This window comes from Rosa rugosa, chromosome 2 (genome assembly GCF_958449725.1).
Source record: "Rosa rugosa chromosome 2, drRosRugo1.1, whole genome shotgun sequence".
In the NCBI taxonomy this organism is placed as follows: Eukaryota; Viridiplantae; Streptophyta; class Magnoliopsida; order Rosales; family Rosaceae; genus Rosa; species Rosa rugosa.
The window spans coordinates 21619911-21744732 of NC_084821.1; the positions used below are offsets into that span (position 1 = coordinate 21619911).

A 124822-nucleotide genomic window follows, 5' to 3' on the forward strand; every position below is an offset into this window, starting at 1 on the left:
AATTGGTATCAGAGCTAAAGGGTTTTCACAAACATAAATCGTTTTGATTAATCAAAAATTAGAAGAACCAAAGTTTTATTTTCAGAAAAATTACAATATTTCAAACCTAAGCCTTGCTAAAGAAATAGTCCACGAGTGGGACAAATTTAAGAAATCTTTTCGGCCCAAAACCCGCAGGCGCTGACCCGGACCCAAACTTCATTCAGAATCCCTCTGCAGATGACCGTTATACTCTAATGGTTGTATATGATTTGGGAATTAGGGTTCTTGGTCTGGGATTGAAAGCGCAGAGGACGTTTATGTCCTCTATGGAATTCGTGACTCCAAACACTGCGGATTGAGAAGCTGAATTGATCGCTTGCTGCTTTCGATTAAAAGATTCATGCTTCCGCTAACAATTATGCAGCAAATTGTAAGGATTCAAGGTTAGGCTTTTCTGGAAATTTTTATTTCGATTCAAAGTAATTTTTGATCTATGTTGAAGCACAAGAACACTAGAAGCATTCCCGGCGTGCACCTAGGCTAGAGTAGATGGTGACCGGATGAAATTTACATACTATGGTTGTTATGTGTTTTGAGTGATTTTTGAATCGAATGCTAGTATATCTGTGAACATGTATTGAAGATTGTGTTTTTTGATATGCTGTGAGGATTCTATATCTGCAATTGAAATATGACATTTATGATTAGAATTAAGATCTCCCTATGTGTGTGTTCTGCGTTCTTTAAGAAAATTGTAGGTTATCAATACAGTGACCAAAATTATTTTGGATTGAAATATGTTTTGAAACCTCACTGGGGTCTGTGTTTTTCAGTAAATATTAGTAGATACATGTTGCACAAAGCAATTTTCTGTTAATATTTACAAGGAACTCATTAAGTTAAGAATGACCAGTTTGTGTTTTTACTCTTTAAATCATATAAATTATGTCTTCCAATGAAGTTTTGAATTATAAAATTTAAATTGTAAAACAGCATTGTACATGTTTTTGAGTTCATATATGGATTTTAAAGACTTTTCTTCTGTCACTAAGATGATGATTGTCTTTAATATAACTTGAACTCACTTATTGTGGTCCAATGATCAAGAAACTTTAGAATATCTTGTCTTCTGCTATAAAAGTGTTGCCTGATATTGTCTTCATTTTTGGGGTGTTTAGTTGCTTTTGATCTCTAACATTGTTCTGCTATGTGTTTTATGAACTGCTTAAGAAATAACACTTAATGTGCAGAATGGTTTATGTCAAGATTTTCAGTTTTATTTTGAAACTAAAACTTACATTATTTTTCTTGTTTTGCTCCCTAGGAAATCTTTACATGAATTTGAACAATGTTCTAATTCTGAATGGCACTAATTTTAGAGCTTGGAAGAGTTCTCTGGAACACTATTTGATGATGCATGAAAATATGGATCTTTGTTCACTGATGACCAACCTGAACCCTTAACTGAAGAAAGTACTGCAGAGGATAGAAAGGAGGCTAGAGCTTGGTATAGGGCTAACAGGATGGCCAAAAATGTTATGAGGAATACCATGTCTGACACAGTGAGAGGTAGTATTGAGGAGCCTGAATTAGCCAATGACTATATGGAGGCAATAGAAAGAAAATTTAAGGAGAGTGAAAAAGCTGAAGCTGCAAGACTGTCCAAGTCTTTCCATGATCTTGGGTACAGTGGTACTGGGGGAGTTAGAGAACATCTATTGAAGCTTATCAACATAAATGCTAGGCTTAGAGAGCTACTTATGGGAGTCAATGACGACCAGGTGGTGCATGTTGCACTGCATTCCTTACCTAGCAGTTTCAGTGGACTTAGAACCAGTTATAACTCTCAGAAGGGAACCTGGACCGTAGATGAGCTGATCTCAATTTGTGTTGATGAGGAAGAGAGGATGAAGAAAGAAAAGGAACCTGCAACTGCAATAAATCTAGTAGAAAAGCCAAAGTGGAAGAAGAATAAGCTTAAAGCCACTAAGACCATTACTAAGCCATCTGGAAACGCTGCAGCAAAAGCCAATAAGCCTTTCAAGTTCAAGTGCTATTTTTGTAAGAAAGTAGGACACATGAAGAAGGACTATTCAGGATTTAAAGCATGGCTTGTGAAAAAGGGTAAGATTAATTATGTTAATCTTTTAGAAACTTTTTCTTTAGAAGTTAATTTTGTTAACATAGAACCTCATTCATATTAGTTAGACTCTGGCAGTCCCTTACATATTACAAATTCATTGCAGGGATTCATAAAGAAGAGGAAGCCAAGAAGTGATGAAGTCAACATCTGCGTTGGCAATGGAATGAGGGTTGCAGTGAAGGCAGTAGGGACATTAAGATTAGATTTGGGATTAGGAAATTTTCTGGTTTTAGATAGTGTTTATTACATTCCCTCAATTAAGAGGAATTTGCTTTCTATTAGTCTTTTGGTCAAGAATGGATGTAACTTTTACATTGGTTCTAGTCGAATAAAAATTTTCAAGAGTTCTCTTGATTTTTTGCTTAATGATTATTCAGTGTTTGGTTCTGGTGTTATGATAAATGACTATTTGAAATTGAATTGTTCATTGCCTCAACAAGAAACTTTACTTGTTGAAAACAGTAATAACACATCATTACTGGTGTTAAAAGAATCTTGCATGATGAAAAATCGGCATATTTTTGGCACAGGAGACTAGGCCACATTTCAAAAGATAGATTGCAAACACTTGTTAAGAATAAAACACTGCCAGAATTGAATTTTACAGATCTTGAGAATTGTATTAAGTGCTTTAAAGGAAAAATGACAAACTTAAGAAAGAAAGATGCTAACAGAAGCAAGAAACTGTTAGAATTGATACACACAGATATTTGTGGACCATTCAGACATAGAACTATATGTGGAAACGTTTATTTTATCACATTCGTAGATGATTTTTCCAGATATTGTTACATATACCTGTTATCAGAAAAATCACAATCACTTAAGGCTTTTAAAATTTTCAAAACTGAGGTTGAACACCAGTTGGATTTGAAAATTAAAATTGTGAGGTCTAATAGGGGGGGAGAGTTTTATGGCAAATATACTGAGCAAGGACAACAAAAGGGTCCATTTGCTTTATATCTACAAGAAGTAGGCATAAAGGCTCAGTATACAACACCATATAATCCCCAACAAAATGGTGTAGCTGAGAGGAAAAATAGAACTCTATTGAATATGGTAAGAAGTATGATGTGTACTTTTGGATTGCCTAAAATGCTTTGGGGAGAAGCCTTGAAAACTGCAAACTATCTTTGCAACAGGTCCCCAAGCAAATCTTTGGATAAAACACCATTCGAAATGTGGTGTGGTAGGCAACCTAGTTTACATCACTGCCATGTATGGGGTTGTAAAGCTGAGGCAAGAATTTACAATCCAAATTTAAGTAAACTCGATCCAAAATCTGTGAGTTGTCATTTTATAGGTTATTGTGAAAAATCAAAGGGTTATAGACTTTATGCATCACATCATTCACCTAGAATTTTTGAGACACACCAAGTTAAATTCTTAAGTGAAAGTGTCTGCAATACAATTTTTGAAGATTTGTCTTCTGATTTTGAAGAAATTGCAGAGAATGTGGATAATGTTGCAGTTATGCCTAGCAGTCAAGGAAGTTCATTAAGCTTGGATACAGTAGAAAACCTATATCAAAATTCAGTCTCAAATGTAGATAATGTGATCTTAGAACCAGGAAACTTAGATTTGGAAATGGCTGGACCTGAAATTGGATTTGAACCGGCAGTTGAACCTGAACCTGCACCTGAACCTGAACCACAACCTGAGCAAGAGCCAGCTCAAAATCCAGTTCAGGAACCTAGAAGATCCCAAAGAACCAGAAAACCAAAGTATGGTGGTGAAGGTGACATTTATGAAGTTTATTTGAATGAAGTAGAAGCCACATTGTCAGATGATAATGACCCCACCTCTTTCAAACAAGCAATTGGAAGTGAAGACTCTGATGCATGGACTCAAGCTATGATTGTAGAGCTTGATTCCATGTACAAGAATGGAGTGTGGGAACTCGTGAGGCCAAAGGAAAATCATAAACCTATTGGCTGCAAGTGGGTTTTTAAAACCAAAAGAGATGCAGGAGGTAACATAGAGAGACATAAAGCTAGACTAGTTGCTAAGGGTTTTACACAAAAGGAAGGAATAGATTTTACAGAAACCTTCTCACCTGTTTCAACTAAAGATTCCTTTAGAATCATAATGGCTCTAGTAGCTCATTATGATCTGGAATTACATCAAATGGATGTAAAAATGGCTTTCTTAAATGGAGAGCTGGAGGAGGAGATCTTCATGGCACAGCCTGAAGGTTTTATTGAACCAGGAAAAGAAAGCATGGTCTGTAGACTTAAGAAATCTATTTATGGACTCAAACAAGCTAGTAGGCAGTGGTATAAGAAATTTGACTCAATAATTTCATCTTTTGGTTTTACAGAAAATATTGTTGATGAATGTGTTTATCTCAGAGTAGTTGGAAATAATTTTATCTTTCTTATCCTGTATGTAGATGATATTCTCCTTGCTAGCAGCAATGTTAAATTGCTAAAAGACACTAAAGCTTTCCTGTCAAAGAACTTTGACATGAAAGATCTAGGAGAAGCATCATATGTACTAGGAATTGAGATTAAGAGAGATAGGAAGTAGGGACTGTTGGGATTGTCTCAACAAAATTACATTTCAAAAATTCTTAAAAGATTTGGAATGGAAACCTGTGCTAATGGTGAAGTTCCAATGTCTAAGGGAGATAAGCTAACAAAGAATCAGTGTCCTAAAACTGATATTGAGAAAACTGAAATGGAGTCGATACCATATGCTAGGCTAGTGGGGAGTCTAATGTATGCACAAGTTTGTACAAGGCCAGACCTGTCATTTTCAGTAGGAATGTTATCCAGATTTCAGTCAAATCCTGGACATGAACATTGAACAGCTGGCAAGAAAGTTTTGAGGTATCTGCAAAGAACCAAAAATCATATGCTGGTGTATAAACGTGTGAATAGACTAGAACTAGTTGGCTTTACAGATTCTGATTTTGCTGGAAATTATCCTGCATCTATGAAGTCCACTTGTGGCTATGTGTACATGCTTGCAGGTGGAGCAGTAGCTTGGAAGACAATGAAACAATCTTTAATAGCTACTTCCACAATGCAGGCAGAGATGATTGCTATATATGAAGGTGTATGTGAAGGACTATGGATCAGAAATTTCATTTTAGAGACTAAAGTGTTAAGTGAACTTGTTGATGGGAAATTGAAGGTATTCTGTGATAATGAAGCTGCAGTATTTTTCAGTAAGAATAGCAACAGGTCAAATAATTCCAAGCATATAGACTTAAAGTTTTATAGCATCAGGAAGAGAGTGAAAGATGGAGAAGTTGAGATTTCTGGAATCAAGGTTGAAGATCAGCTAGCAGATCCATTTACAAAAGCCTTATCAGTTGCAGTTTTTAAGGAACATTCTAAGAACATGGGGATTTTGTCGAGTCTGAGTGATGCTTGAGTTCAGTGGGAGAAAAATGTTTTAAGAAAAATTGTTTTAAGTTAGTTTTTATTTGGCTCAGTTTTAAATTTCTGTGTTTAGTTATGTTACAGAAATTGATTGTACTGTATTTTGGAATTAATAAAATTGAGGTATTATTCAAGTGATATTTACAGTTTATTTATTCATTCTTTTATTTTGAATATTGAGGTTGCTGTTATTTTACCAGTTCTTTGATCAGGTGGATTGGTATATGCATATATTCAGTCTGGAAGCAAACTGCAATCCACTGGTGTTTGGTTAAATATGTTTGCATTATATTTTGATAGTCAAAATGATTAAGTTTGGACTGTTGTCAAGCAATGTCTGCAGAATGATATATTTTGTTGCTTGATTGTATCATATCAGGAAGTTAAAATAGTTCATGTGAAATGCAGTAGCTTTTACTTGTGGTCTTGAACAAGCTTGCTCTTTTGAACTTGCTTATTTCTGGATTCAGTATTGGATGCTGTGTTTTGACTGAATTGAATGAATCTAAGTACGCTTGTATCTCAGTGCACACTTTAGCTATTGTTGGAATAAGTTTTGGTTCAGTACAGTGCATAGAATATGATGGTTCAAGTGGGAGATTGTTAGAACTTGAAGTGAACTCATCATTATCTATGATTAAGTAAACTGTCCTAGATAAAACGATATTCTAATTAATAGGAGATGTAAGAAGAGTACTATACCTAGAGACCAAATAAGCTAAATATATCAAGCTTTGTTGGTTAGGGATTCATTACTTAGATTACAAGGAAATCTGCAAATCAGTGATACATTAGGACACTTATTGGGATGACTTGATTCTTAAGAAATATCTTTATGGGAGGATTCTTAGGATTAATCATCTAATATAAATTAAGTGCTTGGGGTCCCTGTTCTCTCTACAACAATAAGCATAAGTCATGCCCCATTGAAGGAGCTTGAGATTAGAGAAGAGCAGAAGACCTTGACCTGAGTAACTACACGTGATTATTCAAGAAACAACTCAAGATGTCTTCGATTCAAGAATCAGGTATTATGCTCAAACCATGTAGCACTAGATCATATTAGTATTGATTCATGTGTGTGTTTATGTTTCGTGATTTGATCCTTGGATTATATATTTGCTCATTCAGTATAACACTTAGCACTGACAAGATCCGCAGTCGCGTGTAGTCGTCATCCTCGTATTTCTTGGGACTTCAGATTTTAACATCACTTCTTTGATTTGGAGGAAAACTCTGAAATCTTGGGACGCACAGGATCCGCAGACGGCGTAGAGTCGTGATCCTTGTATATCTTGGGACTTCAGACCTTACACATCAATTCCTTGATTTGGCGGAAAACTATGAAATCTTGGCACTTACAGAATCCGCAGACTGTGTAGAAGGATATACAAGCAACTATACATTTTTGTTTTGGTTTGATTGAACCCAAATTTTTGAGCTGCATATGTACCCTTCCGAAGAAAAGATCAAGTCATTACGTAGTTCAAAATTTCTCTTCTTTTGTTTTTGTTCTAATTTTTTTTTTTTTTTTTTTTTTTTTGAGTTCTTCAACTTGACGAACTTTTTTTTGGGGCCATGCAATTTAAGCTCATGTTGGCTAGTAGCGTTATGATTCTTGTACAACTCTAGTAGTACAGACATACAAACACGATTTCTTGAAAATTAAATAAATAACCACGAAATATGTATACAAAATAATTTGAATTAATTCAACAAAGTTGTAGGTTACAATCTCTGTTGCTCTATTCTTTTACAAGAATATTCCTCTTATTCGATCTCCAAGTTTGGGTTGATTTAAGGGTGATGATCACTTGATTTTGAATCGAACGATGTGTATCTTCAATGTCCTACTTGGCGGATTTTGAAGATGAGGCTTGAATCAAGGGCCGTGAAAGCTTGATCTTGATCGGACTTGAACCACGAGTAGTGTCACGTGGTAATCATTGGCTTAATTAAGGGTTGTGAAAACTTAATATTGACCAGACTTGAACCACGAGCGATGCATGTCACGTGGTAAGTGTTCTTTGGCTTTGATGGTGGATGAATCAATGTGTGTGTCTGGTGCTTGTTGATTCTCCACGAGCTTGATGAAGAACTTGGGTGTTTAAGTATTGGACCTTATAGAGAGTTTTCTTCTTGAAAGAGTTTCGTTTGAAATTCTAAAGGCTCCCTCTTATGAGCAAATGACCCTTATTTATATAAATGCAATTGAGTCTCAATTTGGAACCCTGGAGTATCATTCATTAATTTGTGCAATCTATTTGAGCCCAAAATAATAGGCCCATGACTAATGGTGTTATAGGGCATTAACAAGCCAATACTTACGGCCCATTTTGAGTTTCTTATGTGCATTAAAACCCAGCAAGAAAAAGTTTAGGGTTTACCGTCTCAGGACTCCTCGTTTTGGAAGGAATTTAGAGCTGATTGGTAGGTTTGAATAATAAGGATCTGAGAAGAAGATTATGATGGATTTCCTACTAAGATTCAGGATCAAGGCGAATATTTTAGTAGGAGAAACCGAGCGAAATAAGGACTTCTTGCTTGGTGATCACAAAACCAGCCTCTATCTAAAGAGGGCTAGGGCGAACTTGCAAAACACACAACAACTTACCACACTACTAAACCTAAATCTCCCTAGAAGTACTCTGTGGAGTCTAAACCTCACCGCGAACTTGTGACAAGTAGTTCAACTCTTGGAAGCTCAGAGCAATGAGCCGTCAATCCTCGCTACTTGGATCAAAGAGTTGCACCTCTTGGAAACTCAGAACAGCGAGTTGGCACCACACATTGGATACTCAGGTTAATGAGTCATCTCGCCCTACATTGAAGCTCTGCTATATCTTATAGATATAGTATTGATTTGGTCAGCCACCATGGTTGACGTGAAGGAGGAACAAGCCAGTCACTCCCCAAGCCCGTTGTCGAGATCATCAAGTTTTTACTCCAGATAACTGGCAGACTTCGCCTAGATTTGTCCCACTCTGGTACATGGTCGCTAGGAAAGAAAGTTAGGAAGCGCCAGGAATACTAACAGCTGGCGAAAGTGCACCCAAAGGTGCTGGCACGCCTACAACCACAACTACACCAACGTTGCCACAAATGAATAGTTGACCGCCTGCCAAAAGAGAGTTGAACACAATCAAGTCCTAATTCGGTTTGATTTGGAACTTAAATGATTTCGTTTGATTTAGCTAATAATTTAAATTAACTTTTAATGTAAATTAATCCTATTAATTAAATAATTTTTGTCAATTAATGTAATTATTTTTTTTTTAAGTTAATGCAATTATTTATTTGTTCCCGTTAATCAAGATAATTTATATTTCTTTTAACATTGATTAACTTCTTGATTTAGCACATTGAATGTAGACAAATTTCGTCTATGGTAATAGCTTTCTTAACGAGTCACTTACCGGAGTTACCGCGAATGTGAAATTATTGATGTGGATTGATTTGATTAGTAAGTTTTTATTTCACTAACATTTTGATGTCTACAAAGTATAGAAGGAACAAAAGAGAGATTGTTGAAATATAAACCAAATTATCTTTTAACTGCTTAGAGTAAGATGTAGAATGAATGGGTAACGCTCCAAAGAGATGATTCAACAATAGTTATGTTAATGTTGAGAGCCGGAGGATCTCATAAAAGTTAGAGAGAAAAGATAGAGTAAGTGAAGACAAGAAGTATAATGGTTCACCTTCCGATTTAGGGAGGCTACGTCCACTTGAAAGCTTTCGCTATGCGTTTAGCCTTGCGGCTGAAGAGGATTACAAAATATGTAATGGGATGATTTTCTAAGTGGGAAGGAGTCCCCTTTTATAGGGAAGGGAAGCTCATTCTTTTACATGTTTTTCAGTGTGGGACACAAAGTTCTTTTCTAGTATAGAAATGCTTGTCATGAAGGCATCTTGGTAAGGTCAGGAGGGTGGCCTCCTAGCAAGGTCTTGACCGCCTTCGACCACTATGGGATAATTTGGATGTCGGGCTACAAGATGCATGTCGCGATCGGATCCCACCATGACTCATGCGCCCACCAAAAGGGTGTCAATTATGCTTGGTGACATAGTAAATTAGGCATACTAGTGGAGGTATGTACAAGTCCCGAAGTAAAGGAGTTTCTTGGTTTAGGAGTTATAAACATGATGTCATTAAGCATAAGTGACGTGCCCTTATAAGTCCACGAACTCTGCAAACAAGGAGGACTCCAATCTTTACAAACTCAGTATCAACGGGGGGAGGGGGGGAGGGGGGGGGGGGTGGGGGTTCTCAAATCACAGAGTTAATTGCAAAATAAAGCTAGAAGCTGTGCCTGTAGAATGCTTGTTGTATTTGGCAAATGTATGTGACTTGCGCCGATATGAATGTATGAGGTGCATTATACATGATGATGTATATGTGAATGGTGCCGAGTATGTTCGACTATGATATATGGATTCGAGAATGCACATGGTTATGCAAGCATGATAAGAATGAGCATATGATGTGTAAGTGTGTGATGCGCACAAGAAAATGAACGAGGTTCATCGCTTCACATGGAAGTGAACGAGGTCGAGGGAAAAAAGGCTCTCATTTGTGTGTGAGCATATGTGAGGACTAGAGTTAACACTCGTGGACTCTCGTTTGCATGGAGGGAAACAGAGTTGCGTTAATGAGGCTCGAGTTAAAGTGGACTCTTGTTTGTGTAGAAACAAACAAGGTTGCGTTAATGAGGATTTGAGTTAGCGCGGACTCTCGTTTGTGTGGAAACAAACAGGGTTGCGTTAATGAGACTTCAGTTTATGAGGAGGACTCTCTATCACGTGGGAGTGAACGAAGTCAAGTTAAGGAGGTTAACTTGACGGGGTCGACCCAAGCTATAACTCATGGGTCATGAGTATGCCAATGTTATGCTAGCTTTAATGTTTTATCACATTAATGGTAAAAAGAATTCCATTGTTGCAATCAATAAGAGTAGAAGAATTCAATGTTCCATTAACGTGAGCTATGCCGAGAAGGCATGAATATAGCTCGGGAGTGCTAGGAAAGCATGAGTATAACACCTGGTGTGCCAGGAAGGCGTGAGCATTAAGCTCGGGAATGTCAGAAAGGCAAGAGCAGGTAGCTCGGGGGTGCCTTGAAGGCAATAACGTTAAGCTCAGGGATGCGGGAAAGACAAGAGTGCGTAGCTCGGAGATGGTGGCAAGGCAAGAGCATTAAGCTAAGGGATGCGGGGAAGGCAAGAGCATTAGGCTTTGGGATGCTGAGAAGGCAAGAGCGGGTAGCTAGGGGTGTCAGGCAGGCAAGAGCATTAAGTTCATAGATGGTAGGAAGGCAAGAGTTGGTAGCTCGAGAATGCCCAGAAGGCAAAAGCGTAAAGTTCGGGGATGCTCGTGAGACATAAGCATAAGCTCTAGGGTGGCCATAAAGCATAAGCAAAGAGTTCGAGCGTGCCATATGGAATGAATGGGTAGCTCGAGGGTGATGCCATAAGGCATGAGCATAACCGTTGCTAATTACGTTTGGCAATAGGTCGTATCTACGAGCCTCCAAATTCCCCAGTTAAGGAGATTTTTCTTGCATAGTTGATACCAAAGTGTGTATTTGTGTCGTATATTGAGCATAATTAGTGCGAGTGCATTGTCAACCCAGAATTTTTGTCTAAGCAAACGCTTATGCCCTTTCAGGTAGGCACATACTAGACCTTCCAGCATGGACAAATAATTATTTAATGACAGGAATCTGCATTAGGTAGTGAGCATAAGTTTAGAACCCTAGCATCCGGGGATACTTGCTAGATCAATGGCTGTCCTGGGCATATTGTCCTGTCCCTAGCTCCCCCTAGCTCCTTTCTTGAAGAGTAACTTTACTGCAGAGTCTCGTGGAGACTACTGTAGTTAAGGCGTAGCCTTGCCATAGGTAGGGGCGGTGGATCACATACTCGTGGAGTCTAGACCCATTAGGTCTTTTTCCAGTGGGGAGAGCTTGATTATTGTGTGTGAGTTGTACAAAGTATGGTGATTGGAGGCTAGACAAAATATTTACATATATAGAGTACATGTAAATTTTTCTGATTGTATGAACAACGATAAATAAGCATAGTAAGTAATATTATGTGGATTTTATGGCTATGTAACATGCATAATAGATAATGGCAGGTGTGATGGGTATCCATATAAAATTTGTGAGTGGTGCACGATGGATAGTGTTGAACATGTTGAAATAGTAAGGCCTAATTAGAGTGTGTTAGATTATGTTCGAGCCAGTTGGGGTTGTATCTGAGCAACTTGGTTGTAGGCGAGCAGGTAGGCGTTGTGCAAGCATGCGGAGCGTGACCCAAGCAAGTTGTGGCCATGCTCAACGCCCAAGTGAGTCGTAACCTATACAAGTCATAATTTGAGTGTGTCTAATTGAGTCATAAATATCTAAACATGACTTAGTTTGCTTAAGTGAGTGTCACATGTATATTTAATTGAATTGCAATTAAATAGAAGCATGGCATGTTTGTTTCACATGTGAAACATAGTAAGTGCGCTACTAAATATATAACGCGTGTTATAAACATGCTTAAAAATCATGAGAGCATGTTAAGGCATATCAATAGCTCTAATTGAAAGAGCATGAAGTGAGATACATTAACTTATTTTGTGCAGATCGGAGGATATTAAGAATTGTAGTTGGTCCGAGTACCGAATCATGTTGGAGTTATCTAAACACGACGCTCCATGTGATCGAATAATGACCGCAAATGTCTTATTTGGCCTTGTCCGCATAAGAGTGAACGTGTTTCCTCCAAACAAAACAAGTGATAAGTATTTTTCTTACATAGTTTAATTGATTAAGAACAGCTAGCTTGCTTGTATTTCTATGAGGAAAGTGTATACTATAGGCATGGTGATTCATGGCGGAGCCTATATAGAATGTTATGTACAATTATCATTTTGCATAAACATTGGTCTAGAATGACTTAGAGTGGGTTTGGATGAAAATTTTGTTGCTATTTTGAACGATACCATGTGCAATTCTAATACCAAGAAGCAAATATAAGACCAGGTACCTTAAATCGAACACAATGTATACACCTAAGCTTTGAGATAAACCCATTAATTAAGAATGGATATGATATGTACGCACAATCGTTGGAAACTAGCAAAAAGGCCCGCGCAATGCTGCCGTTTCTTTGCTTACTGAATTTTATACGTACTAAATTGATCGAGAAGAAAGACATGCCGGCCAGTCTCCGAACAATTTGTGAAGGGTCAAAGTTGGTTTTCATTTTGGCACCCTAGATATGCAGTTCTGTTGAAGAGAGTAGAGTATGAATTATTAAGAATACTAACAGTAAATAAGGCACTTTTAAAGTTTTAAGCATCTCAATTCTTAAAGTAGGAAGGTATATTGAACTTGGAGTAGGGCTTTATACGATTCTTAAACTTGAAAGGTATCTTGAACTTGGAGTAGGGCTTTATAAAACATGTCTTTGCTTGTGAGGAGAGTGGCATGGCAAGTCATCCCTCATCGGAAATAAGAATCGAAGCACCTCCTCCACTTCAAAGAACTCGCCTTCTCCCTTCTTTTTTTCTTTTGACCCTCCTTGGCAAAGGACTTGTCATCAAAATTCTCCACGTTAACACCAGAGATGTTAACCTTGGTTGAAGTTCCAATAACATAAGATTGGTTCACCCGTCTAAGAGGAACACCATTAATCTTAAATGGCCCTGGACAGGCAGAAACACAGTGAGCAAAATATTGAGATACAATACTTGAAAGAAAAATAGTGATGAGGCATGAACATGTTGATGAAAAGTTGCCAGGCACACCAACAGATATTACTCCAATTAGCTTCGTAAAAAAGAAATGAGCAGATTTTTGACCGACAGCTGATCAGTTCTAGAGAACTTCATATCAAGCACTCTAATAAAAATTAATCACTTGAACCTCACAGGTTAAACAATTAGCTTTGTACGAAACACACGTATGAGCAGGTTATCAGCTGAATAGTTCTCTTGAACTTAATATCAAGTTCTCCTAATCACTTTAATACCACAGGTTCTGATAGTTCCCAAAACAAAATTAACCAGCAGCACAATGACACACAAACATAACGAACTAAATGTACATTGATCACAGGGACATGAACAGAAAAGGCACTACTTGGTAACCAAAAGCAAAAACAATTTCTCACTCAGTTACGAAAAAGAAAACATACCAGTGACCAAAAGCACCAGTAGAAAGCTACTTCAAAAAGACAACCCTCTTGCCCTTGCCCACCCGGTCACTGCGACCTTCTGCAAAGCCATGTCTATCTCAACATTGTCGATACCTAAACCAAAACAACATACAAAAAATCGATCTGTAATTCACCAAATGATTGATGCGTGATCATGTTTTCCGTACCATGATCGGGTCAGTTGAGCTTAATTATTAGCTAGGTTGTGATATACCTTAATCTCAGATACCCCGAATTGACGTACCTTTTAGCTTCTGAAGTGTACTTCTAACCTTGCTCTCGCATCCGGGGCAGTGTATATGCACTCTCATCTCTATCGTCTGCATGATCAGTAATCCAATTAGTATGTACTCAAATCAAAGTTTGATATTTTTGACCAAAGTATGATAGATGTTGTAATTAGTGAGGAAATTAATAGACCAGAAAAGAAAAACACATAATAAAGGTCGAGGTACGTTGGCTTACCGTCATTCTGCTCTTGAACAAATTATGCACTTTTCTATGGAGCTATGTGTTTGGACTTTGGATGATGAATACCAGTATATCAGTATCTATATATGATATTTTGGAAGTATGATCAATGTGAAATTATATGGAGTTCTGCCACTAAAAATATATGGAACTCTTTCCTGGCTCCCAGAATTTATAATTGAACCATTCTGGGTCATAGTTTATGAATTTCATACACCACCTTCATTTGTTTTATAAACTGCCTTGCATGTTACAGATGGGTTCCTTGAGCAAGAGGTTACTTTAAACATGTAGTTCTAGTGAATGTCAACAATCCCTTCAGATGCAAAATAAACCCAATAACTTCTAATACTGTAATTTCATGGTAGCAGGGAAGTCTTTAGTTTTCCCAAATCCAAAACCAATATGAGATTTTTAGACAGTTGAAAAGTTACTGTTGGGAATCATACACAAACTTCATGCATCATCGCATCATTTCCAAAACCGATATGAGATTTTTAGACAGTTGAAAAGTTACTGTTGGGAATCATACACAAACTTCATGTATCATCGCATCATTTCTATAGCAATTCACAACATTTCTCCACACACAATCCACATATATGATACACCAACACACACACACACACACTAATTATCAAAGTAGTAGGTACCCAGAAGCACCACTGTCTTTAAATCTTGTGGTCTTTCCATCATAGATCTTATTTTTTGAAAGGAATATTTCCTTTGTTTTAAGGAGTTTAAGGACAGAGATTAAGGAGTTCTCCAATACTGATTAATTCTCCCTTCCCACTTGTTTAAATGTCTCTGTTCTTGTGGTCATCCTCCAATACTGATTAAGGAGTTTAAATTAAATAAAAAAGAACCGTTTACTTCTCCCTCGTCCTTCACCGAAACCAACCCAACATGAACTCTATTACTGATTCCTTTTCAAATTCAGAACCCAGCAAAATCCAACTACATAACCAAAAAAATTCAAATGGGCATAAACTTATATCGAGTTTAAGGAGTTTACAGCCTCCAATACTCCAATAATTCTCTAACCCAGAATTTAATACAACTGATACACCAAAACAAATTCCCAGAAAATGAAAAACAACTATCCGGATCAACATACGGTATGTTACATACCTCAGACAATTTCGATACTGCTCTCATCCTGATTGAAAATCCAAATGCCCCCAAAATCAATATCAATCTCAGCAATGACTGCACCACCCAAACCCAAAATCAGTGACATGCAAAGCATTAAGAGTTTGAGGAAATTCTCCGAAAAACAGATGTACCCTACCTGGGAAAAACCAATGTCTATCGAGGAACAACCTCTCTGTCTCTCTTTCTACCAGGCAAATAAACACTCTCTCTCCCTCAATCTCTACCCCTGTCACCTTCTATCCGCTTCTGCGGAGCACAGAAAAGGAAGACGCGTGAAGAATTCGGTGGTAGCTCAATGATTTCATTAAAGGGGGAAGGGGTAAAACCGTCAAGTCACTATTCATTTCGTTTGTCATTTTCCCATTTCAGTTTTTTTTTTTTTTTTTTTAATAAAGACTATGCGGCTGCCCTCATGCCTTTACTAACAAAACGGATGAATACATAAGGGGGGATATGATGCCAAAACTCTTTATTACAATACACCTCAAGAGAATCTCTCGAATAATAACAGGAGTCTACAACAACAATGTATTCAGTTTTAGTATGGTTAGAATTTGGACTTAGCCAAATACGCATAGTCTTATTTATTAGTCTACATGTATATGTGTGCATAGCTGATGGGAGTGCCTATGTGTGAAGTGTATGTGTGGGCAGGTGTATCATGGTATATGAAAAAGCAAAAGCTTCTCGATCTTGCATCCAGAGAATTGGGTGATGAAGCTTGGTGTTCGAAGACAGTTGAGAGTAGATTATAGAAATGCTCCCACGCGAGTGTTAACCTTGTGGCGTGGTGACTTGTGTTGGGAATAAGTTGGGAGGTTGCTGTTAGATACTTCAAGAACAAGACATTGTGTTGGACTATATATATATGTGTGTGTGTGTGTGTAAAATAAATCTAGCCTATTGCATTCCATGTTTAGAAAATGCATCTAAGCTAAAAGCATATTTCTATGTCAAACTAAGATTAGATATTGAGTTTAAGTAATTCACTAGTTTGATTGGTGTTGTCCATTCCTTCTCCAAGATTCATACGATACAATCTCCTTGTATTGATGGGAATATATGTAGAGATAAGTTTATGTTCTTGCAGGGGAATCAACAAATCCATAAAACAATTTTGCAGTTATAGCAGTTCCTTCCATCAAGGAAACTGGTTATAACTCCTTATCTATTCAGACAAGTTCTTATCCTAATCAGTGCATAATTTGAATATTTAAATTCAAATTAAATGGCTTTAATCAAGTGTTTATTAGTGATTTCACAACTCAATTAAATCACCAATGTTTCATTTAAATCCCAATAACTTGGCTTCTTTTACTTTGTCTGCAGCTACAGCTCGTGTGCATACAAACTTCATATATCTAGGGTTTAGATGATCATACAATATATATACATATGACTTGTATTGAGTTCAAGCATCAAACTGAGGTTGCAGATTTAATTAAATTATGTTAGTCCACCTTATTAATCTGTTTTGATTTCAAATACAAATGAGTACAGTTATTAAGAAAAATATGATCAAGATAATTTTGAAAATATAGCTAGAATGGCATGACAGTTTTTTGATGGAAGAAACTGTCATGCATGGCTAAACTTAATATATAATTTTACTTGAGAGTTTAATTTCATATCTATGCACATATTTAATCCTTCTTTCTGAATAACTGTAATAATGTTTCCATATGTAAGGGTATCATAATTAATGTGTCTAGTTTCATTACTTAGGACTTGTCTAATTTTGTGAGCAAATAGTTTGGGTAGGCCGTTTATGAATTTTTCTTTTCAAAAGGGTTGGTTATTATCGTCTCTAAGCATAACTCTAGAAATGAAAACATCTTTATACCACTTAAAGTCGCTTAAGGTTGGACATCTAAGGTTGTTAAGTTGATCATGGATTCTAGAGGTAATGTGACTAAGTGTGCCTATGAAGTGTTAAATAATTATGTAGAATAAAGTGTTGACAACATCAGAAATTCCCATCCCGATGTTTTCATGGAAGATTGGAAGTCCTTCCTCATCATGTTTAACTACTTGTTTAATGGCCGCTCTAGAGTCAAATGTGAGATGTTTTTGCCACCAGGAATGAAGCATTCCTGTGAATCTTGTGGAGAGAATGTCAATAATTTCAGGCTAGCTAAAATTATGATTGGTGATATAGGTATTGGCCGCCATGGACATATGATGTAATTTATTTAGTATTTCTTGTTCTGATAAATTATCAATGTTCCATTCGTATGTTATATCAAAGGAGATTGAAAACTGATTACTAGGATAAGTACTGGGTTGAATATCTAATGGCAGGGGGCGTTCTGTCTAGTTTTTGAAATTTTGTTTCTTGGGGTGAGCTATCCTATGTATTTGGAGGTCTTTAAATGTTTGATTTATTTTGGAAATCGTAGTAGAATCACTGTCAGAATGGGAGGAAGATTCTAAAGATGATTCATGAATATGGATGACAGCAAGTCTACTGGGTTTAGCTTTTGTTTTTAGTTCTTTTAACATTTGTTCAATTTTTTGTGTAGTGGAGATAGGCTTGAAATCAGGTTTATTAATGTCACTGAAGTGAATTAATGGTGTTTCTGTTTGTTTTTGGGGTAGGATGCTTACTTTTGAAAAAATGTTATCTACTTTTGAAAAAATGTTATCTACTTTTGTTTCTATTTTGTCTAGTTGATTTCCTATAGTCACTAGGCTTTGGTTTGTATAATTATTTTGTTCAATAAGTTTTTTAGCTTCAAGATCATCTCCAGCAATTTTAAAGGGTGATGCTGGTATGAGTGTTTGGAGGTGATCAATGACTATGGTTTTAACAAGAGGATGACTAGAAGAGATAATGGAGTTGGTTGGCGTTTTCCATTTTGCTTTTGTTAGGGTTTGAATATTTTTCTGACTTTGTTGGTCTATGAAATCAAGAAAAAATATTTCAGATTGGGTTTCAAGCATATAAGCTTGCCAATTCTGAAACAATTGTTTTCGTTATTCAATTAAGGGGTATTGTTTTCTATAGAGATTTCGCCTATGAACATTTTTTGCGGATTCTTTATCTAATTTGGAATAATTAATTGTAAATGGTCGACTAAGTGTACTTAATTGGGGATTTATTGGAGGAACAACCTCAAAGTCAGTGGCTGTGGGAGATGTTTGTTCCTCATCTAAAGTCTATTGAGCTTCTGCATAACTGGGGTAACTAACTTGAGAGGTGGTTTTAATATTTTTAATTTCTAGTTTTTGTAATTCTTCTTCTAACTCTTTGATTCTGATATTCTTTATTTCTTTATCTAGGTCATAATCTTGTCTTGACATAGTTTCAGCTGAGGTGGAACTTGCAAAAGAATGCCTTGGAGCTGTGAAAGAATGTCTTGAAGATTGTCCTAATTCATGGATCCTAAGATTTTGGCTTATTCTAGGATTATTAAAGTTGATCCTAACTGTTCCATCGTTGTATTGTTGGATACAGTTTTAGTCAGATAGATTATGTTGTATATTGATAGGTTGGTTCTCACTAGTAAGAGAACATTCAGAAGGGAGATGGACATCAGACCATCTGATTGTATGTGGGACTCTAATATTAGCATTTTCTTGACTACTTTGGATTAAAAGGGTTTGATCTTTTGGGCTTTTACTTATGGCTTGAAAATTCATACTTGTGCCAGTAACTTTGTAGTGGATTCTATAAATTAAGGCTAAGGGTTGGGTTCCTTCTAGGACATGATAACCTGAAGTTTTAATATTTAAAGTTAAAGTTTTTAATATGTGGGGATCACTGAGACTAATTGTAAAATCTGGATAACAATCGAAATGGATTGGACCTTTGAATAGGCTTGATTCAATTATGCCGAGGGTACTATCATTGAAATCAGTAAACCATGCATCTCTCAAGCATAGAAGGATAGAAGCATTAAGACCTTTTTGGGTTAGTGGTTTGACACCTATTTGAACTAAGCCTATATGTAGGAAATGGTGACCATCTTTTTTGTGTTTTTTGATTGACTCAGGGCTAAATAATTGACACGTTTCATGCTGTTTACTAAGAGCATAAACTTGTTCTACTGTTTTAATATGGTGTTCACTTTTGAAAGAAGAGAGGGACCATTTTTTCTTATAAATTTCGTTACTAAGAACTCTGGGTATATTCTAATCATTCATATCTATATTATCATTTGACTGATATTCAATTTGTTCTTCATTAACTATGTTAGGAATCCTATTTAGGGAAGATCTAGAAGAATTAGAGGTAACTGAGTTGGATCTAAACAGTCTACTCATAGTGAAAAGTGATTGGGAAGTCTGGGTCAAAAAGTTTAAAATTGGAAGGCCTCAAACCCGCAGTTTTCTGCCTTAGGGGCTAGGATTCTCTCTTTTCCGCTCATGCCGCATCCGCTCATGCCTCACCCGAGACTCATTGTTTGGATCTGGACTTAATGTTTGGTGGGAGAAAATTTTTAACAAAATGTGGAATAGAAGAGGAAACTAAGTACTTACAAAATTAAAGAAGAGAACCAAACAAACAATCACTTAGCAGATAGGTAGAATAGGAGAGATCAACTCAAATACCTCACCTGGGCGGTAGTCCGCCTCCTGGGGTTTGAGAAGTTTTAATAACTATAATCAACTCTTACGGCTTTGATACCAGAAATATATAGTTCTGAACAATGTCTAGTTTAGTGGGAAATTGTTAGATACGTCAAGAACAAAATATTGTGTTGGACTGAACATAGATATATCATATATGTGTGATTGGTATTGAGTTCAAGCATCAAACTAAGGTTGCAGACTTAATTAAATCATGTTAGTCCACTTCATTAATCTGTTTTGATTTCAAATTCAAATTAGTACAGTTATTAAGATAAATCTAATCAAGATAATTTTGAAAATACAGTTAGAATGGCATGACAGTTTTTTGATGGAAGAAACTGTCATGCATGGCTAAACTTAATATATAATCAGATTTTGGTCCCTGCTGATACACGTTCCTTTTCTCTTTTATGCAAACACTCTCATCCACCTGTAGGAGAAATCTAAAGGTGTAATCAGAAGAAGATCAGAATGAATGAATCAAGTTCTTCAAGTAAGTTTGTTGTTATTCCAGTTTTCTGTTTTCTGGTACATTGGGATTGAAAGTTTATTTTCTATCCTAGTTGAATCTTGTTTTCTGGAATTCTGGGATTGCTAATGTTGTATCTATCCTAGTTCTATTATCAATGTTCATGTATTCATCTGGATATAGATTTGTGTTTATAATTCATGTGTAGTTCCAATAGTTGCACTAGTTGTGTGAAAACAAGGAATAACGATGATTGAATCCAGACTGACATATCGGTCTCTAGAGTACATAAGCATGTGGCTGCACCATGAGTGAGCGAAGGCTGCGTCATGAGTGAGCTGACGCTAACTCTACGCCATGAGTGAGTTAACGCTAACGCCGTGTCATGAGTGAGGCAACGCTGCTCCTGGATTGATCAAAGGCTTGACACTTGCATTATGTGAACGAGTGGTCTCATGGATTGGGCAGATTGAGCGCTGGGTTAAGCAGAGCGGGGCAATGACCATAATGCTCAAGGCTGAGTGCCCAAGGCTTAGCGCGTAAGGCTGGGTGATGACCATAAGGCTGCCTAGATCAGATTGAGTGCTGGGCGCTAATGATGATCAAAGAAGCTAGATTGAGTGACGATCGAAGAAGATGGGATGGGTGTTGACCACGTTATGAAGATTGAAGCTGAAGTGAGCAAAATTGATGATAGTCCGTTATGAAGACTGAACGCAAGGTCAAGACCATTATATTTGTTCATCCCTGTCCCCAAATCAAGATTGAACAACGTCAAGAATAGAGATGACATGGTTCCCATAGTAATTTTGTGAGTGCCTAGATTAGATTGATCTCTGAACTCTATAGAGAATGACGCTGGTGCTGCCGCTGCTATGCTTGGAGCTTGATGCTTGGCTCTGCTTGTTGACGGTGACGAAATGCGATCGATAAGATAATTGTTTCGTGCACATGCGTGGCCTGCAACTCATTCTTCTTGGCCACTCAAATATGAAATTATTGACGTGGATTAAATTTATCAGTGAGTTTTCCTACGTTGAGACTCAACATATGATAGCTCTTCTACTCTCTGTTGAAGTTATCGTGTCGGATTCCACGGTAGTAGTAGTTCTCGCTCTACATTCGGAGCACACAGCGACACACATCATAATCTTTCTGAGGTGGACAAAAATGCTTTTTTCCAAGCTCCAATGCATACCTGCCATATCTCATATTAATTATTTGGAGTGTATTAAGATTAGAGGTGGCAAACGGGCCGGCCCGGCCCGACCCGGTCCATTTTAAGCGAGCTTAGTCGTACTTCGTGCCGTGCTTGGGCCGATCCATTTATTATCGTGTCGGGCTCGTGCCGGCCCATTTACTTAAACATCAAGCCCGGTCCGGCCCATGGCTCAAGCCCATATCGTGCCGGGCCAATAAACGGGTCGTGCTCGTGCCTACCCACTATAAAGCACGATTTTAAAATCTTAATTTGAATAAATAAAAATTAATTTTATTTAATTATTTAGAAAATTGAAATAAATTAAGTTCTACATTGTTTTTCTTAATCTTAGCTTTTTAAGATTAGTTTTCTAATAATTTTTTATATTCCACTACAAGAAAAAAAGAGAAAAAAATAACTCAAAATATATTGCTTTTAGTATATTATTGTGAGATTAATTTTTATTAATATAATGAAGATTTAGTATCATATTATTTTTTCCTTCATTATTATGAGATTAGTCTTTATTAATAAACATATATTTATTATTTAGAAAAAAAACTTTATGTCAAAACAAAGATATAATGTTTTATTTCACTATTTTGACAACATAAAAGAAATAGCATTGATGGAATTGTTAAGAGATTTAAATAAAGAGGTTTAATATTCAAATCTCATCATTGTGGTTTTTTAATATTTTTAAAAATAAAATGAAATTTTGTGTTTGTAACGGGCCGGCCCACAATATGTCGTGCTCGGGTCGTGCCAGGCCACTAAAGGACTTGGGCCGTGCTGGGCCTCATTCAAGCGTGGCGGGCCTAGCGGCTCGTTTGCCTCCTCTAATTCAGATATAACGGTTCGAGAATGTGATGAAAATGAGTAGTTTCTTGCTTTCTTTTCCCATATGTAAGGGCCTACAAAATTAAAGATCTTAATGTAGTGGTTAACCATTTGGTTTACTTCAAGTAGTGAAAGAGAGAGTAATTGAGAAATGAATTAGGATTTACAATATAAATTGGCCAGCTATATGTATTTAGAATGGTTTGCATAAACTCTGAAGCTCAAGCAGAATTATTGTTTCATTTCAATCCAACGCATAACTTGAACCAAACATACCCTTAATACATAAGTAAAATGCGTAGCTAGCAAGAGCGAACATAGAGTAATGATTTCAAACGAACAAAATCAAAATTTCAAGTAACATCAAATGAGGGTGACCGGGGATGGTGGAGAAAGGTTCCGGGGGTATTCGCGGGTTATTCATCGAAGGACCAGAACTGGCCATGAATAATGGCATGGTCATGGCCAAAAGAGCTATGAGAGAGAAGAGCTTGGAAGTGGAAGCCATTCTCTAATTTTCCAAGTTGTGATAGAGAGAGAGATGGGTAGACGAACAAACTGAAGCAAGAGCTTATATAGAGGGAGGAGGCATTTAGTGTTCCAGAAACGTTATATGATTGGGTTAGTGAAGGGGCTCCTAGAAAATTTGAGGGTTCATGCATTTGTGCATACATTATTTCATAAGTAGTGGCAATTCATTAACAGTTAATACATAATAATTCGGACGTTCTAATAATTAAGGCTTTCGTGATTCAACTCTGGAATCATATATACTCTAGTATTACTCAAAATCATGAACATGTAATAAAACCGTAGGATCTAATCTTGCACTCGCTGGTTCTATTCCAGGAGTTTTGGATAATGAATGAGGAATTATATAATGATAGCACTTGTATAAAAATGCAGTGTAAAATTGAATTGCAGAATTACAAGGGTTTTCCTGGGCCCTTCTAACAAGTATGGATTTTTGAACATTGCATATTTTACCAAGATTTTCTTTATTCACCATAAACAATGGCAAGAGTTGGACACTTCCTCTTTGGAAGAAAAGAAACAGCAAATACGAAACTATGGTCATTTGTTCACTATATGAAACAGAAATTGAATTTAAAAACACCAGGATGTTTTTTTTTTTTTGAAAAGGGCTGGCACAGCTGCCCTTAGGCCTTGATCATTAATGAAACTTTAGAATACATGGGGGGGACATGATACTGGAACCCCAAATTACAATAAGCATAAGAAGAACAGCTCGAGATAATAACGAGAGTCTCCACATAAGTGTGTATTCTAACCACGCACCAATTAGCGAAGAGTGCACTTCTGGCTACTCTATTCGCTTTACAAATACGGCGACATACCGGAAAGTAAATGCTTACTCGAAGCCATAATATACTAATAAGATCAACTTTCCCACTATGTTGCCACCGGAAAACTAGTCCGATGACACTTAGTTTCATCCTGCCACTAGGAGGTTGCGACCATTTAGGAACTCGCCACCAAACTAGGGCAGACCAGGCACACAAAAGGTGCAGTCCGGGACAGAGCCCACGTCGCCCTACCACAACTCGGTAGGGACTTATTATCGGCATGTAGCCACCATTACCTGATAAAGACAAAAAACAATAAAACTTGATAAAATAAAACGAATTTGGGCCCAGAGCCCAGGCCCAAAACGCGCATACCAAGCCCAAGCCCAAGTGCAAGGAACAGCAACAGTGCCACCACCATCCCGCCTGAACCACCCCTGCCCACCCACCATCGGCAGCGTCGTCACCTCCACCTCCTGTGCGCTGAACAGTCACCCTCCAACCCAGGATGTTATAAACTAAAGAATAAGAGAGAGACAGAAGAAAGAAACATAATATGGAGGGGATAGAAGTATGATTTTCTCATGGACCCCTTTATATATGAGTTGGGTTTACATCTTAAGGACATAAAGATGAGAATTTATGTGGACATTTATAATATTTACAACACTCCCTCTTGGATGTCCACTAATTTGTGATATGGTGTTGGACGCGCTTAATGTTGCCTCGTCAAAAACCTTGCCAGGTAACAAAAATCCAGTCGGACAAAAATAAGAGTACAACGCGCATATGTTCTAGGTAGCATAACTTTGAATGCTCCCCCTGATTGTTGCAAGCTTCAATCATGTATGAAATAAAATACATGCACCATGTATATTGGATATGGTGTGTCGATTACATAGGTGAGACATGTGTGCTTTGCATAAAGGGGACTCATCATTAATTTCAATTCCTGCAAAGGTTAGGGTAATACCAATAAAATTATGATATTCTTAATGAATCTTACCTGACATGATAAGGGTAGAACCAATTTCATATGCTCAAATTATAGATAAAGATATTGTGAGGGTCCTTTTTGAATTAAACATCGATTAGGCCAAAATCAAACCAATAATCCGATTATTGGGAGGACTTTGTATGTGATTTAGATCATATGAAAAATAAATAAGGCTTGGCAGCATGAACCATGATGTGGGAGTTAGAAACACACTACAGTGAGAGAATTGGACTGATTTTGGGTTTGAGGTTTCTGGAAATTGGTTTGAATGGGGGTTTGGGAAAATGGTTGAAAGCTAGACTTATGCTTGAAGTCTTGATTTGCTATAGGTGTTTCTAAGTTTTCTGGGTTTTGCTCAATTATGCTGGATGGCTATCTCAATCCTAAATCTCCCTTTATATAGACTCTATTAGGAACACACAGTTTCTGGGTAAAGCATTTCTTTTTCAATCCACACATAATTCATGCCTTAAATCCAGGAAAAGAGAAGCTTACTTGAGAAATGAAGTTTTGGGAGGAAGAGACCGTCGCTGCAACAGTAGACAACAATTGCAGCAGAGTAGCTGCAGTGACGCAAATCCTGGAACGAGGTGGACAAGGAAGCTTGGGAACTGTGGACTCATTGTTTAAGGAAGAGGAGGATATCTCTTAACTGGTTATAAGATTTCCCCTTTCAATGACTAATAGAAGGAATCAATCGTACTTAGAGATTTTGACTAACTCTCTGTGTACGAGGTTGCTGCGGGGAAAATGTGAGATATGAGATTGCTGCAGGGGGGAGGTAAGACGGGAAGAAGAAGAAGAAAAGGGAAGTTGGGATTTTCTGACATGGACTTTGGGTTTTAAAGGAAAGGCTGGTCTAATTCTCATGTTCACCATTTCGTTCTTGATTTAAATCATTGGGCTTGGATTTTGGGCCCAAGACCGAATCACCAACGACACTAAATCAATACACGAGCATTATGTGTTTCCGTAACCTTCCACACCACACCCACTTCTACAAGCCCCAAGAGGTAGTTGTGGCATGGCATGAAGGTTCGATATGTAACTTTTTGTCTTTCTGAATGTGGTTTGCATGTGTATTTCCCTTTTGGGGTTGAAATGTGCGTACGGCATGTCTGGTGATTTTTTGGGTATCAATAGATATTAGTTAAAGAATAACAATATAAAGGAACAACAGTTGATACATTTACCTTTATACGATATTCCGAGCATTGAAATTTAGGTATGGCATACTCAACCATAAATATTAATTTGTGTAATTGATAATTTCATATAGGCTAAATATGAGCTCTAGATAAATTCATAACTTCTTGAAAGTTAGAATATGTTGCAACATTGTGAGTATGATACAAATTCAATTTCTCAGTATTTGTCGTAGAAATCATTGAGGCAATAAATCACATTGATAGTAATTGAATGAGTATATATGAGCTTTATACTTTTTGATTCCATGAGTGAGCTTTAAGCTCATTCATTCATTCATGGACTTGCCATTGGCAATATGAATCTGTCAAGGATTTGATTAAGCAATATGCTTATAATGACACATTTGGAAATTTGCTTTTAGCAATTTGCCTTTAAGATCTTCATAATAGCCATGAAAACCTACTATAAGCCTCTCGTCAATATGACAACTATATGTAGCACTATGTTTATAGAAAAGTTGTCCCTTAGAGAAGAATGATAATCTCATTTCTCTATAAAGAGAGTTTTATGTCATAGTGATTCCAATTCACGGGAATGAACACTCTCTTGTAATTTTTAGGGTTGATAAATTAAGTCCAAGTATATCAGCACGTTTACAATATTCAAATTCATTGGAATTACCTCTTTCCAATTTGGCTTGTATTATAATTTGTATATAGTCCCTTGATGATTTTCAGGAGCATTATTATATATGAGATATCATCAAATTTCGATCTCACACATTCATATATGCATGCATTAGCTATAATAAGCTTTGTTGATGTCAAGTACTCATTCCTCTTTTAGGGAATGTATTGTCTCTCTAAGACAAATAAATTAGAGAATGTGGATCTTTGTATAACCTTCTGAAGAGCGATATAGGGCTTGTATAATCTTCCCTTATAGGGAGCTTGAAATATTGAACTTGGTGGATTTTCACGCCGTTATATTAGTGTTTCCTCCCCCTAATGGCGGGAAGACTATCTAATTTGACCATTCGCAAAATATGAGTGCAAAAATTTTAGATTTATGATATCTATTGGGAGGTACTCATTTAGAGTCAATAATTGATATGTGCATAATTGTAACATAATAACAAAATAATGAAAAATTTGTTGTAGTCTAGTTGGTTAGAATATTTGGCTCTCACCCAAAAAGACCCGCGTTCAAGTCCCCGCAAAGGAAAACTATTTTGTTATATTTTTCACAAGGAAAAATGAAATAATCATATCAGGTAGATATAAGTCGTTAAATATGTACATAACTACTATTATGACAGAAATAATCATAAGTAGCAAATAAATGTCATTGAATATAATCATTGTGCACATAACTATTATTATGACAAAAAATAATCGTAAGTAACAAATAATGGTTATTAAATAAATTGTAGTTAGTGTCATGCTTCGATCTTGTTTGGGGCCGCTGTGTGGCAAGGGGTGGAGAGGGTTGGGAGGGGAGATGATTCTTGCCGCCGTGATGGGGTTGAAGGACGGATGGAGGGATGGTCGGCGCCTGCTCGGTGCGACGGGTCTGTCGCCGGTGGTGGGACGACGGGGTCTCTGCATGCGAGATGGCGGCATGGTGACACGAACAGCCTATGCTCTCGGAATTATGCTTGGGTTTGGGCCCACTGTTTGGGTCCGGCCCGAGTTGTTTTATGTTTATTTTTTACAATTTTTATTTGTTTAAGTTCTCTAGGTTGGATGTGTTTTATGCAACCAATAAAATCCTACATATATTGTGTAGGCCTAATCGGGCTTTGTGCCTGGGTATGCACTCTACGTGCCTTGTCTGCTCTGGTCGGCGGCGACTTATTTGTTTTGTCAAATGGGCGCTACCGCCTAGTGGCCGGGTGAGACTAAGTGTCGTCGGATTTACTTTTCGGCGGCAACGTAGGAGGAAAGATGTGCTAAAGCAGGTAATTATGCTATGTTGTACACGGGGTACATATCGAGTTTTCTTTCCACTATGTCACTGCTATGTTAAAGCAAATGGAGTAGCTATTGCACTCTTTGCTAGTTGGTGCTTGTTAGAATACAAGTCTCCTGTAGAGTTTTCTGATATTATTTCGGAAAATATTCTAGATGTTTATGGTAATCAGGGGTTTAGGCTGAATGTCCCCCCCTTGTATTCGACAGTTTCATTAATCAAGACTTGAGGGCAGCCGCACCAGCCCTTTATTCAAAAAAACAAAAAAAAACAAAAAAATAATGGTTATTAAATATAATGATTATACATAATGGTGTCCAAATAAAATTTTTTTTTGGTAAAATTGGGGCAGAATGCCCAAAAGGAAAGAAAAACGAAAACAAAAAAAAAATTAAGGAGCAATAATATGATTATTGGGGGGCAATAATACAATTACTGAGGGGCATTAATTAATCCCAAAATTGTGTAAATGGTCATTTTCCTAAATATAATCAATATATGTACGTAATTAAATGTAATTATTATACGTCATCAAATATAGTCAAACATAATCATACAAGATAATCAATGTAATTAATATGAGCATAAAAAAAATTAAGGGAAACTGGAGAAAAACATGTCGTTAACATGTTGGCCATTGTCCACAGAAAATTCACAGATGTTGAGTGGAGTAGTGTCCAATGGCTCAGATGAATCCAAAGGATTTGACTGATCGATATAGTTAATTTCAACTTTGTTGCCTTTGATGGAGGCTTGGTAAAGTGCCGTTAAATGACCTGGCATGCGACAAGTGCATCAAAAATGGCCATTACAACCATTCATATTGTGCTATAAGTAGAACAATGGTATTAGTGAGCAAATCGATCAGGTAATGCTTGAAAGAGCTCAAGCGGGTTTTTCATCGTAAGGTACTCATCTTTTAGGCTCTTGTCAAGATGATGATGCAAGAAAATCATAGCCTTGGAGTGATTTTGCACTAATGACTTATTGGCAACTTTGATGGCATGTCCAAAGTTGTTAGCCATAAGGTGAATTTCGGCATCAAGAACACAACTCAAATAGTTCTTGCTAGAAATTTCAAGAGGATCAATGTCCAAGTTTGTTAGATGCGTCATCTTTCTACAAAGAGAAAAGATGAGATATATCAAGATCCATCAGTATTAGATCTATATGTTCTATTAACAATGATAGAAAATTCTATATGAAACAGAGGTTTAGAAATGTGAACAATGGATCCCATAGGGAAAACACGAGAAAAACATTTGTGTGATGTAGAGCCATAGGTTCTAATACTACTCGGTCAGCGGACTTGAGTCTTGACTATTGGAACATGTAGTTCTCAATGTCGCATATGAAACATAAATTTTCAATAACTATACATAAAATATCTGCAAATTATATGATCGCATAAAAAAAAATTGATGTTCATATGTAATAGGAACAAAGATGATAAACATGAAACACATATATTTTTTGTGCAATAATATAAGATATCTATGTTATATATGAAGCAATTCGTTGAGAAAGAGAGAAAAACTCATAGATCATTAGCCTTGGTCATAGACAACTATGTTACACCATAGGCTTGAGGATCATCATGGAGTTTAAGAAGAAAAATAAATAAGAGCAAAAGCGTACTGATAACGTGTTATTAACTAGAGAATAAGAGAGAGATGGAAGAAAGAAACAGAATATAGAGGAGGTAGAAGTATGTATTATTCATTCTCATGACCCTTTTATATAGGAGTTGGGTTTACACCTTAAGGACATAAAAGATGAGAATTTACGTGGACAGCCACATATTTATAATATTTACAACACAGGATATCGATATTCTTTTCTTTGAGAGTATATTTCCCTACAATGCCAATAAATATTGAACAAAAAAAGCTTCAAGATGAGCACAAAGGAGCCCCCTTTTCCCAAGAAACAAGTTTTTTCACCCCACAATTGCAGGAGTAGGGGCAAAGGTGAGAAGTTCTAGCTCCATTACTGTCATCATCTGGTGACTCTATAATTCTACAAAACCAAAGAAAAACAAGGTTTAGTTTTTCCTTGTTTTTCCTCCAATTAATAAACTGATATCGAGACAACATCAGATTTTATAATTTTGAATTATGTACTAATTAAGCACATAATATTTTATCGAAAGGTAAAACCAAATGTACCTTTACACTTTGTAATAGTTGTTTGGCAACTTTGTCATTCTTGAAATGAGATCGTACAAGCTATAAAAAAAAATATAAATAAAAAGTAGTTAATCCCAGCATAAATGAACAAGAACACACATGTGCAAATTGCACAGTTCCTTAGCAAGTGAATACATAGACAAAACAACAGGTCAACTATACATGATAAGATTTTCCTCTCCTAACAGCAAAAGATCTTGATCCTACAAATGAGAGCATGAACTTTTAAACTTTTTTGGGGTAGCGGGACGGATCATATATCAGATATACAATATTGAATAAACTTCAATAATTTCTTGACAATATGGGGAAGGAATACCAATTAACAATAATTGCCATTGGAACCTGAATTCAGGAGAAAGAAAAATTGAACGCATATGACATAAAAATATGAACCTACCTCCAGTATTCTATTCAATGCTTTTGCCAAAGATGGTTTGAGGTCTCCAGGATGGACCTCACCTTTTGCATAAGCAGCACTCAATTCTTCAAACTCTTTGAAAGTCCTGTATTGGAGGAATAGAATGTGGCACAAACAGAACCATTGTTACCAATGATACAGGAAAAGTCCACTATGGAAGATAGCTCAAGACTACCACACTAAGTTTAAAGAATTGGCACTCTCAGTAGAATGTGAGGAAAATTGAATGAGGTAGGTGAAGTTCAACCAGCATAGAACTAATTAGAACAATTGTTACCAATGTTACAGGAAAAGACCACTATGGAAGATAGCTCAAGACAACAACACTAAGTTTAAAAAATTGGCACTCTCAGTAGAATGTGAGGAAAATCGAACTAGTTAGGTGAATTTCAACCACTATAGAACTATTAAGAGTCTGTGACTTACCTATCTCCACCAGTCTTGTCATTGCCCTCTACGGTGAACTCATGAAACCAAGGAAAAATGAGGTACTGTACGTATTCCAAACAAGGATTGCCTTCGACCTTCTCTGGAGGGCAGTAAGCCTTCTTAATCTTTGTATTCACTTCCGCCTAGGATTCAATCACAAATATAAAAATCTAAAATAAAACCAATCAATTTCAAGTGGCATACAAGAATATATATATATATATATATATATATATATATATATATATATATATATATATATATATACAGTCCTTCTTGGCTAAGGACAGCCTTATCTAAGCTTAGGTACGGATTTCTAGTTTTTGGCCACTTTTCAATCACATATTCACATCATAACCGTTCAGTTTTTAGGTCCTAATGTATAGATCATCTCTGCAAAATTTCAGCCAAATTGATGATCGTTAAAGCATTCAAAACTGCAAATCACAACAATGTACACGAACAGTTCAAGTTCGACAAATTCGGTTCGTTCGTGTAAATTACAGTTTTTGATGCTTTAACGATCATCAATTTGGCTGAAATTTTTTAGAGATGATCTATACATTAGGACCTAAAAACTGAACGGTTAAGATGTGAATATGCAATCTAAAAGTGGCCAAAAACTAAAAATCGGTTCCATAAGCTTAGATAAGGATATCCTTACCTGAGAAATTTTGTAAATATATATATTCATCGCGGAATTATACATTTGAGCTCTATCCATGCAAAATTATACATTTGGACTAGTCTACAATGTGTCAAATTTTTACCCCATGATGACATGATCTATCCTTTTAGGAAAATGCTTGAGATCCCAAAAAATTGTACCAAAACTCATTACCAAATGTTGTGGCATATGCCACATCATTGATTACATGGAGTTTATGCTTAGTGGATTTTTTATTTTTCATTTTATCTTTTGTAATAAAAATAAACCAAAGTAATGAATAGAAAATAAATTCAAGATAAATCATTAAACTTTTTCAGAACGAATCATTCATTTGGTGCTTCAATTGCTGATATGAAATCATGATCAGTTTCATATGTCAATTCATTTGATGCTACAACAACAATTTGTAATCGATTTTGAAACTTTTTTCTTTTGAAGAGAAATTGGTTTTGATACTATGATTAAAGTGGTCGGTGTGATTCTATTAGGGCAAAAAAGTTGGTTCTAGATAGAAGGAATTTTGTTTTTTTTTTTTTTCAAGAATTAATCAACAGAAAGATCTGAGTTCTCAAAAGGGCGAGCATGAATTTTATTTTTTGCCACTCGATTGGTATAGATTGATTAAAACTACCAAACATCTATTATAAAATACAACTATTAATAGTTTCTGACATGAATTTCCTGAAAATATTGTAAAGAAAAAAAATTCAATTACCCCCTTGAACTTTGGCCCTAAAATCAGTCTAGTCCTTAAATTTTTTTTTTTAATCAGACTGGTCCTTGTACTCTCACACAACATCACCCGAGTCCAAAATTTGAATCCGGGGTCCAAAATGACATCACTTCCTGAGTTGGAGCCGATATGTGGGCCCACACTTCAAATTTTTAAACCCTAAAGGAGGGTAGAATAGACATTTCAAATTTAATATAATTTATAATTTTTATTTTTTCTCTGTATACTCTCTCCCTCTCTCCCCTTCTCTATATCGGCGACCCCTTCTACGATGCCAAAACCCCTCCTCCTCCGCCATGCCCAAGAGGCCTCAGAACCATGCCCCAAGTTCTTCAGCTTCGCCAGCGATGAAGAAAATGCCACGCCATCTCGCTCAGAGCTGCCGTTGACGAAGAAAACACCATGCCATCTTGCCCTCCCTCTCTTCCAAACTCAAAGCCGCCGAGACCAGCAGTCCTCCAAACTCAGAGCCGCAGAGACCATCCTCCAAAAGGTACAACTACAATGACAAAGGATCTTGAAATTTACTTTTAGTTTGATCTGGAAATTTTAGATTTTGGATCTTGAAATTGCAGATCTAGAGTTGCTTGAATTTGGTAATTTGGGATGGAGTTCGGGAGTAGATTACTTCGGTGGCGGCGTGAAGATCGGCGGCTATGAGGGGTGAGGTCAAATTGGGCATTAAAGTTGGATTGGTGGGCATCAGAGACTTGGGCCACCAAGGCCCGCTTCTTCTTCTTCTGCTCCCTCTCTCTCTCCTCCATCCTCTCCCTCAATGTCCACCTCCGCCTCGTCGTTGGAGAGATCACCGCTGAGGAGCTGAAGCAGTACAACGACTCTTATCCCAAGAAGTCTCTGCTCATGGCCATCAAGGGTGAGATCGAAGACAGTGGATTTGAATATGATAGCAACTGGATTTGAGTTTGAGTTTTGGATTTGAATTTACTAGCAATTGGGTTTGAGTTTGGGTGTTGATTGGTTCAGAATGGTGTGGAAGAAGAAGAAAGAAAGGGAATTGGATGGGTTCGGAAGAACAAAATTGTAAGACCCCGGAAATTCGTTATTAATTTCTAAATGTTTCGGGAACTATTAAAGTGTTCGATAACACGATTTCGTGGTTCGAATGTGGAGCAGAAAGTATTGTGAACGATTAGTCGCTCAAAATGTTTCTATTCAAGAGTTGACTTTTTGTACGTTTAGATTTTGTGAAAACTTCCTTCACGAAAGTTGTAGAGCGTGTCGACACGAGTTCATGGACATGCGGAACGCAAAAATCGGAGTTTGTATGAAGGAGTTATGGCCTTCGGAAAGAGTTTCCATTTTGGTTAAAAAGGAAAAATCAGAAAATCCCAAAGTTTCCAAAAACGGAAACTCATTCTCTCTCCTCTCTCCCGACCCCAGTTTCGTCCTCTCCCCTTCGCCGGACTATTTCTCTACAGTCCGGCCACCGTTGGCCACGAGACGATGTGCAATAGCTTCGCCTCGTCCTCCTCGTGACGTCTGTGGTGGTAATAGAGCACGAGAAGAACCGCAGACGGAGAAGCAAAGCTGGGAACCTCCGCTGTGGAACTGCAAATCGCCTCTATCGATTCTCCCTCCCCCAGCCAGCATTGCTGGTGTTTCTTGAGGGGTTTTGTAGCCTAGACGCTGAGGAAGGTTTCTCCCAAGGTGGCTTGCAACAATTTCACGTGTGGAGCTGGAATCGAAGGATTGAAATTCTAGAGTTCAATCGGCCCCTTTTGTTCCAAGGTAAAATTTGATCAATTGGCTTCGATTTAGAGTTTGTGATAGTTGGGAAAGTTTTTGTGCATGTTGAGAAGAAGATTTTTGGTTTAGGAAGTGTGACCAAATTTTGAGTTTGATGGCGGCGGCGTTGCCGTCTGTGGCGGTGGTATCCGGCCACTTCCGGGCTCCGCAGGAATAGTTTCTATTCCTCTTTTTAATCTACACATCGATACGATCATTTTGATAAATAACACTTAATTTTTGGAAATCGTATGAGCAAGTTATGATTTTTAGCGTTTTAGTGTTTTCAGTTTGATCGGTTCGCGATCCGTGAGGATCCGGCCATCTGATCGACTTGTAGCTTTGGTATATTGATAGTTTAAGTATTCCGGAGACCTCAGGTGGTCTTGAATGAAGTTTAGCCTCGATTGGCTTTACTTTTGGGATTTTAGTGCAAGTAGGGGTTCCACACTTAATTGTTTTTGATTCGTGTACTAAGTTGTGACCTACATTCCTTAGGTGATTGTCGGAGACTAGTAGATATCTTATCTCTGCTGTAAGAGAAGACGCAGTAGGATTTAGAGGTGAGTAAATCTCACGTGGTTCATTTACGAACCGAGTTATTTAATATCCGAAATTGATTGATAATTGTAAATTATTTTCGAAAATAAATATTTGTTTGAAATAATATGGACTCGATCGACTACGGTTTAGGGGTGGGTTCGGTTTAGTTCGGTTCGGTTTTTACCCAAAACCGAGAACCGAACCGAATTTGAACTTTGATTCGGTTCGGTTCGGTTTTTTATTTTTGAAAATTCAACACTGAAAACCGCACCGAGCTGTTCGGTTCGGTTCAGTCCGGTTCAAATCGGTTTTTTTCAATAAATATTATTTAATAATGGTATTTTTTTTTTTCTAGGTCTGTTTTATAACTCTCTCTCTCTCTCTCTCTTTTCTGTCGTTTTAGACCCCTTGCTCACAAACAATGGTTTTTTAGACCCCTTACTGAGACGAGGAAATTAGGAAAGGCCATTGGAGCCTTTTCGATATAGAAAAAATAAGAACAATAAAATAACAAACCATTAACAATTGAAAGACCCAAAAAACAAAAATAAAAGAGTCAATCCCTCCTTTTGTCCTGCCTGCCGGCTTGGTGCTTGTAATCTATCCAGACTCTCCCACAGCTCCTGCATATATCAGTAAAGCAATCATAATTACATCATAAAAAAAAAAACTGATTAATTCTCCATGAATGATCTCAGAGATGTTTATACCTTGGTAATGGCATTTCCAAACTCATTGTACTGGTTGAAAGTATTGTTCAGCTGTGCCAACTAGATGATAAAAAAGAGACAATGTAGGTGAACATGTTTGAATGTAAGGGATGATAAAAATGAGACGCTTCAATCTACCAACTAGACAATTCAGAGCACAATCAAATGACTAATAATTTTGGAGGTTCAAGCCTTCAAAGTTGTACCTTGCGGAAGTCTCCAGATGTAGTGTCCAAAATATGAAAACATCAAGCAATATCCTGTAAAATGACAAAGGTGGTCAGTAAGAACAATGACAAGATGTTTGCTAAGCATATAAAAGAAGAAGCAGAAAAGTAACTTACAGTTTCCAACTCAAGTGACTGGAATGCTGAATGAAATTGAGATCTCTTGGCAAGTCAGTAAAGGCATGGATCAGATCTGGAACAGAAGCAAGAGACCAAGTAAGAATACTCAATAGAAAAAAAAAAAAAAAAAAAAAAAAAGGCATTGATTTGATAGGAAAATCAATCAATAAGAGGTAGACCAGGAAAGACAGAAGAAAGATTAAATTTATGCAACTTCACCTTCAACAAAATAAAGATTTGCAGTTATTCAAAAACAAAAAAAATTATCAAGATTTGCAAAATACTAGCAAAAGAGAGTAAATTTATACCTCCTCCTTGGCAGTTGCCAGTTTAGCATCTCTTGCATCAAGCATTCATGTTTATGCTGACCTCTCCACTAGCATGCCACACTAATATACATAAATACTTCTTATTAATGTATTTAGAAGCATTATTTCCCATAAGTACATGACCTATATGTAACTGGTGGCATGGCCATGTAATTGAAGGCAAGGCTAACGATGACGTTTATCAGAGGAGAAAATATCTCCCTCTTAAGTCAACAAAACTCATAAATTACAAAGCTAAGCAATATGTCAACCAAAACAGAATTCAATCATTTTATAGATAATGACAAATTCAAGGTCATTAGAGAATATAAAGTAGAACACACCAACCCAAGACAAAGGAAGCCTCTACACTATTGACAAAATCTACTTGCAGTAGAGAATTCCTTTAATCAGTAACCCATTTTAAATCCACTGCATAATAAACTCCCAAAGCCAAGCCGCATACTAAACGCAAAAGCAAATCACATCAATTCAATATCCCTAGACATACATAAACGCATATGGCTATCTCTACCTTTGTGTGGTCGCTGAAGTAGTGGAAGATATATTTCTCAATTCATCTTCAACGGCAAGCCATTGACACGCAAGGAGCAATACTAGAACATGTATGTCTAAACACAACAAACAACCACACCAATAATCAATATATTCAGAGATCGAAACTCAAAACTCCAAAAACAACTCAAATCACAAATTAACACTCACCAGTCACCATGTAATCGGTGGTGATGAATGGATCGTTATCAGCGACGAGCTCAACATCATCCCTCTATAGGGCGACCATTTCATTCTCGTCAGATCAAAAACAAAAACAAATCTCAGATCTAGATACAAGATCTGTAACTAAAACAATGAAAAATAATGAGAGCTGAGATGATTACCCAATACCCATGGTGATTGATTGAAAAAAGTAGAAAGAGAGTTGTGGTTTTGTCGGTTCGATTTGAGAAGAGGAGAGTTCGCGAGGAGAACAGAAGACTGGAGAGGCTGGGGTTAATTGAGAGGTATTTATATCGCAACTCCTTAGGGTTTCTGAGTTAAATCCAAAAACGACGTCGTTTAGGCTGACTTCGGTTCGGTTCAGTTTTGGTCGGTTTTTAACACCCGAAAACTGAAAACCGAACCAAACCGGTTCGGTTCAGTTCGGTTTTTTCATTTCGGTACGGTTTTTGTTTGGTTTGGCTTCTTTCAGTTACGGTTCGGCTTTCAGCTCGGTTTTTTTCTGTTTTCAGTTTCGCGAACCCACCCCTACTACTGTTCACAGGTAAGAAAATGAATTTAAGTATAAAATGAATTTCTTGGTTTTAATACGTATGAACTATAGTTGGTATTAGCGGTCATTCCTGCGTGGATGACTATGTGTGTGTGTGTGTGTGTGTGTGTGTGTGTGTGTGTGTGTGTGTATTTACGTGAAATATATATATATATCTGGATGGTGTGGCATTGTGATATGTACACTTTTGGTGATTTCGTTCATATTATTAAATTGAACTTTTACTTATGCCGGAAATATATTTGATGATTTATATTATTGAAAGAGTGATTTGGAGTTGTGATGTGACATTTGTGAGTTGTGTGGGATTTCTTTAAATGTCTTGTTCCGAGGGCCAAAGGGTCTGAAGTCTGAAGGTTACAATGGTAACCTGGGTTTTGTTATGAGGGCCAAAGGTTCCAAATTCTGAAGGTTACAGTGGTAACCTGGGTGTAAAGATATTGGATGCTTGAACCTTGGCCAAGGTGACAGGCAACGATTCAGTTAGAGCTCTAATCTGTCGTAAGTGTACCGTCATGGTGGTAACTGTGTTACTGCATCATGGGTACGTAGTTTTGGAGAAGGTTTCTGGGGTTCTTTCTTTAGTATTTATGTGAGATTTGGATTGCTATTTAGTTGTGGTGTCGATATGATCGTCTTGAGTTATCTTTGAACTGAAGAATTATTATTCATGTTGGTTGTGTCTGTTGATTTGAGTTTACTCATACGAGCTTCACAAGCTTACCGGGTTTGTTGTTTGCAATCTCGGTGCACTATTCTATGGTGTAGTGGTTATTCCTGCAGGTCAGGACCACCAGGGCTGAGTTTGAGGCGAAGTTGCAGTAGTTTAGGTTGTTAACCTATTTTTGTTATTAACTGCTGTTGGTATTATACTCTTAGTGAGCGTTTACATTCGTAATTCACTTCATTCGGTTTTGTAAACACTTGTTGATATAACGTTTGACTCGAGTGTTTAAGTCTTTATTAAGATTATGCTTTTGGATTATTATTGTTGCTTAGTTTAAATTCAAAAAGTTTCTATGCAATTTCGAGGATTTTGTTAAGTTATCACGTTTCGGATTCGAATTTCGAATAGGGCATGACAGAAATCATCTGAGGTTTTTTTCTTTTAATCTTTTTATTGTAAGAATGTCCATTTTGCCCTCCTTTAGGGTTTAAAAATCTGAAGTGTTGGCCCACATGCCAGCTCCAACTCAGCAAGTGACGTCATTTTTGGACTCGGATTCAAATTTTGGACTCGGGTGATGCTGTTTGAGAGTACAAGGATTTGTCTGATTAAAAAAAAAAAGTTTAAGGACCATACTAATTTTAGGCCCAAAGTTCAGAAGGGGGGGGGGGGGGGGTAAACTGAATTTTTTCCTATTTTAAACTACAATTATTTTCATTTTTGATATATCTTAGAGAACCCTAATTCACCAATGCCTATGAGTTTCTTCTAAAACCTTATTTGCTGGTATTTGACAAAATTTGACATCTCCACCATCCTCTACAAATCTTAGAGCTTGATGAAACAACATATAATAGATGTTTGTTTGTTTTAATCAAAATCTATACTAACCGAGTGGCAAAAAATAAATTCATGCTCAACCTTTTGAGAACTCAAATCTTTTAAATTCAATTGATGGAAGTATTTGCTTTGGTTGTCATCATGGGTCGGGCTAGGGCCGGCCCTACCCTAAATTTTAGGGCTTAGGGTCGGGCCGGGCAGGGCCTAGTCAAAGTCAACAAAATTTAGGGTCGGGTCGGGTCGGGTCGGGTCGGGGCTTAAATATGCTAACCCTTACCCACCCTAAAAGCCCGATCTATTAGGGCCGAAAGGGCCGGGTCGGGCCGACCTTCCGAATAGGGCCGAAAAGGGCCTTATTTTGTTTAATAAAAAAAAAAAAACTGACATTATTTTTTTTTTCCTCAAAATGTGTCTCAATGGTTATATATGTAATATAAGACATTGTTTTTAGTTGATCATATTTAATATGTGTGTGTGTGTATAGGAATTAATTTATAACATTTATTAATATTAGTTAAGGTGGTTATATTCAATTAACTATCTCTCTAAATCTCCTAATTTTTTTTTTTTTTGAGGTAAAGATGAAATTGTATTAATGAATTATACGATTACAATCGTACTGTAGGGCATCTAGAACACACTCTGGAGCGTGGGAAAACCATTCCATATGAATGTCAGAATCAAAACCAAATCCTGCTAGTCTATGAACAACATGATTAGCTGTCCTATAAGTATGATGAACACCTATAGAAAGCAAATCACCTAGCAAATCTCTAACTTCTTCAACAATTATTCCCAAAGTAGAGAAGTCATGAGCCTCTGCTGTCACAGCCTGCACAGCCTCTAAGCAATCACTCATTAGAGCAACATTAGACACACCAAGGGCCTGAATAAGCTCCAGCCCAGATTTGATAGCAAGCAGCTCAGCATGGTAGGCAGAGGACACATTAGGCACTCTATAAGCAAAGCCGGCAATGAACTCACCTTTCTCATTTCGCAGAACACCACCAATGCCTCCATGTTGTAGTGAAGAAACATAAGCACCATCAACATTCATGCACAATAAGCCACTCATGGGAGGGGACCAATGTACTCTGGCTTTCGTCCTCCTATCGGTAACCATAATCATACCCCTATTAGCCTGAAGAAACTCTTCATACATAGCCATAGTACAAGCAACAATTGTAGAAGCGTTTTTAGCATTATCATTCCACAATTTATCATTCCTATTCTTCCAAAGACCCCATAAAAGCATCAGCAACTTAGAAAAACTTTCAGAAGAAAGAGTAGATGCTTGCTCAAGTAACCATTCCTTAAAAATAAAAGAATGAGTATTAGGAACCTGGATAGAAAAAGGAGGAGCAGTAAGGATTTTCTGCGCAGTAGGGCACCCACAGAACACATGCTCAACACTCTCAAACTGGTGACTGCAAAGCAGGCACCCCATATCACCAGTATAACCCTTCTTACCCAAACTCTCCCTAGTTGGTAACACATTATGACAAGCTCGCCAGATACAAATAGAGACCTTCCCAGGGATCTTAGCCTTCCAAAGTGACTTCCAGAGAATACTAAAAGGATCACCAAGAGAGGAGGAAGCAAAGGCATCTCCCATCACCACCTCCCAAGCTACATAGTAGGCAGTTTTAGAAGAAAACTTACCCTTCTTCCCAAGTTTCCAGCTCAACCGATCTCTTCTATTTCTATGACTGAGAGGAACACACAAGATAGCATCAACAACTTCTTGAGAGAATAAACGTTGTAGCACATCAACCCTCCAACTTTTGGTATCCGTATCAATCAAGGAAGAGACGAACTCAATGTTACAAGAAAATAAAAACTAAAGAAAACAAAGCTTAAGAAATCAATTACAAAGAAAGAGATAAATTACATATTATAGAAAAAAGAGAAACATAATTAAAAAATAGAAACAATAGAAAATTATTAGGGCTTATTCGGGCGGGCCTAAAGGGCCGGGCCGGGGTTGGCCCTAAAGGGCTCAAACGGGCCGGGCTGGGCCGGGTTTCATTCTCATGGCCCATACCCTACCCTATCTTAAAAAGGGTCGAGCCAGCCCGCCCTAATGCAAGGGCCGGGTCGGGCTTCGGCCCTACGGGCCGGGCGGGTTTAGGGCCTAAGGGCCAAATGATGACCCCTAGTTTTAATCAAAATCTATACCAACTGAGTGGCAAAAAATAAATTCATGCTTAGCCTTTTGAGAACTAAAATCTTTTAAATTCAATTGATGGAAGTATTTGCTTTAGCTGTTGATTAATTCAAAAAAAAATTCCTTCTATTTGGAACCAACTTTTTTAAGTTCTCAAATCCAATTGATGGAAGTATTAGTTTTGGCTGTTGACTAATTCAAAAAAAAATCCTTCTATTTGGAACCAACTGTTTGGAATCCCACCGATCACTTTAATCATAGAATCAAAACCAATTTCTCTTCAAAAGAAAAAAGTATCAAAATAAATTACAAATTGTTGTTGTAGCATCAAATGAATTGACATATGAAACTGATCATGATTTCACATCAGCAATTGGAGCACCAAATGAATGATTCGTTCTGAAAAAGTTAAATGATTTATCTTTTTTTTTATCATATCAACAACTAGTCTTTTGTGAGTCGAACTCACAACCTCCCACTTACAAAGGGGAGACTTATGCCACTAGACCAAATGGTACTGGGCTTAAATGATTTATCTTGAATTTATTTTCTATTCATTACTTTAGTTTATTTTTATTACAAAAGATAAAATAAAAAAATAAAAAATCCACTAAGCAAAAACTCCATGTAATCAATGATGTGGCATATGCTACATCATTTGGTAATGAGTTTTGGTACAATTTTTTGGGATCGCAAGCATTTTCCTATTTGAAAACAAGAGTTGGTATATATGGGCTGATGCCACATCATTTTGTTTTCATATTTGGTAAAAAAAAATTGTGATATGTAGCACTACTCATCCTTTTAATGAGCCAACTACAATAAAAAAATTTGAACCGAGGGCCCGATCTAACTTTTTCTTGAGGGAAAGTGGAGACTTGTTTTTCCCTTACTTGTCTTTTTTTTTTTTTTTTTTCAAGGACAATGACTATATCAAAGTGTCTCAATTGAGGACTATATCAATAGTTTGAGTTTGACTTTACTTCTGGGAAAAAAATTGATGCCAGTAGTGTTAGAGTTGGAACGTTATAAACCAACACACGTCATTGAAACACTTCACTGCACTGTCTTGTTATTAGTGAAAAAACAAGGTGATGTGAGCTGTGAAGTTGACCACTTAGAAAAAGCTAACAAGACTACAATTTAACTTCAAATAAATCAAAATATTTATCATCCATTATAAACCAATAACATGGGCAAACTAACAAGATCACAAATCAAAGTAGAGCAAAGTGCCTTAAAACTAAAAAAATGAACTCATAAGAAAAGTAACAATAGAATGATCAAAGTTTTTTTTTTATTATTATTTTTTTTTTATCGAGATCACATGGTAAGGGCTTCTAAGTTTAGAAATTGATCTGTGCAGAGAGGTCATGGCAAAACGCTTCCTCTATAGCTAAGAATAGATTGAGATTTAAATTACAATCAACATCGACTGGATTCTAACCCACATGTGGGAATTTCTACACTTAAAAGCTCTTACTAACTCGACTACCTACAAAGATTAAAAATTAAAATTGAAAACCGTTTCAATTTCACTCAAGTTTTAATAAATAAATAAAAAATAAAAAAAAAATTCCACCCTATTGTCTTCTTCACAGGACTATTATAATGACCATGAGTCCATGAAGAATTAATTTCTAAAAAAGGAATAAATCATTGCCCCGTCATTAAGCTGAACAACTGACGTCACAACACCTCCACATCCGACCGCAGGCCGTACCGGTCAGGTCACACACTTTGCCCAATTTTAAAACTAATTAATGAGAGTCCACACTGTATTGGTTGGCTGGGGAGGCCTGGAATTCAAAATCAAAATCTGGAAGCTAACAATAAAGACAAACATAACAAGGCGAGAACTACACTGCGCAACCAGAGGACGGACCAAACCGCAAATACCCAAAAGGCCAAAACTCCAAGCCCCTATTTCCAAACCAAAATAACCAAGAAAACAATAATCACTCCCCCAAATTTCCCAACAACATCACATCTTTCCTTTCACTCCCCTATTTTCGAAACCCTCACAGATGATGAGAGGGTTTATATTTCAAGTGGATTGACCTTTGCAGTGTTATCGGCCATGCAGAAGATGACAATATTATGAGTAGAGAGAATAGAAGACAGACATTGTGGAAGTGAATTAGAGAATGACCTAGTAATCCAAGCTTTTGAAGATTGTGAAGCAAAACACATGTATATATACTACTAAGTACAAGAAAACGCGTTGGCTCGTAAGAGTTTCAACATAGACCAACAGTTAAGCTTTTAAAAGAAAACTAGTTACTAGCTATAAGCATAATTAGTAACGGCTAGAATGTTTCTACACTCACATAATGATACGTGACGCATAACATTTTCTATTACTAGTAATTAATATCCTCAAATTTTAGAAGAAAACGAGTTGCTATAAATATAATTAGTATCAGACTCTTTCTACACTCACATAATGATACATGTGATACATTACATTTCCTGTTACTAGTAATATTCCCAAGTGATATTCCTAAAGAAAACTTCTATTTCGTGATAGCTAGGCTTCTATAGAGCTAGGTAATTTGATATCTATAGGTTTTTCCATTGACCTAGAGCAAGGAAGTTGCACAGCAGGTTCCTCACCCCAAACTCAATGCCATTTTTGTTTTCTTCATAAGTAGCATGAGAACTAGTCATGATTTACACACTACCATTAGAATGAAACTTACTTAGCTAGGGTAAATTGATCATGGCCCTCCTTCTATGAGTTTATTGATACCTGTATCTCTCTCTCTCTCTTTCTTATTTAGGTTTTTTTAAGATAACTTACAGTTTGCATTGCTTTTGCACCTCAACTCGTAATTAATCTCGTGCATCCTAATTAAGGTTGTTGATTATGAAGTCCAAGATAATAAATAGGATTAAATTATGTTTAGTCCCTGTACTATGACCCTTTTTTCGTTTCAGTCCCTGACATTTTCAATTAATCTGAAAAGTCCCTAACGTCAAAATTTCGGTCTGATTGGTACACTCCGTTAACATTCCGTTAATTTGGACCGTTAACTTGCTGATGTGGCACTCGAAGCCACGCCAACTCAGCAGTTTGCATGCCAGGTAAGCTGTAAATTGTCTAATATACCTCCCCTACATTTTCCCTTATTCTTCACCAAAAATTACTCCAAAGTCAGTGAATTTTTCACTCTAAATCCCCAACTACAGCAGCAACAAACACAACATATATATTGAAACTCTAGCAACAAGAATTACAGTTCATCAAATAGAATAAATTGAAAAGCATTCAACCTCATTCAAACAGTAATCTAACCAAAACGCATTCCATTAACTAAAAAGCATTCACTTTCATTGAAAATAATGCATTGTGCAGCAAGCTATGAAAAAGATCCAATTAACCAAAAACAAAATTAGTTCAAGGTTGACATTAATTTAGCTCTAATCATCTTAGCAAAAGATTAGAGCTAGCAACTAAGTGAGAAAACACATAGTTGCAAAAAAAGGGATGTCCACAATCAATTGCTGCATTAATCTAATCGAAACAAGTCTATTGAACCACTAGTTTCCATCTCCTGTACCTAATCTCTCTTTGATCTTTTGGGATGACCTTGTTGAAGTTGCTGCCTTGTTGGTTGATGGTGTAGAAGCATGTGGAGGCTTGGAACTTGTTGGGGCAGTTGTAGTTGGTTGAGTCCTTGAGGTTGTAGGTCTGCCTGCAGCTTGTTGAGGCCTTGATGTTGATGTTGTGTGGGCAGACCTGTTTGCTGCCAACTTTGCAGCCTTAGCAGCAGCAAGCTTTTTCTGGTCACATTTCAGCAATAAGCCATTATCAACCAAAGCAGATCAAACAAAGTGAAAACTGAACTCAAAAATGACTTTTTTTTTTTCCCTTATTTTGGACTGAATTCTTACCCTTTGATACTCATCTCTTTCTTTGGCTTTCATCCTCAGCTGATTTGCAGTCAAAGGACACTTTTTCTCTTTCTTAGTCTGCAGCAAGCAAAAACAGTATCAAATGACACAAATGAAGAGATATGTACCAAATTTCAAAATAATGTTCAACTTGTTCAAAATTACCTGATTTTCAAAACCTTGGCCGTCTTTACTGCTGACCTTCCTCTTCCTAGAAACAGCAGCAGTCTGCTTTTCCTGTGGTGGCAACTGCCTCTAACATGTCTTCATATTGTGCCCTACTTGGCCACAATTGCCACACTTAAGAGATCTTTGCTGCATTCCAAGCTTACTATCACCACTTAGAGCCTTTTCTGAAGCATCCTTAATTCTCTTTGTTTTTGGCCTACCTGGCTGCCTTGAATATTGTGGAGGTAGGATTGGTGGATCATCGCTTCTTTGCCACAGATCCATGTTATTAACAGGCCTTATAAGATTGTTGTAGATAGCCAAATAGGTCTTCTTCAAGTAGCAATCTGCCACATAATCATCTGGGTCATGCCTCCTCAAGTGTATGGCAGAAACTGCATGTTTGCATGGAATTCCAGTCAAGTCCCATCTTCTGCAGCTGCATGTCCTATGCCTCATGTTCACAACATTCTTGGTTCCTTCTATATTTTCAACCTCAGCTTCATCACCACCATTGAAAGTGGGAAAACAATATGTTGCAGCCTTGATCTTATTCTTCTCCAACACTTTCCTTGGCTTGGGGTAGATGTTTCCTTGGAAAGCTTCCATTTTCTGCTTTCTCATTTGAATCTTCTTCATAATCTTGACCCTTATCTCTTCAAACATGGTCACAGGTGGCTTCTTCCTAGCTTCCACAAGCCAACCATTGAAACTCTCACATAAGTTATTGTCCATAATGTCATAGTTGACACTTGTGTTCAAGAAAGCTCTGCACCAATGTTTTGGAGGCCTCTCCTCATCTGCAAAACAAAACAGAAATTAAAACCATTGAAACTAATTGAAAAGTGCAAATAATTGAAGTAGGAGTACCTGTCATCCAATCATAAGCATCCTTATCAAGGGATTTCATTTCCTCCATGTCATTCTGATAGTAAGACAGAGCAGTAGACTTGGCACACTTCCACATTTGATCCTTCATTACTTTTTCAGGAAATAGCTTTGTGAAATTAGTCCACATATGCCTTACACAAAACCTTATATGTGCACTTGGTACAATCTCTTCAAATGCAGGTTTTAGTCCTTTTTGTTTGTCACTAATGAACACCCATCCTGCTCCATCTTCCTTTATGTCCAGGTCCTTGCACAAAAGCTCCAGAAACCATGTCCATGAGTCCTTGCTCTCCATTTCCACCATTGCATATGCCACAACCCAACTTGTGTTGTTGGCATCCATACGCTAAACTTGATTGCCCTACACCACTTGAATCCTGCCCTAAACCTGATTGTTCAACAGCACTTGAACCTTGCCCTATTGGCCCTCCACTTGACTGCCCTACACCACTTGAAACCTGCCCTAAACTTGAGTGACCTACACCACTTTGTTTCTGCTTTGGACTTGAAGAATACTCTAACAACTTATGTTTTCCTTTGTCATTTGGACCAATGCCACAAGCAGTGCTTGCTTGAGTAGGAACACAGTCCTCAACCTCCCTAATTATTACACCCTTGCTCCTACCAGGTCTTGGCTCATCAGGAAGTTCTGTAATTACACAAGTTGGCTTTTTTCTGGGCTCCTGCGGCAGCTCTTCTATCCCGACACCACTGCTTCCACCTTGATTGAAAAAAAAAAGTCTTCATACATGAAGACATCTTCATCTTCGATCATCCCCAAATGCTTCATGCAGCTCCATGTGATCCAAGTAGAGAATAATTAGCCTCCAATGTGGCACTGCTGTACACATTGTAACTACATCTAGATCAGTTTCCAGCTTCATGAACTCATCATCTTCATTGCCTACCTTATACCAATAGTCAATCCTTTGAGCAGCATAAGCTGGATTAATCCCCGTCACCATATTATCCACCTCTACAAGAGACATCCGATCTTTGTCGACATTGTCATAGTAATCTACCTTCCAGCCAACATATTTTTCTCCCCTTTTGCAGCCTCCATGCCAAACCTTCACTGTGAAATAGTCTGGATGTGCTGCAAAAGTCAATTCCAAAAGTGAGTTAATAACCCTAACAGTAAATAACCTTTAGCCATACAAGTTCCTAAGTTCAAAATCCACTATTCAAACATACTTTTGCAGCAAAAACATAAAACATATAGCCATAAAACATAAAGAATGTCCTCATAAAGTCTACATAACCAATTGGCTTGCCTCCATAAAGAGGTACAAGCCAAAACAGAAAGGGCAAAAAAAAATCAATGGGTCCCCAACACACATATATTCACAACTGCACTCACACATAGGAGACCCATCATCCATCATTATTTACTCTTTGCATTACTCTTTACTAGGACCACTCACACCATTACGACCCAAATCTGAATATTAAAACCTCAATCTCAGATTATACAAGGATATACAACAACAACTTGGTCAACCTAAGCCCTAAAACCTAATATTAAAACCCCCAATTTCAACAACCCAGCACGAAATACCACTACAAAGCCCCAATTTTTTTTTTTGGAAACCCTATAAATCAATTCCATCAACCCATATCATCAAAATCACAAACCAATCACTCGAAAATGATAATTTAGAGCAGAAAACTCATAACTTTAAAACCCCAACTTTTTTGAACAAACCCTAGAAACCTAAACCCTAACTCAATCGGATAACAAATGCGGCAAATCAGGCGCATTCGATACTCACCATAATCAGGGATGTCATCCTTCTCGCCTCCTACAACTCGAGGAACCTAGACGTCACCGTTGTTCACCACCATGGCGCCACCTTTAGATGTCGGCCTCTATTTCAAATCGGGCTGCGATTCTTCTTCCCTATTGCACCCAAATTTCAATTTCTAGCTTCAGGTTTTTGAATTTCGACAGGAACGCAATTAGATTTCTGGGTTTGTGGATTACGAGGTTGGGAGCAACGAACGAGAATTTGAATTTTACGGTTTGTTTGAGGATTAGGGGTCTGGGGTCTGGCTAAACACCCGTAATAAAGGCCATGGACATTATGGACATTTTTCTATTAGGAAGGCTTACGTGGCGCTGAGTTGGCCAACATTTTACTACCACATAAGCCTACAAACGGACCAATTCGACGGACTGTACCGATTAGAGTAAAATTGTGACGTTAGGGACTTTTTAGATTAATTGAAAATGTCAGGAACTGAAACGATGACAGCGTGATAGTACCAGGGACTAAACAAAATTTAATCCTAATAAATACATATACTAATAAAAAGTCACGATTTTCACACTACCTACCGTCTGTTTTGCGCTCTTCTAGTGAGTTTCATTGATTTAGTTTACTATCTTTTTTTATCATTTTCATTTCTTAATTTACCCTTGACCTTTAACTTAATAATATTTTGTTAAAATTCTCACAGTTCAAGCAATTCCTCTTTGAATGAAGAAAGACATCTTTAGTATGCATCACTTCTGGTATATCTTAGTGGAGAAGGAGAGACCCATATGTCTCTCTTCTCTCATTTGACTGATTTGAGTCATTTCTTGTTCTTTTCTTCTTGATCTATTTTGTCAACTAATCATAACTCATTCATTGCATTTTAGTTGGCAATCACTAATCAGTATCCTTGTAATATGCTAAGCAAGTGCTTTGGTAGAATAATTGATCATCGATCTCCTTCCCACTTTGAGTATATTGTTGACACTGATCAATAGGGTTGGTACATTAAACGCTTGCTTTCACACATGTAAATTCATGTTCAGTGGCCGGCTACGTAAATTTATGTTCAACATGTAATGAATTTTATCGGTGTTTTAAAATGCTAAAGAGATTCATTAACATCATGAGCAGTTCTAACAAGATACCATCTTTAAAATATAATTCTAATATGGTTGGTACTCCCTTAAAATGTTACAAAATCACTTGGATCACTAAAAAGCAAAGCTTCCCTTGTAAGAGTAATGCTAGGTGAACTACCTAAAGCCCACATTAAGTGGCAGCTTATGTGGCATAGCCAAGTCATCGAAGCATAATTTTTTTTTTCTCAATTACCGAAATTCCTTTTTCTTTTTTCACTTTTTTAAATTTATCTTTTAAACTTTTTTTTTTGTTTTTGTTCTTTCTGATCTAATCATCTATGACAAATTCATCAGCTGTTGTTCTCTTCATTCCTTCTCTCACCTCTCACCTCCTCTTTAATTAATCAACGCCTTCTCAATCCGATTTCGATTTTCTCATAATCAAATGTTCCATTTCCAAGGCTTTAAGAAAACCCATGTATTTTTGCCCCTGGTGTCTTGGACAGGCTTCAAGAAAGCTTAAATGCATTGCAGTATATTCTGCTAACTACACCCAATTAAGAACATAGTTGGAACAAATAAAAAAAATTAGGATTAAATTCTGTTTACTACCCTGTACTTTTAAGGGTTCGTCAGTTCAGTCCCTGCACTTTTAATTTAATCAGAAAAATCCTCGCACTCTCCAATTTCATCAAATCGATCCATTCCGTCACTATTCTGTCAATTTTCTCTGTTAAGGTGCTGACGTGACACTTTTTCACATGGAAATTCCCAAAATACCCATACAAGTATAAACACAAACTCTCCTTCTTCTTAATCCTTCCCTTGTTCAATTCTCAACCAACTTCCCAAGATCGATCCCCACTACTAGCTCACTTGGAAGGTCATACTAAAATCAAATGCATACCAAAACACATCAAAGACTCCAAATATGAACTCATCCAAGCAAGAGTACTGAAATCAAGAGCAACTCACAAAGACAAAACCCCCAACAATCAATGAGAGGACTTTGTGCTTTCAACACCATCAACCTAAACCAGAAACTCAGAAAACAAGCCCAAACTGAACCATTCAGTAAGCAAAACACAAAACAAGAAATTTGGCTCATCATTTTGTTTAGTATAAACACATACTCACACACAAACGTGGCCAGCCCCAGTTGATCATACCCCAGCAACCATCCTCATCCTCCTTAGCCAGATGCCCCACCTCTCCGACCCCAAGTCATTGCCGCCATGACCCGCACCGTCTCCGACATCGCCCAGACCCACTCCGTCCTCAACGCCCTCGGCGACCGTCCCGACCACAACCTCCTCCCGCAACCACACCCTCAACGGCGATCCAAACTCTCCTTCATCACCCCCTCCGAAATCGCCGCCGAATTCTCCCACCACGACCCCAACTTCGCTCGGATCAACAACTGCAGCTTCAGGTCCTGCCTCGACTCCATCATCCAGCCTCCTAGAGTCCAAGTAGCAGCTTTTGCAGGGGGCGCACTGGAGCCAAACGACGTCGGAGCCGGTGTCGAGGACCATGTAGAGGTATTTAGGGGGAGTGCCGATGCAGATGCGGTTGAGGGAGAGGTGAGGGAGGTGAAGCGGAGGGCGGCACGGTGGAGGCAGAGGTGGAAGAGCTGGGAGATGGTTTGGTTGGAGGAGAGGGCATCGAGGTGGTGGAGTTGGAGGGAGATGGAATTTGGGTCGGGTTCGGAGGTGGCGGAGAAGGATTCGGGTTGGGGGAGAGTAGGGGTAGAGGGGAAAGGGGAGAAGATGAGGGTCTGGTGGTCAAGGGCGATGGAGAAGGAGAGGAGAAGAGTGAAGGTGATGGAAAAGAAGAGATGGGTTTTCTTTTTCTCCTCCATTTTTTTGGGTGGGGAGAAGAGAGAGAGAGAGGGAAAGAGGGTTTGGGGAAGAAGAAGTGGGAGAGAGAGTGAAGCAGGCTTCTGCAGGAAGAGGCTTTGAGTAGGGGTATTTTGGGAATTTCCCTGTGAAAATGTGCCACGTCAGCACCTTAACAGAGAAAATTAACGGAATAGTGACGGAATGGATCGATTTGATGAAATTGGAGAGTGCGAGGACTTTTCTGATTAAATTAAAAGTGCAGGGACTAAATTGACGAACCCTTGAAAGTACAGGGTAGTAAACAGAATTTAATCCAAAAATTAAAATGAGTTTCTTTGTGCCTAGGAAAGAGGAAGAAAGCTTTGAATTCAGTAGTAAGCAGCTATTATCCACTATCAGTTATTACGGTTTTATTACATATGATTTTCAATTTGTTGATATTTTTGGATGAATTGGGGATTAGGTTGAAAAAGTTTATGAAAGTGTCAAGGTTACAATTACTAAGGAAGACGACGAGGACTGGTTGCTTCCTCCGCCCAAAGTTACTAAGAAATTGAGTGACGATTCCATCTTGTAGCAATGGTTATGCCCGTTCAAGACACCAGGGGCAGAAACACATGGGCTTTCTTGAAGCCTTGGAAATAGAACATTTGGTTGCGAGGAAATCGAAATCGGATTGAGAGGGCGCTGATCAATTGAAGGGGAGGTGAGAGGAGAGCTGACAGGAGGAAGGAAGAGAACAACGTCTGATTAATTTGTCGCAGATGATTAGATCAGAAAGAACAAAAAAAAAAAAAAAAAAAGGATTTAAAAGATAAATTTAAGAAAGTGAAAAAAGAAAAAAGGAATTTTGGTAATTGAGAAAAAAAAAAATTATGCTTCGATGACGTGGCTATGCTACATAAGCTGCCACCTAAGGGAGACTCTAGGTGGTTTCCTAAAAGGTGGTTCACCTAGCGTTACTTCCCTTGTAATGTTTAATGAAACGCCAGTTAAAAAGATATTAGAGCCGTACGTGTGCTTCTCTCGTTTATATCCTCGTGAGAGGATGTTGCTCTGCTATAGTTGCACAGAAGTCTAGGGTTTTCCCCTCCGCTTTTTGAGATGACTGCTGACCCTATTTTGAACGTCAACTGTAATATTTGGATGGTGGAATGGCACAATTGGGTTTGGTTCACTAAAACATGTTACCGTACATTGGAGTTTCTGGCTTTTATCACCTTTCAGTGAAGAGTATCCATAAGAGATCCTTTGTTTACCTAGATTGGCAAGGAGAGTACAAAGTCTAGGCACTAGCTCAGAGAGGACGAACAAGGAGAGGAATATGGCCTGCGTTTGTTGAACTATCAGACTGGACTAGAGCTCCACGGCTCCACCTGCCATGTGATCATCTTCGTAATTGTAACAGCCACCTTTTTGGGTCAAGTTGTTCGATTAAATGCGACTTGAACTTTATATTTAAGTCCAATGAGGTACATTTTCTGTTTTCATTACAGCAGATAAAGTCAGATTAATTTGATCTACTGAGTTGGATTGCTGCAAACTTATCGGTTTAAGAAGCTAGATGGGGATGGCAGAGCAAGACCTATCGACATGTACGTAGTTTGTGTTAAAATGTTGCAATTGTGCATAGAAAGGTTCTGGTTTTCCTCAGGTTCCAGTCGGCCAAATAAAAAAAAAAAAAAAAAAAATTGGGAGCATGACAGGGTAAACATCAAAAGGTAAAGATTGGTGTCCCCCTGGGAAGTGAAGCGATCAAACTTGCATAACTTATAGACGTGCTTATATGAATAAGCAAGGGAATAGGTATATGAACCATCACACATCACACTGTTTCTCTTTTTTTTTTCTTTTGTTTTTTTCATGGTACCCTTTCATTCATTTTAAGGAGGAAATTTTATTACCTATTTCTCTCCACATAACTAACATATGTCTGATTTGATCTAAAAGGTTAAAGAATCATAAATAATAACAAGTTGAGAGTGTTCCCAAAGACTGAAAGATTAGAGTACAAAATGTCTCATTTGGAGCGGTTTGTGTCCCGGTCCCATTGGACCCAAGTAAAACAATCAAGACAGGAGGACCGTCCTATATTGCTTTTTGAATTATGAGCTACAATTATTGTGAGCTGAGCTTCTTCCATAATGAGTATAAGAACCACCTGCAACTTTAAAGCAAGTGTAGTATGTTCGATATTGTGGGTGCTCTGTAGACTTGGTCTCCATCTAATTAACAAACATGAGAATGAGGAATATATACTTATATTTTGGACCGTACTTTCTCGATGAGCTCTTTTCTGAGGATTTTTCCTGATGCCGACTTGGGGACAGTGTTTATGAATGTCACTCGTCGCAGTCTTTTGAAAGATGCAACCTAGAAGAAAATGGATCATAATGCAAGAAGACAATTATAGCATCAAGGAAACCAATTTAGATTGTTAGCTGTTGATTCTTCCTTGAAGTTGCCTCCTTACCTGACTCGCTATAAAACTCTTGATATCTTCTTCGGTCAGTGAACTGTTTGGCGAGCGCACAACATATGCAACAGGGACCTCACCAGCTTCAGCATCAGGAAATCTGTATGGTGCAAATAATCCAATTATTCAAGTCCTGTGATTAGTACAGGTTATGAATTTTGTGTATATAACTTACGGGATGACAACGGCGTCTAATATTTCAGGGTGAGAAACTAACAGGCCTTCAAGTTCAGCTGGTGCTACCTAGCAGAGGACCACAAAAACAAAGAAAACATGATTGAATAGTATAGTGGATGTACAGAGCATGCATAAAACAAGAACAACAAATAAAAGGCAACAGTCAAATTAAAGGAATTGTCCGATGTCTACGGTGTGAGTGAGGAAAACAACGTGACAAAGTCACAAAGTCTATTTCAAATTAAGAACACGGTAATCATATGATTAACCAAATGACAGGAGATATTGCAACAGTGACAATTTATTTTAAATTGAGACCATGGTAATCATATGGTTAGCCAAATGACAGGGGATAATGCTACTACATAGAAAACAAAATCAACCCACGCTGCTTTCATTATCATTATCATTATTATTATTATTATTTATTTATTATTATTATTTTTTTTTTTTCATACAGAAACTCATACCCAATAGAACTAGTTAAAACCAAAATCGCCACTAGACATTTCATGTATTGATTCCTTTACATCAAAAACAGAAGTTACCTGAAAACCTTTATACTTAATGAGTTCTTTAATTCGGTCAACCACAAAAAGTTGGCCACTTTCATCAAAGTATCCAAGATCTCCCGTATGTACCCAACCATTTTTATCTAAAGTTAGATGGGTGGCCTGTGGGTTGTTAAAATAACCTGAAAATGAGTAATGTAATCATGATGTTATCATATGCAGGAATATAGAGTAAATGTTATCATATAAAAGCTTTAAATATAACTCAATGAAAAGTTCTACCAATTAACTTCCATACAAAGTTTAAGCCAAACAGACCTGATGGACAAATCTAAAGCAAAGGTTTCCAACCTGATTAGATTGAATAATTTTATTGAACGAAGGCATCCATAACTGAGAATTCTCATTGGAAAAAGAGAGTACTTTTGTCTGTTAAACTACTACCTCACTTGAAGTGTGCATCATATTGACCTGTCTCCAGGTTACTGCTTAAAGTGTTCTTAATCCATGCTCAAAATTGGTAAGTGGAAGGGCAATTAGATTCCCATGCCATATAAAGTCTTCCATGCCTATGTTATTGTAGTAAAATGCATATTATTCATTTAGAGGCAGACCAATTTAAATTTCTCCGAAAACATTCCACATAAAATCTTCGGAAACAGTGAACATTGTGAGGAGGGAGTGCGATCCACATGGTAATGAACAAAGAAATATTCTCCTTGGGGATGAACACAGCATCACTACAAGAGCTCTGCCTCTTCTATAAGTAATACAAAAATGAGTTGAAAATTATCATTTGGAATCTTAGATGATACATGACAATGTTCCAGCAATTTGCAAATTTCAACTATACCCTTTGAAATAGGTTGCAGTCAGTAGTGATACTTGAACATACTCATAGTTTGACACAATGCAGCTTCTGCCAAAATTGACAATCAGATTTCACAAAATAACCCAACCTACTGAGTTTTCTACATTCTGCCCATAGGTGTTGAATACACACATCCCAAGCGGAAAAACATTCCTTTTTCATAAATATCTGCAGACTGTTAGACATGAAACCTATAAAATATCAATAAAACATGCTACTGCAGAAATTGTCATCAAACGCGGTCCAAGGTAGCTCATGTTTCATTGTTATCGTTCCACAAGCAAACTAGCTGCCAGAAAAAGAAAAAAATGTGTTCTCTAATCGATTATGGACTGCAATGCAAATGGAATTAGTAGTTCAAATGCAGGACAATCATGAGCAAGCTGACTTCTCCCAAGTGCAGAATAATTGTTCTTTCTTTTCTCTAAGCTTAACAACAAGCAAATTGAAATCGCACTTACCCATCATCATATTAGGCCCCCTAACCCATATCTCCCCCAACTGCTTTGGCGGGAGAGGTTTCAGTGTATCTACACTGACTATCTGAGATTCAACTCCAGAAACAAGAGTGCCAGCTGAACCACTATGTCGAGGTCCTACTAGTGAATTCTCAACTGAAACAATTCCACAGGTTTCTGTCATACCATAACCCTGCAAAACAAGCAAACATCTAACCAATGAAGAAGTTTTAAACTCCAAGCTACTAAACTGAGGTAACCTTAAACATGCAAGACAAACCGACTTCCAGAACCTCTTCACACCCCTAGCGTTTGCAACACTAGATTATGGCTACTCCTTCCACTACCCAATTTCAACACTTCACATCAACTGAACATTTTCAATTAAAAATCTTATTCAAGAAAAACTAATCCAAAGCCACAAGTGTCAATCACACTATAAATTAGGATAAGCTTGATTAAGTACCTGAGCAACTACACCTTGAGGAATAATTTTTGCACACTCCTCCATCAACTCTTTCCCCAGAGGAGCTGCACCAGACCCAATATGCTTCAAAGATGAAAGACTGTACTTCTTAACCACACTGTCCTTTGACAGAGCAAGTATAATAGGAGGCACAACCCACAAATGGGTGACCTTGAACTTCTCAACAGTCATCAAAATCTTCTCCAGATTGAATCTGGACATCGAAATCACAGCGTTTCCCTTTCGCAGCTGCGCGTAAGTGATGACGGCCAATCCAAACACATGGAACATTGGCAACACACAAAGAAACACATGGTGCATCTCTCCAGCCACTTCTTGATCTTGTGTGATCATCAGAGAGGAAGCAATGAAATTCCCATGAGTCAGAATCACACCTTTGCTGAGGCCTGTTGTACCCGAAGAGTACAACAGCGCAGCAGTATCAGTCTGCTTAACATTTACACTAGGGAAATCCGAGACAGGCCCAGATAACTGAACCAAATCATGAAAACCCACAATTCTTGAGCTGGATTCAATTTGGGAAGATGAACCTTTGGGTCCTAGAATCACTGCTGGAAGATTTAAACCCTTCACCTTTTCCCACAATTCAGGCACAGTTATAACCAGTTTTGGATTGGAATCCTTGACTTGCTTGGAAAGCTCTGAAACAGTGTAGAGAGGATTTGAAGTGGTTGCAATGGCACCAATTGCAATAATTCCAAGGAAACAAATAGGAAACTGGATTGAATTGGGAGCGAAAATCAGAACCACGTCGTTTTTCTTAATACCCAGATGGATTAAGCCGTGTGCAACCTTGATGACCACTGACTTGAGCTGGGAGAAGGACAGGGTTTCAGAGGACTCGGCATCAATGAGGGCAGGTTTGTGTGGATAAGAAGAAGAGTTTTTGAAGAGGAAAGAGACCATGGTGAGATTTGGGTCTCTGGGTAGTACCAGAGGTGGCCTGAGTGACCTGAAAACTCCATCACGGCCATACCCAGATTTCTCCATTGCAAATTAAGCCAGAAAAGAGTGATGGGTAATTGGGTGGTTGTTTTTGATAGAAACTAGAAAGATGACGACTTTATCCAGATTTTTGGGCAAATGGGTTTGTGGGACTACAAGTAAAATGGGTGATGCACACAAAACCAAAGCTGGGACAGGAGAAGACTGGAAGTCGTTGCCAAAACTACGGTTGAATTGACAGTTTTGGTAAAGGATAGAAATTTCTCTCCTCTGAAAGAGACAAAACCGTATTGGAATTGTCAACCAGTTACGTGCAGGGTGACGAATTAAAGAGATGATCTCAATGCCTAAAATGTGGTTTTTAAGAATTATAAGTGCCGGCCTTTTTCCTGTAGGAGATTTATTGTCTTGACTCTTGACATGTCTGATGGTTTTTTTTTTTCTCTCTCTCTTCTCTTGTCACATCAACATATTGTATTAGATAATCATCACTTGTACATCAAAGACTCGGTACATGAGATGCTCACTTCAGCAATCACTAAAGGGAAAATTTCAAGAACAGTACATGAAGTATTGGTCATTCTAACATTTCATGAATCAAGTTTTATTAAAATCAAAACGGTACATCAAGTTCAAATTTCTACCCAATTTAAGTACATGCCGTTAGTGGTTCCGTTTCGATGTCTGCCATTGTCAAATAATTGAAGGGTAAAATAGGATTTTTACAGTTTCCTCTCTCTCTCTCACCCTCTCAGACATTCTCTGACTCTAGCTCCTCTCCTCTCTCTCTCTCTCTCCCTCCCCCCTCCTCTCTATCTAAAGACTCCGATGCTCAGTCTCTCACACTCTCCTAGTCTTTTCGACACTCGACGACACCGGTACGGCGGGCCAGCAGCACCTCCTAGTCTCCTCCAATCCGGATCCGATCTGGCCCTGGCCTCGAATCCATTCCGGCACCACCAAGAATATAAAGCCTCACAACCCTTCCCCTCAATCTCAAGCTCCTCTTATTCGAGGTCCAAACCACTTTTAACAAATACACACAGTTCTCCAACTCTCTGTCTGTGATAGTCGAGCTATATACTTGAATAAGGTATGCAAAAGCTTCTGGATTTGATTGTTTGGGATTGCAGTTTCCGATTCTGATTCAGTTTCCGATTCTGGTCACCTAAGGTGATCGGACTGGTGGCGATTAAACAGTCTTGGCTGCGTGGGTTAACAAGGACAAAGCAAGGCTGGTCATATTGCTCTTGATCTGCTTCCTCTCCCCTGCTATTGCTATTGCTCTTGGCTTTGGGTTATCTGATCCTGAATGACAAGAGATGCATTAAATCTTAAGGCAGGAGTTAAATTCTTCACCACAACACTGTTCCATTATTCTATCAACATTGTTCCAATTTGAACCACCCATACCACGAATACAATCCTGCAATTCTTCCTTTGGAAACTCCACAGTCATCGATTGCACACTTGGTAATACCCTCTTATCATCCTTTCCCTTTCACAGCCTTTTCGAGTTTATTTCTTCGAAACCTTCATCCCCTGCTTGTTCGATTTCAGAGTAGCACCTCTTCTTGCTCTTCAATTTCAATTTCAATTTCAATTTCAAATCATGTTTCTGATCATCATGAAGTGGGTCTGGGTTTACAACAAAACCAGAATCAGGGGAAACAGAACAAGAATAAGAAGCAGTACCTGTAGTGGCAGAGACGCAACGTTTAAATTTGATGATGATCCTCTGCTTCTGATTCTGCTTTTGCATCCCTCTAGATCCAGATCTCTTCTTTTTGGGAAAACCAAGTGAGAAGGCTGCTTCTGGTTTGTTCTTATTCATCATCAACTCCTTCAAAACCATCTGGGTCAGAAGCACTTGTTGCTCAGATGGGTCGCTGGCCATGGCTTTCACATCCTCAACCATTTTCAAGAAAGACCCACAAAGCCTGGTCTCATTTTATTTTATTTTTTTTATCAGTCCTTGAAGAGACGGATTTGCCCTTACAAATTTGACCAAAATCACATTGACTAACGGAACCCGTAACGGCATGTACCCAAATTGGGTAGAATTTTGAACTTGATGTACCGTTTTGATTTTAACAAAACTTGATTCATGAAAGGTTAGAACGGCCAATACTTCATGTACTCTTCTTGAAATTTTCCCATCACTAAAACTAATCTTCCTGGCCTGTGGGTTGTGTTGAAATACCCTAGAAAGAAGTTAATCAGCCAGGGCCGGTCCTGAGGTTTTAATGGCCTGAGACAAAAAATTAAAATGTGGCCTCTACACAGACATCCATGTACATACACATATTTGCACCAAATAATAGTACAAAATAATCTATTTTGAATAAAAATATATATAGAATTCATAAGTGATTGCCAAAAAAAAAAAAAAAGTGAAAGAGGAAGCAAGGTTCGAATTTGCACCAAATAATAATACAAAATAATCTGTTTTGAATAAAAATAGATATAGAATTCATAAGTGATTGCCAAAAAAAAAAAAAAAAAGGAAGTGAAAGAGGAAGGAAGGTTCGAACTTGGCCCAACAAAAATTGAATTAAAAAAAAAGAGAAAGGAAAGTAGCAGAGTTCGAACCTTGGTTAGGGAGGAAGTGGATTAACAGTGCTTCCACTAAAGCAACACGCTTGTGCGTGCATTTAGAAGCAAAAACGAAATATATACCTATATAACATATATACAGAACTAAATTTTCAGAGGCCCCCGGTAACCGATGGCCTGAGACAGCTGCCTCAGGCGGCAGCCCTCAGGGCCGGCCCTGTTATCAGCTAGTCTGGTCATGGTTTTATCATAATCTCATATGAATTCATTCAAAGAATCCCCTAAATAATTTAAAGTTATTTGAAGAAAGAAAATTTTTACAGCACATTTAAGTATTAGTGCATCATTAGTAGACCGGTTTTCTATAACAGTAGACAAGACCGTCACTTGTCTATCATAACATGGAGTCAGTTTCCTAATGTATGAAGTCGGCCTACTTAGTGCATCAATACATTAAAGTGTCATAGACGAATCCATTGAAAAAAAGATAATGATGAAATTTTATGCACAAAAAGACTTGCAAAAAAATGGATTTAGAATCACACATACCTTTACCCGGATCTCTCCTTGTTGCTAGGGAGGGAGAGGTCAGATTGTGTTTACACTGATTATCTGAGATTCAATGCCTACAATAAGACGGCTAGCTGAATTAGTATTTTGAGGCCCTTCTAGCCTTTTCTCCATTGAAACAACTCCACATGCTTCTACCAAACCATATATGATATACCATAATCCAATATTAAGATGTTAGACTCATATACCATACCATTATATAATTGATGATTAATCCAAGGGTGCGGCTATTGCCACCCTACTATTTTCTTAGTTCACCCCACAAACATTTGAATTATTAAAAGACTATATTACCCAAGTGCAAAATAACTAATAAGTACACTAATTTTCTAAAATTCAAATATGTAAGAAAAAATAAATATATAAGTAATTAATTAAATACAAAGACTACTTAATTTCTCATTGGATAACATTAATCTTTATCTTCTCCACCCAAATTTGAATTTATTACTATTTTTTTTGTCTTTTTGTTGCCTCCTCATCGTTAATTCGTTATTCAATTCACAAAACCATTACCTTTAACTTCATCAAAATCTTTGTAATATTCTTTGTGAACACCGAAAGTAAAAATTTAAAACACGAAGAAAAAAAAATCAATCTCTTTTTCATTGATCATAGTTGTAAATTTACTAATCTTTTTACATAGATTGAAATAGAGAACATTGAAATTGAAAGAAAAAAATGAAAAAAAAAATGGGAGTAAATCAGATTATGATTTTATTAGGAAACTTTAATACATTTTAATTTTTTTTAATGAGTATAAATTAAATGAGAGATTTTTGCTAAAAATATTTATTTTTTAATTGGATATGTCATATAAGGATATTTTTGGAAAGAGAAATTGGTTAAATAAGTAAATTTAATAATTAAAATTAAAATGTAGGGTGTAATGAGCAAGTAGGGTGAACAAAGAAAATGGTAGGTGGCAATAGTGGCACCCAAAACTGTATGGTGTTCGTTTACTTCTACAAAAATCTGATCTATTTTTTCAGCCATGATTTTGCGATTATTATGGGAATGAGTTTGATAAATTTTTTTTTTTTTTTAAAGGAGTTTGATATTTTTTTAGTTGTTTGTAATTAGTGAAATGAGCTTTTCATGGGTTCTTTGGGTCTATTCGGTTTATCTCTCATGCGATCCTAGGTTATATATATATATCAAGGTTCTAAAAAACGCTAGGCGCTAGTCGGGCGGAAGCTCGGGGACTAGCGCCTAGGGGCCTAGGCGGGGACTAGGCAGTTTTTTTATATTTTTATTTCTATAACATATAATTATATAAATAAAAATATAAAAAGTATTATAATGTTTGAAAATAGTAAAAATATGGATAAAATGTTCCATGAGATATTCAACAACTCAATAAGACAACAACCATTTGTCCATTTGCTACCAAAAGTCCAAAACTGGCAGCAGCATACCAATAGTCCAATACATTTGCATATTACTAAAACTGGCACATAATAATAGATTACAGAAACATATCTTGACCTTTTAACTGCTTGACATGGTCTTTCTACTCCGGTGGATCAGTGGATGTACCTGTGAGAAGTTGTGCCTTCTCAATTAGGCCAAATGAAGAAAACAAAGAATCAACATACAAAATTTCATCGTCCAACAGCCACAACTTTAGTAATAGTAACATATATATAAATACCATCCTAGCAAGTTTCACCATACAAAACCATATACACCAGCAGCATCTAGTAGTACTATATTTCTAACCCTTAGAAAGTAGAAACCATCCACCATGGCTATGACGATGAGACTGATTCAATAATTGGTGATCATATCAATAACTACACACAGAGAGAGATGAGATAGTAATAACAAATTAACAAATAACAACTATGAAGTATGAACAAAACTGGAAAAACTTAAATCGAACCCAGAAATGGAAGACTGGAAGTATCGAATGAAGTCACTAAACCCAGCCTTACCCAAAAATCCAAATCCGAAATCGAACCCTCAAGTCTGTAAGTAAAGTGAGTAACCAAGCAACTTACCCAGAAATCTGAAATTGAACCCAGCCTTCAAGTAAGCCTTCAAGAACCCAGAACTCTGCTTGAGCCTTGACTCTTGAGGACACTGCAAATTGAAAACCCAGTAACGCAGTCGCAGTAAGAGACCGATCAATTGAAGTTCATAAAGAGTGAAAAACACAAACCCATAAACCCAGACTTACCAGTTACCACCGTCAGTCCGTCACCGTCGAAGAGAGAAAAGGCCGTGCTGAAGAGAGAGAGAGAGAGGACCTAGAGGAGAGACGGAGAGAGGCTGTGTGGCGAGTGTTTAGGTCTTGGGTTTGGTTTTGTCGAAGATTTACACACAAAAAAAAAAAAAAAAAATATATATATATATATATACACACATCACTGAAGCACCTAATCGCTGACCGCCCAGCACCGCCTAGGCGGCCGCCTAGGCCTATTTTTAGAACCATGATATATATATATATATATATATATATATATATATATATATATATATATATATATATATATAAAAGGCTGGTGCGACTGCCCTCAAGTTTTGATTAATGAAATTGTCGAATACAAGGAGGGGCATTGAAGCTAAATCCCTTATTACAATAAGCATCTGGAAAACGTTCTGAAATGGAGGACAACATTGTTTTTCTTAATACCAAGACGGATCGAGTAAGCGCTTACTCCTCTTGGTATTAAGAAAAACGACGTTATCCTCCTTTTAGGGTTTAGGGATCTGAAAAATGAGTTGATCAAATAGAGGGGGTTTAAAAGACTTGAAAATACCATCTGAGCTATAACCATAATTCTCCATTGCAAGTTATGTAAGACAAGGATGCTTATACAAGTATAAAGAGACTGGAACTTTACTTAACTAACTTGTGTGTGTATTGTATGATGAAGAATTTATAGAGACTTTTACTAAAACTTGAAGGTATTGGATAAGGGTAGAATGTTCTAATGTCTGGTTAAGCAGTCAAAATTGTGGGCATATATTAATGTTGTTGCCTAAATGGGTTAAAACAATTAAAACCAACTTGCATTGGTATCATCTACAATTACCTAACAACTTTTTTGCTTTTCATTTCTTTCTTTTTCTCATTAAATCATGGGCAGTTTTATATGTTATATATGTTCTCTCACTGTTTTTGGGTTGAACAATTAAGAGCAATTCAGTTTTTAGCTAGCTTTCAACATCATGCATTATTCAGCACCATCTTTGTGGTCCATTCGGAGAGAGCTTTTACATTGAATCTCGGTTTTTTTTTTTATAAAAAAAATGAGGATTTTAGGCTGTCACTCCCGATTTTCAAGCACAAATAAATAAACAACAATACATCGGGCGTGATGGTTCAGACATCAATACTAAATACTTGTAAAAATTTTCTTTAAAAACAAGTACTCGATGACATCCAGAATCCACAATGTCAATACAGACTTGCCACAAGTCCAACGGGCCTCAGTCTTAACTTCATTATAAAGTTAAAAACACATGCTCTCCACATAACCTCTACCACCAGATTCACTCGTTTGGTCCGTCCAACAATCTGCAGATAAAATGATGCACTCGCATTTAGAGTAATTCTCATGACTTTCATCACTGTACCCAACACAACAACAACTCTGCAAACTACAGCACTACACACAAACTACACATGAGTTCATAATCCTATCCTCAAAATAGTATCTGCCTCACTACACCGATAATGCAACACTAGAATTTCAAGAATTGAAAATGACACCTTCATTTCAACTCAACCATTCCAACATCACAAGGAAATCTTTTCACAAACCAAAACTATACAAAGTCTCTACTACAATAATAACACATGCATGCATCACCACTCAACAAATTTTCTACCGTCTCATAACCAAAATCAAAGTAAGGTTCAGCCTCTCTAACCTACACACAAGTCACCACAAGCATTGCATAACCGCAATAAAAATTTCAGAAATCTTCACCATAACTAAAATCAGAGGCATCACTAAACACATAATTTTCAACAACATACCATGATGCTAAGTCACATACAAAGATCTAGCTAGAGACAGCAAAGCCACTCCAAACACATAACAAATGTGCAGAAATAAAACGCTCCACCCCGACAAGGTAACTAATAACTGTACTTTCCAACCAAAACATATGTCAATCCAACACACAAGAAGCACAATCACCATTGTTCGAATACTTGTACCAACATTAAATACAAGCATAGGTCAAACATCCTAACCCCAACAACCAAAACAACAACTACTACTACAAAAGAGGATACAGTTTTCATGAAACAATCCTCGACGACTTAACCAGAGTTCAATCCAGATGTTCTCATTCCTCAAAAGACTACAACTCAAAGAAGTTACACAAAGCTCTACCACAATACCTATAGGGCAAACCTAAAATTCTAATTAAAGACTTAAGTCCTGACCAACACCTAAAACTACGACATTACCCAATAATTATACCAGTACCGAAGAGTATCAGATGGGGAACAGTTGCAGACGGGCCATCACTCGAGTAGTACTGATTATCATCAAGTATGTGACTTTATGCTCTGATACCAAACTGTCACATCCCGATTTCAAAGTATTTAGTGTTGATAGGAGCATTTTAATGCGACGTTTTAACTATTAGTTCCCTATATTTTCTGCGTTATTTCCTTAATAAAACTCTGTTTAGGAAAGTTTCCATTCTTCGAGTGGGAAAGTTCCTTATTGTAGAAAGGTTCCATTTTTGTAGTTTTTATTTTCCATTTCTAGCAAGTTTCCATTTTAGTGAGGAAAGTTTCCATTTCTTGTTTTCAGAAAGTTTCTACTTGTATTAATAGTTCCTATTTTCAGGTTCTTGAAAATAAATGAGCTGAAATAAGCTCATAAATGGAAAGAAGGAGATGGCGTGAAAAATTAAAGAGGAAATCAAGCAGGAGGGAATCAAGGAAGAGTTTTTTAAAAAGGAAAATATATTTTCCTTGGGGATTAAATTTGCCGTGTAATACTTAAGGAGAAAAACAAGGTGACAACATGGGAATTAAAGATGATTGATTGAGGATTTCAAGGAGAGATTTTCTTGGTCTCCACCTTTTTCTCTTTCCTTTTATTTCTCCCTTGAATCTGTCTTGGCGTCATCTCCTTGATTATTTCTGATTTTCACGTTGGCAATCACACCAAATTATTCCTCCAACAATATTTCCTTCCATAAAAGTCTCCCAAGAAAATCTCTCCTTGAAATCCTCAATCAATCATCTTTAATTCCCATGTTGTCACCTTGTTTTTCTCCTTAAGTATTACACGGCAAATTTAATCCCCAAGGAAAATATATTTTCCTTTTTAAAAAACTCTTCCTTGATTCCCTCCTGCTTGATTTCCTCTTTAATTTTTCACGCCATCTCCTTCTTTCCATTTATGAGCTTATTTCAGCTCATTTATTTTCAAGAACCTGAAAATAGGAACTATTAATACAAGTAGAAACTTTATGAAAACAAGAAATGGAAACTTTCCTCACTAAAATGGAAACTTGCTAGAAATGGAAAATAAAAACTACAAAAATGGAACCTTTCTACAATAAGGAACTTTCCCACTCGAAGAATGGAAACTTTCCTAAACAGAGTTTTATTAAGGAAATAACGCAGAAAATATAGGGAAATAATAGTTAAAACGTCGCATTAAAATGCTCCTATCAGAATCCCCCACACTTAGCTTTTGCTAGTCCCTTAGCAAAATCACACAAAGAATCAACTAAGACTCAACGAAAATTTAAAGACTCTACACAAACAAAGACTCTAATGCCCTTCAACTTTTTGTCTCAGCAATCTCTTACTTTCACAACACCAAGATTAGCACTTAATCAAGAATCAGTGTTTAAGCATTCGAGAGTTAATTGAAACACATAATTCACATATACACAAGTAGGACTTGGTTGTAACAATGGTGGTGGTTTCTGTTAAGCATGTTTCAGACAAGTATGATTTAAATCCTCACAAGGTATATCCACTCTTTCTTCTCTCAGATCATGGCAATGCTTAAAAGCTTATAATCACTCAATTATATGTGAGAGAAAATATTTTGAGGCAATCAAATAGCTCACATATATAAGAAACAAAAAGCACTTTGTGAATATAATTTTTTCAAAAGATCTAATGAAAGATATCAACTACTTGCACGAATGGACCCAAGCCATAGGTTCAACTCTTGTAACTCATCTCCACATCAAAGGCTGTCCCATCTTAAGGATCAAGAAGGTCTTCTCAAGGGTTGTAATGGGGCTAAGGCTCAAGGTTTAAAGAAACAAAAGGTAAGGATCTATCAAAGTGTCCTAAAAACCTAGCAGAGCACATGTAGATGTAGAGACCTCGAAATATCCCACCAAGGCATTGCAAAAACGTCACTTTCCCCTAGAGGTAACATAAAAGGGCCAAATGTCTTCATGTTGGGCCCAATCTTCATTGTAAACTTCCCTTGAACTCTAGTGAAATGGACAAAGGCCAAATTTTTCTGTAGTGGGCCTTCAATTCAAAGCAAACTCCAAAATCACTAAGTATGGGGGACTAAAATCCATAAATATTATTTCTTTTCTTTTCTAGCCATGTATATTTTTTTCTTTTCTTTTTTCACGGCTTTCTCATAATTTTTCTCTTCATGGACAAGTCTACCCCCACACTTGAACTTTCACATTTTCTCAATCTTCATCCTTAGTACCAAACCCATGTAGTATGTCTCAAAAGATAGCTCCACTAAGTTCTTAGAACAAAGGGTAAGGTTGTCACTATACTAAGCTTCATGGTTAAGGATTTTAAGGGTGATGAACGAAAAGGCTTAACGTAGGCTCAAAAGGGCTTATCTAGGGGGGTCCCACGACGGGCACAAATGGGGACACAAGTTTATTTGGCAATGGTGGTAATTCCTAAGGTACCTCTATCCCTTCCAGAATCAGGGCCATGTATTGATATCACGTCTCAACAAGCACAAGAGTGAATTCTAGCATTCTCTAGTCCATTAAACTTAATCTATGGCAAGCAGTCAATCAAATGAAGAATAATGAGATCATCAAAACATCGCCAAGAAATTAAGAATATATATTTTTCATTTTCACTCCAAGAAAAAGGGACATGGCTCAATTATCTCACATGGACTTTATGAATCAAAACTTATCTTAACATGCTCATATTCTGTACCAAGGTCACGAGATCCATATCCACTACACATGCATACATTTTTCATATATCTCAATTAACCAAAGAATACCATGTTAAAATCATCTCAATATTGTGATCCTCTTTTAGCCATAATTTCAGAGATATAGAATCATCCTAGACAGTTGAAGGGGCATCCTATGACTCAAAACAAAAACAAAAACAAATTTTTTTTTTATTTTTGACATTTTTCAATTTTTTATATTTTTGAATATATGACTCAAAATAAAAGACTCAAATATAAATCCCTTCCCCCACACTTAAATATTGCATTGTCCTCAATGTAATCAGTTAAAAGCAGGCAATGAAACACTTAAGCATATAGGGATGAAATTTACGAAAATAAAGTGCAAGGAAAAACAAAAGGTACAAAATAAAGAAGTAGGGAGGAAAAAACAAATCTGCGTTGAAGGCTCCTCCACAGCTACTTCTGAATTGGGTTGCCTCCCAAGCAGCGCTTAATGTTTATAGTCTTTCAGCCTAGACTTGTACCTCCATTTAGTCCTCTGATTGTGGGGCGTTTGGGAGGGGTACATCCTCCACTTCATGTTCCACAAATGCTTCATAATAGGGCTTCAAGCGATGGCCATTGACTTTGAACTCGTGGCCAGTTTGTTCACTCTTGATCTGTATAGCTCCATGGGAGAACACATTAGTAATAATGAAAGGTCCAATCCAACGAGAACGAAGTTTACCTGGGAAGAGTTTGAGACGAGAATGGAAGAGAAGAACTTTTTGACCCACAACAAAAGTCTTCATTCGAATCATTTTATCATGGAATGCCTTAGTCTTTTCTTTATAAATGTTGGCACTTTCGAAAGCATCATTCCTAATCTCCTCTAACTCTTGCAACTGCAGCTTCCTATGAAGCCCAGCTTCATCAAGATCCATGTTGAACTGCTTCACAGCCCACCAAGCTTTGTGCTCTAACTCCACAGGTAAATGGCAAGGTTTGCCATAGACAATTCGATATGGGGACATACCTATGGGAGTCTTATATGCAGTTCTGTAAGCCCACAAAGCATCCTCCAAGCGTAGGGACCAATCCTTCCTGTTAGGGTTCACAGTCTTTTCCAATATCCCCTTGATCTGACGATTTGAGACTTCAGCCTGCCCACTAGTTTGGGGGTGATAAGGTGTAGAAACCTTATGTGTAACATCATATTTCTTCAACAAGGCCTCAATCGTCCGATTGCAAAAGTGGGATCCACCATCACTAATGAGAACTCTAGGCATTCCAAACCTGCTAAAAATGTTAGACTTGATAAAATCTGCAACAACCTTAGAGTCATTAGTACGAGTGGCCTTTGCTTCCACCCATTTGGAAACATAGTCCACTGCAAGTAAGATATATAAACACCCAAAAGATGAAGGGAAAGGTCCCATGAAATCTATACCCCAGACATCAAATATTTCAACAGTTATGATATTAGACAATGGCATTTGATCTCTAGAGCTTAGATTTCCTGTTCTTTGGCATCTATCACAAGTTAGACAATAGGTATGTGCATCCCTAAATAATGTTGGCCAAAAGAACCCAGACTCTAACACCTTAAACGCAGTCTTTTTAGACCCAAAGTGACCCCCACATGCTTTAGAATGGCAAAAAGAAAGTATGGCATTATGTTCATGTTCAGGCACACATCTCCTAATCAGTTGATCAGAGCAATATTTCCACAAATAAGGTTCATCCCAAACATATTGCTTAACAGTTTTCTTAAGCCTATCTCTATGAGCACGTGACATGGTATCAGGAATCTTCCTAGAAACAATATAGTTCACAATATCAGCATACCATGGTTCGCTTACCTGAAGTCCAAAGAGCTGCTCATCTGGAAACGTCTCCACCAGAGGGAGAGGGTCTTCTGCATGCACCAAACGACTCAAGTGGTCAGCTACCACGTTTTCACTACCCTTCTTGTCCTTGATTTCAACGTCAAACTCTTTTAAGAGTAGGACCCATCTGATAAGCCTTGGTTTCGCCTCCTTCTTGGTCATCAAGTACTTCAAAGCTGCATGGTCAGTATAAATAATCACCTTGGTACCAAGTAAGTAGGAACGAAACTTTTCAAGGGCAAAGACAACTGCAAGGAGCTCTTTCTCTGTGGTAGAGTAATTCATTTGTGCATCATTCAGAGTCCTTGAGGCGTAGTAGATGGCATAGGGTCGTTTGTCCTTCCTTTGCCCCAAAACAGCTCCAACTGCATAGTCAGAGGCATCACACATCAATTCAAAGGGCAAGGACCAATCTGGAGGTAGCATGATAGGGGCTGACGTCAACAACTCCTTAAGCTTGTCAAAAGCATCTTGACATTCCTTGTCAAATTGAAACGGCACATCCTTCTGGAGTAGTTGGCATAGAGGTCTCAAAATCTTGGAGAAGTCCTTGATAAACCTCCTATAAAAACCTGCATGGCCAAGGAAAGAACGAATCTCTCTCACAGAAGTGGGAGAGGGTAAGTAACGCACAATATCCACCTTGGCCTTATCAACCTCTATCCCCCTAGCAGAAACAATATGTCCTAGAACTATTCCTTGTTTAACCATAAAATGGCATTTCTCCCAATTAAGTACAAGGTTAGTTTCCATGCAACGTTTTAGAATTATTTCCAGATTATTAAGACAATCATCAAAATTCTTTCCAAAAACTGAAAAGTCATCCATGAATACCTCTATGATTTTCTCAATATAATCTGAAAAAAATACTTACCATACACCTCTGAAAGGTACCTGGGGCGTTGCAAAGTCCAAAGGGCATACGTCGATAGGCAAACGTCCCAAAGGGGCAAGTGAAGGTTGTCTTCTCTTGGTCTTCATTGGCTAGGGCAATCTGATTGTAGCCTGAGTAGCCATCCAAGAAGCAGTAGTAATCATGGCCAGCCAAACGCTCAAGCATCTGATCAATGAATGGAAGAGGAAAGTGATCTTTCCTTGTTGTTGCGTTGAGCTTCCTATAATCAATGCAAACTCTGTGGCCTGTGACTGTCCTTTGGGGCACCAGTTCGTTCTCAGCATTTTTCACCACAGTTACCCCAGATTTCTTGGGCACAACCTGAACTGGAGAGACCCACTTGGAGTCTGAAATAGGGTAGATCACCCCACAATCAAGGAGTTTGATGACCTCCTTCTTCACAACTTCCATCATAGGAGGGTTGAGACGACGTTGAGCCTCTCTAGTGGGTTTTGTCCCCTCCTCAAGAAGTATTTTATGGACGCAAGTAGTAGGGCTTATTCCCTTGATATCCGCCAATGTCCATCCTATGGCGGTCTTGTGTTGCTTCAACATCTCCACCAATCTCTCCTCTTGAGACGAAGTAAGAGAGGAGGATACAATCACTGGTAAAGTCTCCTTGTCTCCTAAGTAGACATACTTCAAGTGGTTTGGTAGAGGTTTAAGTTCAAGTTCTGGTGCCTGAACCACTGAAGGTAAAGTCTTATTAGCAGATAACTGAATGGACAAGGGTGAAGTAGACTTACCTACATAGGGTGAAGCTTCAAGGAATGAGACGTTTTCAATGATCTTTCCTTCACAAGTCTCCTTCAATTCCTCCTCTGAGATAATGGCACCACCTTTTGTGTACCCTACTCCTTGTTCGAGTGTTGTGGCTAGGGTATCCTCATTCATGGCATCAAACATTTTCTGGGCAAGATCATCCAAAATGTCAATAGAATAACAATCATTTATATCAAGAGGATACCTCATGGCTTCAAAAATGTTGAAGCCAATAACGTCACCATCAAACTCCATGGTGAGAGAGCCTGCATACACATCTATCTTCGTCCTAGCTGTCCTTAAGAAAGGACGTCCCAAAAGTAAAGGAGTGGAACTCACAGGGGAGTCCTCCATTTCCAACACATAAAAATCAGCTGGGAAGATAAGATGGTTAACCTGCACAAGCACATCCTCCAACAAACCTCTAGGGTATGCATTGGATCTAAATTCCCTAAACCCTAAGAAAAGCTGAAAACGTGTCTAGGTGCATCCCTAAATTCCCTAAAGGAATATTAGCCGAAATTCATGAAGAAAATCAGAATAATTCCAAGGAAATTCGGCAATTAAATATTAGGGAGGTATTTTAGAGAATTTTGATTGGTTGGAACACATCACACGGATTACTTGGCATTCTATGATTGGGTGGACTACATCACAAAGCTTACTTGGCGAATTCTCATTGGTGGAAGCTATGTGGAAATTTCTGATTGCTTTGTGAACCCTAGCCGTGCTCCTATATATACCCACCTCTTTGACGTTGAAAAGGGTTCCACATCCCTTAGAAAAATTCAGAAAAATTATATTGTTGCCGTGAGCTTCTCTCATTTTCTCTCCATCCTCTAAAGCAAGCCACGGAGTTCAAGCAAGGCCGAAGGGAGAAGAAGGAGCCGTGACTATTCCTCCACCATCCACCATTGAAGACTTGCTTTCAAGCTTCAAGGATCACAACGAAAATCATCCATCCTCATCTTCCATCCACGGTGTAATTCGACCTCTACTTTGTAACCTTTGTTTGAATTTCGTTGGTTTGCTTTAGTTGACATTCATGATTGAACAAAGTTATTATTTCTGGAATTTTTATGATTAAATGAGAATTTTCAGATTCTATTATTGTAATTCGAGAGTTGCTTATGTGGGTTTGTTTAATTAAATTTGCGTTATAGATAACTTTTGTATTTTAATCTTATGTGGTTCGAAACACTTAGGGTTTTGATATGAATGGTGCTAGGTTTAAGAACATGAAATCGACTTTTCGTTTTGTGTAAACTTGAATCAAAGTAGTAAAGGTTTTGGACAAAGATCGAATTTAATTAACGAGGATTGCAATTAGGTGGACTTTTCCATACTAAGTTGTACACTTGAGTTGATAGCCTTTCTCTATGTGTAATGCGTTGAACATGACATGATTGACTAGCTTTCTAGGGTTTGATTGCATGTTTGATAGGATTAATCTAGGTGCTTTCGCTTAGATTAATTAGCATTGAAAAGTAAAAAATGGGAATTCGTTTGCTTTCGAATGGTTCACATGATCAACTCCTTTCTCATGACTTAGATGAACAATATTAGGGTTTGAATCGATTTTAATCATAAGCTTCGGTTTTAATCTTTGTTCTCTCATTCCATCTTTATGTTTATGTTTTTGCATTTTATTTGTTTTGTTAACTTAGTTTTATTTTCGAAAAAACCAAAATCAAAAATCCCCCCTTTTTGTGTAAAATGTTTATAGTTGTGAATATCTTTGTGAATATTATACTTTGTTTTAATTTTGATTCTTTATTTGTTTGACAATGACAGGTGTACCCTCAATCCCCGGAATAGAACGATCCCTATTTGCTTATACTACTAACGATATTTCAGGGTTAAATTATGCGCTTGCTTTAAGCGTATCAAGTGTTGATGTCTGAACCATCAAGCCTGGAGTATTTGTGTGTGTTTAGTTTGTTTAATAAATTGTGCTTGAAAATCGCGGCATGACATAGTCAAGCATTGAAGGCCTATTAATGATAGTCATAATCTGAATGGAGCATGGTTGTGATCTAATTAATAAGTATACCAACAACCTCTTCCAAATTCACTTTCCAAATAATATTTTGGTAACCTACGTGACAATGTTATTAGAACTTTACATTCTGCATATAATCATTAGAACTCAAGTGAAAAATGACGGTTCCCTTCATCTTCATACGAAAATGAACATAAAACTAAATCTAATTTCAAGTATGTTAATAATAAACAAATGAATAAAAAAATACTTAATACATGTAGTTTCGATACTTGGAATTATTTGTTGTCTTTAGAGTATGAGACATTAGGGGCATTATGACTATGAAGTGACCGGACATTTGTGTTTTCTAACGACATCTTCAAGATTATAGAAATCAAAACTAAACAAAAAAAAAAAATGAGAGGATCATTATGATTATGAGATACATGTTTCTCTTTACAGCTGCATTATAGAATTATAAGGGAAAGGAGATCTCTTAATTAAATTGTCAGCAGACTATAAACTATGTTATATTCTTAGTGCTAACAGAACTTTTCAAGACTTATAATCTAGTATCATAGGACAACATAAAAACTTATTTGATCACAAGTATTTTAGTTATTATGAAGTATACTAGTGTAGGCAGAGATAAAATTCAAAACTAAATCATTTTTAAGTGTTTCAAAATATGTCCATGTGAGATTTCGAATTTTGAAGTTGTTCAAATTTTATTTTTGAGCTTGGAAATGAAAGCTAGAGGTCGCCACAAGTTCACAATATTTTCCGGCGAGCTATTTTTAATGATTTTTTTTTAAGTTTGGGTGGAAATTGAATTTATTAGTGATGTGGCGCCTCATGATTGGTTGAAATCTTTACTTGGTGACCACGGAGTAGTAGCCTTGTTGCTGTTATCCTAAAAGAGTAGTCATCTGCCACTTGTCAAAAATGGACATAAAATTTGTTTTATAGTTGACAAGTGTTTCAAGCACTTTGTTGGTAGTTTTTGGTGTTGACACATGGCAAGTTATCATTGGTCTTCTCTCCCTATAAATAGGAACTTAACCCCCATATATTCCATATCAATTTGTGAGAGACTTTCTTTCTCTATCTTTCTCTCTCTAAAACTTCGACGGATCATAACTTTTGATTCGTAACTCCGATTTAGGATCCGCGAAAGGCTACGGATTCGTCTTGATGTCTTCTTTCTATCTATAGAGGTTTGAGTTATATCCAATTGTTATTTCTAGAAGGCTCATTTTATGAGGCTCGGTTTACGATCGGTATTTTGGGAGACGATTTGTATTGTTGAGAAGGGTAAGGATTCAGAATGTGAGTCGCAGTGTTACTAACTTTGAACAGTGTTGGATTTGAAGCTTGGATTCTAGGTAGGATCTCTCGGGGAACCTTTTCTATTAAATTTATAAAAAGAGTTGAAACCAGTGAATTGTTTGACATTGGTTGATTAAATCTTGAATGTTATCACTTTATGTAAAAGTATGTGTTATAATGATTATGATGTCATTCATGATACATATGCGCTGGGAAATGTGCATATAGATTGTAAAAGAAGTTTGGAAGGATATGTGGAATATCGATTTGAATTACGGGAAATGAATGCTTTTGTGTGGTTGAGCATGACTCGTCTGGCCAAATTTCAGGTGGGCTAATAGAGCTGTTCGATTTTGAAAATCGAGGTTAAGCAAGATGACTAACAAAAAGGGAAAGTGGATTGAATTGTTATTGGGTGTTTGATCATAAATTCGAAATATCTAGAGTCACCCCCGGTTGGTAAAATGCACAGTATAGGACATGTATACTCTTTTGTTTTTGGGCTAAATACAAATTACTACCCTGTGGTTTAGGTCCAAAATCAATTCAGTCCCTGAACTTCTAATTTCATCAAAAACACCCCTGCACTTTCAATTTTGATCTAATAGGTCCAATTTGTTAGTTTTCCGACAATTGAGTTATTTAACTTGTTAATGTGGATCATATATGGCCTATATTTTATGATGTGGTGTCAAGGTGGTCTGCATTGTCAATTTAGGAGTGAGTCCTACTATTAAAAATAAATAGTTTTTCAACAAATAATCCAACTATTTGAAAGAATATTAACGAATTGGACCTATTAGATCAAAATTGAAAGTGCAGGGGTGTTTTTGATGAAACTAGAAGTCCAGGGACTGAATTGATTTTGGACCTAAACCACAGGGTACTAACTAGTATTTAGCCCTTTGTTTTTTATATATGAACTGACGGGTAATTAAGTGAAGCTCATTTGACTTACATCGTTTCTATTATTCATTTTTGTAAGAATTTTTTGATAACTCGATTGTGACATCTAGATAATAATGACTTAAAGAGGCTAGTCCCTACTAAGCGTAAGCTCACCTTTATAGACTTTTGTTCAGGTGTGACATGAGTTTCGAGAAAAGCTAAGTGAGATGAGTCTAAGAGTGGAACAAAGACTGCAAGATTAGAGTAAAAAATGTCTCTGACAGCAAGGATGCACTTAGATACAGTCATTTGGGGCAGTTTGTGTTCCGGTTTCTTTAGACCCAATTATAACAATCAAGACAGGACCGTCCCATATTGCTTTTTGAATTATGAGCTACAATTATTGTGAGCTGAGCTTCTTCGATAATGAGTATAAGAACCACCTGCAACTTTAAAGCAAGTGCAGTATGTTCGATGTTGGGGGTGCTCTGTAGACTTTGTCTTCATCTAATTAACAAACATGAGAATGAGGAATATATACTTATATTTTGGACCGTACTTTCTCGATGAGCTCTTTTCTAAGGATTTTTCCTGATGCCGACTTAGGGACAGTGTTTATGAATGTCACTCGTCGCAGTCTTTTGAAAGATGCAACCTGTTTCAAGAAGCAAATGGATCATAATACAAGAAGACAATTATAGCATCAAGGAAATCAATTTAGATTGTTAGCTGTGGATTCTTCCTTGAAGTTGCCTCCTTACCTGACTCGCTATAAAACTCTTGATATCTTCTTCGGTCAGTGAACTGTTTGGCGAGCGCACAACATATGCAACAGGGACCTCACCAGCTTCAGCATCAGGAAATCTGTATGGGCAAATATTCCAATTATTCAAGTCCTGTAATTAGTACAGGTTATGAATCTTGTGTGCATACAACTTACGGGATGACAACAGCGTCCAATATTTCAGGGTGAGAAACTAGCAGGCCTTCAAGTTCAGCTGGTGCTACCTAGCAGAGGACCACAAAAGCAAAGAAAACATGATTGAATAGTATAGTGGATGTACAAAGCATGCATAAAACAAGAACAGTAAATAAAAGGCAACAGGCAAATCAAAGGAATTGTCCGATGTCTACGATGTGAGTGAGGAAAACAACGTGACAAAGTCTTTTCAAATAAAGAACATGGTAATCATATGATTAACCAAATGACAGGAGATATTGCAACAGTGACAATTTATTTTATATTGAGACCATGGTAATCATTTGATCAGCCAACTGACAGGAGATATTGCTCCTATATAGAAATCAAAATCAACCCACGCCGTTTTCATTATTATTATTATAATTAGTTTTTCATACAGAAACTTTTGTTGGTGTGAGTCACTCCTGCATCGTATGATTGTAGCAATTGTTATGTAACTAGGATTGTATAGTTATTTAGAATATTATGTAGTTAAGGGGGAGTATATTATGATGTAATTAGGTAGTCACTTTCCTATTAGGGTTCTGCATACTTTTTATATATACTCCATCTTTGGAGAAGATAGAGAAGGTAGTCACTTTCTCATACCCCGAAACAATATATGAACTCACTCACAAATATTGTTTGCATCACACAATTCTACCAATACATATATGTTTCCGACATAAGTAAATGTTCAATTCAATAATCTACATATCACAATGCCACACCATCCAAATATATATTTCGAGTTCATATATTGTTTCGGGTTATGACTTTTCGGGAAACAATATGTTGTGGGAAATGGTATTTCTATTGTTTTGAAAAGTGTGTGAAGATGTGGGAGTCACAGGATGTGATTTCTCCTTTTGGTGTTTTGAATAACGTTTTGGGTCCAGTGAGACTCGTTTAAATGTTTTGATCTAAGGGTCAGGTTGACCTAAGGATTCGGGGTCGCAGGTTGTGACCTCAGGCAATTATTATCGTAAGGCTGAACCTCGGCCGAGGTGACAGGTTACGATATATTCAGTTAGAGCTCTAGTCTTTCTGCCAAAGTGTCCAGGTTGGACCGGATTTTCATATTGATTTGTTAGGTTAACATTTCTTATGATTTTGTCATGGGGTGACATGTGCTGTTTCTTTTGGGAAAAGAATGTTGGTTTTTAAGGAATCATGGTGTGTGTTTCTTTTCTTCGAGTTGAAAGGTTTTCCTCGTTATTCACATGAGTTGTTTGACTTCCTTATTTATGTTCATTCTTCATTTCTATTGTGTGATTTTAATGTAATCTCCTGAACTAAGTTATATGCAGGGATTACTGTCTTTTGAATTGTTTGTTTTAATGTAATTTCCTGAACTAAACTATATGCAGGAGTTGCTATGATTTGAATTGTGTGATTTTAGGTGATCTTCTGAACTAATTTTCTATGCAGGGATTACTAATTTTTACCTAGTGTGATTGTATGTTTGGTTGTGTTTTGTGGAGTTAAATGTTGTTGCTTTAATTTATCTCACGAGTTGAGAAATTATAAGCATGCGTGACGTGAGTCATTTTAATTGGGTTTACTCATACGAGCTTCACAAGCTTACCGGGTTTGTTGTTTCAACCCGGTGCACTATTTCATGGTGTAGGGTTTATTGTGCAGGTTAGAATATTGATTAATTGTCGTCGAAGCTGAGGTGTACATTCGGTAGCGTGGATGTCGAAGGGTACTTTGGTTTTAGTCTTCCGCTGTGTAGTGAGTTGTGGTGGGTGTGTTTACTTATTGAATTGTCATTCAGTTTAATTTGTAAACTCTCGGTAATGTAATATGTGACTCTAAAGAACGAGTCGGTATTGACATTGTGAGCTCAATTTGTTTAGTTGCTTAATTTAAATGAAAAATATTCTATGTGTTTTTCTTGTACTTGTTAAGTTATTGCGTCTCGGTTTTGAAATTATTTATTCAAAATTCGGGGCGTGACAAAAAAGAGGTAAAATTGGTGTTGCTTTACGTGTTTCTGGCTTTACTGGTAGTAATACATGGATAATTGATTCCGGTGCGTCTGATCATATGACCTATGATAAGTCTTTCTTTGTTAAGTTGTCATCCCCATCCATAACACATGTCTCTAATGCCAATGGTGAGTTTTTCCTGGTCTTTGGAATTGGGTCTGTCCAGGTTACACCTTCCATTACTCTTCATAATGTTCTCTTTATACCATCTCTGTCTCATCATCTCTTATCTGTGTCTCAGTTGAATACACAAAACAAATGTTCTGTAACCTTTTATCTTATGTATGTCATCTTTCAGGATCTGTGCACTCGAGTGATAATTGGCAAGGGAGACCTGAGGGAGAGACTGTTTCACTTGGATTGCATGTATGCAGGACATACACAAGCACCGCCAAGTCTGCAAAACCCTGTTGCCCTGACATTGAGTTTTGATCGGTTGAATGAGTTGTGGTTGTGGCATCGCCATTTAGGCCATCCATCCTTTGGAGGTATGAAGAAGTCCATGCCCTCTCTGTTTTTGGGAATAAAGGAGTCTAGCTTGCATTGTGAGACTTGTGCTTTAGCTAAGAGTCATTGGTCTAGCTATCCTTCCAGCTTTCATTCTAGTACAATGCCTTTTGAATTGATTCATTCGGATGTATGTGGACCTTCCAAACATTCAACACTTTCTGGAACGCGTTATTTTGTTTTATTCATTGATGATTTCACAAGATTGACTTGGGTTGTTTTACTTAAGTCAAAAGATGCAGTCTTCTCTGCTTTTACAGCTTTTCATAATCTTTTTCGTACCCAATATGATGCTCGTAATCATTCATTTCATGATTACTTCCAATCTCATGGAATTGTTCACCAAACCACTTGCCCACAAACACCAGAACAGAATAGGGTCACTGAACGAAAGAATCGTCATTTGTTAGACATGGGTCGCACCCTTCTCCTTAGTGCCAATATGCCTAAGTACCTTTGGGGAGAGGCAGTGTTGTGTGCCTCCCATCTTATTAATTGTCTCCCATCTTCCTCTCTTCAAGATCGTATTCCATTTGAGGTATTGTCTAGTTATGTCTCTATCCCATCTCTTAGTACCCTTCCTGCTCATGTCTTTGGTTGTGTAGTCTATGTCCATCTTTATAAGAACCAACGTTCCAAGTTAGATGCAAGGGCTCTCAAGTGTGTCTTTGTCGGGTATGGGACTCATAAGAAAGGATACAAGTATTATCATCCTCCCTCTCAATGATTTTATGTCACCATGGATGTGACATTCAGTGAGGATACATGTTATTTTCCACCTTCTACGACTCATAGTCAGGGGGAGCAGGGTGTTTTTTATGAAGGACGATATCAAACAGGACCAACGATCGATCATTTAGTGAAGAGGAAATGTCTAGTGGCCTGAAAACCAACGATACTCCTGCAGAAACAGAAAAGGCAATTACCGAACAGAGCATTGCGAGTTCCGAAACAGAAAAGGCAATTGCTGAATCGTCTACCCATCACCATGAAACTGCCGAACAGACCATTGCGAGTTCCGAAACAGAAAAGGCAATTGATGAATCGTCTACCCTTCAAGAAGAAGCTCCTAACCGTTCAGTCTCTCTCTCTCCATCAGTGGTCTCCCTTGCTCAGTCTTCACCTGAGGTACATAGTAGTTTACCTTTGTCCCCTAACCCACCTTTGTCTATTAGTATTGTTCCTTTAGTCGATTCTATACAGATTCAAACACTAGTCTTACCGGAACGCTCCACTCGTGGTCAGCCCCCAAAGAAATATGAACCAATTTTGAATGCTAAGGCCAAGTATCATGTAGCTAATTATGTGTCTACCCATAGGTTGTCTAAATCGTATATAGCTTTTGTGAATCAATTATCTTCTGTATCACTTCCTAGTAAAGTGCAGGATGCAATGAGGGACGAGAAGTGGATGCAGGCAATGACAGTCGAGATGGATGCTCTTGAGAAGAATTGTACGTGAGAGTTAGTATCATTGCCACTTGGGAAGAAGACAGTTGGTTGTTGGTGGGTGTACACCGTGAAACACAATCCTGATGGTTCAGTGGACAGATATAAGGCAAGATTAGTGGCTAAAGGCTATACGCAAAAGTATGGAGTGGATTATGATGAGACATTTGCACCAGTGGCCAAAATTAACACAATTCGGGTACTTGTTTCGTTAGCTGCTAATCTTGATTGGCATTTGCAACAGTTTGATGTTAAGAATGCATTATTGCATGGTGATCTACATGAAGAGGTTTATATGGATTTGCCTCCTGGATATGGTACTTCTACTGGAAAGCAGGTGGTGTGCAAATTGAAAAAGTCTCTTTATGGTTTGAAGCAGTCTCCCAGAGCTTGGTTTGACAGGTTCACCAAGTTCATGAAGAAAATTGGGTACCAGCAGAGTAATTCAGACCACACCTAGTTTCTTAAGCATCGGTGTGGTAAAGTGACTGCCTTGATTATTTATGTTGATGACATGGTTGTGACAAGTGATGACTTTGAGGAGATTCAGAGGTTACAAGGTCAATTATCTTCTTAATTTAAGATGAAAGATTTGGGTACTTTGAAATATTTCTTGGGAATTGAACTTGCTCGTGGGAAGGATTGTATTGTGTTGAGTCAAAGGAAGTATGTTCTCGACTTGCTGGTAGAAACAAGTATGCTTGACTGTCAACCTGTTGATACTCCTATTGAGCAAAACCATCGGTTAGTAGAGTATTTAGACCAAGTACCTACGAATAAAGCCAGATACCAGAGGTTAGTTGGCTGGTTGATTTATTTATCCCACACTAGACCAGATTTAGCTTATGCAGTTAGTCTGGTGAGTCAGTTTATCCATAATCCTAGTGAGGCTCATATGAGTGCTGTATTTTGTATTTTGCGGTATTTGAAGTTTGCTCCAGGTAAGGGATTACTCTTTTCAAATCATAGTCACTTGGATGTTTCCGGATACACAGATGTGGACTGGGCAGGTAATATTACAGATCGCATGTCTACTTCAGGCTACTTCACGTTTGTGGGTGGTAACTTGGTTACTTGGAAGAGCAAGAAACAGAATGCGGTCGCTCATTCTAGTGCAGAAGCAGAGTATAGGGGAATGGCCCAAGTACTTTATGAGAGGTTGTGGTTGAGACATTTGTTGAGAGATTTAGGGTTCAGACAGAAAAATGCTATGCCGCTTTATTGTGATAATAAGACTGCAATTGAAATTGCTCACAATCCTATTCAGCATGATCGCACAAAGCATGCGGAGGTAGATCGACACTTCAAGAGAAGCTAGATGGACAGATCATTTTGTTTCCCTTCGTTCCTACTGAAGAACAGTTAGTAGATATTCTTACAAAGGCTCTCTCGAGTAAAGCCTTTTATGACTCACTTGACAAGTTGGGCATACGTGATCTGTTTTGAGGAGGAGTGTTGGTGTGAGTCACTCCTGCATCGTATCCCATGATTGTAGCAATTGTTATGTAATTAGGATTGTATAATTATTTAAAATATTATGTAGTTAAGGGGAAGTATATTACGATGTAATTAGGTAGTCACTTTCCTATTAGGGTTCTGCATACTTTGTATATATACTCCATCTTTGGAGAAGATAGAGATAACATTTAGAAATTCCCAAACTTTCTCTTTGCCTTTATTCTGTTTGACTACTTTTACCCAATAGAACTAGTTACAACCAAAATCGCCAGTAGACATTTCATGTATTGATTCCTTCACATCAAAAACAGAAGTTACCTGAAAACCTTTATACTTAATGAGTTCTTTAATTCGGTCAACCACAAAAAGTTGGCCACTTTCATCAAAGTATCCAAGATCTCCCGTATGTACCCAACCATTTTTATCTAAAGTTAGCTGGGTGGCCTGTGGGTTGTTAAAATAACCTGAAAATGAGTAATGTTATCATGATGTTATCATATGCAGGAATATAGAGTAAATGTTATCATATAAAAGCTTTAAATATAACTCAATGAAAAGTTCTACCAATTAACTTCCATACAAAGTTTAATCCAAATAGACCTGATGGACAAATCTAGAGCAAAGGTTTCCAACCTGATTAGATTTGAATAATTTTATTGAACGAAGGCATCCATAACTGAGAATTCTCATTGGAAAAAGAGAGTACTTTTGTCTGTTAAACTACTACCTCAGTTAAAGTGTGCATCATATTGACATGTCTCCAGGCTACTGCTTAAAGTGTTCTTAATCCATGCTAAAAATAGGAAAGTGGAGGGGCAATTAGATTCGCATATCATATAAAGTCTTCCATGCTTATGTTATTGTAGTAAAATGCATATTATTCATTTAGTGGCAGACCAACTTAAATTTCTCTGAAAACATTCCACATAAAATCTTCAGCCGGGAAAGAGTAAACATTGTGAGGGGAGGGAGTGTGATCCACATGGTAATGAACAAAGAAATATTCTCCTTTGGGATGAACAAAGCATTACTACAAGGCCTCTTCTATAAGTAAAAAAAAAAATGAGTTGAAAATTATCATTTGGAATCTTAGATGATACATGACAATGTTCCAACAATTTGCGAATTTCAACCATACCCTTTGAAATAGGTTGCAGTCAGCAGTGATACTTGAACAAATTCATAGTTTGACACAGTGCAGCCTCTGCCAAACTTGGCAATCACTCAATCAGATTTGACTAACTCACCCAACCAACTGAGTTTTCTACAATTTGCCCATAGGTATTGAATACACCCGTCCCAAGCGGAAAAACATTCCTTTGTCATAAATATGTGCAGACTATTAGACATGAAACCTACAAAATATCAATCAAAATTTCTACTGCAAAAATTTTCATCAAACGCGGTCCAAGGTACCTCATGTTTCATTGTTATTGTTCCATACGCAAACTAGCTACCAGAAAAAAAAAAAATGCATTCTCTAATAGAATATGGATTGCAATGCAAATGGAATGAACTGCCAGTTCAAATGCAGGACAATCATGAGTAAGCTAACTTCTCCTAAATGCAGAATAATTGTTCTTTCTCTTCTCTAAGATTAACAACAACCAAATTGAAATTGCACTTACCCATCATCATACTAGGCCCCCTAACCCATATCTCCCCCAACTGCTTCGGAGGGAGAGGCTTCAGTGTATCTACACTGACTATCTGAGATTCAACTCCAGAAACAAGAGTGCCAGCTGAACCACTGTGTCGAGGTCCTACTAGTGAATTCTCAATTGAAATAATTCCACAGGTTTCTGTCATACCATAACCCTGCAAAACAAGCAAACATCTAACCAATGAAGAAGTTTTAAACTCCAAGCTACTAAACTGAGGTCACCTTAAACGTGCAAAACAGACCGACTTCCAAAACCTCTTCACACCCCTAGCGTTTGCAACACTAGATTATGGCTACTCTTTCCACTTCCCAATTTCAATACTTCACATCAACTGAACATTTTCAATTGAAAATCTTATTCAAGAAAAAACTAATCCAAAGCCACAAGTGTCAATCACACTATAAATTAGGATAAGCATGATTAAGTACCTGAATAACTACACCTTGAGGAATAATTTTTGCACACTCCTCCATCAACTCTTTCGCCAGAGGAGCTGCACCAGACGCAATATGCTTCAAAGATGAAAGATTGTACTTCTTAACCACACTGTCCTTTGACAGAGCAAGTATAATAGGAGGCACAACCCACAAATGGGTGACCTTGTACTTCTCAACAGTCATCAAAATCTTCTCCAGATTGAATCTGGACATCGAAATCACAGCATTTCCCTTTCGCAGCTGCGCGTAAGTGATGACGGCCAATCCAAACATATGGAACATTGGCAACACACAGAGAAACACATGGTGCATCTCTCCAGCCACTTCTTGATCTTGTGTGATCATCAGAGAGGAAGCAATGAAATTCCCATGAGTCAGAATCACACCTTTGCTGAGGCCTGTTGTACCTGAAGAGTACAACAGCGCAGCAGTATCAGTCTGCTTAACATTTACACTAGGGAAATCCGAGACAGGCCCAGATAACTGAACCAAATCATGAAAACCCACAATTCTTGAGCTGGATTCAATTTGGGAAGATGAACCTTTCGGTCCTAGAATCACTGCTGGAAAATTTAAACCCTTCACCTTTTCCCACAATTCAGGCACAGTTATAACCAGTTTTGGATTGGAATCCTTGACTTGCTTGGAAAGCTCTGAAACAGTGTAGAGAGGATTTGAAGTTGTTGCAATGGCACCAACTGCAATAATTCCAAGGAAACAAATAGGAAACTGGATTGAATTGGGAGCGAAAATCAGAACCACGTCGTGTTTCTTAATACCCAGATGGATTAAGCCATGGGCAACCTTGATGACCGTTGACTTGAGCTGGGAGAAGGACAAGGTTTCAGAGGACTCGGCATCAATGAGGGCAGGTTTGTGTGGATAAGAAGAAGAGTTTTTGAAGAGGGAAGAGACCATGCTGAGATTTGGGTCTCTGGGTAGTACCAGAGGTGGTCTGAGTGACCTGAAAACTCCATCACGGCCATACCCAGATGTTTCCATTGCAAAATTAAGTCAGAGAAGAGTGATGGGTAATTGGGTAGTTGTTTTTGATAGAATAGAAAGATAACGACTTCGGGGCAAATGGGTTTGTGGGACTATAAGTATTAAGGGTGATGCAGACAAAACCAAAGCTGATCTACTCAGAGAAGGAGGAATTTGTTACCTAAACTATGGTTGAATGTCTGTCTTGGTACGGATAGAAATGTAATGTTGCATGGTTTGAAACAAAACCATATTGGGATTGTCAAATGTGTACGAATTAAAAAGATGATCAATGCCCAAAGGCCTAAAATGTGTACGCGGTGCTGAATTCTTATAAGTTCCGGTTGGAGATTTATTGTCTTGACATATGATTGTCAAATGATACAAAGTAAATTTTTTTTTTTTTTTTAAATTTGATATAAAGTAAGTTAACTATGAAACTCATGGTTTTTCTTTTTCTTTTTTCTCTTGTCACATCAACCTATCCTATTAGATTATCATCACTGGTACATCAAAGCCGGCCATGACTAAAATATCGAAAGTCTTGGAAATATCGATAGTTCGAAAAAATTATATTTCAATAGAAATATTGAGAAAATATTTAATTTTTGTCAAAATTTTACATCAAAATTGTATAATCAACTAAAAATAGAATAAAAATAAATAATCGGAAAAATGTGAAAATTAATATCGGTACTTGTAAAAAACGGAAATTTCGAGGAAATATCGAGGATGTTGAGGATATTTTGATGCTTGCATCAAAGACTCGGTACATGAGATGCTCACTTCAACAAAAAAAGCGACAGATTTTCATCTAAATTAATCTTCGGGGCCTGTGGGTTGTGTTGAAATATACCCTGGAAAGAAGTTTATCAGCTAATCATGGTATTGTCATAATATGATTAATATCATATGAATCCATTTGAAGAATCCCCTAAATAATTTAAAGTAGCTTGAAGAATGAAAAATTTTACGGCACATTTAAGTATTAGTGCATCACTAGTGGACCAGCTTTTTATATCAGTAGATAAGACTGTCACTAGTCTACCATAAGATGGAGTCAGTTCCCTACTGTATGAAGCCGACCTACTTGGTGCATCAATACATCAAAGTGTCGTAGACGAATTCCTTGAAAAAAAGATAATGATGAAAATGCACAAAAAGACTTGGAAAAACTGGATTTAAAAACACACATAGCTTTACCCATATCTCCCCCAATTGCTAGGGAGGGAGAGGCTAGAGTGTGTTCACACTAATTATCTAATATTCAACGCCTACAATAAGACGGCCAGCTAAACTAGTATTTTGAGGCCCTTCTAGCCTTTTCTCCATTGAAAGAACTCCACATGCTTCTATCAAACCATATACCATGGTGTTGGTTTTCTAATCTAATATTAAGATGTTAGACTCATATACCATACCATCATATAGTTGATGGTTAATCCAAAACTGCATGGTGTTGGTTTACTTCTACAAAAATTTGATCTATTTTTTCAGCCATGATTTTGGGATTATTATGGGAATGAGTTTGATCTATTTGTAATTGTTTGTAATTAGTGAAATGAGCTTTTAATGGGTTCTTTGGGCCTATTCCATTCATCTCTCATGGGATCTTTGGGATTTTTTTTTTGTTTTTGAATAAATGGCTGGTGCGGCTGCCCTCAAGTCTTGATTAATGAAACTATTGAATGCAAGGGGAGACATAGGAGACTTTGATGACCATAGACTTCTAGAGGATTCAGATATAGTGACCTAGTGAGGGCAAGTTTGCTTGGGTGAGAAGAGGTAGTTTGGAAGAGGAAATAGACCAAGGAGACTTTGTAAAGTAGCTACTTTGGCTAAAATTTGACTAAAAAATGGCTAGCATTGATAAAGATGCTCTAAGAGACCTAAAAAAATCCATTAAGGCCATACCCAGATTTCAACCAAATTAGGCAACATTAATTAAGGGGAGTGAAATCCATACTCCCTAGTTTGTAATCCACACTCCTTTCATTCTTTGGTCAAAATTCTTATAAAAAGACAAAATTTAAGTTAGAAAAAAAAAATAATAAGTTACAAAAAAAGGAAACATAGAGTGTAGATTATAAAACAAGGATTAAGGGGTATAGATTTTGCTCCCCTTAATTAATTATAATAAAGGAAGAAAAGCTTGGCTCCATACAAAATGGATCCGGATCTTCTCCTTGGCTCCATTTAAATAAAATCATGAAAACTTGTGATTCTTGAATTCCATGGAGTAAGGGAAGAAGAAGCTTTTGATCCTAAGACCATCTCCAATCCTAAGTCTAAAGTCCACCCTTTGGACCATACGTTTCCAAATATCATCTCCAATAATAGGTTGGATCTATTACAAAAAATTAAAAAAATTAAAAAATAAATTTGAGGGTTTAAAAGCTAAAGGTTAGTTTACACTCGGACCATGTTGTAGAGTGTAGACCACAAGTGGATGGAGAAGGGTTCTAGATTAGTCCACCACATGCAAATGTTGCTATGCAAATTATAGCTTAGCCCCGAACAATTGGAGTTGAGAAAAGTATATACCTTACTATTTGGATGAATATTACTTTTATAGGGTCTAAAATTTCAGAACATGGTCTATTTTAGACCACCAAGATTAGAGATGGCCTAACATCACTGCTAGAAGATTGAAATCCTTCACTTTGCCCCACAACTCAAGAATAGTTGTAACAAGATTTGGATTGCAATCTTTCACTTGTTTTGATAGCTCAAAAACAGTGTAAAGATATTAGAAGTGGTTGTAATGGCAACGATTGCAGCAAGTCCAAGAAAACAGATAGGGAACTAGATCGAGTTTGGAGCGAAAATGAGGACAACATCCTTTTTCTTAATACCAAGACAGATCAAGTTGTCCTCCTTTTAGGGTTTAGGGACCTGAAAATGAGTTGATCAAATAGAAAGGGTCTAAAAGACCTGAAAATACCATCTGAGCCACAACCAGATTTCTCCATTGCAAGTTATGCAAGACAAGGATGCTTGCACAAGTATAAAGAGACCGGAACTTTACTTAACCAACTTGTGTGTATTGGATGATGAAGAATTTATAGAGGCTTTTACTAAAACTTGAAGGTATTAGATATGCATAGAAGATTCTGATTTCTAGTTAAGCAGTTGAAATTGTGGGCATATATTAATGTTGTTGCCTAAATAGGTTAAAACAATTAAAACCAACTTAGGAATCATCTACCATTACCTAACAACTTTTTTCTTTTTCTTTTCTTTCTTTTTCCCATTACACCATGAGCAATTATATATGTTCTCTCAGTGTTCTTGGGTTGAACAATTTAGAGTAATTCAGTATTTAGCTAGCTTTCGAGGTCATGCATGATTTAATACCATTTATGTGGTCCATTCGGAGAGAGTCTTTACATTGAATCTTGGTTTTTAAAAAATGAGGCTTTTAGGCAAGTATTGAAGGCCTGTTAATGGCAGTCATAATCTGAATAAGGTATGGGGTGTGATTTAATTAATGATTATACCAACAACCTTCCAATTCACTTTTCAAATAATATTTTGGTAACCTAAGTGACAATGTTATTAGAACTTCACATTTTGCATAATCATTAGAACTCAAGTGAAAAATGACTTTTCCCGGATATTTTATTATTACCAAATACTATCAAGAGGCATGCAATTTAGATCTCTCTAGCGAAACCCTAGGCTGAGGGAGACGTGCGAAGCGGCGGCCGTTAAAACCGATCGCGTCCAGCACCGGCCACGGCTTGGTGAGTCAGTCTAGTTTTTCGGCTTGTGAGGGAATGCTTCGTGCGGTAGCGGTAGTCCGGCAAGGCTGGTTGTTTTCAGGTTGATAGTGTCTGTGACGGTGGGGCGATCGTTTGATCGTGTTGGTGAATCCGGATCTGTTTGTTCTGGGATTCTGGGTTGATTTGTGTCGGACTGCAGCAGCTTGAACAGGCGGCTGGTGGTTCTGGTTGACCGACGAGGAGAAATATTGAAGAGTCGTTGTGGTGTGAATCGATCGGCGTTTCGTACCGGTGCCGCTTCTGATCGAGTTTTGATTGGAAGGGGAATGGATACAGGGGTGGCTGCCTGGGTCGGACGTCCCCCAGACTGGGCGGCAGTGACGGCGGCAGGCTGGCAGTCGGGGAGTGGTGCTCTGGCCAGTGCTTTTGTCTGGGGTTGGGCCTCTGGGTCTGGGTCTGGGCCTGGACGATGTGGGCTTCATCTCTTTTGGGCCCAGTTAAGTTGGTTTAATTCTCTTCAGAGTTGGGCCGGGTTGGAGGGTGCCTTGACACCCTCATTCATTACCTAGTACTTGGGCTAGCCCAACCCGAGAGATGGACCTCCTTGGGCGATGTTGGGCCTTTATGGTCTCTAAAGTGCCAGTCATAACTTAGATCATGGTTCTCCGGAATTGGTAATTATCTTGAGTTGGATTGGAGAAAGTGGCTTATAGATGAGGAATTGGCTCCTATTTGTTTGCTGGGAAGTAGTTTTTCTATTTCGTACCACAATTGCGTGATTGGCGGGATGGTTGGCTAGAAGATGATTTTGCCTCAGAAGACACGGAGTTGTTCTTTGTTTACGAGTCCGCTTTAAAAGTGGGCTCCATTTGACCTGTAATGAGTTGCAGTACTTAGATAGGAGTTTGGTTGTTACCCCGCCATTTTTCTGTCTTGTAAGGGTCTGTAGACTCTGGCTTTTTAGCTGGTCATCTATGAAATGAACCTTCTATTTCAAAAAAAAAAAAAAAGTGAAAAATGACTTTTCCCTTCATCTTCATACGAAAATGAACAAAAAGCTAAATATGATTTCAAGTATGTTAGTAATAAACAAATGAATAAAATAAAAATATTTAATATTGTTCAAGTAAATCCAGAATATGTGTCTGGCCCAAACTCTAGGTTACTTGACCTAGTGGTAATAGGGTTAGAATTAAAGATAATATCGGAGAATCTTGGAGATATCCAATCAATGTAATATTACGTTTCCTTGTACAACTCTGATTCTATGCCTTGTAATCCTCTATATAAAGAGGCCCCTATTATCAATGAAAGTACGACTCAATTCTCTCAAATATCATTTCCCTAAAACACGTTATCAGCACGAAGCCCTAACCCTGAAACTCTAATTTTGTACCCTTCAATCCCTAGCAACCACCGCCACATATATTGAAGCCCCAGATTCCAGGATCCTCGAACCAGCAGCGCCACCCCCAGAACTGGCCGAAATAGCTCTGAACTGGCCGTAGGAAGTGACTGAACCGCTGCCGAGAGCCCTGTGCGCGCTTGTTGATAGCCCTGCAACACCTGCCGAGAGCCTGAGCGACACCTGCTGAGAGCCTGTGCGACACCTGCCGACCCCCTGCCGACAGCTTGCGCACCAGCCCTGTAAGCCCTCGCCTACCCCTCGCACAAGTCCTGCAGCAGCCTCGCCAACCTCCCGCGCGCAACCCTGCACAGCCTTGCCAGCCACCAGTTTCCGGCAATTTTCTTCACTTTTCAAGGTATTTTTTACTAAAAGTTCTCGTTTTTTTAGTTTTTATTCATTTTCTCTTCTTTTTCTCAGAGACTTGCAACCTCCCTTCTTCTACCCCCTTTTCTTCTTCATAGGGGAGACCAATAGCCGAACAGTGGGGGTTCGTGCTCACTCCAAGCTTGGAGCTTGTAGAGTCCTCCAAACTTACAGTTTGTAGAATTTATGATCGACCACTTACGTCATTGTTTCGATCTAATCCAATACCTCTTGGAATCGAATTTCTTGGAAGCGACTATGCTCGGAAGTTCCTAATTTCTTGGAAGCGATTACGCTTAGAAATTTTATATTTTTCGTGGTAGCCTTTTTCACTCCGAAACTAACCCCTTTTCTTGTTCTCTTTCAGGATTAGTAACTTGAACAAACTAGACTTCGCTCCATTGGGAACAACTAGCTCTGGATATCACAAGTGGGTTTGTGATGTCCGCCAGCATCTCAAGGTCGATGTAATCCTGGATACGATTCTCGAGCCTAGCCAGGACGTGCTAACTGTTGAGCAAGCTCAAGCTTTGGAAGCAAATAGAGAAGCCTTGGAGGCAAATAAGGTGAAAGTCATCATCCTAATGACTCGTCATATGGATGATTCGCTCCAGTATGAGTATATGAATGAAGAAGATCCCAGAAGGCTGTGGGTCTCACTCGAAGAAAGATTTGGCAACGTTCGTGACTCCCTGCTTCCTGAACTAGAAGTGAGATGGCATAGCCTCCGCCTCTGTGATTTCAAGTCAGTTATTACTACAACTCAGAAGCACTCCGCATTAAATCCTTAACGGAATTCTGTGGTAAAGAGATCACAAATGTGATGTTGATTGAAAAGACTCTCTCTACCTTCCCCGTCTCTACATTGATGGTTGCTAAGAACTATCGCATCGATGTTACTGTAGGACGGATCACAAGGTTTCATGAGCTCCTTGGAGCTATGAATGTCGCTGAAAAGCATGACAACATCCTTGTGAAGAACTATAATTCGAGATCCGTGGAAACAGAGCATATCCCGGAATCCAATTATAGTCGCGCCCCTAAGAGACGGCGCCAAGAGCGAAACCCTAATCTTAGGGATACTTCTGGACGTTCTGGTCCATATAATCGCTCTACTTGGGAAGGTAACCGCGAAAATAGGCGAATATGGAACCGAAGAGGTCAACGTGGAAAGAGAAAGAAAGGCAACACCTCTGGCCATGTTGGTGGCGCCACCAACACTAAGAGCCATCTAAATGACACTTTCAAAGCGCCTCAATCAATGGAGTCTGAGCAAAGAGATGTATGTTCTCGATGTGGAGTATCCAGTCATTGGGCACACATTTGTAGAGCTCGTGAAGAAATTGTCACCACCTACAAAGCATATTGTGAAGCAAGAGAAGCTCACTGTATGGAACAAGAAGATCAAGAAGATGATCTAGAGTGAAGGGTTGAAGACTTCAAATTTGGCTGGGATCAATAGATCGCCAATTCTGTTTAAGTCTTTATTATTCCAAGAGATGTAATAGGCAATTGCCATATATTGTAATAAATGCCATTGGTTTAGTTTCTCTTCAAAGTAGGCTCATCCAAAGTGAGTATGATGTCTAGGAAGGTTTTGAGATAAATGGTACTTAAGCGAGCTTTGCTCCACCAACATCTCTCTACTCACCTGGTCATATTTATTTTGGAGTTACCAAAAAAAGTCAAACGACTACCTTTGTTAACGTTAGTGATCCGTGGGATCTCTAGTTAGCTTCACTTGAATGTTACACTAGTGTGTTCGAGCCTTGCGGCCCAAAGGGATTACAAAAGATGTAATGGGATGATGTTTAAGTGGGAGGAGGCATTCCTTTTATAGGTGAAGGAGTGCTCTTCCTTTACATTTTCTTAGATGTGGGACAACAAACCACTATTCTAGTCTAGAAATGCCTATTATGGAGGCAACTTGGCAAGGCCGGAAAGGTGGCTTACCGGCGACGGATTTGCGACTTCCGGATACCGTAGCGTAGCTTGAACATAGGGCTACAAGATGCAAGTCTCGGTTGGGCCTCACCATGGATTGTGGGTGTCCCAAAGAGGGTGTTAATTATGCTTGGTGAGATAGCAAACTAGCCTTGCTAGTAGAGGTATCTACAAGTCCCCGAAGTCCCCAAGTAAGAGGAGCTTCTTGGTTGGGGAGTTATACACATGATGTCACCAAGTATAAGTAACCGGGCGGTACGGAGCCCCTACAAGTCCCCGAACTCCGTAAGCAAGAAGGGACTCGTTAACTTGCACAACAAAGAAAAAAAATAGGCATATGTAGAATGCTTGTTACATTGGGCAACAAATGTGAGTTGCATTGATATGCGTTGGCATATACGAATGTATGAGGTGCGTGATACACGGTCGTGTGAGCATATGGATTGCATATGATAAATGTGTTACGCGCGCAAGGAGACAAACGAGGTCGAGTTTGACGGGGTTACGCTCGTGAGATGTAAGTTGTATGAGTGCCGCGAATGTATGCATTTGTAACTCATGAACGATGACCGCGCGTACGGTTGTGTCTGTTTGGTTTTCGCTCGTATTAATGGAACGCGAAAAGAATTTGATTTGTCGCGGTCGGTAAACGACAAATGGTAGAAAAATTCAATGTTCCATTAACGTGTGGTGTGTCGAGTAGACATGAGCGTAAAGCTCGAGGATTGCCGGGAAGGCATGAGCGGAAAGCTCGCGAGCGGGAAACTCGGGGTTGCCGGGAAGGCATGAGCGGAAAGATCGTGGGTTGCCGGGAAGGCATGAGCGAAAGCTCGGGGTGCCGGGAAGGCATAAGCGGGAAGCTCGTGGGTTGCCGGGGAGGCATGAGCGGAAGCTCGGAGGTTGCCAGGAAGGCATGAGCGAAAGCTCGGGATGCCGGGAAGGCATGAGCGGGAAGCTCGTGGGTTGCTGGGGAGGCATGAGCGGAAGCTCGGGGGTTGCCGGGAAGGCATGAGCGAAAGCTCGGGATGCCGGGGAGGCATGAGCGGAAACTCAAGGGTTGTCGGGGAGGCATGAGCGGAAGCTCAAGGGTTGCCGGGGAGGCATGAGCGGAAACTCGTGGGTTGCCTGGAAGGCATGAGCGGAAGCTCGGGGGTTGCCGGGAAGGCATGAGTGGAAGCTCGGGGGTTGCCGGGAAGGCATGAGCGAAAGCTCGGGATGCCGGGAAGGTATGAGCGGGAAGCTCGTGGGTTGCCGGGGAGGCATGAGCGGAAGCTCGGGGGTTGCCAGGAAGGCATGAGCGGAAGCTCGGGGGTTGCCGGGAAGGCATGAGCGAAAGCTCGGGATGCTGGGAAGGCATGAGCGGGAAGCTCGGGGGTTGCCGGGGAGGCATGAGCGGAAACTCAAGGGTTGCCGGGGAGGCATGAGCGGAAGCTCAAGGGTGCCGGGAAGGCATGAGCGGGAAGCTCGTGAGCGGAAGCTCAAGGGTGCTGCGAAGGCATGAGCGGGAAGCTCGTGAGCGGAAGCTCAAGGGTACCGCGAAGGCATGAGCGGTATGCTCGTGAGCGGAAGCTCAAGGGTGCTGCGAAGGCATGAGCGGAAGCTCAAGGGTGCCGCGAAGGCATGAGCGGTATGCTTGTGAGCAGAAGCTCGTGGGTGCCGCGAAGGCGTGAGCGCGAAAAGTTCGGCGGTACCGCTGAGGCACGAGCACGAAAAGCTAGGCAGTACCGCTGAGGCACGAGCACGAAAAGTTCGGCGATGCAGCTGAGGCACGAGCGCGAAAGCTCGGCGGTGCCGCTGAGGCACGAGCGCGAAAAGCTCGGCGGTGCTGGGTGCCGCTAAGGCACAAGCACGAAAAGCTCGGCGGTTGCCGCTGAGGCGAGAGCGTGAAAGCTCGGTGGTTGTGCCGCTGAGGCATTAACGGGTAGCTCGAGGTGATGCCTTGAGGCATGAGCGTGACCGTTGGTAATTATGCTGGGCTATATGTACAAGTCCCCGAAGTCCCCAGTCAAGGAGGGTGTTCTTGCGGGTTGATACCAAAGCGTAGCTTTGTGCCGTATATCAAGCATAATTAGTGCGAGTGCGTCGTCCATCTAGAATTGGTTGGAGCGAACGCTTTTGCCCTTTCGGGTGGGTCCCTTCTAGGCCCTGCGAGGAGTCCCCCACTCCTGGCTATAGACCTCCGGATGGTCAGAAAATTGTTTGATGAGGGGAGCTACGCGGAGCAGAGGGTGTTGGGTAGCGAGCCCAATCTTTGGTACCCAAGCGTCGGGGTTAACTGCCGGATCAATGGCTGCCGTAGGCTATGTTAACTAGTCCATTTACTATTTCTCGGAGGAGAAACTTGACTGCAATGCCGCGTAGCGGTCATTGTCATTATGAGGCGTTGCCTTACCGCTTGGCGGTTGGTCGTAGACCATAGACTCGTAAAGTTTGTATGTGCATGAAAAAATGACAAACACATAGAGCAAGTAATAATATTTTGTTTGAGTGTCCCATGTTTATTTAATTGGGTTGCAATTAAGTAGTAGCATGGCATATGTGTATAGCATGTACTTGTAGTAAAGTTGCTAATAACATGTTGTATTTTGTTAACATGCTTAAGGATCATTGAGATATAAAGCATGGCATAGGCATGACAATAGCTCTAGTTGTAGGAGCGTAAAAGATAAGATATAGTTACTTATCTTATGCCGATTTGAAGCGAGTTGGAGTTGGAATTGATGTAAGTACCCAAATCATGTTGGAGTTGTCCAAACATGACGCTCCATTGCTTTAGCGGATAAAGTGTTCCGGTAATTTACGTCAACTCGTAGTTGCGGTTGAATGCTTGGTAGAAATAGTTGAATTTCCTCGAAACAAAATAGATGATTAATATGTAGATTTGTAAAATCAACATAAATAATTTGCATATGTACTTTGATAAAATTGTAAGCAAAGTGTAGAAGCAAATGTAGTAGTTGATGACAAATAAGTTGCATATATATCTATTTTGAATTTGTGTTTAAACGAACTCATTATGTGCAATGATAATTGGAACATTGTAATGACGACATCATTTATGTGTAAATGTATATAGCACAAGTGAGATAACCATATTACATACATATTACGTAGCGGTGACGTGTATGTTTGTTATAATATGGATATGCACCCATACCCCTACGTGTATGGTAATAAGCATGACATTTTAATGGCACCTGGGCGGTGGGGGTACATGCATATATCATGAGGTTGACTATGTATTTGTATATGCACATGCAGCAAAGATGGTTGTAGACACCGCCAAGCAACCCATAACTTAACTTAATGTGGCCAGCGGTGGTGGTGTCCAAAACATACGTGTGAGCTGCGTACGTAGTTATGCATGCCATAGTGATATACAAGTGTGCCAAGTGCTTGAAGTTATATGTCAACAGCATGTATATGGCCACGTGTGGCACGTGGTAAGTTATGTTTATAAATGACTAAGAAGGCAGTGAAAGTCAATGAAGCTTATCTTTGAGCTGGAGATTGATCATGTGAGAAAACCTCGAGTTCAATCAAGCGCTTGGGCTGGCGCTGGCAGTACTCGCTTTCAGCTGGCGTTGTTGGTTGCCGTGATGGAGCTGAGCTGAGCCCAGGTGAATCTTGGGCGGAGAAGCAGGGAAGATGAGGGAGCATTGCGATTGCTTGGCAAGCGCTGCAGTTGCCTGGCAGTGGCGCTGTTTATGCTTGGCAGTGGATTGCCGCTATGATGTAGCGGCCGTGATAGGTGACCAGTGACCGCTGATGGGTGCACTGGCGGAAGAGTCCAGTGGCGGAATGCGAGTTGGCGGAGCGGAGTTCTGGCTAGCGGCGACGGATGGCGGAGCGATCAGATTAGCTGTGCCTTTGTAGGTGCTGCTAGCCCCACTGAGCGAAGTGGTGATGGTTGTTAGCCTCTTTGGGCGGAGGATGGCCGCTAGGCCTGGTCAGCGGAAAGGCTCTTGGCTAGCGGTGGCTGCTGCTGAAGCTAGAGGTGCTGATTGTAGTTGGGCGGTGCCGCCGACGGAAGCTTGGCGGAGGAGTTGTTCATCGGAACTAGTGGTGGCGGAGAGATGACAGCTGGGGCATGAGCCTGCGAGTCGCAGGAGCGAGAGGTGGTCGTTGGCGGAAGACGACTGCTGGGTATTGCTAGTGGTCCACGTCACCGCTGGACTCGCTGGTGCGTCCAGAGGACTTGACGAAACTGCTCAGCGGAGATGAAGTTCGGCGGAGCTAGTGGGTTGTCCGGCGGAGAGGCTCGCTGGAGGAGGAAGCCTGGTGCTTGGAGCTCAGCGGAGGAAGAAGGCCGGCGGAACTTAGCAGCAGGCCCGGAGTTCGGCGGAGCTCGGGTTCGGCGGTGCTTGAGCTCAGCGGAGGAATTGGTGGTCAGCGGTGGTTGTGAGCTCAGCGGAGGCAGTGTCTGCAGCGGGGCTGACCGGAGAAAACGCAGCGAAGAAGAAGAAGGGTGTCCAGAAAAGATGTCTGGGTGCCCAGAGAAATTTGGCGCCCAAATTTTTTTTTTTTTTTGGGTAGGTCAGCGTTGACATTTTTAGCTGGCGTTGACCAGAATTGACCAGCGTTGACCAAAAGTTGATCAAGCTTTGTTCGGCGTTGACTTTACTTACAGGCGTTGACCGACTCCGCCGGGCGTTGACCAAGCACTGACCGGCCCATATGTTGGTGTTTTGAGTAGTTTCTGCAAGTTTTGACCACTCCTTGGGCGTTGACCACATGTTGACCGGCGTTGACCAGTCATGTTGGGCGTTGACCGGCCCCGATGGCACAAGTTACCGCTAATAATTTCAATTATATAACTCAAAGAAAGAAATTATTTTGAGCTCGGTTAATATGACTTAACTCAATGGTAAGTGACGAAGCCTTTGTGTTGGCTTCCCACAAACGGCGCCAATGTTAACGTTAGTGATCCGTGGGATCTCTAGTTAGCTTCACTTGAATGTTACACTAGTATGTTCGAGCCTTGCGGCCCAAAGGGATTACAAAAGATGTAATGGGATGGTGTTTAAGTGGGAGGAGGCATTCCTTTTATAGGTGAAGGAGTGCTCTTCCTTTACATTTTCTTAGATGTGGGACAACAAACCACTATTCTAGTCTAGAAATGCCTATTATGGAGGCAACTTGGCAAGGCCGGAAAGGTGGCTTCCCGGCGACGGATTTGCGACTTCCGGATACCGTAGCGTAGCTTGAACATAGGGCTACAAGATGCAAGTCTCGGTTGGGCCTCACCATGGATTGTGGGTGTCCCAAAGAGGGTGTTAATTATGCTTGGTGAGATAGCAAACTAGCCTTGCTAGTAGAGGTATCTACAACCTTTGTTTTGCATTAGCTAGCATTTGGATTAGACTCTCTTAATGGTTAAGAGACAATGATGTACTCCGTTGGCTTATGAACAAAATTTTGAGTTCTTTTCATTATGACTCCATTTTGATTCTGAGCATATTACTTTGTGACTATGATGGTTGGACCATTAGTATTAGTTCAAGGATATGGAATGGCCCAAATTCCGCTTGCCTAATGGCACCTTGATTACCATCACAGAAACTCTCTACGCTCCTAGGGAGAATCGAACCCTATTGAGCTATTTGAGCCAATGGATTCCATGCGAAAACACATGTAGAGAACGAAAATGAGTTCCTTTGCAATACCTCTAATGATTGCGAACAAAGACGCATCTTAAAGAAGTTTATGTGTCTCTCTAGTGGACTCTATGTCACTATTCGAGCTATTAAATCCAATAAAGTCATGAGATAAGATCTCTTGAATTTAGAACATATTGGCTTTGTCACGACAGGATAGGTCATTCTAGTCATGATATGATGATCCGTCTACTAAAGACTTCACATGGACATCCATTCTTTCGAGCGAAACGAAGCACAAATCAAAGGTTGATTCCTGGACTAAGTATGACAGTCGCTGCTGCCTATGGCGCCGCCGCCATCCACCACAAGCCTAGGGCTGGCACAGTCCCTATCCATGATGCCATGGATGGCGTCCATCATGGTGATGGCGCCCTAGGTGATGCTGCAATCACCAACTTTGCTTCAAATAGCGTTTCAGACGCTTAGGCCCAACCAAAATTCTCATTGGTTGCTTCTAAGGCCTCTCGCTCATTTTATAAAGCCGTTCCTTAGGGAAATTAAGACTGAGACCGTCCTATGCAAAGGATATGAAAACACTCATTCTGTTCTTACATAGAATCCATGGGGATCCTGTGGACTGATTCAACCAACTTGTGGACATTTAAATATCTCATGTTGTTGGTTGACACGCAAACACGCTGATCACATGTTGTGTCATTGTCCACTTGTAATGCTGCTTATGCTACACTCCTAGAACATAACATATGACAACGGGCTCACTCCCCGGATCATCCTATTCAATCAATTGGACTTGATAATGCTAGAGAGTTTACATCAAAGACTTTCGATGGTTATTGCAATGAGACTAATGATGGACATCATATTCCCATGTACACACCCAAATGATCTCGCAGAAATGACTACGATGGTAGTCTGAACATTGGTAATACGCACCAATCTCCTTATCTGCTTGGGGTGAGGCAATATCGCATGCAGCTATGCTAATTCGTCTACAACCCACCGCCACTCAATCTCTCTCTGCATTACAGCTAGTGACTGGGTATTAGTATCGTACTTATGCATATTTGAGTGTGCCATTTATGTGCCAATTACGTCGCCACAGCGCACTATGATGGGTCCTTACAGACGAATGAGCAACTACGTTGGGTTTGAGACACCAACAATCGTCCGCCACTTAATGCCCTTGCTAGGCTATCTCCCTACCGCTAGCTTTGCAGATTGTCACTTTGATGAGATAGTCTTCCCGTCGTTAGGGGGAGATAAAAACACAGATGTTCAACAGGAACGACAGGAATTGTAGTGGTCTATCCCCACTATGTCTCATCTCGATCCCTGTTAAAGTGATGAGATCATACATATCTGTTGCAAATATGTCTGCAAGGATGGACGTCCCTACGAGAGGACGTAATCGCCACCCTACATGGAGGTAGGCATGGTTCCAACGCCATAGAGAGTGGCACTCTGGTGTTACAAGCCATAGCCCCAGCTAGGATGCGTGGGAGGCCCGTGAGTTCGAAGGATACTTTGGCACAACCCAATCCTTAGATCATCAATACTCAAAATCCGTCTCATGAGAATCTTTCGAATTACGGTTATCGTTGGGGGACACCTCAAAATCAGAACCTATTCCTGAGAATATAGAGCTCTTTGAAAATTACACTAGTGTACATGAGACGTGGGATAGAAACTCCATCATGATTGATGATGTATTCGCACATTCCATAGTGCATGAGTTTGTTGAGTCAGATGATATCGAACCACGCTCCGTTGATGAATGAATGCCAACGTAGAGAAAATTGGCCTAAATGGAAATATATGATCGAAGTTAAGTTGGATTCTCTAGCGAAGAGGAAGGTTTTCGAGCCAGTGATGCTAACACCTCCTAACATAAATTAAACCTATTGACTAATGGGTCTTCGTTAGAAAGCATGATGAGAAAAAGATATGGTAATCTCGCCTTATGGTGCAAGGCTTCTCAAGAAACGCCCTAGAATCGACTACGATGCACTACTACATGTCAGTTGATACACATCGGTTCAAAACTGATGTCTTTTTCATTTAGCAACCGATGTCTCGTTAAGTGATGTCTATTATAGTAGTCTTAGACATCGGTGGAAAGCTGATGTCCATAAAATACACAGACATCAAAATTTCGAGAGTAACTGATGTTGCACATATGCCAAAAAGCTTTACAATTAAAATATTTCGATGTCTAAACCAAAACTTCTGATGTCTCATTTGGTATCAACATCAGTAAGTAGAGTTTTTCTTTGTAGTTAATTGATTTATAGTTCTATTTACTGTCTAATAGTAGCAAAATTAATCAAACTACATATCAAAGTGACTCTAAAACTGATGTTGTACAAACTTTTGACATCTAATTTTTAGTAGTTAGTACAATAGATCAGTTTCTTTAAAAACAAATTGTCTGCAGAGGTTATATTCAATATCAATTTTTATATTATTCAAATGAATAAATCCATTCACATAATAATGGATGCTCTTCTCATTACTCACATGATAGAGAAATACCAAAAAATTATTAACCAATATATATTTCATAAACCAAAAGTTAAAATATCATGCTCTACAATAAGTAAACTACTTAAGTACTACTACATATTAAACAATGAAACTTAAATAATTCTGTCCAACTTAACAAACGATCAACAAAGACGACTTGTTCCATAAAAAGCAGCACTACAAATATCACGCTTCATCATAAACGTCTACAAGTATTTCCTTGTAACAAACTCACTCCATTCAACCCGCACCTCATCAACTTGCTCTTGTGAGTAGCTGGTTCTCTTCAACTTCCTACTCCACTACATAATTATGCAAACATATCTTACAACACAATGTATATACAACATAACTTTAAATAAATTATTACTTAAAGTGAAATGCTTACCTTATGTGCAAAAGAAAGCATTGGATCCTCAATCAGTTCCTTCATGTATCTCATGACATAGTAACCACATTCACCACTGCCCACTTGTTTTGGTGCACCCTATTGTAAGTGTGAATGTCAAGAACCGATCAACTTATAGTTTATAACAGAACCAATGATAACAAACCAAAAAAAAAAAAAAGACAGAACCAATGATAAGGCTTTTGAAAGCCAATTTCCTAGCCCTCTATCGATTCCTCATAGCTGTAGTAGCATTAGTAGTGTAGCTAATCCAACTTGTGCCTTTTTCTATTTAAACTTGTGGACATAAATCCATATAACAATGGATCTTATTTATAGTGAAGAAGTACTGAATATTACATACCGAGAGATTTATCCATCGTGATGCTTTTTTGCCATGTCTACCCGTAATTCCATTAAATAATTTGATTGCACTTCATAAAAAAAGAAATTCAAATTAGCATAAAAAATGGTTAAAAATTCTATTTCAATATACATAAAGCATTATAAATAAACTTACTTGTTCACAGTTTCCATCCACTCGAGGTATTGTCTTTCCAAAGAGTCCACAATGTAGACAATGTCTTTTTCTTCATTTATTATAGTCAACATCCAATGGTCACTGAATATCCAACAATATATTCTTAAGAGTGAATTTTATTCATGACATATACACACACTAATGCCATTTGCTGATGCATTTGAAAAATATTATATGTACTAAATCACCTGGGATTGTAAGGAACCAAGAATATGCGATCAGAGACTTTCCTTGTTGCATCCGTTCTACTAAATTGTTCACTACATTCTTTGAATCTGATACCCCAATAGAGACGACCTGTGCAGGATCCACGAACCCAAATGTATCAACCATGTCAGATTTCTCAAGAACCTCATATAGGTTCATTAGAACTGCGTCAAAAATCTAGAATACACAAAGTCATTATTCATTAGAACTGCGTCAAATACAATGTCCTCTTTGCTTCAATGATCTTTCTTAAAGCTCCATACTGTATGTATTGTTCCTTAAGAGATTGATACCTTAATTTTAAAATAAATAATTGTCTTTTACTTGATATTTACTAACAGCTAAGTAAGATAGGAAACTAGGTAGCAAGTTTTGACGTTGGCAACTATAGCTAGCAATTATTGTACTACTGGTTTCTAGTATAGAAGCACAGAAATCATAATTACTCTAGTCCTGGTCAACATCAACAGGATAACAAATCTAGGAAGTGAATCGATAACAAGGATATACTTGGCTTATTAATTGTAAATAGTTGTAATATAAAACTAAATTAAAGAAGAAAAACTACCTCATGTAAGCCACTATGCAGTTTGAGCTGAGCCATTGCATCTCCATTAAGTGAATAATATCATCTCTAAAGATATACAAATCTCAAGGCATTCCTTCTTCAAATGCCTCACAAGTTGAGATAAAAACGTACGTAAGAGTGATTCTACTAAAATAGAAAATACACTCATAGCTTTCAATCCATATAATGTTGGCCACCCACTGAGTTAAAAATGGTAGCTTGTGAAAGTTCCTAAGCTGGTCTGCAAACTGCTGCTGACCTATAGTCGCTCAAACAGTTGTTTCTCCAAATCCAGAAGATTAAAAAGGGTCAAATCGTTGTAACAAAAACTAGACACACTTCCCCCTTTTTATATAAAATTTTACAGTCCAATTAAATCAGAGTAAAAAACTATAGACCTGCAAATTCAGTGTTCTATTATGCAGATTCTGCAGAAAGCTGATTCTGATATTGGTGTACTTGGTTTGCCATTGTGGAAGCTATACGGCACGAAATTAAAAACTGTTTTTCAGGCATATGTGAGACATGTATGTCTAAGTTTCTGCAAATTTTCAACTCCATATTCCCACTGGTTTAAGAACTATGGTCTTCCAAAGTCAATCTACAGTAATAATTTCTGTTCAGCATTCCAACCAATATTCCAGAAGATTTAGAACTCCAAATGCAAAACCCTTTTACAGGGAAACACTAGACATATAGACCTACAATCCCACAAAGTATCAGAACTTATGCTCTCACGAGGTCAGAACTCTAGGACTCCAAAGTCGACTGATATTTCTGGCAGAGCTTAAAATCCAAAAACTTTGAGCAAGAATTTGGCAACCTACACTACTAGAATTATGTTAATAGACATCAGTCTAGAACCGATGTAAAACTTAAATCCGACTGATGTCTTAATGGGTGATGTAAAAGATAAAGAAAATCAGACATCGGTCAACAACCGATGTCCCGGATAACAACCAACATCGCTTCTAAAACACAAATCGATGTATAATCGTTATAATAAACATAATTTTGTATGTTAACTATATTTAATTCTTCATATTTTCACATTTTATACTTAATAAAGTATATGTCGAACAATACCTAAGTGAACATTTAAATCGATTACAATTTTAGAAATGATGTCTAATACTCTTCTAGACATCAGTGTTAAAAAACTATTGTTTGTTCTTGGCCATTTTTACGTGCATCTTGCCACCTTATTTTCCTAAGAACAAAGTATGTGCCTTTAGGCAACATCGGTTACTTTATTAAGAATGATGTGTTCTTTTACACGGGACATCGTTTTTATTTATGTAAAACGATGTTTACTGGCTTTATGTACATCGCTTATTTTCATATGAACTGATGTGTTATTTCGTCGTAGACATCACTTCAGGTTTTTAAAACCGATGTTTTGTGTTTCATGGTAAATCGGTTTACTTTATAGTAAGTGATTTGTATGTTGACAATAGATTACGTTTTCGTGTTTAGAAATCGATGTGCATTGGTTTTAGATACATCAATTTTGTGGGCACATTTCGATATGTTGGTAATCATGAGACATCGATTTTTATTTTGGTATTGATTTCTAATCTCTCAATTGACATCGTTTTCCTAGGCATTACTGTTTTGTTATGCTTTTATATACATCGCTTCATTTTGTCAAGCATGATGTGCAAAGTGATCATGTAGCTGCTGTTGGGAAAAGAAATACATTTCTCATCATCCAAAAATTGAGGCTTTTGTTAGCATTGAAGCCACCTTCAAGTGCAAGAGGTACAAGTTATAGAATAGGGGATTAAGTAAGGATGTCGAACCCACAATGATTGGTAAATCCTTTCCTAGCTAGGGAAAACCTAAGGAAAAACTAGAAGAATATGCAAATGTACAATCACAAACAAAGGCTCAAAAGTGAACCAAAGTTCATGGTGAGTATGTGCAAGATGGTGTGTGTAGAGATTTGATTTTGATTTTGAGATTGGCTTCTATTCAAATTGAAACAATGAAAGCAAGTAATATAAACTAAGCTAAACTAAACCAGTTGTTATCAAATGGATGGGAGTTAGGGCTTCGGGTTTCACCTTTTGCCTCTCTTGCAAGCATTAAAGCAATTGAATATGAATGATGCAAAGCTAATTGTACAACTACCCTCTTAGCATCCGGATACGACTACTAAGGCTTAAACCCCTTTCATTTTATTAACTCTAACGGGATAAGTCTAGAGCTAACTACCTAGAGACAAATTCAATTACAGGATAGGTCTCAATCCTTTGCCCCTAAATGCATAAAGTTTAGAGTTTAGGTAACCAAGCAAGCAAACCAATCCTATCTCTAGGTGATTTTAGCTCACTACCCTCACATGCACACATGGTGTGCTTTCATGCTCCCTTTTTCCCTAAAGGTAATCAATCTCTAGGAAAAACTTCATGTCATGGCAAACACATAACTCAAATTGATTAGGTCTAAGTAATGCATTCAACTATTGACTTAGCATGTGAGAATGACAACATGAATTTGCATCAATTTATAAACAAAAGCATCAATATAAGCAAGGTTGGCTAGGGCTTTCAACCCTAGCCCCAACTAGTTCACTACTCACACATAGCTAGATACACAAGTTTCAACATTCTATTAAACATCAAATACATAAAGAGATAGGGAGTAAACGGTGACTATTGATGATGCCGGAAGAGGTGGTGGAGATGGGTCTCCATGAACATGATGTGGTGGTAGTCACCTCCTTCTTCTTGCTCCAAGCTCTTGATATTGGTAAGAATAGTGAAATTTAGAATCTCTAAGGTGAGTTGTGGTGTTGAGTGGTGGAGGAAATAGAGGTTGTAGTGGAGGAAATAGTGGTTTTAGTGGTGGAAATGGTGGTGTTTTCTCTAGAGAAAAATGGATCTTAAATAGGATAAAGATGATTGAATGGAGTCAAGAATGCTGAAGTATTGGTCTTTGGCCTCTCTTTGATCAGCTATGTATGTCATCTTTGGTCCCAAAGTGTGCAAGAGATGCTCTTACACCATTGTCCCCCAAATGGTCCCAAATTGGCAATGTGACAAAAGGACAAGGTGTAGGAAGATATTTGAATTTCAAGTGATGGGAGATTCTCACAACCATGGTCCTCCTTTGCTAGAGAAAGGACCCTCCATGAGTGGCGGCTCGCTGGAAAAGTTTGCCTGAAAAGTCGCCGGAAAAGTTCACTGGAAAAATCGCCGGAAAAGTCGATTTGCAATTTTCTTCCAATCTCCGTATCTTCTTCCTCTAGCTTCAAATCTCCGCATTTCAAGCCTCATATAGTCATTTTATTCTCAATGCAAGGTTTCCTACAAATAAAATGAAATGGATTAAAAAGGGTAAAATAGCATGGAGGACAAATCAATTTTCATAATTATGGGGCACAATTGCATAAGTAATTTGTGACTCAACAGCTTTCCATTCATTTTCTCAACTTAATTCATAATTCACAAAATAAAACCCCAAAACTTACAAAGGCTAGCCTATAAACATATTAATTAGCAACCAATTACAAAAGTTCTACACCAAACTTTGCTTCCAAGCAAAAACTAGCTTTACCCAAAATCATGTTGGTAGCCAAAAGTCTTACACCAAACTCTGTAAATAATCAGCCACTTCAATGCGCACCTCGTCAATTTCTTTTTGGCTATATGATTTGCGCGTCTTTACCACCCACTAGAAATGTATAAAACAACATATAAGTCTCAATCATTGGGTAAACAGCTAATATTTAATTAAACCAAAATGTTCTTCATAATATAATGCATATACCTTGTCAAGTAGAAAACAATTTTGCAACCATCTAAGGGTAGCCACATTTCTATAATAATTTCCCAAAAAAAAAAAAAAAACTCCCATTCATTAACCACGTTGACTTTTAATTTAGGATACTAGGTTGCTTCTTTCTGGTTCACCAGATCGACCTTAAACATATGAATGTGATTAATATATGTTAAACCTCTTAAGGACAAAACATCAAACTTTACTAAATACTACTAACAATGGGATACATGACTGCTAAATAGTAAGAGATTGAACTTCACATTAATGTTCAAGAATGTTCACCTTTCTAGCAATATCAGGTGTCGATCCATGTACAGCTTCAAGGGCAATACCTCCTTCACCAATACTGCAGCTGCAAGTGAAAGACAGCAATGTAAGAGAATCCATATATTTAGACGGGAACAAATCCACATACTCACACACATTATATGTGTGTGCGTGCGCGTGTATGTGAATCATATGTCATACCTTGGTGTTAAGCTACTTGTAGGTAACTAGAGGAATGGGAAACAAAATTCCAACAAGTAATCAATGTCATATGTTTGCGTTTCACACAAGAGCATTATAATATATTGGATTTTGATCATGTGCACCTACCAATGAAAAAGAACAAATAAAAGAAAACACGAGAAACTGAAAATGTACATGCAGGAGCAGAACCATGTATAGGTTCAAAAAGTCCAGGACCTTGAGCCAATGGGAATTATAATGTATTCAGATCAAAAGGAATCCAAACATACCTCAAAACAAAAGGATAAAGGCTAGAAAGTCCTACCAAGAAAAACAAATTCCTCATACAGTTGAACACATAGAGCTAAATTTGAACCATTGAAAGACAAAGTTGCCTAACTGATTCTCCAAGACTCGTAGATGGAAGCATCCCAATACTTTAGAATTTTGCTCTACTCATCCATATTTTGGTCCTAGAATAAATTAAAGACGGATAACTAGAATGGAACTAAAGACGAACCTATTTTGGATTACGAACAAGCTGCATTGCAGCATTATCAACATACAGAGTTCAACATCAGGATATTCCGATCCAAGGCTATTTCCAGGATTCTTTTTTCTCCAAATCAGAATCCTGAGTATACTGGAGAGAAGATGAGCCAAGAGCAGAATAGAAATGCGCAAACCTAATAACTAAAGCATGCAACTTTAGCATGTTCATCATACGGCATGAACAAAAATTAGATATACATGATGAACCGGTACAAATCATTTACTAGCTTTTTAAGAATAACATCCAATAGGACTCCCCTGACCTTATATGTTTTCACATTGTTAATGTATGTGACCGAGGGGTCTAATTAACGTTAAAGATAGAGAGTAAGAGAGAGAGAGAGACACAAGAAGTATAGTGGTTCGTGGGGGTCCAGGAGGTGGAACTTCCCCAAATAATCGAAGATTCTTTGATCCTGAGTTTTACAGAATCATCCTATTTGATCAGGTTACTTCTTCAACCTTTATGCTAAGTCATTAGATCCATTTTGACTACCCCTACGATCTCACCAAAAAAACTATATCCTTATCTCCAGCGAGGTTCAGCGAAAAGTACTCCACATGCTTGCTTGGAAGAAAACACCACATGGGATCTCATTAGTGACATTGAAAAGCTCAGAGAACACCTGGAAATTCCAGAATGGCAGGTTAGCATTTCATTTCTAATTGAAAAAAAAACACTCATGAGTAAATCTAATTACAAATTATTTTCTTTACTGTGATCATTCAGGTTTTTGGTGGGTCTTGGGGGAGTACCCTTGCCCTTGCATATAGCCAATCACACCCTGAGAAGGTGCATAACTTTCTTCATGTACCATTATTTTATTGTTGGGATCTCTGGTATGGGTCACTTCTTTCTATAATTTCACTATATGATACACATATTTGACTATACCTGTCACACTGTTTTAAGGTTACTGGCATGGTCCTGAGTGGGAGACTACGTCCACTTGAAAGCTTAACTAGTGTGTTTGGGCCTTACGGCCCAAGGGGATTACAAGAGATGTAATGGGATGTGAGTAAGTGGGAAGGAGTCTCCTTCCTTTACATGTTTTCCAATGTGGGACAAGAAACCTCTACTCTAGTGTAGAAAGCTTATCATGGAGGCATCTTGGAAAGGCCGGGAAGGTGGCTTCCCGGTAAGCTATTGGTGACTTCCGATTACAATGGGGTAGCTTGAGTGTCGAGGTACGAGATGTATATCGTGGTCGGGCCCTACCATGGCTTGTGGGCCCACTAAAAGGGTGTTACTAATGCTTGTTGATGTAGCAAATCCTCCATATTAGTGGAGGTATGTACACACATAAACCAATTTGAGGTTTCTGATGGGACCAAGGAAACAATATAAACCAGTTGGGTTGATACATGATGAATCAGTACAGATCATTTACTAGCCTTTTAAGAATACTAACAATATTTCATTGGCTAGAACCTCCAATAGGATTCCCTGGCCTAACCTTATATGTTTTCACATCAAAAGATTAGAGGTTTCTATTGGGACCAAGGAAACAAGGTAACCCAATTAGGTTGACATTTCCACTAGTTAATTCAATTAGACAACTGAGTAGTAGCCGATATCAAAGTCACGCTACACCTCAACCACAGGAAAAGAAACAAGATTATGTTTATACACCTTATTTTGCTTATTTTTCAACCATACCATGAAGTGAGAATTTGGACGGTAGTTCTGATTCCTCAAAGATGGAATTCTATTGCCATTCGAGTTTGAAGAAGTAATTAATGGGTGTACGTATTTGCTACAGGTCTATGCTGACCATCTGAAAAAAGTGGGGCATCTAACCATCATTTCCCATAGATGGGACAGGGGAAGCTGCTGGTGAATAAGGCCCATACAGTGCATACCCATAACCATGGTGGTACATAAGAGACCCGTTATCTCCATAAACCCCCTAAAAGGACACAATAAAGTTACAAATTAGTAAATAATTGATGTGAGACCCAAAAGGAGAGCAATCACCAGGAGAACAATACCCAATACAATAAAAGAAGAACTTAAGGGCAACTCCAACCATGAGGCCCTATACCAGAACTTGGACAATTATAGGACTTTTGTTCTCCAACAGGCCTTTTTAGGGGGTGCTAAAACTAGTTTTATAGGACTTGGGCTCATCCCAAGTCTCATATATGAGACTTATTCAGTTCCAAGACCTGTGCACTGTGCACTGGGGCCACAACACGGGCTCTGTCAGCCCAAGTGAGGACGCAACGCGCCAGAAGGGGAGAAGGCAGCCAACGCGCTAGGCAGGAGGGAGAAGAAAGGAAGACGCGCGCGTGGTGCGTTGGAGGAAGGTCACGCCTACAAGTCAGCTGAGTTGCTGGGCCTCGCCTACAAGTTATATATTTAATCCGAGGGCTCAGATTGGAGGAGAAAAAAATGATCAACGGCTCTTATTCTTAAACTATTATACTCATAAACTATTTTAATCAAGAATAGTGAAAATAGCACCCTCATATAGCACCTCATTGTTGGAGATGAGAATTTGTGAGAGATGAATAGTGTAATAAGGGAGTGCTAAAATGAGAATAGCACCCCCAAATAGAACCCACGATTGGAGTTGCCCTTACGGAAGTCATATCTACTCCCTCTGGATTCATATATCTCCAGTACTCATCCCAGTCGCCAGTCCCATCATAGCCTAAAAAATACAGGAAACGGACCATCCATGTCATGTCAATAATTTCAAAAACAAATTGATAATCCACCGAAAATAGATCTCAAGTAGAAATTTTGCCAGTCAACTTACCTCCATAGTAATAGGCTGTTGATGGATAACCATTTGGGAGATAGGAGAAAGATTGATCCATGAAATCAGTCGACATTGGAGTCACAGAGAGATCAAATTGGATCTGACCATTTGCAGCATTGCCAGAATCAATAGACCCATATTGGTTAACAGAAGGCTGCATAGAAAAAAGTAATTAACACGTCTGATCATCAACTTTGATTTTGAAGAATACTGTTTCATGCTCCACTTTACTTGAGCAAAAACAATTGGATGTGATAACAACTAAAACATGTACAATACCTTCTTTGTAGGCTCTGGAATTTCCAGGGTCTTGGTCTGCGAATCTAATGACAATTTCTGAAGCAAATCTACTGCTTCTAAAGTAATCAAGAGTGAAGGAAACATAAAAATCGGTCTACATCGAATTTAAAGGAGTTAAACTGCAATATCTTGTAATCATAAGCATACAAAACTAACAAACCAACACAACAGTATTGACCTGAACTGAAATTACAAATGGGTAAGCATCCAGTAGTCAAATTCAATCACTCCATCAACCGATTATGGAAAAAACACTTGGAAGAACAAAATTGTCAAGTTCCATGTATCAGAGGACTTCAATTAAGCAGAAATTATGCAAAACTAAAAGAGCTGCACAAACAAATGCCAAATCGATAGCCATAACTTCCCAGACAAGTTGTTCACAACCACAAATCAAGCCTAGAAACGCAAACACCAATACAAATCATCTAAAAGTAAAACCTATAGAGCGATCTATGTGTTGAGAACAAAGCAATAGCAACAAAGTCAGAGAAGATCAAATTTGATGGCAAACCAATCAGGAATAAACAGATCGAAGCAGAGCAAAGTGAGATAAGAAGAAAGCGAAATCAAAGTATATTGATATGGTTAAAATAGATAAGGATACGATATGCAGGAGGAGCAACGGTGGCTATGCTGTGAATTAAGAAAGTATGAATGGAAATTGAAAGTACCGAAGATGCTGCTGACGGCCCAAATGTCTGCCGAGTTGAGTAATCTGTGGACCCAAGCAAAACCTCCGGCGCCTGGTAACATAGAGTGACAGTCTCCTGCACAAAAGACTCGCAAAAGATATAAATTTGCAACTCATAGAGAGAAATCCCCAGAAAAACAAAAGCAACAAATCAATTCATACTAAAGATACACTAAAACTCAAAAACAAAAGGTCGATAAAGAAAGGAAATTTGACAAGCAAACTCTATTTTCAGACTTAAAGGCTAAGAAGCAGTCCAACAACTAACACCAAACCAACCACCAGATTTCAATCCTTCATGGGCTCTGGACTATTTGCAATTCTTTCTTCAACCAAAACGTCCTCGTTTGGGGCCATAGAGGTTGAGATCGTACAAAAGGATTAGGGTAAAGCTTGTGAGAAAAAGGACGAAAAAAGGAGGCAGAAGTAGACGCGGATTACAGCCTCCTTCACTCGTAGGTTACAATCGACGTCGAAGGATAGGTCGGTGGAGGAGAAAGGAGGAGGAGGAGGTTGGGGTCGGGGTCGGGGTCGAAGGCGGAGGCCGAGGCGGAGAAAGGTGGAGGAGGCTGGGGTCGGGGTCTGAGCTAGAGAATAGAGGAGGAGGTCGAGTTTGGGGTCGGGTTGAGAATGGATGAAGAAGTGAGGTTAGGGTTTGTCGTTCAAAGTGAGAAAAATAATGCAAGTGTGAAACTTAGAAATTTTTGTTCCCCGCCTTGTTTTAATCTTCAAAAGACTTAGCCGCTTCACAAAAACAGGTTCCTGCAAATTTTAGAACAAAATTTATAACACCGGTCATTTTAAGAACCAATGGTAATAATATACATTTAAATCAGTAATTTTCAAAACTAATATTAACTTACTTTTTTACATCACGTGCAATTCCAAGCGATTTAAATGATGTGATGTCTATTAACAAAATTCTAGTAGTGAAGATGTGCTAGAGGCAGAAGTGTCTTACTTAAGTATAATAGGCGCATTATTGTACTTAGCTTAATGCACAAGACCGAACATCTCATTTACCGTGAACTTGTTAGCTAGATGTAGCTTTGCGCCAACGCGAAGCCATTGGATTGATATAAAAGATATCTTTCGGTACTTGAGATGTACGAATGATATGAGTTTGTTCTATCCCTAAAGAGAGACGATGGATTCGGACCCATCACACACTAGGAACGCTGCCAAAATTGGCCTGCGTCCTCTATCCCCATCCCAAAACGACATGTGTTTTGGAAGGTTTTGCTGATATTGGATATCTCTCTGACCCACACAAAGGTCATTCCCAAACTGGTTAAGTGTTCACTATGGGTAAGACCGCGATATCTTGGAGGTCTATAGAACAGACCCTTAGTCGCTATATCTTCGAACCATGTAGAGATTATTACTCTTCACTAAGTGGTTCGTGAATGTATATGGATTGGATCCATAATTCCGCATGTTCGAACAATTGTGGTTTGAAGTCTACCACAGATAGCTTATGAACATTTAGAATAATATTGCTTGTTTTGAACGAATGAAGTAAGGCTACATCAAAAGTGACAACACCAAGCATAATCAGCAAGAACAGACTCTCCTCAAGATCAAAGCGAACTAGGTTCGATCTGAGGATAGTATGGCAGACTTGCTCACTAAGTCATTTCCTAAATTCCACTTTCGAGAAACATGTTGGTAGCATCGTTTGCGGAAGTTATCCGAACTCCCATGATCGTAGTCATTAGGGGGAGATGCAGACATCAGGGGGAGATGTTTACGTGTATGGTCTCGAAACGTGAAGGGTGTGTTGTGCTCTTTTTCCCCTTCGACCGAGGTTATTTTTGTCCCACAGGGTTTTTGTTACTCGGCAAGATTTTTAATGAGACAACGAGAGGAGCACCACGTTTGGGCGACATAAGGGAGAGTGTTCAAGTAAATCCAAAATATGTGTCTGGCCCAAACTCTAGGTTTCTTGACCTAGTGGTAATAAGGTTAGAATTAGAGATAATATCGGAGAATCTTGGAGATATCCAATCAATGTAATATTACGTTTCCTTGTACAACTCTGATTCTATGCCTTGTAATCCTCTATATAAAGAGGCCCTTGTTATCAATGAAAGTACGACTCAACTCTCTCAAATATTGTTTCCCTAAAACAAATACAAGTATTTTCAATACTTTGAATTATTTGATGTCTTTAGAGTATGAGACATTTGAGGCATTATGACTATGAAGTGGCCCGACATTTGTGTTTTCTAATGACATCTTCAAAAAAAAAAAATTGACATCTTCAAGATTGCAGAAATTAAAACTAAACAATAAAAATATGAAATGACCATTATGATTATGAGATACAATTTTCTCTTTGCAGCTGCATTGTAGAATTACAAGGGAAAGGAGATCTCCTTATTACATTGTCAACAGACTATAGACTATGTTATATTCTTAGTGCTAACAAAACTTTTCAGGACTTATAATCTACTATCATAGGTCAACCTACAAACTTATCTGATCACTAGTATTTTAGTTATGAAGTATACTAGTGTAGACAGAGATAAATTCAAAACTGAATCATTTTTAAGGGTTTCAAGATATATATGTCTACCTTCAAATTTTCACCTGCAGGACGACAACGAAAATCGGATCGAGACAACATTGTGACACTAGAATGTAATGTAATATGAACTACATTTGAGATGGAATCTAATGAATGTTTGATGATCAAGTTACCAACAAAAAGTAATAATCCACAAACCCACATAGAATTATCATAGTTAAATTTCGATGAATGTGTAAGAAGGTTGAAATTTGAAACAAAATACTTGTTTATGTATGTGGCACAATGTAGATTTGTACAGCATGTGTTGTTATAGGAAGCAAATAATTGCAAATGGCAATCCACTATTTATCTTTGGCATGCTTAAATGCTTAAAGCTTTGGAAGGCTTTTAGATGAACCCAAATATTTAGGTTTTTTTTGAAAGATATGCTTTGGAATGCTTTCTACTGGTAAAAACCTAAACAAGCATTTCATATGTATTTGAGTATCTTTAGAAGATCAAAATTATTCAGGATCATACTCTAATACATCTAAGAAATTAAAGAAAATTTACCCCGTTAAAATCTACATTTGAAATTCAAGAAGATAATTTATTTAAATGGAGTAACCTCGGGGGAATGCAGGAAGCGATTAGAAGGTCAATTTGAGACTATGTTTTGTTTTTATTTTTTAGGGTTAATAAAAAAGAACTTAGAACCTATTTGGGATTTGCTTCTAAGAGTCATAAACGAGTTTTAAATAATAAGGAAAATTTGTTATAAATATAAAAAAAAAATTTACAAACATTTTGTATTTTGTCTTGGGTAGTTTTTTGAAGCACTTGAAAGTGGTTTTGATTTTTTTTAATTAAAAAAATGATTTTAATAAGCTTCCTAGTTTAGAGCGCTTTTGTCAAAATAACACCTAAAATTTGTATTAAAAAATCAGTGGAAAAATATTGTGGAGAACGCGCCTACACGCGCTTGAGTAAAAATATTGTTTTTCCTATGCTCGTCTGGCGGAGAGCCCTTACGGCGCCGTCGTCGGACAGGCCATTTCGACCCAGATTGGGTCTGTTGTGAGGCATAGGGTCCTCGAGTATTGCAGTCTCGATCTGATTTGGGAGATTGCAATGGCTGGTAGGGAGTTGAGGGACAGGAAGATAGCGACGGCTGGTGGGTCTTGGATCGCTCTTCGCTGGCCGGGTTGGTGGACTGGATGGGTACTGCGACGTCTGAGGCGGGCTGGCGGTGAAGTGCGGCTGATGGTAAGGCTGGGATCTGGTATTCTCCGATCTGATTGGAATGACCCGATCGGGTTGAGGTTTACAGATTCTGATATGCGGAGCGGGTGGATGGGAATCGGTGGCTCTCCTCTCTGGTCTAACGGGGATGGTGGATCGATGGGGGTGGCGGTCCGGCAGAAAAGGCCGTGTGGCACAGTGGGTTGTCGGTCGGAGGTGGTCATGTCGGGTTTAGGCCAAGCTTGGTTGGTCGTCGATGGTCTTTCTGCTTCCTTGGTACAGGCTTGGGATTGGGCCCTTTTTTTGGGCTCGGCCTGGGCTACTCTATTTATGTCTTTTGTTGGTTTTATTTACTTTTATAGTTTAATGTTGTCTCGCCTTTGGCGTGCAATAAACTCCTACAAGTGTTTTGTAGGCCTAGTCGGGCTAAATGTCTGTGTATGCACTCTAAGTGCCTTGTCTGACCTAGCGAGGCAACGATCCATTCTGATTAAATGGGCGCATCCTCTTAGTGGCAGAATGAAACTAAGTGTCGTCAGATTTATCTTCCGGCGGCAACATAGTAGGAAAGCTGTGATATTAGTAATTATGCTTCGTTGTAATCGAGTTATCTTTCCGTTATGTCACCGCTATTTCAAAGCAAATGGAGTAGCTAGTAGAACACTGTTTGCTAGTTGGTGCATACTATAATACATATATTTTATAGAGACTCCTGATATTATTTTGGGACGTTCTCTAGATGCTTATTGTAATCAGGGTTTTAGGCTCAATGTCCCCCCCTCCTTATATTCGGCAGTTTCATTAATCAAGGCTTGAGGGCAGCCGCATCAGCCCTTTATTTCAAAAAAAAAAAAAAGCACTTTTATGAGACTGTCTGTTTTGGATTGCTTCTCCAAATGCCATAAGCAATTAAATTGTTTAAAGTTTTTTTTTTTTACCCTAAAACTTTTAGAGCGAGAAACTCCCGCATCTCTCTAGAAAACCCTCTCCCCTAAGTATCCTTCTCCTCCCCCCCTCTCTCGCCAAATCTAGATCAGTTCGATCTGGATCATCGGCTTGCGAGTCGGGGGAGGCACCGTTTTTCCAGTTTCCTTGTTTCTTCCCTACCCTTCGTGGTAGCTCTCTGCACCGGCGGTGGCAGGTCTGTTTTCCGTTTGAATTTCGTTTCCCCTATCACCCAAATCTTCTTCGTCCTCAGATCCCAGATTATCCATCCTTCTCCTTCCTTTCAAATCTCAAATTATTCACGTTTCAGGTGCACATATTCCAAACCCATTAGCGTGTTCAACGAATGTTCGCCGATTCGAATTCCCGAATACGGTGTTGTATCGGATGTCTTACATAAGCACGTCGGTGTTTTCACTGCTGCTTATCTCGAATCCTCTTTCTTTTTTCTATTTCTCTTGGTTACCTGCTGGCCTGGAATTTTCTTTCCTGGCCCTTTGCTGATGGGTTGTGGTTATGTTATGTATGGTTTTGAGGTTTGGATTATGGAGTTCTGGTGTTGGAATCTGGGTTGGTGTTCATGCGCTAGTAAGGTTTGGCTGGCTTCTCAGGTCTTGGTTGCAACTCTTGTGACGTTTCTGTGTCACGCGGTGGCTCGATTGGTGACGGCGACGGCACCATCAACCTCCTCTTCTGCTGGACTTGCATGCGGGCTGGTTGCCTTTGGGCTTCCTGGTTGTTGGATATTGTTGTTTGCTTCCTTGCTTATGTACTTTTGGCCCATAGCTGGGTCTTTGTGTTGTAAGTTTGTGTTTGTGAGTTAATAAAAATCCTTTCACTGCCAAAAAAAAAAAAAAAAAAAATGCCATAAGCAATTCTGAATTAATAAAATAATTAATTATAAATATTAAAAAAAAAAAATTAGAATGTGTCGATTGAGTTTTCAAAACACATAAAAGTAGTTTCCAAATTTTTAAAACACATAAAAGTAGTCTCCAAATTTTTAAAATATAAAATTAAATATTCTTCTACGCACCGGTCCGAACATTTTTATCAAAAGAAAGTAACTGCCAAAGTGCCAACCCGATTCCTCTAAAAAGATAAAATCCTTCAGAATCAGAAGGCAAAGATCGTTATAAATACCAGATAGAGCCACCGGACTCACTCACACACACACTAAGGTAACTCTCTCTCTCTCTCTCTCTCTCTCTCTCTCTCCCATGGCAATCACTACCGCTTTTTCCCGCCTCTCCCTCCTGATCCGATTCACACCCAGACCCAGACCCAGACCCTCTCCATCATCATCCCCTTATACAATCCCATTCTTTGCCCCTAACCCAAAGGTCCCAATCCCCCCACAACTTTTCTCTTCACTCTCCCAACTCTCTCTGCTACCTAATCAATCACTGTTTTTTTTTGTTGCAGGGTCCGAAGTTCCGATTCCGGTTGTTTTCAATGGCCTCCTCCAATGACAAAGATTCACCTTACAAGAATCCGGGTCTCCAGGCCGTCCCAGATGAAGAAACCAAGGGCTACATCATGCAACAAACTGTATGCAATCGCTTCTTCCCGTTACATGGTTTATGAAAACTATTGCTCTGCTATTTGGTTTTGATTTGGCCACTATTTTTTTTTTTTTTTTTTTCTGAATCTTGGTTGCAGATGTTTCGAATTAAGGACCCCAAAGTCAGTCTTGATTTTTACTCTCGTGTCTTGGGCATGTCGTAAGTCTTTGTTTTCTATCCTTTTGTATTGTTGTGTGTTATTGTGTATCAAATTATGTAGGTGTTTGATATGTATAAGCTAGCGTTAACATTGCCTCTTTTCAAGTTCATGAGGTTTTTGGTGCATGAAAATATTGAATTTTTGACTGTATTGCTTTTCTGTTTTACTATATAGCTGCGGAATTTATGTAGAAAAGGAATATGCCAAACTTAGCCTATACCTTCTTGTTTTCTTGCGATTGATCATTAGACTTGATGATATAATACTCTTCCTTCTGTATGTGTTACTTGCAATATATGGTGTTAGCGGAATTGTGTGAACCATGAGTATCTCTGAAAAAGAATACTTCTTTTCTATGTCATTAACACATTGACCGATAAATCAAGATAGGCTCTGTGCGGTGGTAGACTAGTTCGATGCAATGGCAGACCAGTCTACCACTGCATGGAGTTGGCCTACATCAATGTATTGATGCATTAATGCACTGATGAGGATACCAACTTTCTTTAATGTTTTGGAAGATGAATTTAACTCTATATATGACTATTGAGCGGTGGTGGTTGGTTATGTCTCTGGATTCTGTAATACCAACACAGAATCCTCGAGTTTATTTGGGACATGATATCATTGCAATGCATGCATTATTGAAAATTTTGAAATAGTTTATGTGATCAGTTGGATTTTGTGTGTTATCATGGTGGTGACTATGCACCTGTATTCACTATGTGAACCAATTTCTGGATACTGTTAGATTGTCTTGTTTTTGTGTGCATGTGCTCATGCTCATGTAAATTGTTAGATTTTGGAAATAGCTCATTAGGTGGAGGTTGATGGTTATTTCTTTAATTTTTCAGGCTACTTAAGAGGCTGGACTTTCCGGAAATGAAGTTTAGTTTGTACTTTCTGGGCTATGCGGTAAATATATATTATTCCAAAAATACATCTGAACTGCTAGGTTTTCCATAATTTTTTTTTTCCTGGGAAATTTTTGAATGAATTAAAGAGCCTGAAAGCAAAAACAAACTGGGACCAACAAGAGTTCTTTGCTAGGTTTACATTGATTATTGGGTTTTCCAACACTACAAATGGTTTCCTTACTTTCCTATGCCATTCTATGAACCATCTGGCCTATCTCCCACTTCTTGTATTATGCCTCTACTTACTGGAAGAGTGCTTGCTTTTACCTTTTTTTTCTTTCTCAAACCTCTTATGAGTTAAAGACGGAGACTTTTAGTTACTCAAATGCATCCCGGTGTTTGGCAGAGACATGTATTTCATTTTCCTTTTCTGATGCAGGATGCTGCCTCAGCTCCAACTAACCCAGTTGATAGAACTGTTTGGACCTTTGGTCAGAAAGCTACAATTGAATTAACACAGTAAGAGTTTTAATATTTTCTTATACTTATTTTTCTCACAACTCTTTTGGTATAATGTTATGTCAATATCTGACAATGACTGACATTTTACAGTAACTGGGGTACTGAAAGTGATCCAGAATTCAAAGGATACCACAATGGTAATTCAGAACCTCGTGGCTTTGGTACGTAACTTGCTCTATGAATGTATCAAAACTCAAAACTGACAATTCTTGTAATGTAGTTCTCCTTTACATAAGTTTGACTAATCCATTTGATGCCAAATGCCACATATTGTGTCTTGCATTACCATGTGGTATGTGTGGCTCCAGAATAGTTCGCACTCAGTCTTTTTTATGATTTTATCAGTTGCTCATTTGCAATAAAATAACCATAAATTTTAGGATATACACCAAATGCTTTACTCTGCCCATAAATCTATCTTTGGCTATATCTCCAAACAAGAATGCACTCATTGTACCCGGATTTGGTGTTATAAATATTTGTGTGTGTGTGTATATATATATATATAGATGTCTTGTCAAACATTTTGCATGATGTTATACGAATGGGAGAATGCTGTCAATCCTTAGCTGTCGTAATTATAGGGCAGGGTTGATTTGCATGCAGGAATCTGTACATTACCATTATCAAATAACAAGCAGCAAACTTACAGTTGCATATCATATAGCATGCTATCTTTTTGCTCGGGGAATCATGTTTTTGATCACTAATAGATGAGAATGCCTCTGGGAGGCTTCCTAGGAACATGTGAGACCACTTTTCTGATTGACCGGGGAGAAGAATTAAATACTAAACAACTATCACATATTGCTGCAAACGTAAATAAATTTAACATTCCTCAATCATGTACATATGTCCATGCCTCTTATAAAATAAGAATGTAATTAGCTATGTCCATTAGCCTGCTTGAGGGCTAATCAAGCATGTGTAATCTCTAGGTTGTGGGTAGGAAATCTAGTAGGTAAATTCTAGATTCTGGCATTAACCCTGTCTGTCTTATTTTGTTATTCAGGACACATTGGCATCACCGTTGATGACACAAACAAGGCATGCGAGAGGTTTGAACGTCTGGGGGTTGAATTTGTGAAAAGGCCGGACGATGGTAAGATTTCATTTTTATCCTAAAATTATTAAGAGTTATAGATGTCTCCTTTATGAATATTGACTGGTTCAATGGGTGGAGATTGCTTGGGACACCTTAGTTCCTTTGTAAGGAAGTAGATTGATAATCTTGGAATCAGTTTGTAGAGATTGATCATGTTGCGTAAATGGATAATATATGAAAGCAGGCAGTTTCATTTAAAGGAAAGATCAATACTTTCCTTGAGTTAGCGACAGGAACACCTCTAATTTTTACTGAAACCTTTTGAGAAATGTGATTAATAAAGGTATATCTTCAACTGTAACATCATATGTTCTTTGCTTTGGGTTATCTTGAGTTAAAATTTATGTTTCTGGGTTACACTGAAATCTGGATAGCTGAGGAGTTCAGGAATTGTCTAGTTGTGGATTCGAGATCTTATTCTTGGCATAGAATAGTCACAACAAACCATTAGAATATGTACGCAAAGATCATGAAGTATTACAGTGATGATTGAAGTTCTTACGCTGTCATGTGAATTATATAGCCATGTCCGTACTGTTTGAAGTTTGAGGATTGCCATGTCAACTTTAATGCCTGTTTTGAACTGCAGCACTAGTGACTGTATCCATGCATCATTGTCTCATAGGCACCAGAAATGTGCTTTGCAGTTGTTATTCTCTCTAGGATTTTATAATTTTTATACCAAAGTGAAAAACGGAAAAAAAAAAAATTGAAAAAGCAACAAACTTTCCTTCAGGCTCCTTTTTTGAGGCTCATTTACTGTTTCCACGATTTCAGTTTTTGAGGCTCCTTTTTGTTTGATTGCATATTAATTATTGGTCTTAAATTTCAAAATTTGTGATGTCGTTTGCAGGAAAGATGAAAGGGATAGCATTCATTGAGGATCCAGATGGTTACTGGATTGAGATCTTTGACCTTCAAACTATAGGAAAAGTCACTCTGGGTGCTTCTTGAGGTTATGGAACTCTTATCTTCAGTTTACTTTTACTTTCTTTTCTTACTTTCAACAGATTGTGAATCTCTTCAGGACTATAGGAACTTCTTTTTCCATCAAAATTTGTTTTTAAAGTATTTGGCTCGCCAACCTATGCATTTTGTTGATCTTATGTTACCATCCGTTATAGATGGTGTAGTTGCATCTGTGAAGTTGTATAATTGTTTGATAGCAAAGTACTAAGCACAGCTGCCCATGCATATGTGGGCCGGCATTTGAGTCGGTGTTCTATTTTCAGCTTTTGTCGAACAGTTTCAGCGAGTCAGATGGGATTCATTTCTGTATACATGTGTGGTCGTCAGCTCTGCATTGGAACAGAGACTGTCAGACTATCATGGGTGTGCTATCCATATTCCAGCTAGTGTTTCATATATACAAGCAAAATTGTTGCGGAAGTGGTGGTCAGCAATTTGAGAATGACAAATTTGCTGCTTAATATCGCAGTGCCACTAATATAGCTCATATTATGCTAATAATCAACACGGAGAGCATTTATTTTGCCAATAGGATTAAGAATGACTTACCTCAGGTCCTCAGGGTATTTATTAATTAGGTCCCCGCTAGCTCAGGTTTATTCCAGACATCAGTTGGTTTTTAGTCACGTAACTACTGGCTAGGTGCTCCATTTACTTTTGGTTGATATTCTTTTTATGAAAAGGCCTTATCTTTGGATTTCATGTTTTGGTGTCGAAGGTTAGACAACACTTCTATGGTTATCCTTGTAACTAAAATCTATTTGGTAATGATGCAGGTGGACTAAGGTGGCACTTATAGGTGAGCTTCCCTGTTGGTTCGGATAATACTTGAGGGCCTAGTCTAGTAAGTGGACCGTTTTTATTAATTATTGTGTGCTTTTATGCTACTTGCTACTAGAGACGAGAGTTCTGTGGCAAGTTATCTTTGTTTTGTCTACTCGACTGTTGTTCAGTCCGAGCGTTCGTCCTTTTGATCTCTATTTGTACAACATTTGATTGATGAAGTGAAACTTTTGTAAGCCTTATGAATGGCTTTGCACGTTACCAATTCTAACCAAGCTTGGGCTCGTAGAAATAAACGCCATCATAATAATTTGTCAGTCCTACCCAAATGTAATCATCCCTAATCTGTGCAGCAATCTTGTTCACTGCACTCAAATCCGTCACCATTTTTCAGGAAATGAAACATGCCGAAGTCAATAACATGAACAAATGGGATTTTTTTTTTTTTTTAAATGGAGTTTAGAGTGCTGAAGAAAGGAATAATGCTAGGTGTGAAACAACGGCTAAACCTCCCCTCCTCCTCCTCCTCCTCCTCCTGTATGCGACTCATCTTCGATTGGCGAAGATATCTAGCATCTTATGTTCCTTTGTAAATTGTTCTCAAATTTGGTTGGGGCTGCCGTTAATGGATATGTGGAGGAAGCACCCCTGATGAACTTGATTTACTTGGGATATGGGAATAGTCTGGCTTGCCTTAACTTATTTCGATATAGTGGCTCCGACGATGGTCCCTAGGAGGATATCTAGGAATCGGATGCATGCAACGCACTTACATGTGAGTCTTGACCTCTTATCGTCGGCAATTGATTTTGGACCCTTTCGAGGTTTTTGTGAATTATGATGTTTGTACTTGTTGGTGGTGCATTGATTTAGTAAATCTCTGATCGGCGGGATGTGGTGGTGACTTGATTTCTATCGGTCATTCACTCTCGGACATGGCAGATTTCGAGTGAGAAGATTATTGTAGGTCTGTGGTGGTGGTTGTGCATGGTAGTTTGGTGTGAATTGTGTGGCCGGTTTTGATTGGTGGTGGTGCGATTTGGTGCTAATTGTGTGATCGACTTCGACTAGTGGTGGCACAAAGCATGACCACCATCTGGATAGGAGAAGTCTCGAGCATCCCCAGGAGCCTCGAAAGAGAGATGTTATTGAACTAAAGTCTTATCATGGCCAAGCAGGAGCAATTCTTGTCCTTGCCTTTTCAATAGGTGGATCTCCAAGAAGGGAAGTAGTTTTGCAAAATTAATTTTTGCTTCAACAAGAACATGTCTATTGGAGGCAAAGATCTAAAAACGATCGGTTAAAAGACGGGGACAAAAACACTCGCTTCTTTCGTCAAAAGGCGTCAAACTGGAAGAATAGCTACATTTTTTTTTTTTTTTTTTGAGAATGCGAAAGAATAGCTACATTGAAAGTTTTTTCAGATGAAAATGGGGTTTGGCAGGATCTTAATAAGCAGCCTTTTTCTTCGGATGGTGCAAGTAGTGAGGCCATGGCCCCAGTGTTGTCTTCCATCATTCCTATTGTAAATCAAGTTAGCTTTATTTTTAAATGCACCCTACTAAATGACTGAGATCGGATGGTATGGTGGTTACATGCCAGCGCTCTACTCTCTGGTTGTGATTCAGTTCAATGGGAGCGGCGGCTCCAAGCACCACAAGGACCTCCGTACCGAAGTAGTTCTATGCGCGTGTGCGGCTCCAGTGGCAATGATTTGGTAGCGGTGAAGGAATTTCTTTCGGTATACACTCATGTATGCCTAATCCTGAAAGTAAAAAACCCAACTAAGATGGCTCATTTATGCCCTATTGCTTTATGCAACATTTTCTATAAGATTTGTGCAAAAGTATTGGCTAATGACTCAAACCGCTGATGAGTGATATTTTCTCTCTATACCAGTGTGTTTTCGTTCATGGAAGGTTGAGCACTTATAATACACTTGTGGCCAATGGGATGACTCGTGTTTTGTATAATAAGCGCAGTGGTGATGAGGCCAATCGACTTTTAAGCTTGATGTGAGTGAAGCCATGATAGGGCCGAGTGGTTATGCAATGGTTGGGCATTAGGTATCATTGGTTATGGAATGTGTGACTTATCTTTTCTTATTATGGACAAAGCTCTGATTTATTGCATAAATGATGCTGAGGAATCACGAGATAATGTGTACATTTCTCAAACTAGGGTTTAGAGTTGTAATAGGAAAATGTTCTAGGTATTCAATTGCATTCGGATTCTTACCTTTTGTGTACCTTGTAACTCCCTATTTAAAGGGCTCCTATTATCAATGAAAATACACAATTACAATTCTCCTACAACACGTTATCAGCACGAGTTCTAACCCTAGCCCAAAAGAAAGAAAGAAAAAACCTAAAAACTCTCTCACAAAAATCTGTCGCAGCCCTCCTTACCCACAAGACCCTAGCTCGGCCTACCTCCTGCCGCAGCCTCCTGCAGCCCAGCCTCCTGCCGCACGCCTCCTGCAGCCCCTGCTGCCCCAGCCCCCTGCAGCTCGCCCTGCACACCTACGCAGCCCACGCTGCCACCTGCCTGTGCCACTGCAACCCACTGCCTCCCTTGCGCGCGCTGCTGCCCGGCCCGCCTACCCAGCTCGCCTACTCCTCACAAATCTGCAGCCCACCGCCGCAGCCCGTGTTGCTGCCTGCACACCAGCCAGCCTCCTTGCAACGCACCTGCTTGCACACCTTCTGCCGCAAGCCACACCACCCTGCCCGGCCTGCTTGCTGCCCCTGCATTGCAGCCTACCGTCCTACAGTCTTGCCGAGCGACTGCCTTCTGCCAGGGAAAGAAAAAAAAACCAGAAAACAAAAGGAAGAAGAAGAAGACGCATAGAAGAAGAAGGGAGAAGGAGTGGGCCCAGAAGAGGAAAAGAAGAAAAAGAAAAAAAAAAAAAAAAGGGGAAGCAGGCCTGGGCCGCGGAAAGAAAAAAAAGAAGGGAGAAGGGCAGCCCACCAATTGCCAATTTCCGACTAGATTCCGGCAATCCTAATTTAGCTACATGCCTGCATCAACACGCGCGTGTATAAAGAATCGTGAAGCAAAGCTTCAAATTACCAAGTAAGTTTTTACGATTAAGGTTCCTGCTTTCTTGTATGTTAAATTCCTTTTATTTCCTGCAGAATTTTGGAATATATGAACATGGTTTTGAGTATTTAATAAGCGGAATTGTGGGGATTCATGCTTAACGAACTAAGAGTGTTCGTATGAACTAAGAGTGTTCATAATAAACGAACTAAGAGCGTTCGTATAAACTAAGAGTGTTCATAAAGCTCGGACTAAGAGCGTCCGTAAGCATCAAATTGTGACCATATTAAAACATCATTCTTTGGTCTAATCCAATTATTCTTGGAAATTGATTTCTTGGTAGCATAGCTCGGAAATCTTATTATTATTAGTTTTCGTGGAAGTTTAGCTCCGAAACTAATTTGTTCTTGTTTCACCCTTTTTCAGGATGTCAAACTCGAACATACTCGATTTTGTTCCATTGGATTATGCAGGCAAAAGATACCTATTATGGGCTCAGGACGTTGAGCTCCATCTTATTTCCCGTGATCTATTGCACACAATCCAAGAGCTTTGTTCTGAAGGAACTGCTCCAGACCCTCAAACTGAGATTGACAATTCCAGGGCACTTGCCCTAATGATGCGTCATATGGATATAGACCTCCAGTTTGAGTTCATGAATAAGGATAGTGCCATAAAGCTTTGGCAAGCGCTTCGTGAACGTTATGGCAATGTTCGTGACTCCATTCTTCCGAATTTAGAAGCAGAATGGAATGATCTTCGCTTCTCTGACTTTGATACAGTCATACAATTTTATTCGGAAGCTCTTCGCATCACAGGAATGATGCGCTTCTGTGGCAAGACGATCACAGAAGAACAATTGATTGAGAAAACCCTCAATACCTTCCCTGTCTATGCTATGAGGTCCTGTGATTTATTTCGGACTCATATAAATGCAAGACGGATCACAAGCTTTCAAAAGCTTATTGAAGCTATGGAAATTGCTGAAAGGCAAGACAATGAGCTTGTGAGAAGAGAAATTGATAGGCTTCGAGATAGCTATCCAGAGCATCGTCCCATGGCTAGAGAAAGTCGCCAGAGACGTCATGATCCATATGATCGAAATGCTCATGAAGGTAGTCGCCAAAGGCGACAATCACGCCACCGTAGGAGCAGTGATTTTGAGGGACTAAGGGTTGGAAACCATAGAGCCAACGTTGGTCGTGGTCATAATCTTCCAACGCCTCAGGTCCTAGGGACCATGCACATTGCACCAATGCGCCTCAATCAAGGGAGAATCCTCTTCATGGTATCTATTTCTGATATGGAACGTCTGATCAATGGGCCTGAGTTTGCAATGTACCTAAGAAGGTA

At 38.6% G+C, this 124822-nt stretch overlaps 5 protein-coding genes and 3 long non-coding RNA genes across 8 annotated transcripts; 2 read left to right on the forward strand and 6 right to left on the reverse strand.

Annotated features, from left to right (window-relative positions):
- Positions 1-12528: 12528 nt before the first annotated feature.
- Positions 12529-15627, reverse strand: LOC133734421 (uncharacterized). The gene is made up of 5 exons (XR_009858259.1): positions 15487-15627; positions 15327-15404; positions 13969-14044; positions 13704-13817; positions 12529-13212 (listed from the first exon to the last, which is right to left on the reverse strand). It is a non-coding gene; the product is annotated as an uncharacterized LOC133734421 (long non-coding RNA).
- Positions 15628-35045: 19418 nt separating this feature from the next.
- On the reverse strand, positions 35046-36975 carry LOC133734396 (uncharacterized). The gene is made up of 8 exons (XR_009858249.1): positions 36858-36975; positions 36682-36745; positions 36491-36587; positions 35956-36036; positions 35645-35720; positions 35507-35560; positions 35301-35360; positions 35046-35213 (listed from the first exon to the last, which is right to left on the reverse strand). It is a non-coding gene; the product is annotated as an uncharacterized LOC133734396 (long non-coding RNA).
- Positions 36976-52493: 15518 nt separating this feature from the next.
- Positions 52494-56647, reverse strand: LOC133731571 (probable CoA ligase CCL7). The gene is made up of 6 exons (XM_062158943.1): positions 55520-56647; positions 55057-55246; positions 53761-53906; positions 53211-53278; positions 53033-53135; positions 52494-52932 (listed from the first exon to the last, which is right to left on the reverse strand). Exons 1-6 carry the CDS (start codon positions 56528-56530, stop codon positions 52819-52821), a joined length of 1632 nt encoding a protein of 543 aa, XP_062014927.1. The 5' UTR covers positions 56531-56647; the 3' UTR covers positions 52494-52818.
- Positions 56648-74821: 18174 nt separating this feature from the next.
- LOC133733552 (probable CoA ligase CCL7) lies at positions 74822-84135 on the reverse strand. Its single transcript, XM_062161180.1, has 6 exons — positions 82937-84135; positions 82473-82662; positions 81163-81308; positions 75417-75484; positions 75238-75340; positions 74822-75131 (listed from the first exon to the last, which is right to left on the reverse strand). Exons 1-6 carry the CDS (start codon positions 83945-83947, stop codon positions 75018-75020), a joined length of 1632 nt encoding a protein of 543 aa, XP_062017164.1. The 5' UTR covers positions 83948-84135; the 3' UTR covers positions 74822-75017.
- A 15418-nt stretch (positions 84136-99553) lies between these two features.
- LOC133731529 (uncharacterized) lies at positions 99554-100520 on the reverse strand. The gene is made up of 4 exons (XM_062158893.1): positions 100422-100520; positions 100266-100335; positions 99902-100000; positions 99554-99815 (listed from the first exon to the last, which is right to left on the reverse strand). The coding sequence occupies exons 1-4, from the start codon at positions 100511-100513 to the stop codon at positions 99720-99722; spliced, it is 357 nt and encodes a 118-aa protein (XP_062014877.1). The 5' UTR covers positions 100514-100520; the 3' UTR covers positions 99554-99719.
- A 5839-nt stretch (positions 100521-106359) lies between these two features.
- On the forward strand, positions 106360-106944 carry LOC133728079 (uncharacterized). The gene is made up of 4 exons (XR_009855605.1): positions 106360-106453; positions 106542-106652; positions 106736-106798; positions 106919-106944. It is a non-coding gene; the product is annotated as an uncharacterized LOC133728079 (long non-coding RNA).
- Positions 106945-107801: 857 nt separating this feature from the next.
- LOC133730544 (YTH domain-containing protein ECT2-like) lies at positions 107802-109848 on the reverse strand. Its single transcript, XM_062158116.1, has 5 exons — positions 109748-109848; positions 109053-109129; positions 108771-108927; positions 108592-108662; positions 107802-107915 (listed from the first exon to the last, which is right to left on the reverse strand). The coding sequence occupies exons 1-5, from the start codon at positions 109827-109829 to the stop codon at positions 107802-107804; spliced, it is 501 nt and encodes a 166-aa protein (XP_062014100.1). The 5' UTR covers positions 109830-109848.
- A 5657-nt stretch (positions 109849-115505) lies between these two features.
- Positions 115506-120692, forward strand: LOC133731887 (lactoylglutathione lyase). Its single transcript, XM_062159328.1, has 9 exons — positions 115506-115647; positions 115892-116017; positions 116129-116190; positions 117046-117106; positions 117488-117567; positions 117661-117731; positions 118583-118672; positions 119529-119630; positions 120421-120692. The coding sequence occupies exons 2-8, from the start codon at positions 115922-115924 to the stop codon at positions 119627-119629; spliced, it is 561 nt and encodes a 186-aa protein (XP_062015312.1). The 5' UTR covers positions 115506-115647; positions 115892-115921; the 3' UTR covers position 119630; positions 120421-120692.
- Positions 120693-124822: the final 4130 nt, after the last annotated feature.

What these genes read in the sequence shown, in the direction of transcription:
- LOC133731887 (XM_062159328.1), top strand. Translation starts at nt 115,922, where the DNA reads ATGGCCTCCTCCAATGACAAAGATTCACCTTACAAGAATCCGGGTCTC. An exon ending in TCTCGTGTCTTGGGCATGTC is followed by an intron (nt 116,191 to 117,045) that starts GTAAGTCTTTGT and finishes TTAATTTTTCAG; the next exon opens with GCTACTTAAGAGGCTGGACT. An exon ending in TTCAGAACCTCGTGGCTTTG is followed by an intron (nt 117,732 to 118,582) that starts GTACGTAACTTG and finishes TTTGTTATTCAG; the next exon opens with GACACATTGGCATCACCGTT.
- LOC133731529 (XM_062158893.1), bottom strand. Translation starts at nt 100,513, where the DNA reads ATGTTGACTATAATAAATGAAGAAAAAGACATTGTCTACATTGTGGAC. An exon ending in TGGATGGAAACTGTGAACAA is followed by an intron (nt 100,336 to 100,421) that starts GTAAGTTTATTT and finishes TTTTTTATGAAG; the next exon opens with TGCAATCAAATTATTTAATG. An exon ending in TGCTTTCTTTTGCACATAAG is followed by an intron (nt 99,816 to 99,901) that starts GTAAGCATTTCA and finishes ATAATTATGTAG; the next exon opens with TGGAGTAGGAAGTTGAAGAG.
- LOC133730544 (XM_062158116.1), bottom strand. Translation starts at nt 109,829, where the DNA reads ATGTTACCAGGCGCCGGAGGTTTTGCTTGGGTCCACAGATTACTCAAC. An exon ending in AACAGCCTATTACTATGGAG is followed by an intron (nt 108,663 to 108,770) that starts GTAAGTTGACTG and finishes TGTATTTTTTAG; the next exon opens with GCTATGATGGGACTGGCGAC. An exon ending in AGGGAGTAGATATGACTTCC is followed by an intron (nt 107,916 to 108,591) that starts GTAAGGGCAACT and finishes GTGTCCTTTTAG; the next exon opens with GGGGTTTATGGAGATAACGG.
- LOC133731571 (XM_062158943.1), bottom strand. Translation starts at nt 56,530, where the DNA reads ATGGAGAAATCTGGGTATGGCCGTGATGGAGTTTTCAGGTCACTCAGG. An exon ending in GGGGCCTAATATGATGATGG is followed by an intron (nt 53,907 to 55,056) that starts GTAAGTGCGATT and finishes ACTCATTTTCAG; the next exon opens with GTTATTTTAACAACCCACAG. An exon ending in TTAGACGCCGTTGTCATCCC is followed by an intron (nt 53,136 to 53,210) that starts GTAAGTTATATA and finishes TGCACCATACAG; the next exon opens with ATTTCCTGATGCTGAAGCTG.
- LOC133733552 (XM_062161180.1), bottom strand. Translation starts at nt 83,947, where the DNA reads ATGGAAACATCTGGGTATGGCCGTGATGGAGTTTTCAGGTCACTCAGA. An exon ending in TTAAGTATAAAGGTTTTCAG is followed by an intron (nt 75,485 to 81,162) that starts GTAACTTCTGTT and finishes GTCCTCTGCTAG; the next exon opens with GTAGCACCAGCTGAACTTGA. An exon ending in TTGGACGCTGTTGTCATCCC is followed by an intron (nt 75,341 to 75,416) that starts GTAAGTTGTATG and finishes TTGCCCATACAG; the next exon opens with ATTTCCTGATGCTGAAGCTG.